This window comes from Meriones unguiculatus, chromosome 6 (genome assembly GCF_030254825.1).
Source record: "Meriones unguiculatus strain TT.TT164.6M chromosome 6, Bangor_MerUng_6.1, whole genome shotgun sequence".
NCBI lineage: Eukaryota > Metazoa > Chordata > Mammalia > Rodentia > Muridae > Meriones > Meriones unguiculatus.
This window is the reverse complement of record NC_083354.1, coordinates 136,441,098-136,585,276: the sequence shown is the minus strand read 5'-3', so window position 1 is coordinate 136,585,276 and position 144,179 is coordinate 136,441,098. Positions and strand designations below refer to the sequence as shown.

The following is a 144,179-nucleotide window of genomic DNA, read 5'->3' as shown; positions in this document are numbered from 1 at the left end:
CCCATTCTCACAGCCCAGTCTCCTAACAGTCACAGCTCTTTTCATCACTGGAGGATTAGATTGCAACATCTGTACTTGAGAGGCCACGTATATTCTGACTGTAACAATAATATAAAGAACAGTGATAAAAGAAGAGCATTTCAAAGCTTCATAATAACTATTTGTAGCTTAAGGGCCATTCACGGAAAGGGAATTTAGGATAACTTGGTAAAAATTATCATATTGGAGGATCTATCCAACATAAATGGGAAAAGGAAGTGGCAGGGTATTGTATTACTCGCTATTATGATCATGATTATGACAAAAATCAACTTGAGAGAGAAGAGGTTCATTTTGTGTAGCAGTTTAGAAAAATTCAGGTCCTCATAGTAGGAAATAGCATGAAAGAAGCTTTCTGAATACCTTGTTTATCTGAAATAAATAAACAGATGGCAGCTGGTTGAGAGCCTGTTAGAAGCAGGGAGGATGTAGGCTAAATAGACTCATATCCCTTACCTTGACTCTGAAATCTGGGCAGCACTATTACCATGTATATTCCAGTTTTTATCTTTGCTTATCCACCAAATAGTTACTAAGCCATTGGCTGTGTATCAGTCATAATTTCAGTTGGCAGAAACATAACAACAAAAGCATCTTAAAATATGGTGGATGCTAAAAAAAAAAAACAAACAAACAAACAAATAAACTGACCATTTCCACACACTGTCATAAGGGTTATGTAGAGAACTAGCTAAATTACTCTTCCAGCAGCATCTCTAATTATAAAATAACTGTTATTTAGCAAATTCTCTCTTTCTCCCCCTCTCTCTCTTCCTCTCCCTCTCTATGTATCTGTGTATGTGTGTAGCTTTCACTGTGTGGGTATTTGTACTCTTGTGCATGTATGTAGAAGAGAGAAATGCATAGTAGGTGTCTTCCTCCATCAGACCCCTCCTTGTTGCCTTGAGACAGAGTTTCTCATTGAACAAGAGAGTCAACATTTTGGCTAGGCAAGGTAGCCAATGAGTTCCCAGGGTCTACTTGTCCTCATAACCCAGTGTTGGGAATATAGCCATCTTCAGCCATGCTCAACATTTTTACATAGGTCCTGGGAGTTTGAGTGGGGTTCTCAGGCTTGCATAGAAGGTATTCTTACCCAGTGAGCCATCTTTCCAGCCCCTATTATTAGAAAATTCTTCACAATGGACTTGGATTTTTGCTTTGTGTTTTGTCGGGTTGTTGTTGTTTGCTGTCATGGACTCTACCCTCTAGAACTGTAAGCCCCAAAACCACTTTCTATTATAATAATAAATTTTTACTTATTTTGCATCCCAAGGGTACCCCTTCCTCCTCTCCTCCCAGCCCTACCTTCACTCTTCCCCTTTCCCTTTCTCCCCAGAAGAGGAGAGACCCCCCCAACCCCCTTTTCAACCTTTTCCAGCACATCAAGTCACATCAGGACTGAGCCTATCTTCATCCCCTAAGGCCAGGCCAGGCATCCCTGCCAGGGGAAAGTTATCCAAAAGCAGGCAAGAGAGTCCCTGTTGGAAACTGCCCCCTCACCACTCACCAAGCAACCCATATGAAGACCAAGTAGTCCATCGGCTACACGTATGCAAGGGGCATAGGTCCAGGTGATGCATGCCCCTTAGTTGATGTCTCAGTCTCTGAAAGCCCCAATGGGACTGGGTAGGTTGTCTCTGTGAGCTTCTGTTAGTTGGTCTTGTGAGCTTCCTGTTCCCTCCAGGTTCTTCCGTCTTTTCCCTAACACTTCCACAGGACCCCTGGAGCTCTGCCCCATGTTTGGCTTCAAGTTTCAGAATCTGCTGCTGCCTGGAGCCTCCCAGAGAACAGTGAAGTTAGGCTCCTGTCTGCAAGCAGAGCAAAGCATCATTAATAGTGTCAGGGGCTGACTCTTTTCCATGGGGTGGGTCTCAGGTTGGGCCAATTATTGTTTGGACTTTCCCTCAATCTTTGTTCCCTCATTATCCCTGCACTTCTTGTAGGCAGGGTAATATTTGGTCACACATTTTGTTGGTGGGTTGTTGTTTCCCTCCTTCCACGAGTCCTACCTGGCTAGGAAGGAGTCCCTTCAGTCTTCACATCCTCCCCCAACCCCCATTAGGACTGTCAGGTAGAGTCATACCCATGCCCTCCCAGGAGCCTACCCTGCCACTGGCCTCCAGCTTGACAAAAAGATATCCCCCCTCAGATTCACTTCTTGTTCCTAGCCCTCTCACCTCCACCACTCATCCCCCATTCTCCCCGCATCTGATTCCCATCCTTGTTTCCCTCCTCGTTCCATTTCTTGTCCAGTTCCTTCTCTTCGTCCACTTCTGCTCTCTATTCTATTTCTTCTTCTGAGGGACATTCTGGCGTTCTCCCTTGGGCCCTCCTTGTTACTTAGCTTCTTTGGGTCTGTGAATTGTTGAATGATTATCCTGTATTATAGGTCCAATATCTACTTATACGTGAGTACATACCATGTGCATCTTTCTGGGTCTGAGATACCTGTAAACATGCTGTGTGAGTACAGTCAGGAGGTCATTTTATAAATCTCTCCTCATGAACATCCTCTGAATTCAAGAGTGAACTGTTGAATCTTTGCAACATACTTTGGATATATCTCTTTATCAAGGTTGAATAAATAACTCCTCAGATTCTGCTTCTTTAACACCAACCCATTGCATTTGCCAACTGCAAACCTATGGGGAAAGCACACTGTGGATTCTAAATGGCTTGGCTAGAAAAAAGAATTATCTGAATGTGATTCCAGCCAGCATGAATGATCACAAAAGCTGAAATCCATGGCCAAATTGCTGCCACTAGGGATGAACTAATATCAATTGAGCATCTGAGAACAACTGGCACCTGACCAAGACTATCTTTCTCACTCTGCCTTCACTGAAAATGATGTGAAGATTAGAACTAGTAGCACAAACAAATGTACAGCATACCACCTAAAATGGGTGACAAAGGGTGATGCACACAGGTTAGCCCTTCTTTCCTTTCAGGTAGGCAAAACGACTTTTGTAGTCACTTATCTAAGAAGAGTTTGTCTTTTCCATTCAGAGAATAATAAAATAGCTAAAAATTTACTAGTTTCCAACTACGTGCCAAACCTTGAGCAGCCACATCCTATGTGTTTAATCAGTCTTTACAGTAGCTCAGCAAGTGTGTGATGCTTGGTATTCTGGGGACTCTTCAGAGAATATATAAGTGCTAGAGTCATGATAGGTGGTGGCTGGTATGTGTTTAGATGCTGTTGGTTGCTTTTGGGTGCAGTTTGTTAAGGAGTTGTGTGCCAAGAAGAAACAAGAAGAGGAGGAGTAGGAGGAAGATGACAACAAAGAAGACAAAGAGGGCGAAGAGGAAGAAGAAGAAATTACCTAACTTGATGGTAAAGATCAAACTTGCCCCAAGAAACTCAATACCCTAATCTAAATACTCTCTACATCTGTTAATTGAATTTGTCTTCATTTGTGTGCTTTTTATTTGAGGTTTGGCCTATTGATGCCCACCCAATTTATGCTCTAAAAATTAAAATCACATTACTACATTTTAGTATTTGAAATATAGGGAAAGTCAGGCTATTTTCTTGGGGTTCATAGTCTCATTAATAATTTAAAATGAATCTGTAGATTGATTTTGGTAGAATAGCCATTTTCACTATGTTAATCTTAATGATCCATGAGTATGAGATATCTTTCCGTCTTCTGATACCTTCTAACATTTGCAAAAGGAGCAATGACTCAGGCCAAGAGTTCACTTTGTAACCTTTCACTTGGAATTGGCTTTAATTTCTTCTGGTTTCTTAACTTCATGGCTGTGTCAGGCTGGAAGCACTCAATCTCTCTCTATAATAAAGCCATTACTTTTCATTTATGGCACAGTTGTCAATCGATTAATTGTGATCACCACATCAGCTATTCACAGCAAATTTTTTTGTCTCACATTTCTGTTCAATGACTCACCGGCTTAGAGCTTCTGAGCTTTCACGGGTGACCTTAGTTGACTATTTTGATGTATTGCATATGGTTCTCTGCACCCTTAGCATCAGCCAAATTTTATATTTTGTTCCCTTAGTCTGTCACATATCTCCCTCTCTGTAACTTTAATTTTATCTTTTCTGGAAAGTGAAATGTTCTGTTCTAGCATAATTTCTGTAAAGGTCACTGTTGGGAATTTACACATGATTCATTAAAGCAATTTCTTCAGAGAAGAGAACATTGTTGCCTGAAGGGTATTACATAATCTCAAAATGGTCAAGCAGACACATATTTCTAAGAACTATTTTTAAGATGTATTTCAGCATTTAAAATAATGTGTGTCAGTGGGACAAGGGACTATACCATTTGCTGAGATGCTGTTAAACCTGAGAACCATGAAATAAAAACCAGTTCCACATTTTTGAGGCAAAATTGAAGCAAGCTTTAATGAAATACTGGCCAGGTCCATCCCAGGGCTCCCAGGAAATGGTGACCAGTCATGCTTTGCAGAGGCTTAAAAGGGCAAAACCACAAGGCCATCATATTTCCCATCAGGTCCAGTCAGGAAAGCCTATTTCCTGGCCCCCACCTCCTACCCATATCCAATCAAGCATTTCTATTGCAAACAAACTTGTTTAGGGAAGTGAAAACATATGGATTGTTAATTACCAAGAGCCACATCCCCCAGCATTCCAGGTAGTTATCTGTCCTTGGGAATGTGAGGCTTAAACATTTATTTTGACAATGTTTTACGCATTTGTATTGTAAAAGCCAAAGTTAACCATGAGCAACTTCCCTCATATACCCCTACAATGTCCACCTTCCAATGTTGTGCTGTGTGTGTGTGTGTGTGTGTGTGTGTGTGTGTGTGTGTGTGTGTATGCTTGATAGTCCACTAAATTCTGTTAGTGCCGTTCAGATGTGCATGACACTGGGGCAGCGACTGGAGCACGGGAAATCCAGGAATGAGAACACCCTCAAGAAATGTTTCTCCTCCTTCAGCAACTACCAAATGTTCACAGCTACTCGGCATTAGGTCTCAAACCTGGGACAAACAGCAAAGGTGCCTACTTAACATGTCAACGTAGACCTGGCTACCAAGTTCTCCCAGCATCCCTAAGTCTTGACCTGTTACAGGGTCCTCCTGGCTGGCATACTCTAATCCCTACCCTAAACATCTCCAGCCCAATTATTGAGCTGCCTTTCCCTTTATAATTCAGTCATTTAGGCTATGTGGCCTTTTTTTTCTTTCTTTCTTTCTTTTTATCCTCCTGGACTCTTGGTCTGGTTCTCTCCTCTTTCCTCTCTTCTTTCTTCACAAGGACCAACTCATTCTCATCATGTTCACTCTGGACTCTCCCAGATGTCCTGCTTTTGTATATGCTCTCCCTATACATGCAATAAACTTTCCCCTCCACCATACCTAGGAGTGGTCATGTCCTTCCTTTCTATTGCCATGTTTTTTACTCAGTAATAGGTGGGGCCTGGAGAGCACCACCCCATATATGACAGAATTTTGGCTAGTTTGATCTTATGCAGTTGTTTTTCAGGTAATCACAGCTACTATAGATTTCATGATTGTGATAGCCAAGCAGTGTTTGGAAAACAGCATTTCACTGGGCTCCTCTCTATCCTGTACCTATTATATTCTTTTTGCCCCCTCTTCTACTAACATTCTCTGATGGTTGGCTGTGTGGTGGGATGTCCTTTCTTCTTTAGTCTCCTGCATAGCACCTTCCAGCACTATGAAAGCTAGGCAGCAGAGTTAGTTCCCTTGTAACTTTGGGATTGATTTCCCCATGTGCAAGAGTCATAATCCATGGAGTCTTCAAGTATAGCATCTTATCATTCAGTTACGGTGACTAGCCAAGGCTCTACTGTTTGCATGCATCTTACCATGTAGTTACAGTGGCTAGCCAAGGCTCTATTGTTTGCATACATCTTAACATGTAGTTACGGTAGCTAGCCAAGGCTCTATTGTTTGCATACATCTGGAGCCTCCCTGACCAATAACTCATGGAGAGCTGTTTCATTCTTTGCAATTTTTATTAAATAACACATGTTTTTTGTGTTATTCTATTAATTTTGTTCTTCCTTCTCATGACGTTGGTTAATTTGGATAAAAGCCTATGAATCTTGTTTATCTTTCCAAAGAACCAGCTTCTTATTATTTGTATTGCTGTTTGTTTGCTTGTTTCTGTTTTATTATTAATTTAATTTATCTTAATTTTTAATTTATCTTAATTAAAGTTAATTTATTGTTTTAATTTATTTAATCAATCTCATTACTTATAATACTCCCATACCTCTCCCACAAACACTAGCTACTTTAGGACTCCTTTTTCTTCCTATAGCTTGTAATTATAATCTTCTTTCTTCCAAATCATGTATAATTTTTAAATATATCTCTTACTTTTCAGCTTAAATATCACCTTCTGTGACAGGCTGCTTGTTCATATAATTTAGAAGAAGTCTCTTGAAACATTATTCTTTTCACCCTTTTGCATTCCATGGAGCAAAACTTTAACATTAGTCAAATACCTAGAGCTACATCAGTGTTCTGTGAACAGTGAGTTGATGCCAAAGGAGGACAAGGCCACCCACCTGATTCTCTCTCTGGAGCCCAATGGGATGAGCTTGCTCTCTACCCATCTACTCATTTCCCTGCAGAATTCTCCTAAATTTCCATATGCAAGTTCTCTAAGGTGGCATCTTCAACACTGAAGTTTTCTCATAGAAACTGTAAGTTTTTTAACTTACAGTCCACTGGTTTTGAAAACATGGTAATCATGCAGTATATCATTAAGTTTTCTTTCTTTAAATGAATGACAGTTGGAACCATTGGAAGGAATAGAAGCTGAGATTCGTGTCACACAAGAGAGCACATGGTGGTCTGTGGGTTGGCAGCTGAAGCACCATAAGCTTTATAATTTTCAGTAAAGCCAATTACTTGAAAAATATGAAATTTTATAAGAACACAGTATGAGGCTGTCACTTATAACAAAGAATTTAAACATCCAGCCTTACTTAATGAACTTGTAAATGGTTTGTTTCCTTTTCAATCAATGAGCTATTTAAAGACATTGCACTTTCCTGTCTTGCACAACATTATTTCTGTCTGAAAAATTACTGTAATCAATTTATTTTAATTAAAGAGATTACTATCCCATTTATTCTTCTTGACAAAGTATTCTCTTTTTTTCATTTTTTTAAATTTTTTTTTATTTTTTATTTTTTTTATCAGTTACATTTTATTAACTCTGTATCCCAGCCGTGTCCCAATCCCTCATTCCCTCCCAGTCCCTCCCTCCCTCCCTCATCTCCACCATGCCCCTTTACAAGTCCACTGATAGGGGGGACCTCCTCCCCATTCATCTGATCTTGTTTTATGAGGTATCTTCAGGACTGGCTGCAAAGCCCTCCTCTGTGGCCTAACAGGACTGCTCCTCCCTTCGGGGGTGGGGAGACCAAAGAGCCAGTCATTGAGTTCCTGTTAGAAATAGTCCCTGTTCCCCTCACTTTGGGAAACCAATTGGTTACTGAGCTACCACAGGCTACATCTGAGTGGAGGTTCTAGGTTATATCCATACATGGTCCTTGGTTGAATGTCAGTCTCAGAAAAGACCCTGTGCCCAGATATATTTGGTCCTTGTGGAGCTCCTATCCTTTCCCCATCAGACTAACTCCCCTTCTTTCTTATGATTCCCTGTACTCTGCCAAAGGTTTGGTCATGAGTCTTTGCTTTGAAAACACTGCTAGTTAGAGTCTTTCAGATGTGCTCAGTAGACTCCTGTCATACGTTCAATGCACATCCCATCTGTCTTTCCAAACGAGGATTGATCATCTTACCCCATGTCCGCTCTATTGATTATCTTTTTTAGGTGTATAGATTTCATTATGTTTATCATATCTTATAGGTCTATATAAGTGAGTATATCCCATGTGACAAAGTATTCTCATTCTGTACTTTTAGGAATGCAAATTCCTACCTATGATGACACAACAAAGAAAAATGTATCTTTTGTTTTTAACTGAGTGGGACTTACATATTTAGATACTTATAGCAAATGCCATGGAGAAACAAAGGATATTGAAATGAGCCATATAGTATTGTATTACTTTAATGTAGATAGTTCCTAAAAATTGTATTGATATTAATATAAACATGGCCATTCACTCAAGGCTTTGTGTGTGTGTGTGTATGTATGTGTAATTATTTCTAAGAATTGTTTACAGTCTAAGTACTATATTGAAAATAATACAACTTGACTTTTAAAATTTTTATTTTTTAATTACAGTTTATTCACTTTTTGTCCCAGCTGTAGCCCCCTCCCTCAGCCCCTCCCAATCCAACCCTCCCTCCCTCATCTCTTCCCATGCCCCTCTCCAAGTCCACTGATAGGGAAGGTCCTCCTCCCCTTCCATCTGATCCTAGTCTATCAGCTCTCATCAGGACTTTGTCTTCCTCTGTGGCCTGGTAAGGCTGCTCCCCTCTCAGGGGGAGGTAATCAAAGAGCAAGCTAATTAGTTCATGTCAGAGACAGTCCCTGTTCCCACTTGAACACTGAGCTGCCATGGGCTACATCTGTGCAGGGGTTTTAGGTTATCTCCATACATGGTCCTTGGTTGGAGTATCAGTTTAATTAGGTTATAATTATTATTCCTTAACTCACATTGAAAATAAAAGATGAAAGGCTCACATTGAATCAAAATGTTGCATTTTCTATAATCATCATTGTTTGTACTGATATGGCTAACAGGAGTAAAGCTAATCTTTTAGCTCATCCATCCTCTTTATGAGAAAATTCATTGGTATAGCAATAAGAAATAATATTATTGCTATTTTGGCATTACATTGGAAAGGAAAGAAAAGCGTGGAATTTAGATTCTAATTTCTAAGGGTTGATTTTTAACAACCCTCTGGGGACCATACAATTAATGAGGTTGTAGTGGTGTGTTGTATTGAAAGTTCATAGAAAGCAAGCACATGTTTAAATTAAAGTTCTTTCCTGGACCATGACAAAAGATAGCACAGGCACAATGGCTATCAGAATTAAAGCTATTGTTTTCAAAAGCATTTTATTGCTCTGAGTCCCAGCTCTCTCTCTCTCTCTCTTTTTCTTCTAAGCATATCTTGTTGATCAAATAGATAGGTGCTTAGTTAAATTTGTATTATTTTATAAATACAGATTTGTCTCTTGATTTTTATTTGTACTTTAATCATGAACTTTCATCCAAATTGTTAAAAATTTTGACACAGAACATTAATAGCTATGTAATATCCCCAATTCTAATTATTGTACCATGTGTCAGAGCTGAGTTTTGAGATTCTCATCCCATGCTACACAATGTCAGTTACACCACAAGAAATCTCTTTGCACTTACACGTTTGTGCATCTTATGGCACACTTGAGCTTTACTTTCAGCACTAAAGGTTTTGCACTAAAACCCACTGCAGATATTAACTGAAATACTGTCTAGAAATGTCACATTCATTTCTTATTTCTCTAGTGGAAAAACATGCCTGGCTTTGAACATTTAATTATTATTATCATTTATCACAATTTATTCACTTTGTATCCTGGCTGTGTCCCCCTCCCTCATCTCCTCCCAATCCCACCCTCCCTCCCTCTTCTCCCCCTATGCCCCTCCCCTGATAGGGGAGGTCCTCCTCCCCTTCCCTCTGACCCTAACCTATCAGGTCTCATCAGGACTGGCTGCATTGTCTTCCTCTGTGGACTGGCAAGACTGCACCCCCCAGAGGGAGGTGATGAGAGAGCCTGTCACTGAGTTCGTGCCAGAGAGAGCCCCTGCTCCCCTTACTAGGGAACCTACTTGGAGACTGAGTCTATGGGCTACATCTGAGTGACCATCTAATTATTTAATCAAACAAAGTTGAATAGTTTGTTAGATGCTTATTTGTAGAGGAATTTTAATTCAGAACATGGCTGTTCTGGTAAGAGATCATATCCAAAGAACTTCTAGGTCTGTGTGATCTGGCTGGAATACAAAAATACCCTTAATCCAGGAGACAGGCAAGCAGATTTGAGTTCAGTGTCGGCCTGGTATAGAGCAAGTTTCAGGCAAAGAAAGGCTTAGGTCCAGGCATGGTGGTACATTCCTTTAATCGCAAACAACGAAGGTAAAGTCATGTTTGAATGTGATGTCTAATTCAGTGGCAGAAAAAGTAACGAATCAGAGAAAGATTTGACAGAATAGGATATTCCCAATTCTCATGAAAAGAGAGGGAAGGGAAGCTACTCAAGGGAGGAACACAGAGAATGAGGAGAGAGGAGGCAGCTTTACCAGGAGAGCAGTAGAGAAACAGTTTGCAGAGGACCAGCTAAACTCAGGTGAAGACCAAATGAGCCAGTAAATGAGAAAAGATTGCTGGAGTTAGTTTGAAGTCAAGCAGAGTGATTCAGAGGCTGAGAGAAACTCTAGATTGAATAAGTCAGCCGGGAGAGGAGTTTGAGGCAGAACAGCTGAGTTGAACCAGCCAGCCCAGAACTCAGTAAGACCAAGAAAGGTTGAGCTTATTAAGCAGTAAATATCAGAGGCTGAAAACATTCTAGTCCTAGGGTAGATTGTTTGGAGGCTTGAAGCTTCCAGGACTAGGCCTAATTTAGCAGACTTAGTTAGTAAGCCTTTGAGACATTTACCTCAGGAGAATAAAAGTTTCTTTTACACTTATTTATACTTAGAATTCCTTCTGCTAATTGACTTTTTGACTTTCTATAAAAATGTTTCTTTTTTGCCTAACTCATAATATTTTATTGATTCTTTGGGAATTTCACTTCATATTCTTCAATCACACACCTCCTAATCCTTTCATGTCTGCCCCACAACAACAAAAAAGAAAAAAAAATAGTCCAATTTGTATTATCTATACATTCACTGGAGTGTGGCCAAATTCTCAATGGCCTGCTGCTTAAAACCAACTGAGTCCAGCTGGGCATGGTGGCACATACCTTTAGTCCCAGTATTCAAGGAGTCAGAGGCAGATGGATCTCTGTGAGTTTGAGGCCAGCCTGGGCTACAAAGCCAAGGCTATGTAGAGAAACCCTGTCTCAGAAAAAAAAGAATGAAATTAAGAAAGAAAAGAAAAAAGAGAAATATAAAAACAAACAAACAAACGACAACAAACCTAATTCCCTCCCCCTCTTTTTCCCCCAACAGAACCCACCAGTTGTGGAGAGCTATACCACACACTTTTGAGTTCTCTTCGATGGCTTCCTGTTTAAGCTGTTACTTGGTGGTTGGGTGGTATGTCGCAGAAGCCTTCCATGTCCCTCTTTCTCTCATGTGTATCTGTAGTCATCAATATCACAGCCCAAGTGGCTGTCTCGCTCTGTATATTCAGCAGGAACACAAATTATGGGCTTCCACATGGTTTCCATTTACAACACAGACCACGAACACGGATCCCAGCTGCAGTAGATTCACAGAACCAGACAAAGCCCTGAGGGGCAGGCCAGACCACAGACAACATGGCCTCAGATGGCAGCATAGGCCACTCACATCAATACGCCTCCCATAGCAGCATAGCCTGGGGACATCAATATGGCCTCAGGCTGCAGCATAGACCAGGACATCCTTTTGGCTTTTGGTGGTGACGTGGGCCACAGACATTAAAACAGACCCTGCCTGCAGTAGGACTATGGACTCAAACACAGACCTGGTCCCCAGTGGCAGCATGGACCTGGATATCACCATGGCCTTAAGTGGCAGTGCAGACTACCTATATCGCCATGGTCCATGGTGGCAGCATAGCCCAAGGACATCAACATATATTCAGGCCATGGCCTAGACCATGGACACCTGCATGGCTTCATGAACCACAGTGGTCATTCGAGGAAGTCTAATCCAGAAAGTGAAGGGTTCCTCATTTTGGGCCTCTGTCTTTGCCCAGAGCCAGGGCAATCCTGAGGCATGGCAGTGTGTTGGGGGGGGGCGCTGAATCTGTGTCTGCCTAAATGCCAGGCACAGGACTCCGATGACTCCACTGGTCAATGACATGTTTCACTGCCAGCCCCAGCCCTCTCTCAACCTGTCATTGCCTCCACATCTCCATTCTGCCTCTCTACAGAGCAGGAACTGCTGTACTCTCCCGTATTTCCCACCTCTCCTACATACACATTCATTCTTTTGTTCTCTGTGGTGGCCTGGGCACCTTCCACCATGTATCCTTGCCACCTCCACCCATCCCCACTCCCGCCCTCACCATCGCAAGGGCAGTACTCAGCACTTTCTTAATTATGCCAAGGGATATATACAAAATATTCTGTCACTGTCCTTTGCCCAGTTAGTACCATTGTTCAGTGTTTCCAAGGCTGAATGATAATGGGGTGATGCACTTTTCAACACTGGCTAGGTCTTTCTATGCAAAAGGAAATCCATTGCCTAACCTCTCCCCGATTCCTCCACCCTACCCATCCCTCACACCTACTACTCCTATCTCCTCACCCCGGTCCAGGTTCTCACACCTGCACAGTCCATCCTCCATATTGAATGAGAAATGATCTGCTGGTACTTTGGGAATAAGAAACTAGGTGAGTTCAGTTAACCTCACACCCCAAGAATCCCTGCCCCCCCTTTCTAAAAACATGGGAAGTTCTTACCATAGCTTTTCTTCATTGTTGTAATTTACTCAGGAGATAGTTAAGATCTGAGAAAAATGGCAGTCCAGTGTTAAAGTCAATGAGATTTTAAATGCCAGAATACATGAACAAGGAAGAAAATGCAATGACAGAATCTTATGGTTAAATGAGGATAAATTAAGTCAGTATACAGGCAGTACTGTAGCGATGCCTACGCACTAACATGCTCAGTCAGTGTTGCCTGGTGACACTATGGACCCTTCTTCCAAGAGCAAAAGCAGAAAAGAGAATGAGGATATGAGGAGGAAAACATTCCATCAGCTGAAAACAATAATCATAGTTCTGAGGGCTTATCTTAAACACTGTTCTATTGATGTGAAGAAACACCACGACTATAGCTTCAAAGATTTAGTCATTATCCATTATCCACCATTATCATGGTAGGAGCATGGCTGCATACAGGGCACTGGAGTAGTAGCTGAGAGCTACATCCTGATCTGCAGGTAGACAGACAGACACAAAGAAAGAAAGAAAGAAAGAAAAAAAGGAAGGAAGGAAGGAAAAGAAAAAAAAGAAAAGAAAAGAAAGAGAAAGAGAAAGAGAAAGAGAAAGAGAAAGAGAAAGAGAAAGAGAAAGAGAAAGAAAGAGAAACACAGACACACACAGAGAAAGACAGAGAGAGGGCCTTAGGCTTTTGAACCCTCAAGATCCAATCCCAGTGACACACTTCCTCCAAAAAGGCCACACCTTATAATCCTTTTAGTCCTATTAAACAGTCCCATTTCCTAGTGACTAAGCATTCAAAATGATAAGCCAATAAGCAGTATTCTTATTCAAACCACCACACTCCATTCCCTGATCCAATAGGCTTGTATCCACATCATAATGCAAAAGTCATTCAATCCAACTTCAATATTCCCCATAGTCTATCACATTCTCAAAACTGCTTAAATATTCAGTCTCTTGTGAGACTCATGGCAATCTCTTAACTGTAACCCCCAGTAAAAGCAAAAGCAAAGAGCAAAACACATAATTCCAACATACAGTGCATAGAATGTATATAATATAATATATATATATATATATATATATATATATATATATATATATATATATTACACACACACATTCCAAAGGTGAAAAAGGAAGAAGGTGAAAAAAGGTGAAAAAAGGAAGAAGCATAGTGAGGAAATAGTGGGCCAAAGCAAGACCAAAGCCAGCAGGGCAAACTCAAATTCTGATCTCCATATCTGATGTCAACATGCTCTTTAGATCTCCAATCCCTTTCAGCTTTGTTTACTATAACACACTTCTCTCTCTTTGGCTAGTTACATACCGAAAAAAGCTTTTTGGCAGGAATCCTATGATTCTGACATCTCCAGTGTCTCGGGGTCTCCAACACAATTCAACTTCACTTTCACAGCTCTATACACTGATGCACCTCTCTGAGCCTCCTTGCAGAGATGCTTCTGACACACACCTAGCCTTGGCAGCTCTCTTAGCTGCAGAGGAAAAATCCATAACCCCTTTCTTGTATCCTTGACTCTAAAGCCAGAACTACATGGCCAAAGCTTCCAACTGCTTGATGGGGCCAGAATTTGTCTCCCACCTTCTTCAATTACATTTGCACAAGCTTTCTGTTGTTGATGGTTCTGTTTGCTTCTTAAACTTTTCTTTGTTTTTCACAAGCTAAAAACTTAGCTGAATTCGGTCTTACCTGAGGTTAGCACTCCCTTTATTCCATTTAGCACAAGCTTTACTTTAAAATTTTGGCTTTTTGAGCACAGGACTACACTCCAACATCATCATTTTTCCCTGGTGCTGTTTTACTTCTCACGCTGTACATTTGATATTTTTCCTTGTTCCATTTGCTCCTTTTCTCTGTAGATCTTCATTAAGAGTGACTGCTAATAACCACATGACACAGTCAATACTAGACTGTCTTGAAATCTCTGCCAATAATATTAATCCAAAACTCTTTTAATTTAGCTTCAGGCAGATTCTTAGAGCAAGGGCAAAATATCATTGCATTCTTTGCCAAAATATCACAAGAATGGTCTCTAGGCCATATACTAATTCTTTTTTTTTTTTTCAATACAGTTTATTCAGGAACCTTGAACAATCATCTGACCCTGGGGAAAGCCAGCCCACAGCTTAAATAGCCTCTGGGTAGCCAACCCCAGCGTGCCACATGGGCAATGCAGATAGGTCCACATACCATGGAAGCAAGCCAGATCCTCAGCCTTAGCCAAATATGGAGTTGTGACAGAGAGCACTAACCATCGGGAAGGTGGAAGGCAGAAACCAGCTCCATCTTTAAGGCAGGGCATTATGCAGCTCTCTACAGTTTCCCCTTTTTGTTTTAGATGCATCAGGCAAGAGTAGAGGTCTGATCTCTGATATTAGAAATAAATTGGGACTTTGTACTGATGTTCATATAGGTGTCATCCACCCAAAGAGCATCAGACCCATCTGATACCTTTTTCTCAGAGGCAGGACCTGGGGCATCAACCTGCATGCAATCAGACTTGCTCTTCTCTGGGTCGAAAGCAGCTGACCCTGAGTGCAGTGCTTAGCCTCGCATCCTGAGCATAACATTTTAGCTCCCATGCTTGGGGAGACTGTCCTGCTTCAATGGCTGTAAAGGCCTGAATGGTCATGGCTGCATTACGCTGTTGTGAGACTCTAATCTTGCATATATGCCACAGGCAAACCAAGGAGACCAACACCAGAAGGCCTGCTAATGCTCCCATGCCCACCCATTCCTTCAGATGATTTATGGCTGCAGCAATCCATGATGATAATCCTGTGGCTAGTCCTGCGTCCACTCTGGTAGAATTTACTGTGACAATGGCCACTCTCAGCTGCTCCATCGTAGTATCGAATTCTCCAGTCCAATTACCTAAAATATAGCTAGACAATTGTTTAGACAGATTTGCAGCACAGGAAAAATTCTCATGTTGTATGCTAGTGACACAAAGTCCAGCATACTTTCATTGACAGCCAAGTTGAGCGATTTGCCATAGGGTATCAATTTGCTCCTGCACAAGGTCAATCCTCTGATTGAACACCATCAAGCCTCCTTTTAGTTGAGCATTAATTCCTTTTTGTACATCTAAGGCATGAGCTACATTGGCTAAAAGGTTATTCAGGGTCTGAGCAGTCTGCCCAGTATGACTCATGGCTAATGCCCTGGTGGTAGCTCCAACAGCCGTCAATGAGATGGTAGTAACAATGGTGGCTGTAGTTCCAAGATCCCTTTTCTGTCTGAAGAGAGTCATAGCGTGAGGGGCATCAACGGGCACAGGCACCCAGCGAGGCATGCGAGTAACCAGGGCATACCTAAATTTACTAGCATTCCAGCATTGGGCAAAAAAGCAAGTATCATTACAACAATTACTTGGCTCTATCTGGCTAATAATGAATAAAAATGGGGGATATAGACAAACAGGTGTGGGCTTATAGGAAATATTATGAGAAGCCTTAACCCCCTCGTTGGAACATCCTGCGTCAGTTCTAGAACTAGCAGTGGTGGTGTCCGAGGTCTGAGTAGGTTCAGGAGACCATTGCCCCCAGGGGCGAGACGTGCTCCATGTAAATTGACTAACTCCATGTTTTCCTCCACTTTTGAAAGTCATTTAAGGTTCTTAAATTATTTTTTCCCTTTTTTTAAATTTTTCATCAATTACTCTTTATTCATTCTGCATCCCCCCATAAGCCCCTCCCTCATCCCCTCCCAATCCCACCCTCCCTCCTCCCTCTGAATGCATGCCACTCCCCAAGTCCACTGATAGGGGAGGTTCTCCTCTCCTTTCTGATCTTAGTCCATCAGTTCACATCAAAAGTGGCTGCATTGTCCTCTACTATGGCCTGGTAAGGCTGCTCCCCCCGAGGGGGAGGTGATCAAAGAGGCCAATCAGATTATGTCAGAGGCAGTCCCTCTTCCCATTACTATGTAACCCAATTGGACTCTGAACTGCCCTGGGCTACATCTGTGCAGGGGTTCTGGGTTATCTCCATGAATAGTCCTTGGTTGGAGTATGAGTCTCTGGGAAGTTCCCTGTGTTCAAATTTTCTTGTTCTGTTGCTCTCCTTGTGGAGACCCTGTCCTCTCCAGCTCTTACTATTTCCCAGTTCTTACCTAAAATTCCATTCACTCTGCCCAACAGTTGCCCATCAGGCTCAGCATCTACTTTGATAGTCTGTAGGGCAGAGGCTTTCAGAGACCCTCTGTGGTAGGTTCCTAAGTTGTTTCCTGTTTTCTTCTTCTTCTGATGTCCATCCTCTTTGCCTTTCCAGATGGGGATTGGACATTTTAGTTAGGGTCCTCTCTCTTGCTTAGTTTCTTTAGATGCACAGGTTTTAGTGGGTTTGTCCTATGTTGTATGTCTATATGAGTGAGTATATACCATGTGTGTCTTTTTGCTTCATATACTAATTCTTTGCCTCTGAAACATCTTGAGTTGGGCTTCAAAGTTCAAATCACTCTTTGTACTGTCTTCCATGCTTTTACAAGGATAACCCTTTAAGCCCCATTTAAAGCACTCAACCACCTTAGTAATCCAAATACCCAAAGTCTTCCATCTTCAAAACAAAAACAAAAACACAGCATGGTTAGGCCTATCCACTTCTGGAAGCAAGTCTGTCTTGATTCCTATTCTATCACTATAAAGAACCACAATGACCAAGGAAACACAAAAGAGAGAATTTCCTTGGGGACTGCTCATAGTTTTAGAAGTTTATTTGTTGTTGTCATGGGAGCAGGCATGGCAGTGGGGCCATAGCTGAGAACCACATCGTGATCCACAGGAAGAAAATGAGAGAGGAACTGGGCTTGGCATCGGTTTTTGAAACCTTAAAGCCCACTCCCAGTGACACATTTCCCCCAACAGGGCCACAACTATTAATCTTTCTATCAGAGTTCCACTCCCTGGTGACTAAGCATTCAATTACATGAGCCTATAGGGTATTCTCATTCAAATCAACACAAGGCTGGGAATTCAAAAGCCTGTTCATCAGCAATATTTTGTCTCTCTGGGGCTATGAAGGGAAGATTTAGCCAAGTCTGCTCCTTGGCTATGTATTTTGCCTCTTGTGTAGGTCACTCATCCCATTACCTTGCCTCTATGTGTACCTCTCTAGACCAGTTCACCCTTTTTATAAAGACATTACTCACAGTAAATTAGAGACTCTCCTAGTTTCAGTTATGTTGTATGAAAAGATTAACCAAAAGCAACTTAGGAAAGAAAAGAGTTTATTCTGGGTCACAGTCCATCACTGAAAAAAGTCAAGCATGAACTCAAGGCAGAAACTTGAAGGCAGTCCTGCTTGCTATTCCACACAGCAGTACCTTCTTATGGATGTTCTCGATTTATGATATGTAAACATGGTTTTGTTTTAATCCCGGGTGTGCTATATGGGACTGATTCAGATTGTCCATAGCAGCAAACTATTTGCCTGGGCAGGCTCTGAAAGGTGCTCTTTGCCAGCTGCAGATAGTTTAATTCTGAGGACTCTAGAGAGGGAATAAATGGCAGGACCTAGAGAGAGAAGGGGACTCCAAGGTCGAAGGCTGCTGGTTCTCCCCCTGCTCCTGATTGCTGTCAATGCAGTTGGATAAGAAGTTGGAGAAAAACAGAAAGAGGATTGAACTTGCCTTAAGAAACCCCATGATTCCTAACCAGCAGGAAGTAGCTAAAGAGAAATCCATTCCCTCTCATCACTAACCTTCCTCTCCTACCTGATATTGGGGTGTTGGAATAGATTGGGGTGGAGAAGGGAGAAATAGGCTGAAGAAACCAAAATAAAACAGTTTTAAAAGTACACCTGACCAAGAAACTCATATCACAACCAAGGACTTATAGCAGGGACTATGTAGGGTGTTGGATGACTGACTGGCAGATATGCTTCCTTACCCTCAACTGTCTTTCTCATATAGGCTAGGACTACCTGCCCACGAAATAGAGTTACCTACATTAGGGTAGGCCTTCCTACATCAACTAACAAGACATTTACCCACACATATACCCATAGGGCAACTAATCTAGATTGTCCCTCAGTTTAGGCTCTCTTCTCCAGTGATTCTAGGTTGTTACAAGTTGACATAAACAATTAACCAGCGCAGGGCCCATCGTGATAACCTCATGTATTATTCAGGGTTCTCCAGGGTAACAGAACTTATAGAGTGATATATAAATATATACATATATATGGAATTTATGAGAATGATGTACAGGCCATGGTCCAGCTAACACAACAGTGGCTGCCTATGAAGAAAGCGTGCTTCCTTCTTCCATGTCATTTATATAGGCTGCCAGTAGGAGGTGTGGTCCAGATTAAAGGTGTATCTTTCCACCTCAAAAGATCTGGAGTTAAAAGTTTATCTTCCCACTTCAAAGATCTGAATTAGAAGTTAGTTTTCCCACTTCAAATGATTTAATTAAGAAAAAACTCCTCACAAGTGTGCACAGTGATTTGGGTTTTAGTTAATCCCAGCTGTAGTCAAATTGACAACCAAGAATAGGCATCACTTGACTAATCATATACTTGATATATCCATTTCAAGGAAAATTGTATTTTGAATTATCCAAAATTGGTTCTTTAGAATCAAGACAGATGATAATTTAACACGTAAATATGTGCTAAATCATAACTATCATTCATTTCAAATCCAGCTACAAAGAAGGCTCATTGAGAAGAACCCCCTTGAGCCTTATATTCTCATAGCTAGTATGTCATATCACCCATCAATAAATCTTCATTTTTGTAGTTATTAAGAATGAAGGGACAGTTTGCTTCCAATGCTTTTGTGAGAATTCACTAATACAGAGTCTCTTATGAATTCATTTAGCTCAGTTCTTTTGAATTTAGGTAGTGTACAGAGTTAAAGTATGTCCCCCTCAAAGGTATGCATCAGTCTTAACCCTATACCTATGAATGTGGCCATATTTTTTATTATTATTATTATATTTTAACAGTTACATTTTATTAACTCTGTATCCCAGCCGTGTCCCGATCCCTCATTCCCTCCCAGTCCCTCCCTCCCTCCCTCATCTCCACCGTGCCCCTTTCCAAGTCCACTGATAGGGGGGACCTCCTCCCCATTCATCTGATCTTGTTTTATGAGGTATCTTCAGGACTGGCTGCAAAGCCCTCCTCTGTGGCCTAACAGGACTGCTCCTCCCTTCGGGGGTGGGGAGACCAAAGAGCCAGTCATTGAGTTCCTGTTAGAAATAGTCCTTGTTCCCCTCACTTTGGGAAACCAATTGGTTACTGAGCTACCACAGGCTACATCTGAGTGGAGGTTCTAGGTTATATCCATACATGGTCCTTGGTTGAATGTCAGTCTCAGAAAAGACCCTGTGCCCAGATATATTTGGTCCTTGTGGAGCTCCTATCCTTTCCCCATCAGACTAACTCCCCTTCTTTCTTATGATTCCCTGTACTCTGCCAAAGGTTTGGTCATGAGTCTTTGCTTTGAAAACACTGCTAGTCAGAGTCTTTCAGATGCGCTCAGTAGACTCCTGTCATACGTTCAATGCACATCCCATCTGTCTTTCTAAATGAGGATTGATCATCTTACCCCATGTCCGCTCTATTGATTATCTTTTTTAGGTGTATAGATTTCATTATGTTTATCATATCTTATAGGTCTATATAAGTGAGTATATCCCATGTTTGTCTTTCTCCTTCTGGGATATTTCACTCAGAATGATCTTTTCTAGATCCCACCATTTGCCTGCAAATGTCATGATTTCCTCCTTTTTGATTGCTGAGTAGTATTCCATTGTATAAAAATACCACAATTTCTGTACCCATTCCTCCGTTGATGGACATCTGGGTTGTTTCCAGGTTCTGGCTATTACAAATAAAGCTGCTATAAACATGGTTGAGCAAGTGTCCCTTTTGTGTACTTGAGCAAACTTTGGGTATATACCTAGCAGTGGTATAGCTGGGTCTTGAGGAAGCACTATTCCTAACTGTCTGAGAAAGCACCAGATAGCTTTCCAGAGTGGTTGTACCAGTTTACATTCCCACCAGCAGTGGAGGAGGGTTCCCCTTTCTCCACAACCTCTCCAGCATGTGTTGTCGCTTGAGTTTTTCATCTTGGCCATTCTGATGGGTGTAAGGTGATATCTCAGGGTCGTTTTGATTTGCATTTCCCTGATGGCTAATGAGGATGAGCATTTCTTTAAGTGTTTTTCTGCCATTCGATATTCCTCTGTCGAGAATTCTCTGTTTAGCTCTGTTCCCCATTTTTTAATTGGATTACTTGGTTTGCTGCTTTTCAGCTTCTACCAGAGAACAGAGAGCCATATTTTTTTAAAAAAATAGGTATTAAGTCACTGAACTTTTTATAAGTCCTAAATTCAATATTTGGCACACTAATAAAAAAAGAGGACATGCAGTCAATTACTGACCTGCCACAAAATTGTCTTTAGGAACAATAAGGGGAGAAGGCACCTAAGACTTCTCTAGTCTTGTCTTCGTAAGCTTTAAGAATGAGGCCAACAAACTGCTGTTTGTTGCAGTTTGCCCAAGTTTGAACGACTCTCAACGACACAGCGGCATTTTCTTCCCTTGTTCTGTGTAGTAGAGACAAAACTGTGTCTCTGAGGACTAACCGTGTTGGCGAGGCTACGCCCACCTCTTGCTACTTTGCTGCTTGCTAGTTTGTCCTTGCGACCAATCAGTCTTTGCTCTTGATTTTAAAAAGACCCTGGCTTTGTCAATGCATTACTCCAAACTCTGTATGTCTCCACATGATCTTTAGTATGTACATATATATATCTGTGCATTATTATTGTTATTATTATTATTATCATTAGCAAAAGCTTGATAGCACATTTCTTTAATTCCAGCACTTGTGCAGCATAGGCAGGTAGAGCTCTTTGAGTTCAACATAGTGGCTTCTAAGTCAGCCCGTCCTACATAGTAAGACCATACTAAAATATATATATAATATCTACATATATACACTTGTATCTAAATGTATATACACATATATATGTATATGTGTTTGTATTTATGTATGTATGTGTGTATGTATGTAAACACACATGACCGTGGTGAGCCCATTCCTACTATATAAATCATCAATCAAAAACAATGCACCACAGGCTTGCTCACAGGCCGATCCACTCGGGATTTCTCAGCCGAGGCGCCCTTCTTCCCAAATGACCATATTTTGCGCCATGGTGACACAAAGTAGCCAGTGCCTCAGGTTTGAGGAATACTTCCCTAGAACTGGATGAAGGGTGGAGCGTGCTTAACCTTGAAGGCATAGAAATAAATGGTTTCGAATAGATGTCTTCTAATACCCTCCTAAGAGACTCTGTTACTTCCTCAGTGCTCTGATGGGCACCATCTCCCCGGGAAGGACTATTTGCTCAAGAAATGTGCTCTAGCGAGCAGATCATAGACACAACAACTTTTGTCAAGAAATTTTTATAATCTAAAACACAGAAAGTTTTACAAGATGCTGCTTAATTTCTTTAATTTAAACTTTAATCTATGCAGCATCTGAGAGAATACATTGAAATGATGAAAACTTCACAGAATAGGCTCTTCTGCACTCATAGTTTTTAAAATGGCAGCCTTTGTCTGATCGTGTTTATGTCTGCTCTGCTCTAATGTTTTCACATCAGTTAATAGCTTTGTACATACCACATAATGTGCCTATTTATTTTGTAACCTTTATACCTCAGAATCTAGATTTTTAATTCACAGTGGTATTTTTTTCATATGTCTAATTCGTAGCATTTACAATGGTGATTTAATCCTTAAGTCCCATTTCCTAACAGATGTACAGTCTCTGAAAAACAGCCCTACAAGATGGGAGGCCAAACACACGAGCCTCTGGGAGACATCAAACATTCAAACCATAACCTAGGACAAGATGAACTTTTAAGAAGTAGTGAAGCTGAGACTTTTGAAAGCTTTATAAGGATTATCCTTTGCTTCTTGAATGTCTATTTCTCTAATCCTTACTAGGAAAATCATTACTAAGACTCTCATGTATTCTTCAGGACATGGCCTGATTTGATCGAAATACCTCGAGTAACATTTAGTGTTATTTTTTGATCATTCACACTTCAATAGTGTATTGTCATTATCTGTAAGAAGCAGAAAGTTTTGACTGAATAATCATGATAATGGCATTGAGGCCTTCTCATTTGCCAACCTTTCGCCTAAGAAATTTTACCTAAATCTTTGAACCTACTATGCTATTCTTAGCTGGTTTAGTAAATTAGAGTGTTTACAGTGTCGCCATGGTTTTCCACTCATTCACAACTAAACTCACTTCCTTATGCTTATAGAATTTATAGTGTAAATGTAGAAAAGAGACTTTAATTTATTAGAGAATTAAATTTCTCTAATTTCTGCACCTTTTTTAGGTTGTTTGGATATTACAATCTAGTTGAGGTTCTAAAGTTTGCAGATCTTTCTAGTGTGTCCTATTATAGGTTCAGGATATTTCTTAACAGCTTCAGCAACAAATCTCAAGAGAGAAGCATTTTATGTATCACAAATTTGTTATAATTTCCTGGGATCAAAGACACTTGAAAAGAGATGGTATGAATTATACAAAAATACAAATTTGCTTAAATATCAAACATGATCAAATTATTTATATTTATCCATTTCCTCCTGAGACATCATATAAAGCTATTATCATAAATTACCAAGGCAGGCAAAGTTTCAGAATCATAAAAATAGAATTAATAGTTAATGGCTTTTTACATAAATGACTTTGACACTTAGAAGGAAAGATGCTTTTGTTTTTTGCACTTTAACAATCACTTAAATGCTTTTTCCAGCTTCCAATACAGCAAATGAATCATCTCTTCACATTCATTATCTTCACTATAGTTTTTTTTTAAGCTAACACAAGAAACCTCTGTACAAGACAAACAGGTTTTCAGATTATTTTTTCTGTATAAGAAAAATGAAATTAAAAATGAAAAATAAAACTATCTTTTTATACTTTTCTGGTTGTAGTCAAAGCACCAACATTTCCTAAGTGTTTAGTGTTTGCTAAGCCCTGCTCTGGTGCTAGGGATACACAAAAGGACAAATACACATACCCTATCATTACAGATTTTAACAGCACAGGTAAGAAAGGCCTAAGGCCAGTGCTTCCTTCTGACAATCCAATGGGCTTTTAAGCTGATGTGCAAGTTCTTCAGATACTATTTTAAGTTTTCTTTGAAAAAAAAACAATCTCATATCATTTCTCCAAAATGGTCAGCTGAGCACATCGTTGTGAACTAAAGATTCATGATCAGGGTCCTGCTGCTATCTCCAATGGGAAAACAGCACAGATTTCAAAATAACTACTCAAGTCACACTTTCTTTACTTAGTCTTCTCTTTCTGCAGAAGGTGTGTATTTCTGCCTCAATATATTGATGAAAGCCATATGTCTTCCTACTTCAAAGGTCTGGACTAGAAGTGGATCCACTCACTTCAAAACAACTAAAACGTCTCTCACCGGTGTGACCACCATTTTATTATAGATGTAGTCAAGCTGACAATCAGGAATAGCAATCCCACTTCCTTTCCTGGCAATGCACTTAGCAACCCCAGACTCCCAGCTGCACTGAGCTGCACACACAGCGCTCTCCAGAGTCACTGGTCACCCCAACCTGCAAACCTAGAATCCTTCAGTAACTTCCTTTTTAATTTTTAAGATTATAATATAACTGCCTTTTAAATGTTTTTAGATTAATATAATTCTTTTTCCCTCTGGGAAACTCTGTCATATCTCCTCCCCAGTCTCCTTCAAAATCATGGCCTCTTTTTTTATTAATCTATAAGTATAACCTGCTTATCCTGTATAATCTTACTTGTGTGTATTTTTCCAGGTCTCACCATCTGGCACTAGACTATTGGTGTGTTTTTCTCTGGGGAAAGCCACCTCTCCCAGATCTCCTCGGTTGCTTACAGTTCTTAGTGTAAGACTGAGGCTCCATAGGCTTTTCTGCATCCAGCCTAGATATGTTCGTTGACATCACCCTTGTCCAGCCCATGTTTAGGCAATCATGTTGATGAGGTTCTTTCAGTGTAGGCACTGATAAAACTGGAAACACAATTCACAAGAAACTCCATGCTGCTCCGGCTCCGACAGTCTTTCTGCCTGCTCTTCCACAATGCTCCCTGCGCCTTAGGTAGGGGGTGTTTGTAGATGTATCTGTTGGGACTGGGTTCTACAGCTCAGCGTGTTGATTGGTTGTATTCTTTCTGTGATGGTCTCTGTCTGAGTAACTCCCTCTTTTGTGTTCAAACACATCCTGGAATATATGTGGGAACTTGAGCAGTGAGACAATTCAGCCTGGGTTGATTTATAGTGTATGCAAAATGTGTCCTCTGCCTCTCAAGCATTATTATTGATATTATTTTAAACCAACATATCACCAGTAAATGCAGAATCCTTGCAAAAACTGGTTTGTAGCTGGACACAATGGCACATAACTGTAACTTTAGTATTTGGGAAGTGAAGGCAGGAAGAACAGAAGTTCAAAGTCATCTTTAGTGAATACATAGTGAATTTGAGGCCAGCCTGGGATCAGTCTTTAAAAGTCAAAGCAAAACAAACAAAAAATACAACAAAACAACCCCTTTAAAATTCTGACCCAGAGTTGGCTTCATGAGTTTGTACTAGGTGCAGCGTCCCCAGCACTGACCGTGGGAGAGGCCTGTCCTTGGTTTACTGCTCTGATGTTAACTACTAGAGACCTTTAATAGTTTATGAGTGTCCCCATGTGTTCCTCCTGTAACGAACCATGCATGTTATGTAGTATGAAGTATCAAAATTAAAATGGAAATGAATTGTTCTTATGCTCTTCAGGAAGCCTTTTGAAAACTCACAGTCCCTGAAACTGAAAAAACTTGAAGATGTGGCACTGCCTTCACTCTTCTGCCTCCCACTTTGTGCTACCAGGTTCCCCAGTGAGCCCATTTGGCCTTTACTTTCCTCAACTGAAAGTCGGGGATGGCTGTCCACAGTGCTTGAGAACTGACATGAGATCTAAGGACTTTAGAGGAAATTCCGGCTCTTAGGATAGGCCGCAGTGGCTCCATTTTAAAGTGGTCTCATGGCTAAGATGTCTGAGTTGGCAACATAATAGAGGACGCTGTCCAATTAACAGTGTAAATGGACTCCATTTACATTTATCTTCTAAAGACCTAAACAGGAAAGGACAAGTCGGCTTTCACTTTCAGTGCTGTGACATCCATCTTCTGTGCTCTCAGACAGCAGACTCCATATCCACAGACCATCGGGGTCCCGCCTTTCAGGCCACTGGCCTGAGCTAAAACTATGTTAGGCGCTTTCCTGGGACCCACGCTGAAAACAGATCAGGGACTTAGCTTACTTAAACTTGTTATCTAATCCTTCCTAAAAACCTATAGATCCCCTTGCCTGTTCCCTGCAAAGGCCAGGAGCACTGTGTCAGTACTATAGACCCCACCTGAGCAATGGGAGCTCTGATTTCTGGCTGCAATTGAGTTGGCTAAATGTGGCCTTACACCTCCTGAAAATTTTCACATTGCACATGAAAGAGTCAAAGAGAGAAGCATGGGGGTGATGTTGGGTTATGTCAGGACCACGTCTGCTTACATCTGGTCCCAGGTGCAAAAGCCCACCACAACTATCCACCTCACTGAGACTCAACACACACAGATCTGTACTTCCCAGAACACCAACTGACATTTTTCTGGGTGCATTGCCAAAGACAGAGTGTGCTTTGGAATATGGTTGATATTATTAGCATTAGATACTCCTTTTCAAAGAAATACCACGGTTGGAAGGCTGGGCTAGGTATCTGAAGAACCATAGGAGAGTTGAGAACACACAGAATGAAAGCCTGCATCCATCAAAGGGCAGCGATCATTTTGAATGTCCTCCCACAGACAGTCACGCCTACTCTGCCAGCTCACTTTAAACGCTTTAATATAGATCCACAAAGTTAGAAGAAATATCATTTTATGCAAAATTAGACATGTTTTAAATCAATGCTACATAGGACAGGAAATATAACACTCTGTCTTCAAACTAGCAATAATCAAAAGTTTTAAGTAAACTTGGCTAACTAAAATTATACAGAGAGATTCTTTCCTTGTTTAAAAGACAAGGAAATCTAAACACATGGAATCCTGGCCCCTGACAGCTGGCAGTAATTTCCCCCAGACATATTGTAAATAAATGTTTTCCTATTTGTCTAGTTACGATAGCAGGGTCCATAGACCAATCCCAGCACCAAGAAAGAACTGGTGTGGATCTCCCATAGAAACAACACAATTAACATAGAAAACAGTGAAACAAAACAGTCTTTGCATGGTTAAGTTAAACTCTCTTCTCTCACTTAGGAAACTTATATTAGCTATTTCTAGCAATAACTTGCTATAAAAATCCCTTCCAAGTGTCTTTTCAGCACCACTTGTTTCAGACCCTCTTTCATTCAGTCCACATTTATCCAGTACTGATGCTGTCCAGAGCACTGACCCAGAGAACGTCAGCAGGATGTTCATGTATCTAGCAAATCACCAGAAACCCCATATCTCAGGAAGGCTGGGCTTAGCAAGCAGGCATATTTTTCAGTTTTGAAGAAAGAGCTTTTTTTCATAAGATTTTCAAAACCCACATTTCTCCCATGGTTGAATCCTTTGAAAGAACATTTATATCAAGATGTTTGGAGTGTAATTGACTTGCTTATCACTCTGTGTAATTAGAAGATATCACTTTCCATCTCTTTTAACACGTGACACCCACAGTGGCTGTATTTTTCCATAAGTTTCTCTGTATTGCAACAATATAGTTTTGAGTAGGGGAATCTCACACTGGCTCAACAGCATGCAGCTATAAAGCAAGATTCCTTTTAAGCCACTGTACAAGTGGAAACATCACCACAAAAAATATTATTTGCGTACAGCTGTTCAATTTAAATTTTTTCTTAGACACAGACACTGGCTTGGATGTGGCATGTCCCCGAAAGGCTCATGAGTTAAAGTCTGGATCCTCATGTAACAATACTCAAAGGTAAGAAATCAGTACATGATGAGGGCTCTGACCTCTTCCATGTGTTCATTTATCGGTGGGTTTATAATCTGATGTGTTAAAGGGAATGACAGAAATTTAGGAGATGAGGCCTAACTGGAGTAGATGTTTGGGATCATGACTTAGGAGCTGCATCTTGCCTCCTGCCCTTTTCTCCTATCCTTGTCTGCTTCAGCCAGAGATAAACAATTCTGCTCCTCCATGCACTCCTCACCATGACTTTCAGACTTGCCTCAGGCCTGCTGCACTGAAGGTAGGTGAAAACGTGTAAGTGATGAGCTGAAATAAATTTTCCTTACTTTCAGTTGATTTTTCTCAGCTGGGTGTGGTACTGTACACCTGTAATTCTGGCATTTGGGAGGCTGAGGCCAAAAAATTAGAAATTCTGGGACAGGTTCAGTTCATGGTGAGTTTGGGATCCATGTGAACTCTATGAGAGTTTATTTCAAAAACAGACAAAAAAGAAAGTTGGTTTTCTCAGGTACTCTGTCTCAGAAATAGAAAGATGGCAAATGCAGATTTCAATGAAAGCTGCCTTGTACAGAGAAGAGCATTCTTTTTCTTAGACCTGCATAAGCAGAAGCTCACTTTGTTGTGTAAAGGCTAGAGGTTGCCCAAAATGTCTCCCTTGGAGGGAATTCTGCATTTTAGTGTTTCCGTGCTTCATTTTAATTCTGTATAACTCATTTTTTATTGCCACATCCCCACTGATTAAATAGGACATAACAGTATGGTATGGTGCCATCACCCCTGAGTCTAGGTTACCTTAATTCAGCAAATCATTACAGTCTGTGGAAGTCTGTTACCTGATCTGCAAGAGGGCAGCGTGGTACCAGGGAGCCTCCACGGTCTTTAAGTGCTTAAATGCTGTCTCTGCAGCTTTTAAGTAGATCTTCTTTTAAGTAAGAAGAAGTGGCCTGAAAACTTGCCCACATTTTCCCAAGTTGGAATGACAAATTGAGAGGCAACCTTATCTCACTCCTCTAAACTCCATTAAAGCTACAGTTGCTGTGGTACTTTCTCTGTCACGTGAGTCAGCTCAAACCATTCACCTCACAGAGGTAGAAAGCAGGACGGTATATCAACGGCTTGGAAAGGAGGATTCGGAAGATGAATAAGGATAACAAAGTAGTATAAAACAATACTTAGGAAGAATAACTTCTAGTGTTCTATAGTTCAGTATGATATCTGACACTAAGTATTTCTAAAATTTATTTATTTTTCATTAATTACAATTTATTCACTTTGTATCCTGACACTAAGTATTATGTGGCCTATATAATCATATATTGTATCTGAAATTAAGAACATTTTGAATATTTTCCACACAACGTAACAATGAATGAGATTATATTTATTACTTTAACATGTTCATTGCACATTGTATGCTGTGAATAACTAACTACATTGTACTATCCATACATACACACACATACATAAATGAATTAAATTAACTGCTTATGGAAAACTGAAGACACGAGGCAGAATAAGAAGGTCTAATCACATGAAGATGAAGCAATCAGATTGATTTCCAAAGTGGTTGTACAAGTTTACATTCCCACCAGGAAAGGAGGAGGGTTCCCCTTTCTCCTTTCCAGCTTGTATTGTCACTTGAGTTTTTGATCTTAGCCATACTGATGGGTGTAAAGTAAATCTCAGGGTCATTTTGATTTGCATCTCCCTGATGGTTAAGGACGTTGGGCATTTCTTTAAGTGTTTCTCTGCCATTCTATCTTCTACAGACAACTCTCTGTTTAATTGTGTACCCCATTTTTTTAACTGGATTACTTGATTTGTTGCTTTCTAAATTCTTTAGTTCTTTATATAGTCTGGATATTAGCCCTCTGTCAGATATAGAGTTGATGAAGATCCTTTCCCAATCTGTAGGCATTCATTTTGTTCTGATGACAGTGTCCTTTGCTTTACAGAAGCTTTTTAGTTTCATGAGGTTCCATTTATTGATTGTTGCTCTTAGAGCCTGTGCTATTGGTGTTCTGTCCAGGAGTTGTCTCCTGTGCTAATTAGTTCAAGGCTCTTCCCCACTTTTTCTTCTAACAGGTTTATTGTGTCTGTTTTTATATTGAGGTCTTTGGTCCACTTGGATTTTAGTTTTGTGCAGGGTAATAACTATGGGTTTATTGAATGGATACAGAAATTGTGGTACATTTACACAATGGAATACTATTTAGCAATCAAAACAAGGAAATCATGACATTTCAGGCAAATGGTAGGACCTAGAAAAGATCATCCTGAGTGAGGTATCCCAGAAGCAGAAAGACACACATGGTATATACTCACTTATAAGTGGATATTAGACATAGAATATAGGATAAACATACTAAAATCTGTACACCTAAAGAAGCTAAATAAGAAGGAGGATGCTGGGTAAGATGATCAATCCTCACTTAGAAAGACAAATGGGATGGACATTGGAAGAAGGAGAAAACAAGAAATAGGACAGGAGCCTACCACAGAAGGCCTCTGAAATACTCTAGCTAGCAGTGTATCAAAGCAGATGCTGAGACTCATAACCAAACCTTGGGCAGATTGCAGGGAATCATATGAAAGAAGGGAGAGTTAGAAAGAGCTGGAGAGGACAGGAGCTCCACAAGGACCAAATCTGTCTGGGCACAGGGATCTTTTCCAAGACTGATTCGCCAACTAAGGGCCATGCATGGATATAATCTAGAACCTCTGCTCGGACATAGCCCATGGCAGCTCAGTATCCAAGCAGGGGCCTAGTAAGGGTAATAGGGACTGTCTCTGACATGAACTCAGTAACTGACACTTTTTAACCTCCACCTCCTGAGGGAGGAGCAGTCTTGCCAGGACACAGAGGAAGACAATGCAGCCAGTCCTGAGGAGACCTGATAAGCTAGGGTCAGATGGAAAGGGAGGAGGACCTCCCCTAGCAGTGGACTTAGAGAGGGTCAGGGAGAAGATGAGGGAGGGAGAGTGGGAGTGGGAAGGAATGAGGAAGGGGGCTACAGCTGGGATACAAAGTAAATAAACTGTAATTAATATAAAAAAATTAAAATTTAATTAAAAAAATATTCTCAAAGAATAAAAAAAAAAAGTAGACTGATGTAAGATCTCACAAGAGCCATGCTTATACTTGGCAAAGAAGCAGAGACTCTTATGCTTCCTTCAAAGGATGTTACATGCTTGGAAAAATGTGTGTGGCAATGGTGACCAGTGAAAACTTAAAAGCATTATGTTCTTTCTCACATGTTTTGTATAATTAAGATTCTTAGTAAGTATACACACGTGCACATATAGATTACATATGCATTTATATTACATATGTTAAAATAAGAAAACTCTTTATCTATGAATCAGATTTAATTTCATGTGCCAAGTTGAAAGCAACACAATAACAGTCAAGTCACTATGTTTATTTGCTCTTTATTACATAACACTGAGAGAACCAGGCCTGATCCCCTACTCCAAAAGTCACCAGTCCCAGGAATTAGGCCATAGGTCACCAATTCCAGGAGGAAGACAGTAAAATCTCCTGCACTGAGGAGCTCACCACAAGAATGGGAAGGTATCTTCTCTCAGGGTGAGTCATCCGTACTGGCCAGCCCACTTTCCTGGTACTAGAGCTTTCATGGCATGGAAACAGCTAACATTCCTGGAGTCTACAGAGAGCTTGCTCAATGTTAGTTAACCACAATCACTTTGTAGCAAGCTTGCCCTTACTGAATGTCCCCCAATTATGTAACTGCTAAGCGGTAATTTCCCAGACCTCACTGTGACCCAATAAACACCCTTCTCCCCCTGAGCTCAGGGCTCTACACTCTAAACCGCTGTGCTGCTTTAGTAGTGGCATGGGCCTGAGCCTCAGCTTGTAACCCTACTGCTTTTGCATGGGAATTGGTTCCTTGGTGGTCTTGGGGGTGCAGGAGGCTTGGGTCAGAAGGAAGGGGAGGAGGACCTCCCCTACCAGTGGTCTGGGGGAAGGGCATAGAAGGAGAAGAGGGAGGGAGGGTGGAATTGGGAGGGGACAAAGGAGGGGACTCCAGCTAAGACACAAAGCTGAAATCGTGAGCTTCAGACTCAAGGAGGGACCCTGTCTCCTGGAGTAGGGTGGAGAGCAACAGAAGAAGATGCCCACATTTCACTCTGACCTATACATGTGCACATATATACACCACACACAGAGACACACTCCTAATGTGATGCTTTACCTCCATTCTTAAGACAAACAGAAACATGAACATAGCACACAGCACTTCCTTCTCAAATCTATGAGCTCCTTAGCAGCAATCTTCTTAACAGCTTACTTTGGCTGTATAAACTGCTTAATGAAATATTTTGTTGAATAAAAGAGATATTTTCAAGAAAGAAAACTCACGAAAAGAAAGAATTTTTCTCACTAGAATAGCAATAAATTCAATTAAATATATCAAATTTGATGTAAATTAGGTAAAACTGGCATCTTTAGACTTCAACACTAAATATATGGTAAGTGGCAGATAATGGTAATTAGGAGGGTCCCTAGCTGGGCTTTGTCATGTTAAATATTAGTATGGGCAAGGGTATGCATCACATGAAAATTAGTTCTTGAATTGGAAAGTTAGATTTAATCATTTTAATCAGATGGTTGTTTTATCTGAATGGGTGCTTGTTAGAGCCATATTATGGTAGCTTTGTAACTGGACCTATATGCTTTGAAGAGCAAAATAATCCCTGAACTCTGCATTATTCACTCAGAGAACTCTACAAAATTATACTCAAAGAACAGTTCAGAGACTATAATGGCTCTGAAAAAAAAAAAAACAAAAAACCCTGAGCTGGCCAGGTGGCTGTTCAAGGGAACTAAAGATGGCCCCAGGATAATTTTGCCTTTTATGTGTAACACTCAATCTCTTCATAATCACGATATTAAGTCAGTCAATTGGTCTTAAATATCTTCAACATAGATGTGGCTTCTTCAGACAGGTTCTGCTCAAAGCTAAATGCAACTGAACTCACATGTAGATGTAGAAGAAGAAATAAACCAGTGGTCAACAAACACTACTTTTCTTAAAGTCTCTTACAAATGCTTATGGGGATAGTTGTTCAGTGGAAAGCTTCTCAAGGAAGTTGAAACCCAGTTTAGGGAAGATCTTAGAAACAGCTGTTCCAAAGGAACTAATTGAAAATGAGGGTCCACAAAATGAGGTCATTGTACCCTAAAGAGCCATCTCCATCTTGTCCCTATTAACACCTTCTATCGAAGAACACAAGGTAGTAGCCATGACTCTCAGGCATGGGTAGCTAGTGCAGAAGTCTCTTATTATTCCCTTCTGGAGTCTGGCATCCAAAGTACATTATTTTCACTTTGCATATGCTTAAGTAAAAGAGGCTGTGCCTGAATTGAGATCGCTCAGAGGACAATCTACATTTCACAAACCTGCATATATCCGGACTACCATTAATTCACAAGTATCTTGGGAAATTAACAAAAGACTGTGGTCCTAACGAGTATAACTCAGAATATGTTACCTAATATAAGTACTTACTAATTATGTTAAGAAAGTATCTGTTGTAGGTAACACATGAAACGGAAATAGCTTGGCAAAGGGTTGACTTGCATGTTGACATATGTGGCTAGTACTTGACATCACTCAAGCTACAGAGAAAAGAAAAGAAAAAAATACTGTAAGAAAATGTTGATCTACTCAACATCTAACCTCTCAATTACAGGAATAGCTAAAACGACAAAGAACAAAATGGTTGAGTAGGCAGACCTGCTTTTACACAGGTTTTTAAGATCATATCTTAATTGGGTAAGTGCAACTTCTTTTCTCATGTTAATATTAACCACCACACCACATTCTGTGGCAACCATTTCTCAAAGGATAAATACACATACAAGAATAAAATTACAATGATTACATGCATAATAAAACTGCAATAGTAATTATGTTCAATTTATTTGGGAATATGAAAAGCAATTGTGAAAGAAAATGTTTTTAAGCAACTCCAATTCAGTTCTGGTGAATAAATAAAATTTATAAAGACACTTAATTGAGCAAAATGGATGAAGGGACTCCAACATAGTAGCATTCACTAAGAACCATTCTTAACAACTAAGGATTTAGGTTTCATGGTTTCATTTAATCCCATCCATTATTTAAATACTTACCTGTGCTCAGTGTCAGCTTCATGAAATAGTCTTCTCAGTTTTAAAATCCTTTTTAATTTTGCGTGTCTAAAGGTAGCCACAGAGGCTGGGGGGACTACAATGAATACATCATTATGAGTACAATGGCCATGTTACCAGAAGACAGAGTTTCATAACATTCCTCCACATTATCTGGCTCTTGCCTTCATCCCATCGCTCTTCTACACTGTTCCCTGGGCTGTGGAGGAGAGTGACATGGATGTTCTAGTTAGATCTAGGCACCCAGCAGTCACTTATTGTTTGGACTTCGACTGCACAAGGACCAGTGGTCTCTGTATCAGCTGCTACCCTCTACAAACAAAGTTTCTCTGACCAAGGCTAAGAATATCTCTAATCTGATTGCTCTATTCCTTACCCACTGGAAGATGCTCTGTGATAAGAGGTCCCTTTTTTCATTCTGGGTCATCTTTTCTAATCAAATTACTAGTGCTGTTGTGATACATAAGCAGTGTTTTAGAGGTAGGGTCTTAAATCCCCTCACACCTTTGAACATTCCTCTGTGCTTTCCTCTTATTTTGTACAACATGAAGTTATTCTTTAACCAGGACATGTACTTGTCAAGAAGATAATTATGATAAAAATATGCTTTCAAAGACAGTCCAGTAAAAAGTAAAACAAAGACACCTTAATTTACAATTGCAAGTTAACATTACACACATTTTTAAACGAAGTTTAAAAAGGTAATAAAGTATTATGTGTTTGGATAAGTTATATGTCCATAATTCTTGCCCCAAGTCCTAGAAATCCCCCTTGAAGGTGAACATACATTACATGCTGAAGCAGCTATCCTGTAATTATTAAATGTCCTTTCAAGATTTTAGTTTTTAATTATATATATGGGTTTTGTGCATGTGAGTGCAGGTATCCATGAAGGCCAGAGGAGTTTGATTCCCCTTAGATCTGGAATTACATGTGGTTTTGAGCTGCCCTGTATGGGTGCTTAGACTGGGATATGGGTCCTTTGCAAGAGTAGTGTGAGCTATTAACTGGTGAATTATCTCTCCAGCCCACTGTTCTGTAACTGTAAGAGAGCATATATAGTAAATTAATTCCAACTTTCTTAAGGAAATTCTCCCATAGTACATCTCCCTCGACTGGAGACCAAGTTCAGTTATAATACTCATTAAAGAATTACTGTTAGTAGATCACAAAACAAAAACAAAAAAGCACTGCTTTATTACAAATATTTACATTTTTTAACTTGAAGAGTTAAATAAATGACACCTAAGAAATTCAAAAGTCATAACCATACACCTTTAATTGTATGGTTCAGAATTTTCCTCAAGTACATTTGAGAGAAATGCAGGTAAATTAGGGTTTCAGTCAGTAGTTTGAGGTTCATGAAGGTTTTAGCTCTAGACCAATTGTCATGCTTATCATTTCTAAAAATTACCTTTGATGACCCAAGCTTTCCTAAATTTTTATTGTTGAGAATGCAGATCTGAGATATTTGAGAAAGAAGCTGAAGATGTTTTCCTACCCCCTCTTCAAAAATATACATATATGTAAAAATTAATAGAATCACCAAATAAGAGGAGAGCTAAAATCCCAACTAAGATATCTATTTCCACGAAATGAACTATCCAGCTCTAAGAATTGGCTATGTCTTACTGAGTTGTTGGCCAAAAAGGTCCCCCGAAAACCCCCAAACAAGTCAGGTGATTGCCAAGGCTATAGGTTGCTCTCCACAAACGGATGGTAAGCCCTAGTGGTCCTATTGTTGAAGACAATATCTACATAACTCATTGAATGTGAGCACTCTTGCTGGTTTCTGCCTCCGGCCCTCGCCCCTACTAACATGTGTTCATGCTACTGGAAGGCCTCTGCTCCCTACAAGAGAGGAGGGTAAACACTAACTCAGCTACAAAACTTGTGACCTACGGTGCTGACCTGCTGCAAGACGCGCTAGTGCAACAGTGGCACAAAGTTGTAGGAGTGACCAGCCAGTGTCCGATTGGACTTAATGCCCACTCCGTGATATGGACACTGCCAAGGTGGCAAGGACCGGAGACTAAATAGGCCAAGGAGCAAGGGGAAAACCAAATACTGTTGTTCTGCTTAAACACAACAATATGAATGTAGCAATAAAATGGCCCAGCAAATTCTGCTATAGTCATAGATCAGTGTTTTGCTCTGCCATCATCAGAGAAGCTTGCTCCTTAAGCAGATAGAACAAGTACAGAGACCCATAACTGGACAACGCGCAGAGAGTGAGAGACTTTGGGATGCTCAGTCCTAAAGTGGAATAGCTCCATCAAATCTCCCTAAATATGAGTGTCTGCATCTGGGTGTGTTACTTGTACTTTTTTTTTTTTTTTTTTTTGGCTCTTCTTTTTTTTCCTGCTTGTTTGTTTTGTCCTATTCTGTTTTGAGTGTTTGTTTGTTTGTTTGTTGAGTTTTTAACTTAGTTTGTTGTTGTTTCGTTGTGTGTGTGTGTGTGTGTGTGTGTGTGTGTGTGTGTGTGTGTGTGATTTGCCTGTTTGCCTTCTAATGATAGAGAAAGAAAGGGTATGTGTGTGTTTGTTTGGGTGAGAGGGTCTGAGAAAAGTTGATGAAAGGAAAATCTTGATTCAAATATAGGAAAAAGGTCTATTTTCATTTACACTTTTAAAAAGCAGATATTAGGGTATATATGGGAACATTTTAACTTCTAAATTCCTCAAATTCTAAAGTTCATACTATTTAATTCTTAAATTTCCAGATTGCTTTTTTTGTCTTGCTGGCTTTAGGAAAGTAACAGACCACAGTCACTCTTCAGCTAGGACTCACAGATTTTACCATTAACTTGTCCCAGGAGTTACCAACACACAATTTCAATTTCATGGAAAACAGATTAAAAGGTACATTTGGCATATGAACCACAGTAAGAAATGTTAGATGAAGGTTCAGTCTTTATTTTTTAAGGTTAGCTGCTAATTCTAAGAGGACAATGAGGTGAGTTCTCTAGACAAGAAAGTAAACAACTAGTTAATCCCTAGAAATGCCCATAAAAAATGTGAGTCCACCCTCTGCGAGGCTGCCTAACTTAGGGGGTCCAAAATATATGTCACCAAACAGCCAAGAGAACCCACGCCTAAGTGCTTGCCTGATTTCTTTGTTACCAAAAATATCCATCAATATTTTATATCAAAAGCATCCTTGGCCTTTTCCTTTCCCTACTTGTTAATGATGAGATGGATCCTAAGCACAAATCCAAAAACAGGTCTTGAGGATCAGAACCTTCTTCTCAGAGTCGTATGCCTCTTAGGATGACCATATCCCACCTTATCCAAATCCACCTGATGCCAAATTTACCCCCAAATTTTCTACCAGGATGTAGTATTTGACAGTGGAGGATCCTGGGATGTTTAAAGCAAACACTGTCTGTTAAGTGATGCTATATAACTGTTTCATCTCAATTGAAACATTCTCTCCTGGAGGAGAGAGTGAAGCTTATAAAATTCAAGAATTGAAAAAAATAAGGAAGACCCAGGAAGTTCCTGAAAGTTGAAAGATTCTCAATACCCCTTTTCAAAGTTATATAAGTAGTAGCAATGATCTATGTCTGAGCAGGGGTTGTAGGTTATATCCATGCATGGTCCTCGGTTGGATAAACAGTCTCAGAAAAGCCTTGCTAGGCCACAGATAAGGACATTGCAATCATCCTGAAGATACCTGATAAGCTAGGGCCAGATGGAAGGAGAGGAGGACACCCCCAAGTAGTAGCAATGATCTATGTCTGAGCAGGGGTTGTAGGTTATATCCATGCATGGTCCTTGGTTGGATAAACAGTCTCAGAAAAGCCTTGCTAGGCCACAGATAAGGACATTGCAACCATCCTGAAGATACCTGATAAGCTAGGGCTAGATGGAAGGAGAGGAGGACACCCCCTCTCAATGGACTTGGAAGGGAGCAGGGAGGAGATAAGGGAGGAAGGGGAGGATTAGGAGGGAAAGGGCTACAGCTGGGATACAAGTGAATGTACAAAATTATTTAAAAATAAAAAACATATTTTAAAAAAGTAGTAGCAATGAGAGTGGAGTCTAGTGAGAGAAAGAGAGAGTGAGAGAGTACACTTCTACAAACTGCAGAGCTGCCTGAAAGCTGTGAATTCTGGGGATGGCTTGTTTGTTTGTTTGTTTGTTTGTTTGTTTTATTCAGCTGTCCTTGAGTCAACAATAATCCTATAAGTAAACCCTCACCTATATTCCTTTAAGCAACTCTGGTATACTTACTGGTCCACTAAGCTAGAACTGAATTGAATTATTTCTTTAGCTTGCCTATGGCGTCTTATCTAGGATAGATATTTTTTTCATGTTTCCCTAGAAAAAGTCTGGGAAACACAGCTGTTCCCCAGAAGGGGACTTTCATAAACTCAGAATCAAAGATGAGTTTGGAAGAAGTGGCAGCATGGTCCTTGCAATGGATACTGAGACATGCAAGTGAGGCTGAAACATACGGGAAATGGCCACAAGAACAATCTCAACAGGGCTACTTTTTCTTATGTGGTGTGGGATATTGTAACTCCTTGCTGTAGTGGTGGGTTATATGTTACCCATGATAGGTAATGGGATACACAACTAAGACCATGCCATCTGAAGTAGAGAGTCCTGGGGAGGAAGCCCATGGTGGCTTAGTCTTATAATTGGTATTAATGGCATGCCTCCTTGATAACCATGTCTAAGAGAAGGAAAAGGAAGGCATGAAGCAAATCATGGACTACAAAAGGCTTACTTGAAGACTGGAAGTTTCTTTGGTGTGACTGTTCATCACCAGCTATTATTTACATTATATTGTGTCTCAGAAGATAGTTCCAAGAGTCCTCTTTCACTAGGCTTTCTCAACAGTATCCTTAGCTGCTTCCACCCATCCAATGCTACACTATGTGGAGTTTTGCTGTGAAAATTTGGCTTAGCTGATGACGGAATGTGTGCAGAGAGGTAGCCTAGGGATGGCAAAGTGGAAACAGAAAGGACATCTACCAGGAGAGGTTAAGTAGATGGCTCACACTAAGCAGAAACAGGAGGAGGTCTCAACAGCATCTTATCAAGACTTTTCCACTGCAACTACAGCTTGGTATACCCCTGTTCACCTGCCTCGGAGTAATTTAACATTGAGCAAGAGCAAATCACTCAGTGAAAATGTGCTTTCAGGGGCTACTGTATTTCTGGGAACATTTTGGTTGGAACTGATGTAGAATTACAGTTATTTCAAATCCACGTGAGGCAGAAACTCACTCATTACCAAAAATTAACCTAGATGATAGCTCATGAGTTCATTGTCTCAGACTGGTGATGATTAAAGGTGTGGGCACACAGGAATAGGCAAGGCAAAAGAGGGCGTCATTGAGAATTAAAGAAAATAGAAAATTAAGGAAACGTTAAAGAAACTCCTGAAAATTGGGAGCAGCCCCAAGAGAGGAAAACCACTGAGCTCTTGGTCTGATTACTTTTATAGGACTTGTGGCATGGGCAAAATGAAGGGGTTTCTACTGAAATTGATTAATTCTCTGAGCATATCACAAGCTAAGCCAAAATAGAGCCTGCATAATGATGAATTGCCAGGCCCATGTCCAATTGGCTGGGCAGCTTCAACAGAGGATGTCACTATCCTCAGCAACAATGAGAGCCCAAAGCTACCCAAATGAAATGTAAATTGCCACAATCCAGCTCTCTGTCAGTAATATGGCTTCAAAATGGAACTTCTCAGAAGATCTATATTTATGTTGATAACCGTACATCAGTGTTACTCTCAACTTTGCCTAGAGGCTTCTTTTTGTATGGGCAGTGGTTAATACAGAAATCCATAACTGTTCAAAGTGCTAGGACTAAGCAATTGTGAATGCTTGATCCTAGATGGGGCATCTGTATCAATCCCGCCTGCACAGAGAGGCACCACCAAGACTCAGGAAACATCTCAAAACAGGTGATGGAAAAATGTAAGAGTTGGAGGATTGGGAGGAATAGTGAAGTGCTGCCTTCTGGACACGGCATGCACATGTGAACTCACAGCATGTGATTACTTCCACACAACCCACACAGGAGCAGCAGGTTAAAACTTCCAGCATTGGGGCGAGTATAGAGGTGTCCTGGAGACCCTGCCCTTCATTGAGGAGCTATTATTAGCAACTGATGGGTGCTGGGGAGGAAGAGTCACTTTTCTCTAGGAATACAGCCACTTGTAAATTCCCAACACCCCAGTGGATAACTCTACATCCATATGTATATGGGCAGTACCAACTGGACCCAGTAGGTTAAAAAAATAACTAAATAAATAATGAGTAAGTATAAAAGGAAGACATGAAATTAGGAAGCCAGGACACAGTCCCTGGGGCAATTGGACTGGCTATATCGTGAAGGGTAGATATGATTAAGATACATTGTGTATATATTTGGAATTTTCAAAGAATATATACCAACAAAGAGATAAATAAGTATGTAAAATCGCTGCTTTCACTTCTTATATACTTTTAAAAAGAGGTCAGGAGAATTGTCCAGTCTATTAAGTCATTTGCAACTATATCTGCTAAGCCAGATGGCTCACTTAGTAAATACAATTCTTCGGGGTCAGGGAAGAATACAGAGGAAGAACTGCCCTCAAAAAACTCGGCAGATGTGGCCACTGTGTGACATGTGCGCCAGTAGGTGGCAGAGAGGAGAGCAGCCGTGTCTACAGTGCTCTGACCTATGACCTTCTGAAGGATTAGCAGCCTAACAACCCCTGAAGAAAACGAGCTGAGATGACCAGTCCAGCACCAGTGGGCTCAGACAGGGGGTGAGCCTGAGACAACCACCAGTCTGGGACCAGGAAGGCCCTGACAGGCTCCCAGGGCAGGGAGCAAGCTGGAGACTAGAAGAACCCTGCCTGTGACCACTGGCCCTGGGCAGGAGTGGACCCAAAACAGAGGACCTTCACATGGGGCCAACTGGCAGGACTGGGCAAGGAGCAAGCCCAGGATGACCACCAGAGCAATGGTATTGTGCCTGAACAGGGAGCTAGCCTGTGATGACCCCTGCCCGATGCCATGACGTACAAGTGGGGCATAGTGCTCCTGAGACCACTCTGTGATGGCTCTAGACACTCAGAGAACGTGAGAGTCATTAAGAGGAACAAGTAGTAGAGAAAGAGAATGTGGGCACAATGAAGACAGGCAAAACTGGAGACTCGAGGGTAATGAGGAACAGACTAATGTGATCAGTCAGTGATGCCACCTGGGACCATGGTGGGGTCCTGGCCTGTGCTGCCATCAGGGTCCATGTCTGGGATTGTGGTCCTGCCTCAGCAGAAATGTTACCACCAAAGGCAGACATCTCTGTATGGGCTGCCACCCAGGGACATGCTGGTGTCTGAGGGCTGTGCAGAACTGGCCCTACCCCTCACCTGGGCATTGTGGAGAGCTGGCCCTGGGGGCACGACAGCAGAAGAGCTAACCCCACCACCAGCCAGCTGCAGTATCCTGGAGAGTGAGTCTGTTCTGAGGATATGAGCATGAGAGAGCTGACCCTGGAGCTCATCTCCTGTGAGTGGTATGAATGAGGGAGAGAGACCCTCTTCCCCACTTTGCCCCTCACCACCTGCAGCAGGTAGGAGATCTGGTCCTGTCTCTTGCCTGCTGTGTATGGCTTCAGCAAGGAGAGCTCCTCACCCCTCCCTTTTGTCCTTGCCACTTGGGGCAGGCAGAAAAGTTGGCCCTGGGTCATGAGAGCAAGAGAGCTGTCCCTGCCCCTCCCCTGCTGCAGCGCTTAGGAGGGCAGGCCCTGCACCTCCCCTGGGCAATGCTGTAGAGCAGGCCCTGGATATAGTGGTTGCAGGTGAGCCAGCCCCAGGGGAGTGAGCATGGGAGAGCCAGCTTTGCCTCTTGTCTGCTGGGCAATAGTACAGATGCCCTCCATCTCTCCCTTGTCCCTCACCATGGCAGGTGGGAGAGCTGGCTCCGGGTCAAGAGACTGGGAGAACTGGCCATGTCCTTCACTGGCTGAAACACTCGGAAGAGCTGGCCCTGTGTCTTTCCTGGGTAGCAGGGTAAAGCTGGTTCTGGTTGTGTGTGTTGCCAGTGAGACCAGCTCAAATACCTCTCAGGCCCAGATCCAGGACTTTGAATTGGCCTACCCCAACATCTACTCTAGAACTGCTAGAGTGCATGAAGGGGTCAGTCCTACAGACCCAAAACTATAGGATCTCCATGACACAGGGCAGCAAAAGGATATCCAGGAGGAGTCCCAGCGGGGTTGCAGTATTGAGAGAGTAACAGAATCCAGAGGCCTCATACCAAACCACTGAGTCATTGCAATGAACCTTTGCAAGCAAAGTGTGGAAGAGGGGAATACGTGGAACACACTGTCACACAACTACAGCTTCCCAGACAAGCTTTGTTTGTTTCCTCTGTTGCGGATGAGGCTGCAATGGTGCAGAGAGAGAATGAGGGGAGAGGGAGATGAGTGAGATTGGGGGTCCATAATGTGAAATTCACAAAGAACCAATAAAAAGTTTTTAAAAGGAGAAGAAAAGCTGTGTCTTGTAATTTTTTGTTAAATGAATTGCTTATTATATGATTAAAGTGGTGGTGTATAAAACGGGTAGTTATTGGTACTATTGCAGCAACTACTGACAGGACAAGCAACAATCTGTCAGGTGGATGTAGGCACACCCTTTTGATTTGCATATTATTAGCAGAATGGGCCTTTTGTGACAAGGCTACACAAACATTATCTCACTGCTAAACGTCATAAGAAAAACCTAAGATAGAAAACAAAGGTGTTTGTTTCTTAGATGGAGAAATGAAGCTTTAGGGTTAACAACTGGATGAATCAAGACTGGAACCCAGATCTGCTGCAATTCAAAGCCTCTGATCTCTCTTTTCTACTAACCTGCTTCCCCAAAGCATAGTTATTTGCAGTAGTAGTTTATATTATTTAAATATTGTCTAATATCTGCATTTGGAAATTTAGTAATTGACATGTTTATTGTGGGACCATGTGCTTTATACTATGCTGACTATATAAGGTTGGATATCAAAACTGTCTGTTCCCCCAAAAATGAGGACTACAGGCAAGAGAAAAGATATAACACAACAAAATAAAGGAGGGAAATAAGAGACATGGGTGGACTGCTTTAAGAACCTTAATGAGGGGCATCTAAGAATAAGAAAGTATTACCCTCTTTAATAGTTTTTGAGGTGGTGACCTACATGCCATTACTTGAGAGTTTGCATACCATTCACACATGCTAGACGACACCAATGGCAAGAAGGGGAGGATCCTGAGAGACACAGCTTCAGTTCAGAGTAGCTGAATTCATTGGTTAGGTTTCTGTCTTAGTGCTGGGTGGGGGGTGCACACCTTTAACCCTAGCTGGCACTCAGGAGGCAGAGGCAGGTGGATCTCCGTGAGTTTGAGGCCAGTTCTTGGTCATTGATCCTGGAGCAGAGCAAGTTTCAGAACAGGACTACTCAAAGAAATGCTGTCTTGGAAAACTAAATTCAGTGTGTGTGTGTGTGTGTGTGTGTGTGTGTGTGTGCATCCATTAAGGACTAACAAAAATGCCATGAACTTGTAGTTTGTAAATAACAAAAACTTACTTCGAGTAGTAGGGAAAGCTGGGAAGTCCAAGATCACAGCACTGGATCATTTGGTGTCTGAGGAGGATCCTGTTTGCTCTTTCATGTTTGTTTTGATAGTTATTAGTTTTTAGTTATTATTAGTTATTATTATTATTAGTTATTAGATTATTAGTTCTGTTTCCTTGCATGATGGAAAAGGTAAGGGAGCTCTAGTTGTCTCTTTATTAAGGTCATGGATCCCATTCCTGAGGCTTTTGTAACTCAGTCATCACTTCAAGCATTAGTATTCCAACATATGAATTTGGAGAATACAAACATATAGACACCAATAATACGTGTGACAAATGCATGCACAACAGAAGGGCCTTGCATATGATCACTGAACATCGTGGCTCATGATGCCACTGCAAGGTGAATGAATGAAGGGTGAGGAGAGTCAAATAGGAACTAGATATACTTTGTGCTCAGGAGTTGGCCTTCTTCCCAATGACTATACTTCCTTTAAATAAAGACAGGAAAAAGTATAAGAGGATAAAAAGATCTTGTCATACTGTTAGCTTTCTGTGACCGTAATGAAATAGCTGACACCATCAACTTAAAAAGAGGAAGGCTTTATCTTGTTCAGGGCTTGTGAAGTACGGTTTAAGGCTGGTTGTCCCAGTTACTTTTGGGCTTGGGGAGCGGCAGCAAATCATGTGGAGAGCACAAAGAAGAATAAAGCTGTTTATCGTAGTGCCCGGAATGAGTGGAAGAGGAAGACACGAAGAACCCAGGCTCCACTTAAAGGGTATTCTCCTACATCTAAGACATCTATAGTCCCCGTCTCTTAAACGTCACCTCCTTTCAACAGTTCTCAGGGACAGGAACCAATCCTTCAGTAAGTGCTTCTTTAAAGGATATTTAATCAAACTGTAGGCATCCTACCAAGTATAGACTATTTTATGCTAACTTCATGTCAGTTTGGCTCACCAATATATTACTATGAAACCACAACCATTTATTTCTTGCTTATCTTCAAGATCTCATATTAATACTAATATCTCAATATAAAAAATATTCCAAACTTTAAAAATTTCAGTTTTTAGAAATTAAAATGCTTTTAGAAGTTTAGTTTCTTTAAAACATCCAAAGTCTCTTTCAAATTTCAAAGGATGTCTAAAATATCCAAAGTTTCTCTAAAACATCTAAAGTCTATCTAAAGCATCTTAAGTCTCTTTACATTTTCCTAAGTCTCCAAAATTCCGAAGTCTCTTAACTGTAAAAATCAAAAATAGGTTAAATAGTTTCTTATTTCAAAAAAGAAGAGCCAGGGCAGTTACAATTAAATCAAAGCAAAATCAAAGCCCAAGAGTGTAAAAGGTTCAATGTCTCAGATCTGGGACTTAAAACATGTGCTCCAAACTGCTCCATTTCTCCAGCTCTGCTGTTCACAGCACAGCTTGTTTCATCAGCTCAGACTGGCTCAAACACATGGCTGCTTCTGTCCTTGGTGGTTGTCCGATGGTACTGGTACTCCAACATGCTGGGGTGACCACTGAAACTGAGGCTGAACCTTTACCAACGTCTCTGCAAGCCTTTATGAAGGGACCGCAGGCTTGAACACAGTGCCAAGTCTCACCTGCTCTCCATGACACCTCATCCCCACCCCGTACCTCCTGCTGTGCCCTCAAAACCCAGATCACCTGGGCGACTCTGACACATCAAGTTCAACTGATGTTGAACATAGGATGCAGCCTTAACCCCTTCCAGACCACAGCGTCTTTGCGCTGACCCTAAGGAAATACTCCCAGAAGATTTCACCTCAGAGATGCTGGTCTCCCTAGTCACCATTAGTGTCTCAGATTCAGCTAACCTGTATTCATCACCCCAGTAAAGCAAAGATTTCACTTCAAATGGTTCTAGTGTCCTTTTATCACAGCTGATTCTTTGCCTCTGCTCACTGGAATCACAAAGTGTTAATATAAAACAGCATATGAAAGGGCCCTGGTAAGATATTTATTATTTCTCTCATACATTACAAGCGAGACTTCCACAATCTCCATTGCTTTCCACATTTTTTATCTTCCAAGCACCCACCGAACTCTGAGCATTCAACAGTTTTCCTAGCCCTAAGTTCAAAACCTGCCTACAGTCCTCCCCAAACAGCCAGGTCCTTGTTGTCACTGCAATACCCGTCAACTAAGTACAAAGTTCTGTCTGTGATAAAACACCATGACCAAAGGCAATGTGGGCAGGAAAGAGTTTATTTTATCTTACACTTCTACATTTATCACTGAGGAAATTCAGGGCAGGAACTTTGAAACGGCAAGAACCTGAAGGCAGGAACTGAAAGAGGACATGGAGGAATCCTGCTCATTGGCTTGCTCTTCGTGGCTTCCACAGCCTGTTTTCTTATACATCTCACAGGTAGCACCACCCACAATGGGCTGGGGCCTCCTACACCAATCATTAATTAAGAAAATTTCCCACTGGCTTTCAGAGAGGCCCAACTGATCAGGACACTTTCTCAGTTGCAGTTGCCTCTTCCCAGATGAATCTAGCTGTGCGGAGTTGACAAAAACTAAACAAACAAACAAAAAACCCTAAAGAAACAAAAACAAAACAAACAAAAAAACCTAACAAGGACAATACTTCAATTGAAATGGGGAATAAATATAAAGAGCAAGATTGTGTTAGTGTGGGAGTTAGGTATGCATGAAAGATAAGAATGATTTTTTTCTTTAATGTAGATTTGTCTTCTAGGAACATCTAGATTAAGAAAGAGTGAGCCCTAGTGTTCTTTGTATACATGTGTATAAATACAAATGTGGACATTAATTACCAGCATTTTAGTACAAGGTAAGACTAAAGACTGGAATGAGACGCTAAAATATGAATGCAGAACAAAGAGCAAATAAGCAACACTATCCATGGTGGGAAGAATAATATCCCAGTAAACATGTCAGTGGGCTCATTCTGAGATCTGAGAAAACGTTAACCTTATATTGTAAAGAGAGACTATGGATGTTAGTAACTTGAGGCTCTTGAGTTGGAAAGGTTTGCTGCAGCACTCAAGTAACTTCAATTAAAGATGGGGCTCTTCGTGTGTGAAAAGGACAGCAGAGGTGTTAGGGTCAGAGGGAGAGTGGGACGCTACACTGCTGATGGAGAAGGGCTGGCTGCCTTGGCCTCTAGAAACTGGAAAACAGAAGTCTCCACAAAAACATGAAGCCTTGCCAACACCTTTATTTTCACCCAGTAAGACCCATTTCAGACTTCTACTATTCAGAGCTGAGAAATAAAATTTCTTTTGGAAGCTGCAGAGATAGCCTAGCAGTTAAGAGCACTTGCTGCTCTCCCAGAGAACTGCACTTCAGTTCTAAGCACACGCATTAGATGGTTTAAAACCACTTGTAACTCCAGCCTCAGAGAATCCAGTGCCCTCTTCTGGCCTCCCCAAGCACAGGTAGCATAATAACTTACTTATGCGTGCGCATGCGCGCGCACACACACACACACGCACGCACACACGAACCTAAAAATATTTATAATTGTCTTCTTTTAAGCCACCAAGTTACTGGTTAATTGTTATAGCCATAACAAGATTTAAAATTTTTACCAAAGATGAGTCACCCAGGGACAAATAAAATGTAGCCAACGGTAAATATGGAAGAGGTAGCAGAGACAGCAGAACTTGAACCTAAAAAGAGGAAGAACAGAGTAGCACATGCTGAAGATTATTGTTGCTGAGTATGTTCCAGAGCAAGAAAATCTGAGCGCACTGGATTTCAATGAGAACTGAAATTCTCTACTTAGAATTTTCACATTAAAATTGAGGCAAATTCTTACCTATTGGTTTGCAGCTCCAAACTCCTTAACACTGCATTTCTATTTCTGCCCTCACAATACCTTCCTGTCACAGGCAGGGTGAGTTGACCCAGTGAGCAATGGGAGAATGGAGCCATTCCTACACTGGACTTGTTAGCAATAACCTAACTACATATGGATGCCATTAAACTAAGTTAATAATGTTCCCAATTCAATCAGGATGCTCCAACATCTACAGACTCTTAGGCACAAAGGAAGCAGGTTCCAAGCACAGAGAAAAGATACTGTGCTTCCAGAAATTGTGAGAAAATCCTGAGACTTAAGCTTCATTAGCTTCACATCCATCAAGCCCTGGGTGTGAAAGAAATTCTGATAAAGAGAAAAGCATGCAAAACACAGGAAAGAGATGGCTCAGCAAAAACTGGGGGCTCCCCTAGTAGAAGAAAAGCTGGGGTTCAGGACTCAGAAGACAGAAAGGAAATGAGCAGTTTCAACCAGAGAGTCACTGAGCCCAAAACTAGCCCTTCTCAAAAGAGAAAGGAAGAACAAGTATGGCTGCTGCTCTGGAGATCATGTCTGACTGTAGCCTTCAACCTGAGGTAAAATTCAATCAATGAGGCCAGGGTGGAGAAAGCGGAAGATGTGCTGCCGATGAAGGCGTATGCCAGAACAGGCAGAAGGAATCTTACCAGAAACAAAAATTCCATGTGTTTTCATTTCCAGTCTGTTGTTACGCCCTCCCAAACCCACAAAGAGAACAACCACCTGAAGAGAGGCCTAACTGTAGACTCCTGGGTTTGAGTCAGCCCCTCAGAAGCAATTTTGTTGATAGTTGAGGGCTCTATCAGTGAGTACTTTGATCACAGTGACTCAACATAGTTATTTTGTGTTATAATTGCAGAGGGTTGAGTCCTGATTGCTTGGTCCCAGGTGCATAGACAGAGTATCAATGTGGCTGAGCATGTGGAGGAGAAAATCTCATGACAGATAGACAGACACACAGAGAGGAGGGGGGAGGAGGGGCCAGAAGAGCCTAAACAAAATGCCTGCACCCTAAGAAGCCTCCTTCCTCCTACGAGATCCCACTTCCTAAGTCTCAGAACCTCCCCACACAGTGCACCACATGGCAGCCAAATGTTTATCATCTGAGCCAGCGGGTACATTCCTCATTCAGGCCATAACAAGGGCAGAACACGTGAGCCAGTGTCTACGGCAGGGCCAGCTGACAGGAGACTGAAATCCCAAGGCCCAGTTTGACAGTTCAAAGCTTTTTCTTAACATAATGCCTGACTTTTTCATTCTAGCCCTTGAGCCTCAAAGAACAGTGGGCCTACCCACTTAGAATTCGCTAAGGAATTTGCTCTGGGCTCCAAACCATGTCCCAGGATCCTGAAACCTTATTAGCTTAAGGTAAATCTGCTAAGAAATGAAACCGTTGACAGGCTCATTCTTCCTAAGACCCATCTAAAATGAGCCTTGAAAGCAACAGGCAAGAGCACCTGGGAAGCACAGTGGGGTCAGTCAAGGAATTTATCGATGTTATGGTTCCAAAGGCTTGGTTAAAACTCTGACTTTTAGTATGTTAAATGATCTGATTATGAATATATAATACGTACAGACAGAGCAGGATGATAGACAACTTGGGGACATTCACTGAGCCCAATCTGCTTAAATGGTTTCCTCTGGTTAGCCACATTTCCTGTGGCCCGAGGATCCTTCGCAGGAGAGCTTCTGGTTAAAGCACGAGCGTTCTACAGCAATTCGAGGAAACAGTGGATCATGCATAAGACTTCAAGGATAGCAGGGGCACAGTTCGGATAGATCAGGAAAATACAATAGAAATTTAGATGTAGGCATTTTAGTTTCTGGAGTAAAGTGAGACTATAAATGTAATAATAAAAAATGAGAGTTGAGAGAATATCATCCATGATTCCCCACCAATGCAAGTGCCAAGAGGCAGGAGCAACACTCTTTTACATGGGTTGCCTGTTTTCAGCTGACCTACATCATCAGTTCCCAACCCTCTACTCAGACATCATGAAACACAAGCTCTACCTAGCGCCCATCATCAGAGGTCATGAGTAGTATTCACTCAGATTTGAACAAAGTTGTCGGTGCTAGTACCTGGCTTCCACACACCAGGGAGAGGAGGGCAGTTGTCTACAATTACTGTTCTTCAGGGTTGCACCTAGCTCATCTCAGTCCTGGGAGTACCCAGAGAGAATACACAGAAGAGGAAGTGGGATAGGATAAAATAAAGAGCTAGAAGAGGGGAGGAAAAAAACTAGCAGCTACTCTGTGAAATCATTGGATAAAAGGATTGTCTACAGGTGGAGAGCAACATTTACAAGGTTGTAACTTCCTTGGCATTGTAAGTATAATGCACCCATCACTTGCACCTTCATATGGCAACAGCCTACTTCCTCCGCTTATATTGCTTATCTCCAGCCCTCACCAGTGAGAATGCATTGCTGCCGGGCCAGCTGGCACTCTGTACACATACAACTGTCTTTGTGAACTGGAGTAAATTCATCATGTAGATCATAAAAGTATCCAGAAAGCCTTCATGTGTTAGACAGCCTGCTTCTCTCTACTCTGGAATACAAACTCCTCTAGCAACCAGACTTGAAGAAACAGCCACACATGAGCCAATGCCCAGAAGAGAGGGAAGTGGTGACAACATTCCCTGCCAGGAGAGGATGGTCCAACAGGGCCTGAAATGCTCCCAGAATTCATGCTGCACTCACCGTAAGAGCACAGCTAGTCACTTTTCTCTTAAGGGACAAGCCACCTTACAGATTGGCGGGTGTGTGCAAGTTTTCTGCACTTTGTAAGATTCCAGTCTGATTTGGCTGTCTCTTTCTTTTCTTAATTTTCTTTTTTCCTTTTTTTTTTTTCAACTAAGGCAGCTTATTGTCCTGATGGAATGCTAATGTCTATTTTCTACCTTTGTGTCTATTCATACATGTGTCACATCTGGGATTGACTCCTTATTCCCAGTTTCTTCCTGGCAAAGACAATGAGCACAGTGAGCATATTAATAAATGTTACATAATAACAACTATTAAATGTTCCTTTGAAATCCTAAGCAGCTTTTTATCTTTAGCTCCTACTTTGAGATAATTATACACTTCCCTAAAGCTATTTATAGCTCCAATCGGGAAGAACAGCTGAAAAGAAATGTGAACAGTCCTGCCAAGTCTGTGGTGAAAGAGCTATTAAACATGTTTAAAGTGGTATTTGACATATGGATGTCAAACACCGTGAACAGAAAACTTTCCCAGCCACATCTTCATGATAGAGGAAGCTATCATGTACACATCTTGTCTGTATCATCATCATCATTAATTTACAAAGACACTGAGACCACACAGAACAGAGAGAGCATCATTTTCATGCTGACATACAGGGTCCTCCAGAATGAGAGTACTTATATGACATCACAACTCATGCCCTCCCTCGGTCCTTTGAAAAGCAGACTGCCTACTCACTTAATCAAGACGACAAGACAAAGTCACAGACTAGCCTTAATAGAAGAGGGGCAGAGGGATTCTTCCATGCTGTGAGCTAGAAACCACAGGGTCAAACACATGGAAACCATTCCACAGGGTTTCAGGTCTAGCAAATAGAAAGTTAGCAGCCATTTCCTCTGGGTACACCCATTTCCTACCTTACTTGATACACCAGAGGAAAAAAAAACTGGAATAAAACTAACAGCCAAGATTACTTCCTCCTCACCTTAATGAAACAAGTTAGTAGAGTGGGTATGCCATTGGCCTGCAGGACTTAAGACCTGGACCCTGACTCTGTTCTCACAGCTTAGAGCCCATAATTTTTGCCAAGGCTGTAGTATCAGAAGGTTTATTTCTGGACTGTTGGGGATACTACTCAGTGTGAGCAGCCATGATACAAGACAGAGAAGCAGTGACCAAGCACAATGCTACTACCCCCCCCCCACACACACACCCAGGAATGGCAGCATCTAGAAAATTGTGAACCAAAGGGAAGGGAAAGAGATAGCTGAGAGGTCATTTATCTATTACTATCACTATACTTCTGAGACATTACACTTCTGTACTTTATCTTTCTGCCTGCATTTGGTTTTACTATGCTTTCATGAGAAGCCAGTTGCCTCAAGAAAGATCACACAGAACCTATTTATTGCTCAGCAATGGTAGTCTTCACACAGAGTAACCTAAAATATTGTGGTTTCTTACAATCTAAGATAATCATAGCGATTAACACTATAATTTAGGTGAAGTAGCACAAGAAAAATCCACCTTTCTCTCTGTCACAGAAAAATGTTTTTTTTTTGTGTCACTCACAAATACTTTGCTAATAAGAACAGCCCAGAAAGATGTCAAAGCATAAAAAAAAAAAATGTTTGTCAACAGGCAACCTCCAAAGAAATCTCCAGTCTAGGGAGCAAAGGTGATAGCAATAGATTAAAAGCCAGAACTAAACCTTCTCCAAGGTTTAGGAAGAAGAAGTCAACCATGGACACCTCCCATCTGAACCAGTCTGTCTGTCCAGTCTGCCCTGTGGCTCTGCATAGCCAGACCTATATATATGTGTCAACTAACTCTTTTCAATAAATGTCATATCTCCTACTGGAGTTCTCTTTCTGGTTAGATATAATCCCACAACCCATGGAACTTATTTTCATTCTACAGTAAAGCCAACTGCTTGCATTTTGATGTTTTAAGGTTGAGATTGCTACGTGCTGGCCTGAATATAGACAGATCCATTATATTCACAGATGTGAGTGGCTTCAAGTACAGCATATTATTGGATTTTTCTAACTCTCTCTTACCTTTTTGTTTCAGAAGAAAACAGTAACGATATGTTCAACGTATCCTTTCTTTGTAAATTTAAAGAAGAAACACATTCAGCTGCACATTAAAGAGAGAAAATCAGGTTCTCATGTCTAATGAACACAACTCTGAAACTCTTGTATTCAGACAAATACATCCTGTATTTCTCTAAAGGGACTTCTGGAACTGGAGTTGCAGCATGAGTCATCCACATAGCAGCATTCCTGCTTCACAAATGCTAATAGCTTTAAATGACTCAGCTGTGCATTTTCAAAACTCACATGGACAGAATCTCTTCACTGTTTCTTGGTATTCATCATTTTCTGGCAAGTTTCATTTCAGCCAGAATGACTCAGAGATTGTCTAAAACTAGAACACAGTTAATGCAAACAGATTGGACAGGTAATTTAAAACCAAGAACCCAAAGGGAGCAGATCTTGAAAGGAAACTCAAACTTCCACTATTAGTAACAAAATTTTCTAGGACGAAATGAAGTCTTTAAAGTTTAAAAAAAAAAAAAAAAAAAAACATCCACTTTAGAAATAGTAAACATTTATTCATTTTCTTATGGGTAGCTCTTTTCTTGGTTGTAATAAGAATATTAACAAATGAACACACTTATATTTAAGTGTTACAACCCCAAATTAAAAGTTTTTCATTCATTAAAGGCAAGGTACCATTTTAAAAAATAAATTAATTTTAATTACAAATGACAAGTACCTGTGGCTACCTAAGAAATGTATTAACATTTGCTTGCAATAACAAACATGTGCTTTGATATTTTCATCCCTTATTATAAAAGTAGAGTCTTCGATGAAGGCAGTTTGTCAAAATTATGGTTATGCAAACATATCTGAAACTGGTAGTACCTTAAATTCAAATAAAATTCCTAACAGGATAAAATAGCAAGCATGTGGAAATTTTTGTGATCTATACATACATATTTTCATGTAAAGTAAAGATAAATGAAATTAAATATTTTTGTCACCAACAAAAGTTTGAAGATTAAAAGGTTATTTTACTCCATGCTTCAATTGAACAACTGGTCTAAGCAGAAAACTAGGAATTAGATAAGTCTTTATATTTCCCTCACTCTCCTCAGGAAATTACATGTGATAAAGAGATGTCCTAGAGAGACATCTGCAGGAAAGAAATACTCTACTAATCAGCCTTCTGGAAGTCATGACTTACAATTACTGAGTCATTCTCTGAGCCCCTACTGTGAAACCACAGGGTTCATCAGACATTGCTCACTCATAAGTGGATATTAGACATATAATATAGGATACACCTACTAAAATCTGTACCCCTAAAGAAACTAATCAAGAAGGAGGACTCTGGCTAAAATGCTCAGTCCCCATTCAGAAAGGCAAAGAGGATGGACATCAGAAGAAGGAGAAAACAGGGAACAGGACAGAAGCTTGTCACAGAGGGTGTCTGAAAGATCTTCCCTGCAAGGTATTAGAGCAGATGCTGAGACTTATGGCCAACCACTGGGCAGATTTCAGGGAATCTTATGAAAGAAGTGGGAAATAGTAAGATCTGGAAAGGACAGGAGCTCCACAAGGAGAGCAACAGACCAAAATATCTGGGCACAGGGGTCTTTTGAGATTGATACTCCAACCAAGGACCACACATGGAGATAACCTAGAATCCTGCACAGATGTAGCCCATGGCAGCTCAGTGTCCAAGTGGGTTCCATAGTAATGGGAACAGTAAAAAGAAAGTAAAGCTGGTGCTGGCCAAATCCTCACCAGCACACATGGCAACTGGATGGGCACAGACCTCCCAGACACCCTTTCATTGTAGATCACCACTGGTTTCCAACCACAACTACTTTAAGATAAAACAGATGGCATTTAAATGATATTCTGATTTTCTACAGGACTGTTTCTTGGAACTGTGCTCCAGGGACCATCTGAACCAGAATCAGGCAACACACTCAATAGAATGAAAATGAACATTACTGTGTCTAACCATCGACCCAGAGGCCCACAAGTTTGTATTACTAGGCTTCCCTGGGGAGAATCAAACACACATTAAAGTTTAAATACCACTACTGCCAACTATTTGAAATGTCTCTTTACTCTTTCTTTTTACAAGAAATATTTTCTCATATCTTCCATGAATCATATTAGCTAGTAGGAAAAATAAATAACTTCTGATTCTGTCAGTCAGCAGTGGCTAGTAGTGGTTATTTTCCCATCAAGAAAACATGGAATAATAGGCGGCATTAAATTTTGTGCCTAAATTCCTTGACGGTGCACCATAATATTTTTTCCTAAAGCTTTCAAAATGTATATACAGTAAAAATATTTAGAGTGATCTGTAAACTGTTATCTGAGCAGGTTATCCAGTGTAAGGCAAGCTGCAGTTCAATGTGGCCTTCTGCATGGATGCGCAGGCTGGCTCAGCAGTCTTTACCGAGTCCTCACCAAGTGTAGCTGCCTGTGAACAGGAGAAAGTACCTCCAACTACACAGTATACAGAGCATGAAACTCAGTTCAACTACAGTCACATGGGGAGTCTCAAAAGCTACCAGTATGAATCAATATTCACAGCGCTGTCCTTCTTGAAAGTTAAATTTTTAACATCCGTATTAATATCTGCTTGAAATCCAATTCATATTGACAATGGAAAGTAAAATGCATTTCAATGTGCTGCTAAGATCTAATACAGTGTTTAAGTCCTATATGATGCCAACGGACAAAGATGTACTTACCTTTAATAAATATAAACTAAAAATTAAAGAGGTAGGTGGCTATCATATGCAATGAACTCAACATAATATGGCGAGTAGTGTAAAGCTCTTTAGGCAGAAGGTGAGGTCCAACAGCACTGAAATTGCCTCAAATTGCTTCAAGAGCAGGATTTCCCAGGTCTTTGGTGCTGTCAACAAATTTCCAGCATTACAATTCCTGGCTCTTTGATCACCTCCCCCTGAAGGGGGGTGCAGCCTTATCAGTCCACAAAGGAAGACAATGAAGCCAGTCCTGATGAGACCTGATAGGTTAGGGTCAGATGGAAGGGGAGGAGGATCTCCCCTATCATTGGACTGGAGGAGGGGCATAGGAGAAGAAGAGGGAGGGAGGGTGGGATTGGGAGGGGATAGGGAAGGGAGCTGCAGCTGGGATACAAAGTGAATAAACTGTAATTAATAAAATTAAATAAAATTTAAAAAAAAGAAAGGAAGAGCTAATGAATGTAAAGTAATACTGGAGACCAGACAATAGTCATGACATTGGCTGGGCTCTTCCAATTATACTTGCATACAAGGAAACAAACAAACAAACAACTCAGGGTTGGGTTAGACCTCAGCAATTCTTGCACTCTAACTTGGGTTTTTAAAACTGAAGAAACACAGACTTGTTCTTCCTGATGGCTCACAAAAAAGTAAAATTCTAAAAAGGTACTATACATCTGCATTAAGACACTGCCTTAGCTCAGAATGCAGTCAGAAAGCCACCCTTTCAGCCCTTTTGTCTTTCATCTGCTGGCTCTTTACTACATGAGCCACAGGCAACAGAGAGAATCTGACCAAAGTTCTCGATGCACCAGGACACCAGACAACTAAAGAAAAATAAGGAGAAATCCAAAGCATGGGCTCTTACAGCCAGTCTAAGCTCAGATCAGGGTCTATCTTCCCTTCTCTGTGGAAGACAAATGCCTGAGCTCACACCTTCAGTTCTGCTAAGGAAAGCGCTAAAAGGCCAGTCTGATAGTCTGATTGTCAGAGCACAGCCTAGAGTGTTGGAAACTCCCACAGCTGCCAGGCTAAGAGCCACACACAGCAGCTGTACTGAGCATCAGTACCTGTCGGCTGCTTGTTTTATAGATCAAAAGAAATCATCTTATTTTCAAATTTATATTTATCTTCAGATTTTTGAGTTCCATTTGAAAGGGTGGATGTGTCATTTGTTTCCTTTAGAAACTCCAAGTCTTTCTCAGACACAGAAACTTCAAGGCTTGCTTGAGCTTCATGCAACCCCTTCCCAAAAAGGAGAAGAAGGGGTGGGAGGACAGAGAAGAAATAAAAAGATTATGTGACATTCTCCTTGACTATGACAGGTTTGAAGTGTGAGGAATCTATGCGGCACAATGGAACAGCTGAGTCTGCATTTCAGATGTTTGGAGCGCAGCTCTACCCAAATCTAGGCAGAATTTCTGTCCATCTAAAACTTATTTTTCTTCACTCTTAGAAAAGAAACAAGTGATGCCTACCACACAAAAAAGCAGTGCACAGGGCCCTGCTTACAGCGCTACCGCAGGTGGTCCTTCTCTCCAAACTTGGGGAGGGTGTTTGAATGCGCAGGATGGCCACAAGCTGGACCAGCCACCCTCATTCTGCTCCTCCCTGAAATTTGCCACGCCTCCTCAAAGTTTCCCTGCTCTGAAAGTTCATTGCTGTGCTTAGAAAATTCCCTATGTGTTTATGTTCCCTTTAAAACTGAGCATGCAGCTAAAGCACTTTTAATAAAAACTAAGTAGAAATCATAAGCACATGTCCCCCAAAGCACATGTCATGTATAAAAAGATTCTAATAAACACAACTGAATTAATCTGCAACATTGTCTTTTTAAAGTGCACCGCAGTAAATTGTAACAACATTTTCATTGTCACTAGCCCCCTTGCGTTTTGCTTTTAAATAAAGCTAAGTGTCTATCAACAGAGATGCATAGGGATTTGACTCCAATATGATGGCAATGAGCAGCAGTGTCTTATAGGAAAGGAGAGGAATGGATTAACTCAACCAAGCTTACATCAGCAGCATAAAAACCACCGACAATTCAAGTTATTGGCAGGTTCAATGAAGCACAATTCTGATTCATGCTACAAAAATAAAACCAGTCAATTAAACTAACAAAAATCGCTCCCCCTCCACACACATACACACACATCTTAAAGTTTTCTTAACCTAGAGGTAAACATATATACCACTCACTTAGAGTATATTCTTGACTTCAGGATCAAAGTACTTAGCATTCCTTTTATACACTCACACTTACAAACACACACACATTATAAAAAAAAAAGTTTAGAAGCCATATGAAAAAATTTCAGTCAATAAAGAACCATAGTCACTACAAATGTCTCAGAGTCACAGTATTCACAACACCGTCCGATGTTCCCCACACACATAGACAGCACTGGGGCGTATCCGTCGCCTCGTGTGCCCGGGAAGCCGTGGCAAGAACTTGAAGGACTTGGGCATCATGTCCAAGCAGGCATCATGAAACTTCTTAATCCTCCAGTAGTATATCAGCGGGTTCAGTGCAGACTTGAGGTAGCAGAGCCACAGCAGCCAGGTGCTGATCTCAAAGAAGTTGTGCTGGGAGTAGAAGCGCTCGCTGAAGGCAGCCACGAGGCTGTACGTGGTGAACGGGGCCCAGCAGACAACGAAAACCGCGAAGAGGATCAAAATGGTGGTGAAGGCACGTGTTTTAAAGCCCATGTCGATGCTCATCTGGAAGGGTCTCTGTAGACTCATGAGACCAAGTTTGCTGGCCTGGCTGAGACATATCCCTTCCGGGTAGCTATGAATCCTCAAGGCGTTGTGCCGAAGGGTATTGAGGATGCCCATGAATGAATACAGTATCACCAGGAAAGGTATAAAGAAAGAAATGAGAGAAATCAAAATCACATAAGCCTGGTATCCGGAATTGGTTGTATACCCAAACACACACTGTGGGGCCCGAGAAGGCATCTGCAGATCAGGATTTCCCACAGCCAAAGGAAAAGCTATGGAAAAAGCCATTGCCCAAGAGACTGCGATGAGGACCTTAGCCCTGTAAGGATTTAGCTTATCTTGCCTCTGAACTATGATCAGGAACCTGTCGATGCTGATGATGAGCAGGATGGCCACTCCCTCTATCACAAACAACCAGAAGAACATGGCAGACAACCTGCAGAAGAATTTCCCAAATATCCATCTGGTGGTAAGAATAGTTACCAAGGCAAAGGGCATGTTCAGCACTGCAAGCAGCATGTCTGCAAAAGCCAGGCTGGCAAGAAGAATGTTAATCGCAGAACGCATAGCAGCTTTTTGGTAAACCATGAGGCAAACAACCAAATTTCCAAGAAAAGACACAAACAGAATAAATATCATTATAGCCGAGAGGATGATCTGGACAGCTAAGTTTAGGCTCCTGACAACTGTGGGTGTTGGGGTTACAGCTGTGCTGTTTGCTGCCAAGGAACTAAATCCAGTGCTAGTCATGGTTTCAAGACTGTATCTAAGCAACGGGCCAGTGCCAGGAGGCTGAAATGGTAGAGGGACTGTAGTATTCACATGGGAGTTTTCATAGATTACAAATGTCGTATTGAATGTCCCAGAATGGGATGCAGTCAACACTGCTGAGACAACCATGGTTCTAGGAGGATGGTAGGTTCAGGCAGAAATGTGGGTCCTCATCGGGCATTTTGATACAGCACTGTAGGGTCAGGTTCCACTGATGGGCTTCAATACACATTCTGGAAAACGGACAGAGTTCCATCTTCCACAAGAATCCTTTTGCCTGGAAATAAGCACAAAACAAAGACCATGAGATCAGATTAGTAAATACATGTGACTATGTTGTGTCGCCCATCCAAGGACTGGCTAGGACTGTATTCCCTGCTTAGCTTCTGAGGTCATACAAGGCTGAGTGTGGTCAGGATAGCATAGCTGTAGACACATTTGACTTTTTTATCTTTCATCATGTAGGGTCACTTTTTTCCTTCTAACTCTCTAAAACTCTGTCCTGCTATACAATCTTAACTAAAAATTACAGAAATTTTATAGTATTTGTATATAAAGCAAGATGGATCTTGAAATTCATTAAGAAATCAAGAACAGAAGTCAAAACCTTATGATGGATGCTTTTTAGCTTCAGTGGTCCTCTCTAGGAATCAGATCATTGAGAAAGACTGTAAGTGTCGGAGGCTGGAGAAGATCTGAGAAAAACTGTCCTTTTGGATTTGGGAGGCCTGTAGGAGTCACGAATTTTCACAGCAGCTGTGGTTGTATGCACAAGATAAAGCCACTGTGGCAGGAGTGGGAGGGGCTTTGAGACCTAACTGAGCTGTTATGGATAACGATAGCCTTGGCTGGAGGGAGTGAGTGTCCTTTGATGGTGCGGTCCTGGTAGGCTGATCAAGCTTCAGTGTATGGCCGTACATCTAGAAGTAAATGGGCAGCTCAAACTGGACTCACTGGGTTATTGAATCAAATGAAGAGGACACATGGGATATGGCGAAGGGTGGTGGATCTTAGAGGCCCGAGAAGGGTCAAAACACACTGTATGAAAATTTCCCCACATTAATAAAACACTAAAAAATAAACTTCAAAAAACTATACTATCAAAGCTTTCCACAGTCACTATTAATGCAGATTTCACTAATTTTCTTAGGAGAACAAACTTTAAGTTCTTTCCTACGGGTTCTTATTCCATCTTTACATTAGCATAAAGCTCATGGCAAAAATAACCTAACCTCGATCCCCAGCTTAACAGGCTGGTAATGACGCACTTTAGGGTTGACAGCTCTTAAAGGTAAGAACAGGGTTATTTTCAATTAAGATCTGAAATTTTTCTTGGCTTTTCTTCCCCCTTTCTCCCTTCCATCTGCCTCTTTCTAATTCCTCCTCTTCCTCCTACCCCCACTTTCCCTCTCTATCCCCTCCTTTTGTTTCCTTATGATCTTTTCTCATATCCATCCCCTTCCAGAAATTCCCCACCAACCATACTAGAAAAAGCCATTCAAATAAAGAAGTCACTTTTCCTAAGCTTCTCTCTTTTCTTCTAAGCCTGTCCATTTTCATCATTTTTTTTTCTTCTGATGTGAAGACTTCTGTTTTTCCCAAAGACTGAATTGATACTGTTAGCAAATTCACAGGGGATGCTAACCAAGTAAGAAAGATGGAGGTGTTAAGGAACAGAGAAAAAAGGTCCCTGGATATTCAGAAACTATTCAGAAACTCACAAAGATATCTATCTTTTCTCAAAGACTTGCTTACCTTTTACTTAGTATGACTCCCAATCTCTCACCAACTTATGAAGCCCTCAGTTTTATGTAAGGGGATTCCTCAATCTATGATCCTATCAACCCACATTCTGACATGGCTTCTTCCTTCTGTTGGCCTTAACTAGGGAGAATCTCTGTAGTTGCAAAGGACTAGATTTCTGCATAGCTACCTTCAACAAACCCTTAAAAGAGTAAAAACATTAATACATAGAAGACAAAGGCAAAAATATTATTAATGCATTGTATAGCCTTAGAATTAGTCATTGATTTTTAAGGGTAATTGTCAACATTTCACTCATTTCTTGGGTGTCAAAGGAAGAGATGGGATCTCATTTGTGAGATCCAAGACTCAACATCTGTAGCGAGATCATGCTCTTTCTACCCACTTTTCATCATAATTGACTATCCTATTAGGGCTGATTTTATGAATAATAGAAACAGTAGTCTGTTTGCATACAATATTGACTTTACTGTTTCCTCTCGTGTTACAGCTCACTGTTGTTAGCCCTACTAGATTTTCTCTATACTCACATATTCACTCTAAAAAGTGAGTACACACCTTGACAAAATGTCACATTAGACATAGTCACATTAGTGATTACTGAAGTCTACAATCACCAAGGGGCAGTGGGAAAGGAACCAAGATTCTTATAGTTTTTCATCATAATCATGCCAGTCTGTTCAGAAAGACCCCAAGTACAAACTACCACCAGAGAAAATTTTGTGTAGACAGATATTTTAATTCTAAGACAATAGCTTAAATCATGTTTGGTCAACTGTGTTAAATGTTTAAAATTGTGTTTCAGGGATGTTAAGGTGGCTTAGTGAGTAAAAGCACTTGCCAGCAAGCCTGACAGTGTGAATGTGTCATTGGTGAAGAAGAGAACTGAATCTCAAGTTGTCCACTGATTTCTATAGGTGTTTTGTGACATACACATAAATATATATATACATGATTAATAAGAAAATGTAATATAAAAATTAAATTGTATTTCAACAAGCATATATTGAAACTGCAGTAGTAAATTCAAAATACTTAATGTCCTTGGGGCTAGAAGGACAGAGGTAGAGGCCTTGCCTAGTATGCAAGAGGGACTAGATTCAACTCCCTGAACGGCAAAATTAAGTGACCAAAAATAATTAAATTAGAAGCTGGGCATGATGGTACACACCTGTAATCCCAGCACTCTGGGAGGGCTGAGGTAGGTGGATCTTTGTGAGGTCAAAGCCAGCCTGGTCAACAAAGTGAGTACAAGACAACCAGAGAAGGCAACACAGAGAAACCCTGTCTCAAATAAAACAAACAAAAAAAATTTAGACTGAATTAGATTTAGTTTTTTGATCATGATGAGGAACAACAATTACAAATGGAAAGAAACAAAAGCAAAATATTAAGTTAAATGTGCTTTTTAACTTTTTATAGTTCAATATAAAACCAAAGTATCTTCTTTGTTGCCAAGCTTCCCATTACTACACAAACTTTAACTCAATTCATTCCATTACTGCTCAGCCTTCAAATATTTGCTGAAGGCATGCTGTGTTCCAGTTACTAAAAGTAAAGTGATTAACAAAAGCTTAAAGAGAGCAGGGTGACCAAGGACACTGTAACTTGAAATTCACTCTGAATAGATTTTGTATCAATATATGTATAAACTAAAAAGATTAAATGTATAACTTTAAAATCCATTAGTAAAGTTTTTTGTTTTCAGTTTTTAAGCAAACAAGCAAATGAAACAGATGATGTTGCTATAACTGACCTAACAAAGTTGTTCATCACCAAAACTTCTAGAAAATTTGGTTTTGAAGAAACAAATTTGGAGGTCTGCAGACCTCCAAAGAGACTCTGATGAGTAGTGACCACAGAAAGGCTCAGGTGGGGCTGAGAACAAGGACACTGGAAGCCCGCATGAGGCCTGCGTTTCCTCCACTGTGGACTCAGAAGCAGCAAGAGTACATCTCCAGTCACGTAGCTCAAGGCTGAACTCACTAGCTCCGTGCTGGAAAAGGTCAGTGTTGGGCTGCAAATGGGATCAAACAAATGCCAACAGCCCACAGGCGTGCCAGTTCTTCTCCAGCTGCTGGCATCTGCACCAGGCCACCCGCACAGGCAGGCAGCCCCATCTGGGAGCTCACAGAGTGAAAACTCACCTCCACGAGGGAACCCTGACCCCCCACGTGCTAAAGGCCTCGGACAAGTTCCACCACTTCTCAACAGTGCTACGCTGGACACCAACCCTCAACATGAACTTGGTGAGAATAATCAGTGAGATCATAACATCACCAAAACAAAACTAATGCTATAGAACCAAGGTGAAAGGTTCTGTTTTAGTACACCTGATGAAGAATAAGCCTTCAACATGAAATCCCTATCTTTTAAAAGCAATTCAATTTAGTCTAATTTTAGCAATAAACCAAAAAAAAAATCTGTTAACTTGGTCCTTTACTTATCTCTTTTTCATTTTCTCTAATTGTTATATAAATACAGATAAGTAACACATGTGTTTCTGAGTTCTAGCCTTACGTGTGCACAGGTGTGTTACTATGCAGGGCATGAAGGCATGAGTGCAGGGACCAAAGAGGCCAGAAGATGGTGTGAGATTTTTCCAGAGCTGGAATTACAAGCAGTTATGAGCCATCCAACCTACAGGGATCCTAGGAACTGAGTTGGGGTCCTCTGTAAGAGTGTGGTCTTCACTTTGAAAATCAATACGGTGCTTTCTCAGAAAATTATTCAGGATGATCTTTTCTAGTTCCTACCATTTGCTGGCAAATTTCATGATTTCCTTATTTTTAATAGCTGAGTATTCCATTGTGTAAATGTACCACAATTTCTGTATCCATTCCTCCACTGAGGGACATCTAGGCTGTTTCCAGATTCTATTATGAATAGAGCTGCTAAGAACATGGTTGAGCAAATGTCCTTATTGAATGGTGGGGTATCTTTTGGGTATATGCCTAGGAGTGGTATAGCTGGATCTTGATTCTGCTTCACTTCCTTCCTCCAGGTTCCTGCCTTGGGCTCCTGCCCTGGCTCCTTCCATGACAGATGACAACAATAAGCTAAAATAAACTCTTTCCTCCTCAGGTAGCTTTTGGTCTGTGTTTTATCACAGCAGGAGAGATCAAATGAGGATGTCACGTTAAACTTCCTGGTGCCATCCCTTCCTTCATGCTCATGCATGCTACCTGGAGAATAAACTCCTCAGGATTCTCCAAGCATTCAAAGTGAAATGACTTGGGGTGGGGCGTAGGGAGGAAGATTGGGTAGACAAATTTTTCTTTACCCAGATAACAGTTCAGTATTTAATATATACTTGGCAAAAATCCACTGAGATATTAATTTTTGTCACTGCACTCAGATTTCTTTATTTCCTGTCAGGAAATCCTTAAAAGAAGTTGTTTTATAGTATTGCTTTTGAAGAATCTACTTTTCTGACTCTGTGTTGCTTTTCAATGGTTCTTAAGTGAAATGCTTGGTGTGTGTTATCTATTTGGAAAGCAAGTCGCAGACACTAGTATAGTAATATTGACAGAAGAGATGAAACAAAGTGGAATTTGTCTTCTTAAAAGTGACCCAAAAAAGTAAATAAAAGAATGCAGTGATAACAAATGAATAATCTAGAAATTATGTTAAATGGAAGTATAAGTATAATGGAAATTAAAATATGGAGCTGAGACTAAAATAACAAAAATTAAACAGTGTAAGAAAAATCATGGCTTTATAAACTTACAGAAAAGGGAAAGTAGGGGGTGACTAAGACTGAAGAAGGTAGGCTAGTGCCCTGACCCAAGTACCTCCTCCTTCTCTTCACAGTTACTTATGGTCCCCTGGGCTCCAAAACTCCCCTGGCCTGAGACTCTTGCCTAAATCATTCCTCCAGAACCCACAAAGGTCTTACTTCACTCAGATCTCAACTGTCACTGTCCATGCCCAGTGTGGGGTGGGGATTTCCACTGGCTGCCCAAGAGTTAAAGGTTAAACAGCCTTCCCTTGAATGAGACTTTGGAGTGCAAAATCTCTTGATTTCCTCCCTTGACTGGCCACCAAGCCCAAGGAAAGTTCTTCCAAGTCCATTGGGAGGGAAAATACTGTGGTGAACTCTGGCCAAGCATTACCTCGAACAAGTACCTTTTCCCTTGTTTCACTTCCCTTTCTCCTCACTCCTGTCATTCTGGAACTGCAAGCCCCAACACAGACCCCTGTCTAACTGACTTTGCCTCAAGAAATTAGCTTCTGGGAGACTGGAAAAAGGATACACTCATCAATTGCACTGACTTGCATTCATTCACCTGACCTGTGACTTCAGAGTCAAAGACCATTCTTCTGAACATTTCTTCACATCCTTCCCACCAGCACTGAAAACCTGGAACTCTGTCCTGTCACCTCCCTCTTGGTGATTTAGTTACAGCCTTCCTCCTCCTTACTGCTGCAGTCATATCACCTCCACAGCCTTGCCCTCCATCCACCAAACCAGGAACTACAGGAACTATTTTACTTTATTGAGACAGGGTCTCACTATAAAGCTCTGTCTGTCCCAGAACTCACTATGTAGACCAAGCTGGCCTTGAATCACAGAGATCCCCCTGCCTCTGCCTCATGAGATCTGTACCACCATGGCCAGATGCTTCAAGAACTTTTAAAAATAATTTCTTTTTTTTTTTTTTTTTGCATAGTTGGAATGGTTTTACTTAATATGGGAGACTGAAAATGACTTTCCAATGTTACAACAAGAGAAGAAAGGAATCGTGTATACAGGGTACAGAAGAATGGTTTTTGTTTGTTTGTTTGTTTTTCTTATTGTTTTTTTTATTTTTAACTTCATAGTTTACATATTTTCCCTAAATTTCCTAAAATTGAATGTTAGTCAGTTTTTAGGTATCTTTTAAAAGTCATTTGTCAGTGATTTAACTCAATGTCTTTCCTAGCTTGCTAACATTTTAAAAAGTCAATTTGAGGACATTTCTTTCATTTTTTTTTGAGGATAATTACATCATTTTCCCCTTTCTTTTCCTCCCTCCAAACTCTCTCATATGCCCTCCCTGCTCTCTCTTAAATTCATGACTAATCTTTTTTCTTAACTGTTATTACATACATACATAGAGAGACATATATATTCCTAATACATAAGTACACCGTTCTCAGCCTATATAATGTTACTTTACGGGTGGGAGAGATGGCTCAGCCATTAAAGGCTGGGCTCACAACCATAAATAGTGTTACTTTATATGTGTTTTCAGAAATGTATGTTTCAATTACAATCTTAATCTTTTAAACTTTCTCTAAATCTCAAGCAACTATAGCAATGGTGGCAAATCTCTTTTCAAATCATAAACAGTCTTAGGAAATCTAATAAACTCACAGTTGATAAAGTGTTCAAGGATGGAGAATGATGGAAGGAGGGTCAGCTACAAGCCACATGTCACAGTACAAGAAGGACAAGCATTCACTTGGGAACTTTTTTCTCTTTTCCTTCTCTCCCAGTTATAGTAAGTTCTGTTTCTTCTTAGTAGCACCCTTCTTCCAAGGGCTTATCCTTAGTCATGTGATCTTAGTCACATGATCTTAGTCACATGACTTATAACACTCCATCTTTATGAAGCAGCTGATCTGATGACAGGCCAGTAGACCTGCTGGTCCCTCTCTCCGAAGAACCACATTTTCCTTACGTCAGTCTTACTGTTCTTCCTTTAGAGTGACACTCTCTGCAGACACCTTTCTTAGGGCTGCAGCTTGGAGAAGGCACACCAAGATCACTGTAGCTACAACTGCAGGTGGACACTGTGCTTCAGTGACAGTGACTCACAAGGGACAAGGCACCAGTTAGGAATTCTCCTTGGGTTTTTAGCTAAGACCATGAAATGACTGGGCTTTTTTGTTTGCTGTTTTTGCTGTTGATTTTTTTCAATGCAGCAACTTGGATTCCTTAAATTAAATATATTCTGTAAATATGACTACACACCAGTAAAATACTATTTCAGTATGAAGCTCTTTAACTATGTATCAGATCTATTTCAGGGGCTGGAAAGATGGCTCACCAGTTAAGAGCTCTGGCTGCTCTTCCAGAGGGCCCAGGCTCAATTCCCAGCACCCACATGGCAGCTGGCAACTGTCTGTAACCCCAGTTCCAGGGGATATGACTCCCTTACACATGCATACAAGCGGACAGAACACCAAATATACATAAAATAAAAATAAATAAATTATTTTAAAAATATTTCAAACATGTTTAAGATTTAGAGATAACTATAAACTTAGCAAGAAATACTTCCAAATTGAAAGAATATTTTCTTTTCCTGATCAACTTCCCACTTTTCTGTATGGTACAAACTTGGCCACACACCAGGGATAGTTCAACCTAAAGAAAAAATATTAAGGTGCCTTTTTAACTCAATAAGACATAGTTAAGTAGCTTGAAGCTACAAACCTGAGAAATACAGAGGGATGCTTATAATATAATGTTATTGGAGTAGGTGCTAACATTGCTTGTATACCACAGCTATTTATACATATACAGAGAGAGAGAGAGAGAGAGAGAGAGAGATAATTACCCAAAGGCCAAACTTAAATGTTAATAGTGGTTAGAATATGGGCTTTTCCATTTTTTAATGAATTATATTGTGCTTTGCTACTCTTATATGAAAACAGAAATAATTGCCTTCAATCTCCAAAAATATGTTCAGTGCATTTAAAAGAAAGCACAAAAACAAGGTCTCAAAATCATAATTTAGTAAAGCCTAATTCTCAGGGTTAGGAGATGGTTCAGGTGAAGAGTGAGTGCTGAGCATGATGAAGAAAGACATCTGATGTCAACTTCTGGTTTTGCATGCATTCACTTGTATGTACACACACATACATAATACACATGTGTACATAACACACACATAGAGAGACAGAAAGAGATACAGAGAGAGAAGCTCTGAATCTAAAACTGAGAGTGGAGACCCAGTCTTGACATCCTAGCTCTCTGAAGCCTGACACAGGAGTATTCCCTTGAGTATGAGGCCAACCCGGAATGCCTGCTAAGTTCCATGACAGCCTCGGCTACCCAGCAAGGCTATCTCAACACAAACATACAAAAAACTCCACGTTTATGAGAATCACTCAGATAACTGAGTGATCCAGCTGACGCTGAGGTTACTACAGGAACCTAATCACCTCCCTAAGGACAAATTCTGGCAAGTACGACCCATTTCCCATTGTGATGAAATGTCACTGAAGACAGACCAGATGTGAGATGAGGAAGAATGACCCCACTGCCTGATACTCCTGCTGAACATCTTCATCGGGGACAGGTTCTAAGTATCTAGCTTCCTGCCATGGTACAGGTGTCTCTGGGAATGGTGAGCTCCACGGGAAGCCACAGCAGAGCAAAAGCCCCCAGGAGGTTCCCAACCCTGGTGCTCTCAGTTGGGAGTTTGAGGGGTTGGGTGAGGGGAGTGTGCCAGCCATGGGCTTCCTGTTGCTCCTCCAGCTTTCAGTGACTTCAGCACACTCCACAGATCCTATATCCTGCTGATGCTCCTAGAGGGACTTTATGGTCCCAGTTTGATCAATAGCTGCCTCCTGTCCCTGTGTCTTTTTCTGTCTCTTATAATTGCACCTACCTCTTTTTTTATGTTCAAATCTTTGTTTATTACAATAAATATGCTACTTATTGATTGAGGGTATAAATTAACTTTAAGAGATAATTACTCTTTCTCCAGGACATGTATCATTTCTATTGGACAATTGTTTTTCCTTGAAATACTAAAGTCTTTATTCCAAAGCATAACTTGTAGGGGTGTTTTTTGATATATTTTATATATGTGTATGTGTATATGTATACATATGTGTATATACATATATGTGTGTGAATATATATAATTATATAGATATACAATCATTTTAAGAATTTTAAGTATATTTTGACTATTGCTGCCTCTTTAAAAACCAAACAAATGGGTTTTTCAACATCCTTATCTTAGCCAGGGCTATATAAGAGAAAATTCTAATTTTTTAATTGTCATTTTTAAAACCTATTTTAGTGTTTACACAGAATCTTAGAGTTTTCCAGATCTTAAGATACTAAACTATAATGATATGTTTTTATTTTATTTTTGAGATTATAATATACTTACATTGCTTCCCTCTATACCCCCCCATCCACTCCCTGCTCTCCTTCAAATGTGTGGCCTACTTTCCACTAACTATTATTGTATATATATGTATATGTGCTGAGGAGAGCTCTTTAGTGTGAAGCCAGAAGCTATCTTTGTTTCCTCTCACCATTACTTCTTCCTTGTGAAAATATACACAAAAATGAGCAGGCCTGCAGAGACTTGCTATTAAGAGGCGTTCAGTGGACAGCCGCCATCTGCATGGCAGCTTGCCAGAAACAAATACCAGAAAGCGTATCTACTGAACAGAATTTCCTTTTGCAGGACACTGAGGTGATTTCCGTGCACACTAAACAGGAGAGATCCAAGGGGTTCTTGGCTAAAGTGATTCAGTCACCAAGCCTGGGTAGCCCCATTTACCAAATTAAAACTGTTCTAATTCAGGAATGGTTACAGACTCCTTCACCCTGCCAGACAGTCAGACAGTGAGTGTGTTAATTTTAAGGGAACACAAGCACTAAAAAATGTGTACAAAATGCAAATAACTCTAGCTCATGCTTTCATATGAATGGATTCTTAATAAATTCATAGGTGGATATAATAATAAATTAATTTAAGCCACTTGCTGAATCTTTTAGCTCTAACTTAAACATATCTTTTCCAGATTTTAAAATAGTGTCTAGGATGTTGGAATCTGAACTACACATCATACTAAGAAATGAACATTTTTTTCCAGGGGAAATTTTTGTTTTCAGGCAACAGCAAGCTCGCGTGTGGTTATAAGAAACAATGCAGAGATCCTATTTGCCCTGCTTCCCCAGGGTCCTGTAACACCAGACACAGTTTCACAACGAGGTAGAGTCCAGACACACAACTGTTCTCTGACCAACAGTCAACCAGCTGTTTTTGGCCTGTCGTGGACACATCAGTCCTACTCTTCTACCACAGGTGGACTGAGACAAACAAGCTACCCTCTTAGACTATAAGGTCATTCTCAGAGTGCGATCCTACTGACAGACTAAGAGTTAGGCATTTCCCTGACAGAGAGATAGGAAGGCCACAGATAGATGATAAAGATGGCAAAATTCTGGCATCTTGCTCACCTTTCTGACTTGAAACAAAACCAGCTTAAAATTGGCCTGCTCTTTGATCACCTCCCCCTGAGGGGGGAGCAGCCTTACCAGGTCACAGAAGATGACAATGCAGCCATTCCTGAGGTGATCTGATAGGCTAAGATCAGAAGGAAGGAGAAGAGGACCTCCCCTATCAGTGGACTTGGGGAGGGGCATGCGTGAGGAAGAGGGTGGGAGGGTGGGATTAGGAGGGGAGGAGAGAGGGGTTTATGGAGTAATACAAAATAAATAAAGTATAATTAATAGTAAAAAAATTTAAAAAAGTAAAAAAAAAAGTCCTCATAGGCTTTTTCTCCTGCCAATAGGAGAGAAAACAAAGTACTGAAAGACAAAGGGAAGCTAGACAGTGTCACTTCACTCTAGAAACATGGAAGATCTGTTCTTCATATAATGTTCTTAAGGTTAATCTGAGTTCAAAGCTGTCTCGATCCATTTTGCTACTTTCTCATAATTCTTCAACCTTAAGATCCAGATAATTTCTCCAGCATAATAATAAAAGCTTCTAATATATATATCTTCCAGCATTCTGTCTGTTATTGTGATAAAAACAGATACCACAACCAGGTTTGGAAAAGACTAGGCTCTCCCACACCCACCGATAGCCAAGGAAATGCTGCCCAGACCTGCTTACCAGACAGTCTGATAGAGGAACCTCAGCGGAGGTTCCCTCCTCCAAGGTGACTCGAGTTTGTGTCACTGCCAAAAGTTAACCAGCATGGTGACTTTCTGATTCTTTATCTTTTTGTTGTTTATATAGTCTTTTAGAGTTTCAAGTATTTCAATAGCAGGCCAACTTGACTGAGCTTATTGCTCGGCACTTTTTTCTGATTTTCTTTTCCATTCTACATTCAGGAGACTTGTCCTTCCTTCTTTCTTTCTTCCTTTTTGCCTTCCCTCTTTCCTTCCTTCCTTTTTCTTTTTTCTTTTCCACCACAAATTAGACTTCTTATTCATCACTATTAAAAATCTGGATTTTAAAAAGATTCTTGGAACAGTGGTTCATAATCTATCTTAGTTACTATTGTATTGTTGTGAAGGTATACATGAATAAGGCATCTATAAAAGAAAGCATTTAGTTGGGGCTGCTAATAGTTTCAGAGACTGAGTTCATGATCATCATGGCTGGGAGCATGGCCGCAGGCAGGCAGGCATAGCACAGCAGCAATAGTTAAGAGTTTACATCTGATCCACAAGCAGGAGCACAGAGAATGAAACTGGGCCTCTCGTGGACTTTCGAGACCTCAAGGTCTACCCGCAATGCCACACCCCCTTCAACAATGCCACACCCCTTAATCCTTCCTAGACAGTTCCACCAGCTGGTAACAACCAAATATTCAAGTACACAAGTCAGTCCATCAAACCATCACACTATCCACCAGCTTGTTCGGCTTGAGCACCTGTCTCATCATCAGTAGCTTTTCCAGGACTATCTCCTTCACCACAGAGCTCCATCGGCTTTTTTTTTTTATTCGTTTCAAATATGAGTTTCTTTAGCATTTTATTTTTCTAACAAAGACATTTTGAAGAAGATAAAAGGAATGGCAAACCATTTTTATGTGTTTCCCGGTATTGTCTGGCTCCTGTCACACAATTTGCCTGAACTTCTTGGGTCGTGATTTTCAGCATCTTCTCCCAGCCCTTGCAGACCTGCTGGGGCTGTACACGAAATGCACTGCATGCAGGGTTGTGCTTCTTAGTAAAACCAACACAGAGCAGGTCCAGCAAATAACCACCAGTTGCGTTGATGTAAACACACCAGCCTGACAAAGTTTTCAACAGAATCGATTTCTAAAGCTGTTTATCTGAATCTCTTCTTGGACCCTGTGTTGGTAGAAAGCCATTGTTGGACCAGCTGGACTACACGCGGTAAGTCCCACATATATGTGATTCTACAAATATATTCTATAAGTATGTTCTATATATTCTATAATACATATTCTATTATATATACATATATATTCTATAAGTTCTGTTCCCCTAGAGAACCATAATGAATACAAAAACTGTAAGTCCCAAATAAACTCTTTCTTCTGCAGTGTCAAAAAAAATGCTGTCTCTACCCAGAGGGCTTGTGGAGACTGAAGCAAGGACCATGCATGGACTGGACCTAGGCCCCTACACAGGTGTAGCCAATGGGCAGCTTGGACTTCACTAGTAAGGGGAGTGGGTACTGTCTCTGATATGGACTCTGTTGCCTATTTGATCACTTCCCCCTGGTGGGGGTGCCCTGACAGACCACAGGGGGAGAGGATGTGCTCAGTCACGTTTCAACTCGATGTGCTGGAGTAGGCTGGTGAGGGGGCTCCCTGTTCTGAGGAGTAGGGGAGGGGGATATGGGAAAGGGAAGAGAGGGTGGGATCGGGAGGAGATGAGAGAAGTGCTACAATCAGGACGTAGAGTGAAAAAATAAATAATTATTAATTTTAAAACATAGTCCCCACATCTGCCCTACATCCCTGGCCCTATACCCTGAGCTTTTATTTTTACATGGGACTTCCCTTGAGGCTCCATTTTTCTTCAGAATACTATCCTCTGAGGGCTTAGGGAAGTGTGAGAGCAGACAGTATTTTGTGCTGTTAATGAAATGACAAAGAAAAAAAGTAGGACAATAACTAAGCAAGGACATTTCTGTGAGTAAAGCTGCGATTAAACTAGCCCCATCATTCTCATGTCAGTACTGCATCCTAGAAATATCTCACCAGGCAGGTCTTATTTTAGCTCACAGCGTTCACAGTTAGGTAAGACTGTTGATAACTTTCTTTCCTCCAGAAGCCTTCATACCACCTTCCAATACCATGAAAGATTTCCAGCAGCTTCCTGGTCAGCACCACCTTGATTCCCCTGTGTTCTATGACCAAACTGTCCAGTGTCTTCAGCAATCGGGTCATATCATCAAGTTATGCTGAGCAACCAAGAACAACAGTAGGAACCTGTATTTGGTGGCAGGGGGAGGGGTTGTCTCTGGGAAACCCCTGACCAACAACTTAGCAGGAAGTAACCCACACATAGCATTTCTTTTTATCTGGCAACCTACAGCTTCTGGGAGGAAGGAACCCTAGCCCCGTGTATAGATTAAGTCCAATTAAACTTGTGTGCATGCGTGTGTGCTTGTATGTGTGTGGTGTAAAATGTAGGCTATAAAATAGTAGTTGTAGGGGGCTGGAAAGATGGCTTAGCGGTTAAGAGAACTAGGTGATCTTCCAGAGGACCCAGATTCAAGTCCCAGCACCCCACCCACATGGTAGCTTACAACTGTCTGTAATTCTAGACCCAGGGCATCTGACACACCCTTCTAACCCGAACAGAATACATACCACTGCACAGACACATCCAGACAAAATACCCCCATTCATAAAAATTAATTCATTAACTTTCAAAGTGTCTTTCCACGAGGTGGAGTCTTCTGTCTCCTTGACCCCTGCAGCTGTAATCTCAGCTCAGGTCACCCCCATAGAGTCCCAGGAGCCTCCCCTGGCCCAGAGATGGCCCCCATCAATTCCCCTTCTCTCTCCCAGCTCCCCCCAACTCTCTCCATACCTGATCCCCACCTCCTCTCCCACCTATTTCCCTCCCTCCCTCTACTTCAGATGTCTATTTTATTTCCTCTTCTGAGTGAGACTCAAACATCCTCCCTTGTGTCCTCCTTGTTTTCTTTGGATCTGTGGATTATAGCATGGTTATCCTGTCCTTTACAGCTAATATGCACTTATAAGTGAATACCTAAGTGAGGTCTTGGTTACCTCACTCAGGATGATATTTTTAGTTCCATCCATTTGCCTGAAAATTGCATGATGTTTTTGTTTTTAACTCCCATCTCCTATGGCCAAGTGGGAGGTGGGCTTTCCACTGGAGTGGGGGTGGGGCACCAACCCACCCATAAAACCTAACCCAAAGTTTGTCTTACCTATAAGACGTGCAGGGATAAGAATGGGGCAGAAATTGAGGGAACGGCAAATCGATGACTAGCCCAACTTGAAACCAACCCCATGAAAGAGAACCAACCCCTGAAACTAGTAATGATACCATGCTGTGCTTGTAGATAGGAGCCAAGCATAATTGTCTTCTGAGCGGATTCATCCAGCAGCTGATGGAAACAGATGTAGAGACCAGCAGCCAAACAAAAGCCAGAGCTCCGGGAGTTCTGTGGAAGAGTTGGAGGAAGGATAGAGGGAGCCAGAGGTGTCAAGGTCATCACAAGAAGACCTACAGAGTGAATTAACCTGGGCCCACGGGAGCACAACGGAGACTGAACCACCAACCCAGGAGCAAGCATGGGCTGGACCTAGATCTCCTAGACATATGTAGCAGATGTGCAGCTTGGTCACCATGTGGGTCCCCTAACAATGGGAGTAGGGGCTGTCTTTAACTCTGTTTCCTGCCTCTGTATCCCTTTACGCTAACTGGGACGCCTGTCAGGCTTTAAGGGAAGAGGATGCACTTAGTCCTACTGCAACTTGAGGTACCAGGGTGGATTGGTACCCCTTGGTGGGCTCCCCTTCTCTGAGAAGTAGAGGGGGGAATGGGGGAAGGGGTGTGTGTGGGTGGAACTGGGAGGAGAGGATGGACAGGGTTGGCATCAGACTATAAAGTAATTAAATTTAAAAAAAAGGTTTCCATATGGCCTTTCCAAATATTCTTAGTATTAGTTACCTCTCCCCAAGCCCTTCCTCCACCCTACCCTTTCTGCTTTCTGATTGAATTTAAGGCCATTTTCACAGAAAGACATACACAGCTGGGTAATGTAACCTGACCAAGAACCCACGGCCAGAGAGCTCACAAGCTCCAGGTGTGAACTTGCTGCTCGTCTCTTGTTATGGACATGGTATCAAGCTGCACTCTAAATTCATATCTCTATAACACATATGAGTGTGGCTCTCAGAGCTCATCAGTGAAGTGGGGGGGGCAGTGGAAGGTGGTTAGCATAGAAGCCTACAACTGGCCAAAGCACAAAGAATGCCAGTGAAGAGCTCAAACACAAATGGAGCATCTATATCATACACCATGCCAAGGCTCAAGAGCCATCTCTCATGAGGAGTGGAAAGACCATGAGAGCCAGAAGTCAGGGAGGTCCAGAAGGTGCCAGGACTGCTACACTCACAGATGCTGTGTCTGCCTGCACATGACCTGGGAGGATCCATCCAGCTAGTGCTCCAGCTTGGACAATGGAGGGACGCCGGAGCCCCCACCCCTAATGGAGAAGCAACTGGCAGTGGATGGCCTCTGGGGAAGGAGTCTGTTTCTCTTATGAATGCAGCCCTTATAGCTGACCCTTCTCCAGTGGTGTGGTCCCAGACCCATGAGTACATGGGAAGCACAAACTAGACCTGGTGGGTTATTTTAACAGAAAAAAATGAAGTTGGGGCACGGTGGGATAGGGGTGGGGTGAATCTTGGAATTTTTAGGGGGAGGGGGAGGGGCGAATATAATCAAAACACATTACACACATATGAAAATCTCCAAAAAAATAATAAGATACTATATTTAAAAATAAAACCAAAGTATGCCTAACCTGAAGAAATACTACGCCATCCTTCATCAAATACAGTCTTTTCACAAAGTTAACTAACACTGCCTTGAATTCTTGAAATCCAAAGACAAGGTTAGAGTTAGATAAACTGTCAATGAAGAATGTTTTCAATCCTTCTAAACTTAGTCTAAAACTGAGAGTTCTAAACTCAGTCTAAAACTCAGAATTCGGGGCTGGAGAGATGGCACAGAGGTTAAGAGCACTGGCTGCTCATCCAGAGGTCCTGAGTTCAATTCCCAGCAACCACATGGTGGCTCACAGTCATCTATAATGAGATCTGGTGCCCTCTTCTGGCCTGTAGGCATACATGCAGGCAAAATACTGTATAATAAATAAATAAATGGATGGATGAATGAATGGATGAAAGAGTAAATGAATAAATAAATAAATCTTAAGAAAAAAAAGACACAGAATGTTAAAACTCAGAATTCTAAACTCAGTCTAAATCTGTCTTATTCATGACCACCTGCAAACTTGAACTGCTCAGGCTGCCACTCAGTGCTTGTATGGTACTTCTGGTAACTCGGTGAACTTCACTTCAGGAATGGAAATAAGGCACAATTCCCTTTCCATGGTGTTCTCTGCAGTCACTGTGGCATGTCACAAAGATCTGACCCTAAATTAATAACTTCCTGAGAAGGCAGGTGATGATTGAAAATGGAATGCCTCTGATCCCCTGCTTCTGCCTCCCACGTGCTGGGATTGTGTATGCCACCATGCCTGTCTATTTTAAAATTATTAGTGTAGTAGCTAATCATTCTTAATTATTAGATGTTATGCATTACTTGAAAATAATGTTATGAATAAGAAAGACATAAACAGAAAATGAAAAAGTTGAAACAGCATTCAACCCCATTAGAATAAAATCTTTAATAAAAAAGTAAAGGTTAATTTCTGTTCAGCAAATATTCCAAGTTTTGTTTAAAATTAAAATACTAACGGAAATGCAATTTAACAGTAATTCAGAATGATGCATCAACTGCCTTAAAAATATCCTCTAGGACTTTCTTTTCTGACAAAGACAAACTGTGGCAATGCAACCCTCCTGCAAGTACACGACCATGGAAAACGGGTAACTGCAGAGAACTTCCTTGAAGATATCGAAGAGCTAACTGAGCAAAGGAACTCGAGAACCATGATTTCAGAGATTAAAAAGCAGGAAAAGGTAAGCTGGCGACTCTGTGGGCATTCACACTTCTCCCCTGTGCTTAAGCCAGTTCCAAAATGTCAGCTCAGACATCTCGAGACAGCCGAGAAACTGAAAGCTTGAGAAGTGGCAGCTGACAGGCTCACGCGCAGCTGAGCAGCGGTGAAGGTGAGTAAAAAAAGGCAGCTGGGCAGCTGGGAGGCAGCAGAACAGCCCAGGCTGAGAGAGGCATCCTGGCTCCTGAGAGCATGTGGGTGAGAGCCTGGGGAAGACTAATCAAAGCTAATTTTAAGACACAAACCAAATGTCAAAACAGTAGCCATGCTATAAAGACGTTCATTGTGGTCAGAAGGCACGGCGAGTGGAAAGGCAACGGAAGCAGAGGCTCCTGCCGTGGAGAGACCAAGGATTTGCCGGGGGGTTGGCTCTGCTCCACTCCCAGGAGCCCAAGTGTTGAAGGCTGCATCTCCACAGCCCATGGCCCAGCTGGAAAGTGGCTGAACTGTTGGGAGGCAGAACTAATGAAAAGAAGTTAGGGTACCCTATGTGCCCTTGAAGAGGATTCTGGGGTCCAGCACCTTCTTGCTCTTTCGTTTCCTGTGAAGTGAATGGTGCTGCTCTACCACACCCTCTCACCTACATGTCATACCACAGCCTCCAAAACAGTAAGGCTAAACCATGACCAAAAGAAAACTTCCCTACCATATAGGCTGACTGGCTCATGGATTTTGCCATAGTGACAGAAAGCTAACATATGACTCATAAAAATGTGTGTGAGAGAGAGCGACAGGAGTGGGGATTAATTTACAAGAAAAACACAAGTAACCAAGTTTAAAGATAAGCAAAAGAATTAACACTAAAACATCCAATACACAAAAACAAGAATCGATTACATACCGAAATGTGTTGTCTCTCACCAACCAGCAGTGAAATACAAATAACAATAGCAGAAACCCAAAACAGCTAAAGCTTAAAAAGTGACCGCAAAACAAAATACTGTTCAATCTTTCTACCTGGTCTTGACTTTATTTATTTATTTATTTATTTATTTATTATTAATTACACTTTATTCATTTTGTATCCCCCCATAAGCCCCTCCCTCCTCCCCTTCCAATCCCCCCTCCCCCCTTTCTGTATGGATGCCACTCCCCAAGTCCACTGATAGGGAAGGTTCTCCTCTCCTTTCTGATCTTAAGTCTATCAGTTCACATCAAAAGTGGCTGCATTGTCCTCTACTGTGGCCTGGTAAGGCTGCTGCCCCATGAGGGGGAGGTGATCAAAGAAAGAGCAGGCCAAACATTATGTCAGAGGCAGTCCCTCTTCCCATTACTATGTAACCCAATTGGACACTGAACTGCCATGGGCTACATCTGTGCAGGGGTTCTAGGTTATCTCCATGAATAGTCCTTGGTTGGAGTATGAGTCTCTGGGAAGTTCCCTGTGTTCAAATTTTCTTGTTCTGTTGCTCTCCTTGTGGAGACCCTGTCCTCTCCAGCTCTTACTATTTTTCACTTCTTACATAAAATTCCATTCACTCTGCCCGCCAGTTGGCCATAAGGCTCAGCATCTGCTTTGATAGTCTGCAGGGCAGAGGCTTTCAGAGGCCCTCTGTGGCAGGTTCCGAGGTTGTTTCCTGTTTTCTTCTTCTGGCTTTCAAAAGCCCTCTGTAGAAGGTTCCTAGGTTGTTTCCTGTTTTCTTCTTCTGACGTCCATCCTCTTTGCCTTTCAGGATGGGGATTGGACATTTTAGTTAGGGTCCTCTCTCTTGCTTAGTTTCTTTAGATGCACAGATTTTAGTGGGTTTGTCCTATGTTGTATGTCTATATGAGTGAGTATATACCGTGTGTGTCTTTTTGCTTCTGGGACAACTCACTCAGGATGATCCTTTCCAGGTCCCACCATTTACCTGCAAATTTCATGATTTCCTTATTTTTCATTGCAGAGTAATATTCCATTGTATACATGTACCACAATTTCTGAATCCATTCTTCAGTTGAGAGGCATCTGGGTTGTTTCCAGCTTCTGGCTATTACAAATAAAGCTACTACAAACATGGTTAAGCAAATGTCCTTTTTGTGTACTTGAGCCTCTTTTGGATATATGCCTAGGAGTGCTATGGCTGGATCTTGAGGAAGCGCTATTCCTAGTTGTCTGAGAAAGCGCCAGATTGATTTCCAGAGTGCTTGTACAAGTTTACATTCCCACCAGCAGTGGAGGAGGGTTCCCCTTTCTCCACAACCTCTCCAGCATGTGTTGTCACTTGAGTTTTTGATCTTGGCCATTCTGATGGGTGTAAGGTGAAATCTAAGGGTTGTTTTGATTTGCATTTCCCTAATGGCTAATAAGGTAGAGCATTTCTTTAAGTGCTTTTCTGCCATTCGATATTCCTCTACAGAGAATTCTCTGTTTAGCTCTGTTCCCCATTTTTTAAATGGATTACTTGGTTTGTTGCTTTTCAGCTTCTTCAGTTCTTTATATATACTGGATATGAGTCCTCTATCAGATAAAGGGTTGGTGAAGATTCTTTCCCAATCTGTAGGCAGTCGCTTTGTTTTGATGACGGTGTCCTTTGCTTTGCAGAAGCTTTTCAGTTTCATGAGGTCCCATTTATTGAGTGTTGCTCTTAGAGCCTGTGCTGTTGGTGTTCTGTTCAGGAAGTTGTCTCCTGTACCAATGAGTTCTAGGGTATTCCTCACTTTTTCTTCTAACCAAGTCAATGTATTTGGTTTTATGTTGAGGTCTTTGATCCACTTGGACTTCAGTTTTGTGCAGGGTGATAAGTATGGATCTATTTTCATTTTTCTACATGTAGACATCCAGTTGGTCCAGCACCATTTGTTGAAGATGCTATCTTTTTTCCATTGTATGGTTTTGGCATCTTTGTCAAAAATCAGGTGTCCATAAGTGTGTGGGTTTATTTCTGGGTCCTCTGTTCAGTTCCATTGATCCACCATTCTGTTTCTATGCCAGTACCATGCAGTTTTTAAAACTGTTGCTCTATAGTACAACTTAAGAACAGGGATGGAGATACCTCCCGAAGATCTTTTATTGTAGAGGATTGTTTTAGCAATTCTGGGTTTCTTATTATTCCATATGAAGTTGAGAATTTTTCTTTCCAGGTCTGTAAAGAATTGTGTTTGTAATTTGATGGGAATTGCATTGAATCTGTAGATTGCTTTTGGTAAGATGGCCATTTTTATTATGTTAATCCTGACAAGCCATGAGCATGGGAGATCTTTCCATCTTCTGATATCTTCTTCTAATTCTTTCTTCAGAGACTTGAAATTTTTTTCATACAAGTCTTTGACTTGCTTGGTTAGGGTTACTCCGAGGTACCTTATGTCATTTGTGGCTATTGTGAAGGGTGTTGTTTCCCTAATTTCTTTCTCAGCCCTTTTGTCTTTTGTATACAGGAGTGCTACTGATATTTTTTTGAGTTAATTTTGTATCTGACCACTTTGCTGAAGGTGTTTATCAGCTGTAGGAGTTCCCTGGTAGAGTTTTTGGGGTCACTCACGTATACTATCGTATCATCTGTAAATAGTAATAATTTGACTTCTTCCTTTCCAATTTGTATCCCCTTGATCTCCTTCAACTGTCTTATTGCTCTAGCAAGGACTTCCAGAACTATGTTGAAGAGATATGGAGAGAGTGGGCAGCCTTGCCTTGTCCCTGATTTCAGTGGGATTGCTTTAAGTTTCTCTCCGTTCATTTTGATGTTGGCTACAGGTTTGCTGTATATCGCCTTTACTATGTTTAGATATGTGCCTTGTATCCCTGATCTCTCCAATATTTTAAACATGAATGGATGTCAGATTTTGTCAAATGCTTTTTCAGCATCTAGGGAGATTATCATGTGGTTTTTTTCTTTCAGTTTGTTAATATGGTGGATCACATTGATGGATTTCTGTATATTGAACCACCCCTGCATACCTGGGATGAAGCCTACTTGGTCATGGTGGATGATATCTTTGATGTGTTCTTGTATTCGGTTTGCGAGTATTTTATTAAGTATTTTTGCATCAATGTTCATAAGGGAGATTAGCCTGAAGTTCTCTTTTTTTGTTAGGTCTTTGTGAGGTTTAGGTACCAAGGTGACTGTGGCTTCATAGAATGAGTTTGGTAATGTTCCTTCTGTTTCGATTTTGTAGAATAGTTTGAAGAGAACTGGAGTTAACTCTTTTTTGAATGTCTGGTAGAATTCTGCGCTGAAACCATCAGGTCCTGGGCTTTTTTTGGATGGGAGACTTTCGATGACTGCTTCTATTTCCTTGGGGGATATAGGACTATTTAATTGATTTACCTGGTCCTGATTTAGCTTTGGTAAGTGGAATCGATCAAGAAAATTGTCCATTTCATTTAAATTTTCAAATTTTGTTGCATATAGACTTTTGAAGTAAGTCCTAATATTGTTTGAATTTCCTCAGTGTCTGTAGTTATGTCCCCCTTTTCATTTCTGATTTTGTTTATTCAGATGGTGTCTCTCTGCCCTTTAGTTAGCTTGGCTAAGGGTTTGTCTATCTTGTTGATTTTCTCAAGGAACCAGCTCTTGGTTTCATTGATTCTTTGAATTGTTTTATTTGTTTCTAATTGATTGATTTCAGCCCTGAGGTTGATTATTTCCAGCCGTCTACTCCTTTTTTAAACAAAGAAACAATATCTCTAACAGAGGTCATGAATCAAATGGACCTAACAGACATTTACAGAACCTTACATCCAAACACAAAAGAATTTACCTTCTTCTCAGCACCTCATGGAACCTTCTCCAAAATAGACCACATAGTTGGTCACAAAGCAAGCCTCAACAGATACAAGAAGATTGAAATAATCCCTTCTATTCTGTCTGATCACCATGGAATAAAGCTGGACCTCAATAACAACAGAAATAGCAAAAAGCCTACACATACATGGAAACTGAACAACTTACTACTAAAAGACAGCTGGGTCAGGGAAGAAATAAAGAAAGAAATTAAAATCTTCCTAGAACTCAATGAAAATGAAGACACAACATACCCAAACTTGTGGGACACAATGAAAGCAGTGCTAAGAGGAAAGTTCATAGCACTAAGTGCCTTCAAGAAGAAATTTGAGACAGCGCATTCAAGTAACTTAATGGCTCACTTAAAAACCCTAGAAAAAGAAGAAGCAGACACACCAAAAAGCAGTTCACTTAATTTTGATAGATGGAATCTATCAAGAAAATTGTCCATTTCTTTTAGATTTTCGAATTTTGTGGCATATAGGCTTTTGTAGTATGACCTAATGATTGTTTGGATTTCCTCATTGTCTGTAGTTATGTCCCCTTTTCATTTCTGACTTTGCTGATTTGGATAGTTTCTCTCTGCCTTTTAGTTAGTTTGGCTAAGGGTTTGTCTATCTTGTTAATTTTCTCAAAGAACCAGCTCTTGGTTTTATTGATTCTTTGAATTGTTTTATTTGTTTCTAATTGGTTGATATCAGCCCTGAGTTTGATTATTTCCAGCCGTCTGCTCCTCTTGGGTGTATCTTCTTCTTCTTTTTTTCCTAGGGCTTTTAGTTGTGCCATTGAGTTGTTTGTATGAGATGTTACAAAATTCTTCTTAAAGGCACTTAGTGCTATGAGTTTTCCTCTAAGTACTGCTTTCATTGTGTCCTATAAATTTGGATATGTTGTGCCTTCATTTTCATTGAATTCTAGGAAGTCTTTATTTCTTTATTTCATCCTTAACCCAGCTGTCATTGAGAAGTAAGTTGTTAAGTTTCCATATGCATGGAGGCTTTTTGTAAAGGATCTTCACCAAACCAACATCTGACAGAGGGCTTATATCTGGAATATATAAAGAACTAAAGAAATTAAAAGGCAATAATCCAAGTAACCCAATTAAAAAATGGGGTATGGAGCTAAACAGAGAATTCTCTGTAGAAGAATATAGAATGGAAGAAAAACACGTAAGATGTTCAACTTCCCTAGCCATCAGAGAAATGCAAATCAAAACGACCCTGAGATTTCACCTTACACCCATCAGAAGGGCTAAGATCAAAAACTCAAGAGATAATGCATGCTGGAGAGGCTGTGGAGAAAGGGGAACCCTCCTCCACTGCTGGTGGGAATGTCAACTGGTACAACCACTATGGAAATCTATCTGGCGATTTCTCAGACAATTAGGAATAGTGCTACCTCAAGATCCAGCTATACCACTCCTAAGCATATACCCAAAAGATGTTCAAGTACATAACAAGGACATTTGTTCAACCATGTTTGTAGCAGCCTTATTCGTAATAGCCAGAAGCTGGAAACAACCCAGATGTCCATCATCTGGGTTGGAATAGATACAGAAATTGTGGTACTTTTACACAATGGAATACTACTCAGCAATTAAAAACAAGGAAATCATGAATTTTGCAGGCAAATGGTGGGACCTAGAAAAAAATCATCCTGAGTGAGGTATCCCAAAAGCAGAAAGACACACATGGTATATACTCACTTATATAGACATATAAGATAGGATAAACATACTAAAATATGTACACCTAAAGAAGATAAACAAGAAAGGGGACCAGGAGTAAGATGACCAATCCTCATCTAGAAAGACAAAGGGGATGGACAGTGGAAATAGGAAAAAACAAGTAACAGGACAGTACCCTACCACAGAAGGCACCTGAAAGACTCTACCTAGCAGTGTATCAAAGCAGATGGTGAGACCCATAACTAAGCCTTCGGCAGAGTGTAGGGAATTATATGAAGGAAGGAGGAATGAGTATATTCTAGAGGGGACAGGGAGCCCCACAAGATGAGACTGTTTATCCAACCAAGGACCATGCATGGATATAACCTACAACCCCTGCTCAGACATAGCCCATGATAGCTCAGTATCCAAGTGGGTTCACTAATAAGGGGGACAGGAATTGTTTCTGACATGGACTCATGAGCTTCCCCTCCCTCCTGAGGGAGGAGTAGCCTTGCTAGGCCACAGATAAGGACATTGCAACCATCTTGAAGATACCTGATAAGCTAGGGCCACATGAAAGGAGAGGAGGACACTCCCTCTTAGTGGACTCGGAAAGGGGCTGGGAGGAGATGAGGGAGGGAGGGAGGAGAGGATTGGGAGGGAAAGAGGGAGAGGGCTACAGCTGGGATACAAGTGAATGTATAAAATTATTTAAAAATAAAAAATATTAATATAAAAAATAAGTATGTATTATTAAAAAAATACTGTTTTCAGGATATAATACAGATGGGCCCTCCATGCATTGTTGTTGGGAGTGGAAATTGCTGTGCTTTGCCATCTTGTCATCTCTGCCATGTAGGGGCCCCATGAAGTACTGGCTGAATAGAAATGCTCTCATCCTTCTGTTAAGTGGCACAAGGGTTGTCCTAGGAGCACCGTTTCAAACAGCCAGGTATCGGCAAGTATCCAGAAGCAGCAGAATTAATAATAAACAATCTATTCATATAACGAAGCACTAAACCTCCACAAAAATGACCAAACTACTCACTCCAACACCTCGATGAATCTAACAAAAGCAACTGTACAGAAGGCACAGACACAGAAATCTCTGTGTTGCATAGCAAAGGCGGTGTCAGCGGTCGCACTGGTAGCTGCTAGGTGCTCCTCCAGGACAGGGAAGGGGCTTCGGGATGTTGGGAATCCTGAGATGCCATAACATTGCTCAGTCTTTATGGAGGTTGTACATATGGACTCCTTTCTCAGCTTTTACTGTCCTTTTCCATGTTGTCCTTTATGGCTTTTGTATCTTTCTGGGTATATATAAAGATATGGATATATATAAAGATATATATTTGTATATTTATAAAACATACTGGTAATCTAGGTCGGCAGAGGGTAAAGGCAGCATGGTGAGTTTGAGTCAAGATGAGTGACAGAGTGAGACTCTCAGAGACATCAGGGCTTGGACATGCAACTCACTGGGAAAGTGTCTACCTTCCACATGCAAGAGCCTGGATTCCAGATTCAGTAATGCCAATAAATGAATATATTAAAAGTTTCAGAATTTTAACTTCTAAGAAGTAACCTTTAAAAATTAATATAATTAAAATATCTGTAGAAAAAGTTTGAGACCTTGGATCAAGGAATTCATACCTTTGTACAAACAATTGTTCATTAAAGAAAAAATTTGATAAATTTGACCTCATCAAAATTCTAAATTTTTGCATTTTAGGAGACAGTAAGACAATGAAAGTTCCACTAACAGACTGAACATGTTTTCAAACCACACATCCAACAGATTTGTACTCAGATCTTACAAAGAACACTTGCATCTTAGTTAAAATTTCTATTGCTGTAACGAAATACCATGACCTAAAAGTAAGTTGACAGGGAACGAACAGGTTTGTTGGCTTGCACTTCCATACAACTGAAGGAAGCCAGAACAGGAACTCAAGCAGGGTAGAAAAAAGGGTAGAAATCTGGAGCTACAAAGCAGGAGCTGATACAGAGGCCATGGAGGACTGCTTCTTACTGGCTTTCTCCCCATGGCTTGTTCAGCCTGCTTCCTTATAAGAACCCAGGACCCCCAGCCCCGAGGACAGCACCACCCATAATGAGCTGTCCCCAGTCAATCACTAATTAAGAAGATGCCTTACAATTTACAAAAAGTCCCACTGCCTTAGAGGAGATGAAGCTTGGCATCGTAAAGAGAGTCTATGAGTGGCTATTAGTGAAAGTCCACTTACAACAAGCGACCCAGCAGTTTTGGAGAAGCCAGTTTCACAGGATGACTACCAAGAACATCAACAACAGTGCAGTGGAGCCAGTTGGAGCCTAGAAGACAGTCTGTGTGTGCTGCAGAGAGTGGAGCTAAGAAAATGACCCACGCTCTTCGGAGGAGCCCACAAGGTTGTGAATCCCAGATGCTGCATAGTGAGTTATTTAAACGGCTGAAGTTTGGTTTTCTTTTATTCAAACTGTAACTGTGCCAGGGTTCTTTCCTCTTGAGGTAAGAAAGTATTTAATCTATTTTTGAATACTTAGGATCCCACAGAGACTTTAAACTTGAGAGAGATATTGACTTTGGAATTTTACAGAGACTGGATATTTTAAAGAGACAGCTTCTCTGCATGACCCTTTTAGTCCTGGGCCTTCAACTGCCACTGAGCTTGCACCTTCATTAATGGCCTCTCACAGTGCCAATCCTCACTGCTCTCCATGACCCCTTCATGCCATCAAACCAGTACCACCTGGGTAACTCTCACCGAGTTCTGCTGCCAGTGTGAGGTATCACCTTGACCTTGTCTGGTCAGGTCTGTCACAGCAATACTCCACAATCCTGGTGCCAACTTGTCTTAGTTAGGGTTTCTATCGCTATGACAAAACAGCAAGACCAAAAGCAAGTTGGGAAGGAAGGGTTTATTTGGCTTATACTTCCACAGAGTAGTCTATCACTGAAGGAAGCCAGAACAGGACCTCAAACAGAGTTGGAACCCCAGGCAAGAACTGATGCAAAGCCATGAAGGAGTTGCTCAACCTGCTTCTTTATAAGAACCCAAGACCATACACCCAGCCTGCAATCCATAATCACTAATTAAAAAATACCTTACAGCCAGATCTTCCTGAGCCATTTCTCAATTGAGGTTCCCTCCTTTCAGAAAACTATAGTTTGTGTCAAGTTGGCACAGACTAGTCAACGCAACTTGTAACCAAGCAGTATCAAACAGCAGAACCAAAAATAAATGAAAAACGTTACTAGACAGTATAAGAATAATAGACAAATGGCTCTCCAGTACAGGGAAATGTTACCCATTACTGCACTTAGGAGCATTCATGTTAATACTACACCCACCAGAATGACTACAGTTAATCAATGAGCCCAGTAAATGTAGAAGGCGATCTGGAGAAAGAGTAACCCAGGCACAGCTGTTAACTATGGAAGATGAGGGAACTGCTTTGGAAAACAACGATCAGTTTCCCAAAAGTAAAGTGAAACATAAAACTATCCTACAGCCCAGAAATTTCACTCCTAGGCATTCAGACAAGAGGAAAATCCATACAAAGATGTACCCAGGTGTGGTCAGTTGCATATTCCTAAGACTAGACTGGAAATAACCTAAAGGTCCATCAGTTGATGAATGAATAAACAACAGGCATGACAGTACATCTACACAATAGAAATTGTTAACAACAAAAAGAAATAAAGTACACATGTATGCTGTGCTATACACAAAATCAAAAATACTCTAAGCAAAGAAAGTCAGCCACAAGAAACCTCATCACACAATTCTGTTTGTTTGAATGTTCACGTAGGCTTCCAAACTGCACTGTGATTTTGATACCACACCTGTTTTTTATTCTCTAACCTCTTTTATGGAAAAAATAGCAACTCTCAGTAATTTCTTTTCCAGATAAAAAGCCAGGTAGACCAACTATCCCTCCATCCCACCTCACTACCTTGGACAAGGCGTAATAGAAACTACCCAGCATGTACTCTAAAGATCTTCACATCACCATAATACATGAAGCTCTTTTTTCCTTTTAATTGCTTCAAAAAGCCTCAACAGTCCCTACTAGATTTTCTAGAAACATCCTACCACAAAGATGCCTAGTTGTTCCCTAGATCCCCACATGAGACTGTGAGATAACTTACTTGTTTTTCATAATATCACGTTTTGTTTTTGACTGATTATTCCTGAAAGCTCAAATCAAGTCAACAAATGTGTCTCAGGCATCAGTTGTGTTTGGGCACTGCACTGGGAGGTTTACACCGATACATGACATGCTATATTCTGAACCCAAACAGGGCTGTGGAGGTGGTGCAGCTTGTGAAGTACCCATGGCACAAGCATGAGAACCTCACTTCATCCCCCACCACCTACATACAAAGCCAATAAAGGGGGTGCGTGTCTGCAACCCCAGCGCTGTGAATGCAGGGCAAATGCATACAACTGGAGTTTGCAGCTCAGCCAGCCTGGCCACATCGATGAGCTCTGGGTGCCCTCAAAGACCCTGTCTCAAATATTAAGTTGGAGAAGAATCGAGGAAGGCACTGGGCGTCAACCTCTGCCTCTGTGCACACACGTCATCCACATGCATTCACATGTACACAAACCTACATGAACATATACACACAGAGAAAGAGAAAGCAAACAGATAGGGACATATTACACACACCTTGCTGTCTTTTTCCTACCTTAAGCCCAGAAAATGCCTCTGAGGTAGTTCAAGCATAACCTCTCGACAATGCAGACGCTTGGATATGCTCCCAACTTCACCATCCCACCTCACCCTAGTCACCCAAGTCATCTTCTGACTTGGTATAATGGAAACCTCATAGCAGGTAGTCTGAAGACTTCCACATCATTATAGCAGGAAGCCATAAAAGTAAAGCAAAAAGAGAAGCTCAGAACTAAAGATCACACTGCTCTTTATATGTCACTGCAGAGCAGGGCTGGAGACCAGTACAGACTCATCAAGGAAAGTGGAAGGTCTGTTTTGACCTCAAGTCACTGCCATTTCTCAAAATAACTCTAGCAAGCACAAGAGGAGTCTAAAACATCTAAGGTCATACTTAAAATACTTGAAGCTCAAAACTTTACGAAGGACAACTTCAGCTTTAGTACTCAAAGCAGTTATGAGACAAAGACACAAATGTCCAAAATGCCATTACATGCTAATTAAAATGACCTTTACTCACTTACTGTGCCCTGATACCCAATCTGTGCCATAGCCCTTTAACACTCAATTTTCAATTTATTTAATTCATTAAGACACCTTCCTCCCCTTGCCTGCTCCCTCCTTCCCTTCCTTCTCTCTATATGGAATGTATAGATTATCATCTATCCAAATGTTTACAATCATTTGGGAACATTTTAGAATTCAGAATATTTTGAAATCTGCAATATGAAATGTTCTGCAACTCAAAACTTTTGAGCATGACTGAGTTTGAAAATATTTGGATTTCAGAGCATTTGGGACATTAGAGTTTTAGACTGTGGCTTCCAATTTGTTCATCTCTGAGTCTGAGAAGGAACAAAACGGATATAATGGAACAGTTCTGAGCTTACAGAACTTGAAAGTCTAGTGAGGAAACTCACAAGAAACACCCAACAATCTCTGGGCTACACCATGCTTCATTGCTGCAAAGGGCAGGATGCCTCATGGGTGCAAAATGAGGAAACATAACCTATCATGTACAGGTGTCCTAACGTTATTATGACGTTAGCTAAAGTTCATCATTGCAGGAAAAATTCACATACTGAACAGAGAGCTGTGTTTTAGTTTCAAAGGTATATGGATTAGAATTAATTTTTTTTGGTGGGGGGAAGGAATAGAAAAGAGAGGGGTCACAGAGAATAAGAAAAAAAAAGAAAGAAAATAATGACCACACACAAGAGCATTTCACTATACTTAAACAAAATTTTATAAAACAAATATTGATCCTGATCAGAATTTCTTTTTAAGTTTGCTAAAACTGAATTGTTAACAAATAATTTTGTAGGATGTTTCAAAATACCCTTTATCAATCTTCATTCAGAAAGACAAATGGGATGGACATTGGAAGAGAAAGAAAACAGGGAACAGGACAGGAGCCTACTATAGAGGGACTCTGAAAGACTCTGCCCTGCAGACTATCAAAGCAGATGCTGAGACTCATAGCCAAACTTTGGGCAGAGTGCAGGGAATCTTATGAAAGAAGGGGGAAATAGAAAGACCTGGAGGGGACAGGAGCTCCACAGGGAGAGCAACAGAACCAAAAAATAAATAAATAAAAATAAAAAAAAATCTGGGCACAGGGGTCTTTTCTGAGACTGATACTCCAACCAAGAACCATGCATGGAGATAACCTAGAACGCCTGCTCAGATGTAGCCCATGGCAGCTCAGTCTTCAAGTGTGTTACCTAGTAATGGGAACAAGGACTGTCTCTGACATAAACTGGCTCTTTGATCACCTCCCCATGAGGGGGGGAGCAACCTTACCTGGCTAGAGAAGAAAACAATGCAGGCAGTCCTGATGAGTCCTGATAAGCTAGGGTCAGATGGAAGGGGAGGAGGATCTCCTGTTTCAGTGGACTTAGAGAGGAGCATGGGAGGAGATGAGGAAGGGTGGGTGGGATTGGGAGGAGACAAGGGAGGGGGCTACAGTTGGGATACAAAGTGAATAAACTGCAATTAATAAAAGATAAATAACTTTTAAATGCCCTTTATCAAGAGCAGTAGCACCACTTACAGAGTGCCTGGCAGAAGGCAACATCTTCATAGCAGAGGTCACTATCTCCCATGCACTTCTAATGGGAAGACTAGATTTTCTTTTCTTTATTATTTTGTTTATTTACTTTATAGTCCAATCCCAGCTTCTCCTCCCTCCTCTTCTCCCAGGCCTCCCTCTTCCATCCCCTTTTCCCCTCCCTTTCTCCTCTGACAGGGGAGGCCTCCCACTGATATCAACCCACTCAGAGCATCTTCTTCCTCCGAGGCTGGACAAGGGAGCCGGTTAGGAAGAAGAGATCCAGAGGCAGGTACCAAAGTCAGGGATGGCCCCTGCTCCAGTTTGTTAGGGGTCCCATGAAGATAACTTTTGTTAACAAATAATCTTAAATACAAGAATATTTCATGTCTCTTAGATTTTCACTAGCTGAAAGGTTCTCTATACTAAATCCTGTCGTAAGGCCAAACTCATTTATAAAATTATCTCCTCCATGAATACATTTCTACTACTTCTAAACTTTGCAATTCAATAAAGATTACTGTGCACAAAGTAACCCAGAAAGACTGGTCTTATATAGAGGCCACAATGACTTAGAGAGTCACTGTAAATGCAAAGGATTCCATATGCCCAACATAAACCCTGCCCGGTGCCAAGAAAAATATCTTAGCAAAGAAAAAACTGTCAAAAGAAAATCTGAGATATTCATTTTCAACTTAAAAAAATAAATCAGGCAGGACAGCGAGATGAACCAGCAGGTGGCCAGAGGCACTAAATACCTAAAGCTGTCATGACCTCCACAGGTGCGTGCACATAAAATAAAATACGGTTAAAGCTTTAAATAAAGTTAAAATACTTAATAAATAGATAAAGCTGAAGTCTAAACACCAGAGAAATATATCCCACCACGCATCACAAAACTCTCAGGAGAAAAAGGTCTGAGGGAGGCCGGATTTGCGCCTCCCTGAGGTTCCCAGCAGGAGTGACATAAAAGGTGTTGCCCTTCAGTGAGGTTCCTGCTGCCCTCAGACAAAAGAGCCAGCAACTGCTGGGCAACTTCACAAAGTGCTGATGCAACTATGCGAGACTAAAGACCCAGAACCCACAGGGAATTCACTGGCCCTGTGACAAGTGCACACACAAACGACCAGAACTGAGCTTCCTGAATTTCTTCTTAACAAAAGAGGAAAGCAAAGGCAATAAATATCACTATAAATACCACTGTACCAGTGTGGACCTTGGCCAGCTTCATTACATCTTACTTATGCCTTTCCATGGGATTCTTCCAGCAGAGTGACTATAAGAACATTGATGCTGCAGACCCTGAACCCGGCATCTTCTGTAAGCAGGGAAGGCCTCATGTGGAGGGCCTGGGACACCAACCAGCCACAAAACCTTCATCCTACTCTGCAGTTTGTCCTCCTTCAGAGAATGCTGGGACCAGAGCCTAGCTGACCAGACTGACCAGAGACTTCATCCAGCAACTGATGGGAGCAGATGCAGAGTCCCTCGGGCAAACATTAGGTAGAGCTCGGAAGTCTTGTGGGAGAGGAAGTAAGGATAGGAGGAACAAGAGTGGTCAGGGACAAACCAAGAGAACAAGGCCCATAGAATCAACTGCCTAGGATTCATGGGGACCCCCAGAGATCAAGGAGGCTGAGTAGCTGGTGTTCTTCCAGGAATCCTAACAGCAAGAGTGGGAGACTGTCTCTGACTGTTTTACTTGCTTGTAAGACCCTGTTCCTCCTACTGGGTTGCCTTGTCAAGCCTTGATATATGCATGTGCCTGATCTTATTGTAGCTTGCTGTACCATAATTTGGGTGATACACCTGGGAGGTTTGCTCTTTTCTGAGGGGAAGCAGGGAAGAGCAAATCTGGGGGAGTGGAGCGGGGAGTTGGAGAAAAGACTGCAGGGGGCAAGGAATGAAATGTAATATATTAGGGAAGATTTTTTTTTTTAAAAAAAAGAAAAGATTCCAGTATTCTGCCCAAAGTTTGTTTGAGTCTCAGGATCTTCTTCGATACCCTGGTGGGTAGGGTCTTTCAGAGGCTCCCTGTGGAAGGCTCCTGTCCTGTTCCTTGTCTCCTCCTACTTCTGATGTCTGTCCTGTTTGCCCTTCTGAATGATGATTAAACTGGGCAGAGTGCTAGAATCCTTATGGAAGAAGAAGGAGATAGAAAGACCTGGAGGGGACAGGAACTCCACAAGGAGAACAACAGAGCCAAAAATACCTGGGCCCAGGGGTCCTGCAGAGACCAATACTCTAACTAAGGACCATGCATAGAGAGGACCTAGACCTCCTGTTCAAAGGAAGCCCATTGGCTCCTCATTTTCCAAGTGGGTACCCTAGTAAGGGGTACAGGGGCTGTCTCTGACATGAACTCAGTAGCCAGCTCTTTGATCACCTCCCATTGGGGGGTGCAGCTTTGCCAGGCCACAGAGGAAGATGATGCAGCCAGGCTTGATGAGACCTGATAAGCTAGGGTCAGATAGAAGGGAAGGAGGTTCTCTCCTATGAGGGGACTAGGAAAAGGGCATAGGGGGAAATGAGGCAGGGTGGGTGGGACTGGGAAAAGATGAGGGAGGGGGCTACAGTGGGGATACAAAGTGAATAAATTGTAATAAATAAATATGTAAATAAATTAAATTTTAAAAAAAAGAGCACCACAGAGTAAAAGCTCAGCTCTCACTACTCAGTGATGGCTACTCATTCTAATCACTGATGAATGGAATAATGACTGAAAGGGGAATCAGGCCAAATGCCCATCTCATATTATCTTCAAAGACTCAGTTTTGTTATTTTTAAGTTATGTATATCTTTATTGAGATATGTGTACAAGAGTGCAGGTGTCCACATAGGCCGCAGACATTGGCTCCCCCTGGAGTCGGACTAACAAATGGCTGTGAGCCTTCTGACAGGAGCCAAACTTGAGCCCTCTGCTAAAGCTGTATGTGATCTCAAGCTGAGCCGCCTCTCCAGCTCTTGTTTCACAGTATTAACCATCTCCATTTCACCACTGTGCTTGCTATTATTGCTATTTCATTGTAAATACATACTGGGTAACACAAAGGCTGAGGTCTTTGCCCTCTTTCTAATGTCTATTCACATCCAAAGTGGTACCCACATTGTATTGTAGGTAGTGCTGTATTGTGTAGGGTGAAAGGAAAACCTAAGTGTGCTCACTTAGTCCGTTTTGGCCTGACAGGACAGAACTGAAAACCTGAGATCGGTCACTTATGAAGAGACTTTATTTAGGTCACAGTAATGGAAGTGACTAAAAGACTGCCATGTCAAGTGGCCCTCATGTGTGGCATCTCATTGTACAAGAGAAAAAAGAGAGAGAGGAACACATAAACCATCTGCAAAAGGCCAAAGGAGCTAGAGACCCAGCAGCGAGAGCACTGGCTCCCAGAGGACTCCAAACACACGGTGGCTCACGACTGTCTACAACCCCAGTCGCACAGATTCAGTACTATCTTCTGGCCTCCAAAGACACTGGACACACATGGTGATCAGGTACAGGTGCAGGTAAAACACCTAAGCATGTAAAATAAAACAAATAATTAAAAAAAAAATAAACTCTGAGAGGGGCAAAATCACATTTATGGAAAAAAACACTGCTTATTTCCTTTGCATGTGTATGTGCATATACGGGTATTCACATGCGTGGAGGTGCATATGTATGTAGGAGACACATGTGTGCGTTCATGTGGAGACAAACTCACCTCAGGTAAGGCAGGTCTATGGTGCAGCCCGGCACTGTCCGCTGCAGCTACACAGGCTAGCCAGCTTCCCCCAGGGCCCCCATGGTGAGCCAAACTCCATCCTTCCACTTGGACAGCATGCTTTGTCCACTGAGCCCCCTCCAAAGCCCCATAATAAACAAATTGTTGCAGTAAACACTACTTCTGTAACAACAACGTCAGTCCACCCATGAGAACATCACACCCTCATCTCAAAAGTTCCACTTCTCAACACCATGGCATTTGGCATTAAAGCTCCAACATAAGATTCACCTTTCTGAGACATGACATGCTCAAACATGGCAATAAGGATAAGATGAGAATAAAATGACAAAGAACTATTTCTGGAAATGTTTACCAGGGTACAATAATTTGAAATAAGCACTGAGTAATCCCTTCTCAAAACTGAACTACCCTGAGTCCTCCCAGTGTTCTGTGATTAACTTCTAAGGACCAAAATGAGGCAATACAGACCAGTTTCAACTTTCCTCACAACCACTGCTAAAGCAAAACACAAAAATCATAAGCAATAGTTAGCTAATCCTGAGTGCCTGTGCCTTTCAAACTGGTAGATGAAGCTAAATAGTTTTTTTAAAGGTTCAGCATTTGAACCTAAAAACAATGAAATATAAAACTAAATGTTAAAGGGCTGTAAATAAAATTAAGTTTCAGTGAAGGGCCAGGTCCAGGTTCCTACACAGAAATTTCGACAGTTATCAATAAAAAAAAAAAAAATGACAAAGAACAGAATTGAAGCTAAAAGGAAAGGGAAAGGAACGGCTGTGTCTTCCTACTTTAGTACATTAATGTAAGTACAGCTTCATTTTCCTGGTTTTTAAAACAGGTTCTTATTATGTAACTTAGGCTCTCCTCAAAAGTAGGTAGCCTACCTAGGATAGCTTTGAACTCACAATCCTTCTGCCTGAGTCTCCTAGTGCTGGGTTTACAGACATGTACCATCTTTTCTACCTAAGCTTTTTTACTTTCAAAAGCAAAACCCCATGCTGGTGGTTGTGGCTTGCTTATTAACCCGAACAACAAAGACATTTAATCTTACATGTGTCGCTTTACCGCAGAAGCAAAATAGTGCCTTCAGTATGATCAAATTTAAATGATTTGAGTTGCAATCACAAGATTCTGTTTTCCATATGACTTTAACAACAACCAGAGACATTAAAGAACCATATTTCCTCAAAGCTTATAAAGAAATAAAAGCCTCACCATGTTACAAGAGATAGAAAAGAATACTGCAGGTCTTCATCCTGGTACAAAACAGGAGAAGCAAAACAATCTTTCTAAATGATCTGTACCCATAAACAGTCCTGAAAAGGGAAAGAAAAATCCTCCAGGAACAATCTGGTTCAACAATCTGGTCCATCCCAGACAAGGATGGCACCCAAGCTGGTGGGGGAGCCAGCGTGTCTCCATTGCAGGAGCTCATCTGCTACTGGGGAGAGAACTACTTCCAGGTAACAGTCGGGCAGCGTGACCCCACAGAACATCAAATAAGTGAGAGCAGTAAGTGCAGAAGGAAGTCGTATGCTTGTCTTGGTTAACTTTACCTGTCAACTAAACAAAGCCTGGGGTCATCTGAGAGGAAAGCTATATCCTTGTGGGAAGGTCTGCAGGGGGTTGTCTTGATAACTAATTAGTGTGGGATGTCACAGCCTACTGTGGGCAGCTCCGTCCCTAGGCAGGTGGCCCTGGATATATAAAAAGCCAGCTGAGCATCAGCAGAGACAACAAGGTAACAAGCTGGGCTCCTGAGTTCTGCTTTGAGCTCCTGCCCGAGTCCCTTCCTTGACTCTTTCAGTGATGGGCTGTGACCCGGAAGATAAGCAAATGGATCCTTTCCTTCCTTACCCTGATTGCTCTTAGTCAGAGTGTTTGAACACAGCAACAGAAAGGAGAAAAAAAAGAAACCTACGAAGACTCCAGGTACAGAATTATTAGACAAGGAACACACTAAACAGTAAGGGATTAATATTAAGCAGATTTGGGAAAGTATCAAACAATAATGTTGAAATTAAATATGCATGATATTAAAGTGAAGGAATAAAATGGCTTATTACTGAAATGAATTAACTATACCTTAGAATGGACACTTTCCTGAAAGAGAAAGAGACATGTGTGAGTGAAAAGTAAATGAGAAGTATAAGAGATGAGACAATGAGAACTATAAAAGGTCTAATAAACATGCAACTGGAGTGTAAGATTATCATAAATAATATTTATAGGATAAATGGAAGTTTTCAGAATTACCAAAAATGCTAATATTTAAATAAAGTCAGTCTGATGCCTAACAGGATAATGGTTGTTCATTTTTAACTCCCACGCAGAAACAACAGATGGAAATCCATAACATACATGTGCACACGTACACACACATGCACCCACACAGGCGATTAGCATTGTGGAGAGAATGTCTTTAAAAGGTCTTAGGAAACCCAGTTTCCCTGACAAAAGAGGCAGCACGGGCTTGGGGGCTTAATTCTCCACGGCAATAATAAAATGTAGGGGACGATGGAATTATATTTTGTGATGTGCTGCAAGTAATTATCTGTCAAAAAGAAATTTAATACCCAGAGGATCTCTCTTCAAGAAAGAAGGTAATTAAAATTATTATTATAAACAAATTCTCCCCAAATACTCACTCAGCAAAGGAAAAGTAAGGATATTTTTCAGACCAAAAAAAAAAAAAAAAAAATCTCCAAACAGAAGGCCTGATACACAAGGAAAGTGAGAAAGGACATTCATAATATTAACAAGAAATAAATTGGAGGTGGGGTTGCATACATTGCTCTTAGGAATAAGTCATCTTCCTTCCTTATTAGGAAGATTAGGTCTCCTAGAAAATACAGCATAAGCAGCTTAAACAGTGAAAGCATTCCTCACAGCTCTGGAAGCTAAAGTCCAAGATGAAAGTGGCATCAGGACAGTTCCTTCCTAAGGGGTACAGTCCTCATGAGTCCCTCAGCAATGCACTTTCATGTGGCCTCGCCTCTCAACATGCAGGGGGTTGTGGGAGATGGGGCGAACATCTCTGTCTGATTTTCCCAGATGGCCTCACCCTTACAAGTCCATGAACAAGAATTACCTCATTTAGACCTTCCATATGCACATTCGGGAGTATACAATTCAATTCTACAATAGAGGAAAAAGACACTATGATACACATGAATACAGATGACTCTTCATAATAAAAGTATCTGGCTCCTCACTGAAAGAACACAGAGCATCCAACCAGTACCTTAAGCTCATTTAGTAAACAAAATACTAAAAATGAAAGGGGGGTCAGTCTAGCCAAAAGACAGTAAGAGAGGAAAGAAGATGCAGAGACAACAAGGAAATAATTTATGACTATAGATCATAACTGAATCTAATATAACAATATTCACTCAAAGCACAAAGAAATAAGTTCTCCAGTGAAAAGCAGATTCAGCTATATCATATTAACAAGAGACACATCCAAAAACATAACGACACACGTCCATCTTCAACTGCAGAAAGAATGGCATAGAAAATCAAATACAATCTATATGGAACAATGTATTGTCATTAATATCAGAGGAAAAAGATTTTATGTCAAATAGCAGTATCAGAGATAAAGTCATTATAAAGGACAAAAAGGTTTAATGTATCACAAATGCTTTTTTAAATTTTAACTTGCACCTAATAAAAGTCCTCAAAGAAAGCAAAGCATTAATTATCCATATGAAATTGATAAATCCATTATTAAAATCTCAGTAGTTGAATGATTAAGCAGAAAATAAAAACATTACTAAATGTAAAGAGTTAAACAAAGCAATTAGAAACAAAAGGATTATTTCTAAGCGAAGACCTGCTGTAGTCCACAGTGCTAAAAAGCATCAAAGAACTGGCACTACAGAAGAATTTGTCTGAGCAGGTCTCAAACAGAAACCAAGCAAAACAGAAATATATATTCAGAACTTCCAGTCTTAAGAACTTCAATCAAAATAATAATGATAGATAGATAGATAGATAGATAGATAGATAGATAGATAGGGCTGGAAAGATGCCTCAGTAGTTCAGAGCACTGGTTGATCAGCCAGAGGACTCAGGTTCAATTCCTAGCACCCAAATGGCATATCATAACCATCTATAACTCTAGTCCCAAGGAATCTGATGTCCTCTTCTTGCCTCCACAGGTACTGCACACGTGGTACACAGATACAGCAGGCAAAACACCCATACACATAACTAATTAATGGGTTAATTAAAAGAAACCATAGAAAATACTTAGAGTTACAAGATTTTTTTTAATATTCTGATAAAGAGCTAAAATAGTGATTCGAGGGGAATCTGTATATAGTCTTTGAATAAAGCAAGGGCAAGGCACACGACCTAAAAGATCAGAATAGAGTGAAATAAACCCAAAAGCCACTGAAGAAATAAGCACATCACAGAGATAGCAAAGCTGTAAGTTCAGAGAAATTATATACTATAATATTTTAAAAGGAAGAAAGAGAAGCATAGATTAGCAGCAATCTAATGGAAAATGATGAGAGGTACCACAGAAAGCCAGAAACTTATTTTACAATATATGGAACATTTGTGTCTCTCTTCTAAAACACAATAACAATGACAAATACTTTTTATTAAAGTATAATTAAATTGTAAAATTCATACAAAAACACACAAGAATAAACTTTAGTGCAGATGGTTTTGATGAATCCCAAAATCATAGAAGTGAGAAAAAGTACAGGAGACACTCATAAATGTAGTTAAAATAGCATAAAATCCCCAAGCAAACAAAAGTAAGAACTGATCTATTTTTGGATGAAGCAGCAGCAACATTGGTTTTAAGACGATATTCTGCACTTTCCCATAAATGCGGAGTCACCTCATGGGAAAAAAAATGTGTCTGTTCAGTCTGTGCATGCCTAGTTCATCCATGCCAACATACAAAGACACTGCTGTGGCTTAGATGTGAAGTGCTCCCCCCAACATTCAAGTGTTACAGGTTGGTCATCAGCTAGCCAGTGTGGATCTGATCATTCAGAGGCAAGTGGCTCTTAAGAGCTGTTCCCTAATGCAGAAATAGTGGTACATCTACACAATGGAATATTACTCAGCAATGAAAAATAAGGAAATGATGAACTTTGCAAGTAAATGGTGGGAACTGGGAAGGATCATCCTGAGTGAGCTATCCCATAAGCAGAAAGACACACACGGTACATACTCACTCATATAGACATATAATATAGGATAAACCTACTAAAATCTGTACACCTAAAGAAACTAATCAAGAGGGAGGACCCTGACTAAAACACTCAATCCCTATCCCGAAAGGCAAAGAGGATGGACATCAGAAGAAGAAAACAGGAAACAAGTTAGGAACCTGCCACAGAGGGCCTCTGAAAGGTTCTGCCCTGCAGACTATCAAAGCAGATGCTGAGACTTATGGCCAACTGTTGGGCAGAATGCATGGAACCTTATGAAAGAAGTGGGAAATAGTAAGATCTGGAGAGGACAGGAACTCCACAAGGAGAGCAACAGAACCAGAAACTTTAAACACAGGGGTCTTCCCAGAGACTCATACTCCAACCAAGTACCAGGCATGGAGATAACCTAGAACCCCTGCACAGATGTAGTCCATGGCAGTTCAGTGTCCAAGTGGGTTCCACAGTAATGGGAAGAGAGACTGCCTCTGACATAATCTGATTGGCCTGCTCTTTGATCACCTCCCCCTGGGGGGGAGCAGCCTTACCAGGCCACAGAAGATGACAATGCAGCCACTCCCGATGTGATCTGATAGACTAAGGTCAGAAGGAAGGAGAGGGGGACCTCCTCTATCAGTGGACTTGGGGAGGGGCATGCGTGAAGAAGGGGGAGGAAAGGTAGAATTAGGAGGGGAGGAGGGAGGGTTTTTAGGGGGGGATACAAAGTGAATAAAGTGTAATTAATAAAAGTTAAAAAAAGAGAGAGAGCTGTTCCCTAATCAATGGAAAAAAACCACTGATGCAGCTGGAAAGGGGGAGCTGCTGAAAGCTCTGAGGATGAGACCTAGTTGGAAGAAGTAGGTTACTGGAATGATGTCAGTGGGGACTATATCTTTTTGCTGATCTCTCCCTGCCTCTCTCTTAGTTTCCTGACTTCCCTGAGGTGAACAGCCATTTCCATATGCTCATTACACCATGATATTCCCCTCACTTTAGGCCTAAAGCAACAGACACAGGTCAACTTGGACTAGAACTCCTGAAGCCATGAGCAAAATAAACTCTTCCCACATTAGGCCATTTTTATTAGGTCTATGTCCCAGCAACAAAATAGAAACTAACCCAAACACAGTTCTTTGTGATAGTAAAGAGAGAAATGATATTCAAATAAGGAAAGAAAGAAGAAAGAAAGAAAGAAAGAAAGAAAGAAAGAAAGAAAGAAAGAAAGAAAGAAAGAAAGAAAGAAAATTTGCAAGTGCAAAGTCAGTAAAACACCAGCTTGGAAGAAAATAGTGAACTAAGCTTGACTTTAGACAAAGATCTATACACCTGTTCCATGGTGGGGAAAAAAATGGTCCAGAAATGAGAGAGAGAGAGAGAGAGAGAGAGAGAGAGAGAGAGAGAGAGAGAGAAGAGAGAGAGGAGCAGGAGAGGGAGGAAGAGAAAAAAAGAAAGACAGAGAGAGAGAGAGAGAGAGACACGGAGGGAAGAGCATGCTTAACTTCCACAACTGATGCTAAATGCTAAAAACAAAGACTGGACATGGGAATCACAGCCATGTACTTTTAGAGTCATGTCATGTGTTCTTTTCCTGTCGATGCCCATTTTGTGTCTCTTGTTCTGATGCTGAAATAACCACATCTTAAAAACAATCAGCATGACACTTATCTTGTTTCTAAGATGATTTCTGGCTAAGAAATAGTACATTATATCACTGACAGAGGGAAGAAAGATCAGTGTAAGGATATGGATTAAATACAGACCCACATGTGCAGACAAAGCTCAGAGCTAAGTTCTGTGCATTTAAACCTTAGACATTTATTATCAAAGTTAAGAGTACAACAGCTGGTGTCTTAGGTAAGAAAAAAAAATCTTTAAGTTTTAAACACAACTAGAAAATAAGCAATATTCACTTAATCTCAAGCACTTATGTATGTCTCAATGTGTGTGGACCAGAGGACTAGGATGAGTAGAGTAAAGGAGACTAAAATTGAAAGAGAAAAACTATTCTCACCACAACACTGCACACTGCTGTATTTCCTTAAATGGAAATAGCATTTATAGCTGTGACTGAGCACTAATGGACGGTCTGGGATCGAGGCTAAACCTCTGGGAACATCTGAGGCTATTGTGTTTAGATAAAATGTCAATAAGAACAGTCTTGAAATTCTAACTTGGGTCCACTATCTGAAGGAAAGGAAAACCTAGAGAATAAAAGGAAAGGCACGTGGGCGGCTCACCAGATTTTACACTGGGAATAATAAAGAACCTTCAGGCCAGTGTCCTTATTTGTACCCCCAAAAAAAACCCTCTGCAGTTGGATATTACTCAACATAAATAGCCTCAGAAGAGTTTAAAAATTGAGCTATAAAAAGATATTCCCTGCCCTACAGTAGCAGAGAGGAGGAAGGGAGGGGAGGTGATGGGTGGAGCTGGGGTGGTGACAGAGAGACAGCAGCACCTGTCTGTTATCATGACACGTGTGTACTAAATCATTGTGCATCCACAGAAACCAGCCTTCAACACACACAGCATTGTACATCACTTCATGACGTGGAAAGTGGCTACAAAGCAATGCATAAAGTTAGAAACTAAAATATTTTCTACATATATATGAAACATACAATAAAATGCTAACATAATTATCTCTGGATATCATTCTCTTTTTTTGCTAATGTGGATAGATTTTCTATAAACACGTGTCATTTCTATGATGAGAAAAACAATTATAGTGTGAGAATGTAAATACACATAAAATAAAGAAATAGAAGGAAGACACTATCAACAGTATTTCAGCTTTAAGTGGGGGTAACATTACCCAAATTACAGAAAACGGGAAAATCTGAGATTGAAAGCTCGTAATACACCATGAACTGGACAACAATGATGGTGAGCAAGTATTAAGAGGTAATGAGCTGAAAAAGACTCAGGAATGGACTCTTGCAAGTGTTAGACACTGAACTTTTAGATTGTTTAGGTTCATGTGGCTTAATCAAAATGGAGCAAGCAGAATGCTTTCCTTGATACCTGGATGAAAAGGAAACAAGATAAAACAATGGAAAGAATGAATTCTATTGTAGACATCCAGGCAAACATTTCCCTCTGGAAGGGAATGCATGACTTTTCCCACCAGTCACCTTTATACCTACATCCTTCCAGGACCACCAGAGAGCAAAGAACATGCAGGAGACACCTTAGCCTAGACACAGAACAAAGTACTCAACAAACAACTTAATTGCTTCTTAGGTAATTTCCAGTCAAAACCATAATTCTCATCCAAATTTCAGGCAATTTAAAATGCCTATTAATGTTCTTTTTCTAAAATCTCCTAGGCTTTCTTTTTCTTTAAGAATGTAGGGCAAGATGAGGGTGTCTTCCTTTGAGAGTAGCCACTACAACTCAGATTGGTATCTGTCTGTCTGTCTGTCTGTTCTGCACCAACCCCTTCAAGGTGGATTCCTCCCAGGGCTTTCAAGATACAGACTGAGTTCACCTGGTCAAATGAAAAAAGCTAACCAAGAAGCTTTGGTCAAAAATCCCCAAACAGCAAATCAGACACATGACTAAAATGATAAGGAGGGTTACAACTGGAAATTAACCTAAGAATCAATCAGCATAGAGGTCACGTGATTGATACAGGATCTGGCGAGGTACCTTCTAAATCTCAATTGGGCCTAGAAGGGTATAATCTCTTTTGCATTAGCTGTCAAAGGAAATGCTGAAAACAACAATTTTCAACAGATGACCCTAACTGCAAATACACCCATTTCTGCCCAAACCTACAAACTACATTAAAATCCCACCTAAATGCTCTTGACATTGCAGTGACCATGAATGAGCTCTCCAGCGTACTGGAGTATCATTCTGTAGATTTCTAAACCTCCTGCCATACGAGCAAAGATGCACACTTGCCAGTTTTGTCCTTATCTATAGGTGTAGAGGCAAAAGGCACTTTGCCCTGTGTACCATGCTCAAAGACAGAAGCAGCTTCTTTCCAACTTGAGAAACCATTTTTTTACAAGTGTGGCATGCTGCCCCAAGCCAGCTAAAACATGCTGGGCTGCCCACACTGCAAATTATGTGGAATGTTCTTCATGTTTTGTGGTTGTAAGAGCACTGATTTTGTGCATTATCCAGTTCAAATTGAAGACACATCTGACCTTAGGCTGAAAGTTCCCAAGGAATTCAAACTAACTGACCAAGATGCTCTCTGCTTCAAAAGGCTGCAAACTAGTTCCCAAGCTTCAAAAGGCTGTTTCCTACTTGAGAATTTCAAATGTGATTTTTAAAAAAAAGCTAAGAGACATGATGTGCAAACTGAGGAACTTCTAATGTATTTCAAGAGAACTCTAAGAACTTACGCTAATCTTGGTTGTCAAAAGCAGGGAGAGGGGAGGTTATGATGAACACCACTTGGAACATTTCTAGCAAAAGCAAATGCAAACATATTTCCCAAACACCCAGCAAATTAAAGCAAAAATAAAACCACTTGAATGGGTTATTGGTTCCATCACTAATATTCATGCAGATGCTGGAAGTCTGGAAAGCGCTGAATGTTCCCAAGAAGGAAGATCTTGTTACCCTTAACAGTGCCTGCAGCATTGTTTTATGATTGCTACTTAACCTCAGTGGACCACTCTCAAACACCAAACCCCATCAACATTAAGGTGTTTAAAGGGGAACAAAGAACTTCCCCCAGGTTTTCTACAGGGTCAACTTTCTATATTGTAAACTTAGTAAAGAATCACCAGAGATCATTTCTTATGTGCTGAAAAACTAAAACAAAGTTTTACCTGGAGATTCACGTACTAATGGTAATTTTTTGAAGCTGAGAAGTGCCTGATTCAATCATCCAGTGGTGAGATTGCTTTGATAGATACATGTGTGTTTAAGATTACTGGTAGATGGCATGCTAGCCCAAGCTTTATAAGAATTCACAGGTTTGTCAGAAAGCAGTGTTCTTAAACTAAAATGCGCAGATAAAAACCCCAACAAGAACGATTTTTAGTTCCTAGGTCTGCTGTTCTTTGTGAACATGTATCCTTGTGTCCCTGAATGGTTTCCTGTGACAGCAGTCAGAGAGATAGATGACAGATACATGATATGTGTGGCATCATTGCAATACCCACATAAATCCATATGCATACAGATGTGTACCGAGAAAGGGCCTCAAAGAATCTTCATAAAATACATGTCTCACGTCAAATATACCTACACAATCTCGAGGTGGCCACGCTCAGCAGCACAATTCTAGGCACTCTAGGAACCACCTATAGAACATCAGATTCTTACCAACTTGCCTGGAGTCCAACCAGCTGAGGGGACAGCTGCGCCCAGAATCAGAGCTTTAAGTATATGACTTCTGAGGAAATTGTTCTCCAAGAATATCGACTAAGAATTACAAGAAAATGCTTAAACTAGTGTTTTAATCTTAAATTCTGGTATATACAACAGCAAGGCGACAAAATTATATTTCAAGACAAAAATCAATGTTCCAATTTTTTACAGTATTAGTGGCTCTTTCTGTTATTTCATAACTTCGATGCTAAAGACAAGACACTTCCTCAACTATCTTGACTATTTGAGCAGCATGCATCTTTCCTCCACAAAGCTACATATGAAGTTTACGCCTAAGAACTTCTTTAAACACTTCAGGATCTGAGGCCTCGAGTTTGATTCTTATTGTTCAAAGTGAACTAGATGACACCATCAATGCTGTCAATAAAACGTGGGCTGTGGGATTTGGTGCAACACAGCACAGAACACTTTACCAGTACTTTTGAGTTCCAGCTGACATCAGATGAGCACTCTAACTGGAGAACACAGAACACGGGAACCGAGGGTAGAGAGGCCAGCAGGGTGAGCATGTGGGGCGTCCTTCACATGGGGGACACGTGGAGAAAGACCCGTCGCTGCTGTATGAACTTTCTATTACATTTTCCCAAATGATTACTTACCTCCTGCATGGATGGGTAAAACTGCCTGAAATAAAGTCCTATTATGCAATAAAATAGATTTTATCATTTTTAGAAACATTATTTCTAAAATCCTTAAGAAGTTGGAGCATGCTTAGTCCAAGACATGAAGAAGCAAACTCATCAATAAACAAAGACAATCTTGTTTTAGAAGGATACCGCTAAACCTCACCCTACCTCTCCGGGGAAAAGTGCATCCAGACGCGAAAGCCCTTATTTCCTAAGTATTTCAGACTGTCCAAACAGTCCATCAAAGACTAAACGATCACTTTGAAAACTGGACCAGCCGTGGGGGGGATGTCTCACCACCACCCGGGCGAACACGCTGAGTCTCAGCCGGGAGTGGAGAGCCGGTGGCGGGAAAGTTCCCGGGGACCCCAGCGCTCGGCGGGGCTCTGCTCGCCCCGGCCCCCGCTGGAGCGCCGGGGATCCGGAGGCCCGTGCGCCGCGGGGCTCGGGAGGCCGGGGAAGCCGCGGCCCCGCCGGGAGCCCCGCCGGGAGCCCCGCCCGGGCGCCGGCCGCCGAGCCAGCCCTGCGCACCGCGGGGACCGGAGAGAGCCGCTCCGCGCCGCCGGCCCTCCCTGCCGCCCGCCCGCCAGGACGCGCCCGCACCTCGCAGAAAGGGCGCCGCGGCGGTGCAGCGGGGAGACGCCGGCCGCTGCCTCCGGGAACCTCGCGGGCATCGCCCCGCAGCGCGGCAGCTCCGAGCCCCGGGCAGGAGGAGGCCGAGGCGGCGGCGGAGAGTCGGGGCATTGCCCGGCGGTGCCTCCGCCTTGCCGGCTGCCGACGGCTCCCGCCCCCGAGTAACCAGCGCTTGCTCTTAAAGGCGCCCGCTGCCGGTTAGGCCGCGAGGTTGGGAAGACCGGAGGAGTGGGGTGGAGGCAAGAAAGGGGGAGGGGGCAGCACAGACAGCATCCCAGGAGGCTACAGCAGTCTGAACTTGGGACTCCTCCCATTCCGGAGCTCCCCACCCCACGCTCCTGGGCGAAGGCCCTCTAAGGGTTAGGTAAGTGACCCCCACACGTAGGCGCTGCTGGCCAGCCCAGGGAACCTTGCTTTTGCTTGGACTGCACACACCCCTGTTAAGGTCTTGACCAAACACCCATGAGTGGGCATTGCGCTAAGAGCTGGTGCCCAGTGGGACTGCGTGCTGCTCCCGCTGATTGTGCAGTCTCTTCATGCCAACACTGTGATGGCGATCTCACGCTGGAACATTTCAAACTGAAGACCAGCTTGGAGCCCTAACTGGACCCCTGAAGGAGTCTTGCGGTGCAGTGGCAGGCACACCTTGCTTTGACCCATGCTCTGCTCTTTCCAATTCACACTTGCCAGGTAGCCTCCGACTGGGTTGCAAGAACCATCAGCATTCATGATCACCAAACTAGACTCAGGAAGACCCTACAAAAATAAAATAAAAAAATCTCATCATCAAATCTCAGCAATGCTGCTTTTGAAATGCTGCTTCCAAGTGATAAATGATAGTTTTCCAAACCGTCATCAACATTTGTGGGTACAGGCAGAGTGGAGGTCCCAGGAGGCTCATGAGCAGGTGCCCTGACTCCACAGCAGACCATTCATCCGAAGCTGCTCTCCTGTCAGTCCCACGGAGCAGCTCTGGCTGAGACAGAAAGGAACGATTAGGCAACTAGGGGGTTATGGTCCAGCCTGGGCTACAAACCGTCAGTCTCAGTGAAGGACTTCGATGATGGGAGAGACATTTTCTAATTCAAAGGAACTTGTGCCTTATACCGTGACCTCAATCAACTCTCAACTCCGTTCTTGCCCTCAGGCCACTGAAGTGTGCAGGGACGGTATGCAAGAGGTGGAAGCAGTTTTTGTTACCAGATGGAGAGGACTGAGCTCCAAGCTTTGTTAAAAAAGAAAAAGAAAGAATGAAAGAAAGAAAGAAAGAAAGAAAGAAAGAAAGAAAGAAAGAAAGAAAGAAAGAAAGAAGGAAGGAAGGAAGGAAGGAAGGAAGGAAGGAAGGAAGGAAGGAAGGAAGGAAGGAAGGAAGGGAAAGAAAGAAAGAAAGAAAGAAAGAAAGAAAGAAAGAAAGAAAGAAAGAAAGAAAGAAAGGAGGAAAGAAAGAAAGCAGTGAGAGAGGCTAGCAACTGGCAGGAGTGAAGAGAACCCCATCATAAAATAGTCAAGTTAATTGGATCAAATAACCAGGACCTAACTCAGAGTGACTTAAGAAAACCTATGGTGTGGAATTTATTGGCTCAAATATTTATAAACACTAATAAGTGATCTAGCCAAAAGAACCTGTTCAAATTTCCTTTCTAAATTTTTTCCACCAGATACTTTAAAAGGTACCAAGCTTAGTTTCTCTCCACATCTTGCCTGTGTTTTCCTTGTACTGATTCTGTTTTCTCTAAGCAGGAGCAAGAACGGTAACTCCAAATGCACCTCCATCTTCCTTAGCAGCTGATGCCTTCACAGGTGAGCGCTGGACCAATGGGATCCTGTGCTTACCTAGGAGTCGGACATTGTGGCCGCAAGATCGAATGTTCTCCGACAGGCTGGGGTCATTTGCCTGTGTCTGCAAAATAGGCAAAAAACGTGCGAAGGGAAATAGCTGTAGTGTCCAGTTTCTGTACACACCTAGACCACAGGGACCGAGGTGAGGATGTTCCCTGAAGGAAAATTAAAGTGTTGCTAGCCAAAGGTAGGTGCATCGACTAGATAGAACAGCACAGATACCCACTACATCCCTCTTTCTCTAGCTCCTACAAATGCCACCAGCACTACCACCGTGGGGGCTGATTGCCTCCGTGTCCTTTGCCAGCAGTGGTAAAAACAAGAATAGCATGGTCACGGAGTCACAAGTTGCTGCAGCAGGTAGCAATGTCCTCTGGCCCAGTAGCCACTGGACACGTCCTCAATGATGTTTTTAAAACTGTGATCAAACATTAACTGAAGCATTTTATATTTTATACTATTTTCCTTTAACTTGTGGTACCTTTGCCAACATGTATCTCAACCTATACATTGTTGGGCCTTATGTCTTTATGTCATCAATTCTACTGCATTACAGTCTATAGAAAGGTTTTTTTTTTTTTTTTTTTTTTTTTTTTTTTTTTTTGCAAGTGTGTAATCATTAACTGGGAAAAATATGAACTGCAAATCTCATTTTGCAGTGCCCAAAGGACATAGGGCCCAACTTCATTTTTTTTTCATTCTTTATGCTTTAATAACTATTCTCTGTTCTGTGGAGAATGGAGAAGTTGATGTTTTCCTATCCAAAATGCCAGCTTGGGAATGGCTCAGTGGGTAAAAGTGATCGCTACCCAAACCTGATAATCTGAGTTTTGGTCCCAGGATGGATGGTAGAACAAACTCCCCCAAATTGTTCTTTGACAACCACAAAGATGCCCCAGCAGAAATGAACCCACACTCATATACACATAGAATTAAATAAAGTTAAAATATCAGTTTCCACTTGTTTCTTCCCACACACTAAACTTTCTAATTGCCACAGATCTAAACCGCTTTGTATTTTTCTTTTCATTTGTAAATGCTATAGAATTCCTTACATGTCACAGCTATAAATCTAAAAGAGACTTTAGTATAACCTAAAACTTCCCTTTCGTTTTCGAACAAAAGAAATGAAATTTCAACAGCTGTCTTATTTGGGGCTGCATGGCTGTTTTCAGCATCAGTTGTGTGCCTACCTCTAAGTGTACAGAAGCAATAATGTATAATGTGATCATAATCCTCATGAAATTAAATTTAGCTGAGGGCACATGACCCTCCAAAGCATAAGCCAATTGCAGGACATCATGGTGCATCATATAATTTGACGTATAAACAAAGTATGAGAGGAGATGGCTCCATCAGGAAGCGCTTGCCATGCATGCATGAATTCAGATCATTGACACCAACCTATAAAACAGGCATGGCAGGACAAGCCCAGAATTCCAGCAGTGGAGAGCTGAACCGGGAGGACCCCAGGAGCTTGCCAGGCAGCCAGTGTAAAAGAATCATGTGACCCAGGTTCAGTCACATGCCTTATCTCAGAATATGATTAAAAGTCCTGACAGGACCTCTGGCTTCCACATGAACACATGTGCACATGCTCAGACACATTCATGCACTCCTTATGTTAAAAATAGGTGTCAAAATAAGCACAGTAGATAGGAGTCATCTTAGAAGTGCCTTTTTTTCTTTAATCAAGGAAGCTATTTGATGGCCTTTAAAGAAATACAAAGACAAAAGGACGGACCTAAGTGAGTGAATAAAATGAGAAAGCGCTGGTGAGGAAAAGATACAGGCACTTGTTGGAATAGAAAGGAGTCCAGGATTGCCGTGGCCTAGAAAACAGTCTTTAAGAGTCCTGAAATCATTTCACTAGATATAAACTACTATCATCATTTCTTGTTTGTGTTGGGGGCAGGGCACAGAGTGGGAATAACACCTAGCTAAGCAAGTTCTCTACCAAAAAGTTATATCCTCCATTATTGTCTCCAATGGACAAAGTAAAAACCTGCATACTGTTTAAAATGCTTATTAGTTTTTAAATATTATGTGTTAGTACTTTCTATCATGTGTGTTTGGAGCGATGTAAAGTCTTTCTTATTTTCGGTCATTTTCAAAATAAACTCAAAAGCCTTGTTTCTGAACCAGATAGACTAGAGATGAAACTACTTCTGTGGCAAGTTACTGAGCAAATAGTGTCTTTCCAAGAATCAGTTTCTCACTCCGTAAGATAGCACATAGCTGCTGTCCTTGCAATCAGACGATGGATACAGGAGGATCAGTAGTTCTAGGACAGCTGGGACAATATGCCACACACCTGCCTCAAAGGAAAAAAGATAAAACCATCTCCACATGTACCTGAGGTTTACAGCATAGCTAGGTACACATGCTAAGGCTTAAAAATGGCTGTTCTAGTTTACGAACTAAGTTGAAAACTCAACACTGACTACACATAAGAAAGCTTATTAAAAATAGCAGGTGGGGTCCACCCTCAGGGAAGCTGGACAGAGATGAAACAGAAGCTCCCCGGTGCTTCTGCTGTGCAGTCATGGCTGAGACCCCAGCGTGCCCACACAGAAGAATTTATCTAGGAGCATGATTTCTTCCATGTGTACAGTGCTCTTGGCTGCTCTTCCTGTTTGCACCAGGGCCACAGTGCACGGCAGGGAGACGGCTCACTTCTAACCACTTTCTGCTCTGCATCGACCCTGAAGTATGCTCAGCTGTGCAGCAACCTGCATGTGGTCCATCTCAGCCTGCAGCACAGCATGAATCTAAGCCATAACTGCTTCTGTGCCTTTCCACATGTACGACTGATGGGCAGTTACCAGCACACAGGAGTCTCGGGAGGAGTTAAAAGGAAAGGAGAGAGCTTGTCAGGAAGAGGACTAGATGCTAGAAAAATCATGCCCTGAACAATTAAAAAATCACCCATTAAATATTAGTTACTTGGATTCTGACTTTAAATAAACAAACATGCATGCATACATGCATACATACATACATACATACTGCCTATTCTAAATATAGTAGTGATGTGCTTGCTTTCAATTTTATATCTATTAATTCCTCTTTAGTGTACATAACAGTATTACTCTTTGGTTACTGTGATAAAAACACCATTACCAGAAACAACCTAGGAAGCAACTGGAGAGTCCACGGTGCAGCAAAAAGCTGAGAGTTCACAGCTCAGTTGCAGAGCAGAAGCAAAGAAACAGAGAGGAAAAACTGGAAGTGATCTGAAGCTGCAAACTCTGAAATTTCACCCTGGAGATGAACTTCCTCCAGGAAGGCTGTACCTCCTAATGTTCCACGACCTTCCCAAGCAGTACTACAAACTGGACACATAAGCCTATGAGGGACTGTGGACCCACCCCAACCAGCTAGGCTAAGTCTCCACAGATCAAAGGAAACTGCAAAGATCAGACTGAGGTAACCAGAGGACTCAAGGCTTTTATGCTCAATAGTAGTACAAAAAAACAACTTCTCATTTTTATTATTAAAGCAAGCAAATATGAGGTGACATTTACAGTTAGCTTAAGCAAATACACGTACAGTGAGGAAACACACCTGGTGTTATGTCTTATCATCTTGATGGTATGAAAAAGAAACAAGAACTTTCCTCCCAGGCCTTTTTGCCTTTCCACAGAGATAATGGGTACATGCCAGAAAATTCCCCTCTTGCCCTTGCTTTCAAGTGCATTCATGTATCATAGTTTATGCAATTCTTTCTAGAAGGCTGCTTTGTGGGAAGGACATTCTGCACTTGGCTCATCCAGTCACAGTTTCTGACACATGAGGGATGAGTTCTCTCAGTCCACCACAATACTAACTCTCTTTCCCAAATACAAACAATCCATTTGTATTCCATCAAATACAACCTATCTAAAAGGCCATAATCTAGAACCACTGGTATTTTGCCCAGAAACTGTGTCAGTATAAATCCAGACTGAGTTCACCTTTGGTTCAGGAAAAAAAATAATTACATAACTTTGAATATTTCTAAAGAGATATGTAGCAACTAAAAACAGAGGGAGAAAATTTTAAAAATGTAAGTCCAATTGACGAACCAGCCTGCCTCCACCTTGGCCTTTATGTTAGTTAGGGTTTTATTGCTGGGAAGAGGCACCATAACCAAGGCAACTCTTATAAAAGAAAACATTTAATCGGGGCTGGCTTACAGTTTCAGAGGTTCAGTCTATTATCGTCATGGTGGAAAGCATGGCAGAGCACAGGCAGACATGGTGCTGGAGGAGCCAAGAGTTCTACAACTTGATCCTCAGGCAGAAGAAGGAGAGTGCGTGCCTCACTCTACATAGCTTGAGCATATATGACCTCAAAGCCTGCCTCCACAGTGACACAACAAGGCCACACCCACTCCAACAAGGCCATACCTCTTAATAGTGCCACTCCTTATGAGCGCTCATTCGAACATGCGAGCCTATGGGGCCATTCCTATTCAAACCACCACACGCTTGAAAGCCATCTTATAGTAAAGAAAAACTAGGTTCTTTCCTGTTTATGATTAAATCTGTTTCCCAAGGGTTGGGCTATGCCCACCTTAACTACAAATCTTTCTGTACTGCCTGTTCCAAGGAGCAACAATGTCTTTGTTTCAGAAAGTTGTTATAACCATCTTACAACTCTAACTTTGATTCATGAGGTTGTCATGACTACCATGTCATGACTTTCTTGTTACATTCTGCTTTTGTAGCCCAGAACATTTGCCCGCCAAATCCCCATTTGGAAACTCCCTACACCTGAGATATAAAATCTCTCATCTTCCAAATGCCCAATTATGACCTTTTGAACCATACCTTAGAGGGAGGCAGCCACATAAATGAATTAAAAAGCTTGCTTTGCTTAATTGCTTGCATTAATTAATTTGGCCATGTTGATTTGGATCGGTGGTCTTTCTCCTCAAAATTTTGGAATTAACACAATAACATGTCTTTATGTTTTATAACTGGAAATCAAAAGAGCTCCATAAGACTGATTACTAATAACTGTACAAGAGAGCTGATATTAGGCTTTCTTAAAACCTTTTCTGCCAATGAAATTAGTCCAAAATCTCTTCAAATGGGCTTCAGGCAGACTTATAGGGCAAGGCAAAAAAAGCCAAAGTTTTTGCTAAAATATCACAAGACACTTGGTCTCTAGACCAGAGTTCTTCCTCTCTCAAATCTCTTGAGCTGGACTCCCACAGTCCACACTGCTTCAGCACTGTTGTCCATAGTCCCCTAGTATGGCCTATTAAGCCTTGTTTAAAGTGTTCAAATAATTTTTTAATGCAAAGTCCCAAAGTTTTCCATATTCTTCCAACAAGCATCATGGTCAGGCCTATTATAGTAATAACCTACTTCCTGGTACCAACTCCTGTCTTACTTGGTGTTCTATTGCTGTGAAGAGACACCATAACCAAAGCAATTCTTATAAAACAAAAGAAGCATTTTAGTTGGGGGCTTGCTTACGGTTTCAGAGGGTGGTTTGTTATCATCATGGCTGGGAGCATGGTGGCACTCATGCAGGTATGGTGCTGGAGAAGTAGCTGAGGGCTACAAGCAGAAAGAGAGACTGAGCCTGCTTGGGCTTTGTTTTATTATTTTGTTGTTGTTATTGCTTTATTTTTTACAATTTATCCACTTTGTATCCTGATTGTAACCAGCTCTCTTATCTCTTCTCAATCCCACCCACCATATCTCTCCCCCCACCGTGTTTCTCTCCTCTTAGCATGGGCTTTTGAAACCTCAAACCTCACCTTTAGTGACATATCTCTTTCAACAAGACCACACCCATTCCAATAAGGCCTCATCTCCTAATACTTCTCTCAAATGGTTCTACTCCTTGGTGACTAAGCCTTAAAACACCTGGAGAGGACAGGAGTCCTCTGGGCACAGGGGTCTTTTCTGAGACTGATTCTCCAACCAAGGACCAAGCATGGATATAACCTACAACCCCTGCTCACACGTAGCCCATGGCAGCTTGGCATACAAGTGGGTTTCCTAGTAAGGAGTACAGGGACTGTCTCAGACACGAACTCAGTGTCCGACTCTTTGACACACACACACACACACACACACCAAGGGAGGGGAAGCCTTGCTAGGCCACAGAGGAGGACATTGCATCCAGTCCTAATGAGACCTAGGATCAAATGGAAGGGGAGAAGGACCTCCCCTATCCGTGGACTTAGAGAGGGGCAGGGAGGAGATGAGGGAGGGAGGATGGGATTGGGAGGAAATGAGGGAGGGGGCTACAGCTTGGATACAAAGTAAATAAACTGTAATTAATATAAACAAAAAACAGATGAGCCTACGGGAGCCATTTTTATCCAAACCACCACAGAGGTTCAGAAATCTTTTATAGTCACATTCAAAGCCGAGAAGCTCAGTCGTCAGTTTCTGTGAGTAGTGGTTTAGGATTGGCTAAAAGCAGCGTCGGTCATTGTCTTGTGGCCCCCTCAGTGTTTCGGGCTTAAGTTGAGCCATCTGATCTGCTTCCTTGGTTTTTGAGCAGGGAAGGAGAGCAGGATCTGGTTTCATCCTCCTTCATGGACATGTTCAGTTTTCCAAACCTATGTGCTAAGGTTCTTCTCTCTGCGCCTACTCCTCTAACCTGATCAAAACCAGTCAAGGGAGGTCATGGCCCCCAATGAGGAACTGAGTACTGTGGCTTAGATAAATTGGCACCATGTCAAAAATGACCTTTAAATATCTGTGTTTGTTCCTGTAGGTAAGTGCTACACACAACTTTAGTCAGCGAAGCTCTTTGCAGAGACTCACAGCTGTACAAGGTTCTCAAGGTAAGTACTCAGCTCTAAACAGGACGTTTATACCACCCCCTCGAAGGCTCAGAAAACACTGTGAAATATGGGGCAAAAGAAACATAAGGACAGGAAGATAGATGAAGGGAAGGGAAATTCATTTTCTGAGCGTTATGAAGCCAATGCAACCAAGATCTCAGCTTCTGACTACCTTCAATGAGCCTGCACAAGACTGGGCCCATCTAGCTACTGATGGATACTACAGAGGGGAGGATGTGGGAAGACATCGTTTTTCAGCTATGCTCCAAACCTGTGTTCACACAGAGAGCTCTGTTTATATTTAGCAAGTCACAATACAAAAGAAAAAGACAATAATGATGTTGAATATTATTGCTCAGTAAAATGTCCCCAGGCTTTCCCACAGGCTAAGCTGATCAGGGTACATATTCTGAGTTGAAAATCCCTCTTCCAAAAATGAAGCTAATTTGCGCCAAGTTGTCATAAAGCTAGCCAGTACATTTGACCTCTCTTATCTTCTTAACACATAAATACATCACTATTAAACCATAACAGCTTCTTTCTTTTATTTTAGCTGTCATATCAAAAGCACAAAATAAATCATATTGAAAACCTTAAACTTCCCAGTGTTTACATTTTTAGTCTCTTTAAAACAGCTGAAGTCTCTCAACCATGGACTCTTCTAAAGTCAAAAAATCTGAATATTTTTTTAATCCAAGAAGAACCAGGACACGGCCACAATCTGAAGAAGTAATACCAAACTCCAACACTGCTACTAACTCAGTGTCCAATGTCTGGGATCCACTCACAGTCTTGTGGGTGCCACAGGGCCTAGGGACAGCTCCATTTCTCCAGTTTTACCATCTGAAGTACACAGAGTTTGTCTCTCAGGCTCAGGCCAGTTCTACAGTTGCTTCTGTCCTTGGTGGTCATCTCATGATACTGGCATCTCTGAAATGCTCTGCTCTCCATAGCAACTGAGTTGTGCCTTCACTAACAGCCTCTCCTGGTCTCTCTTCAGGGACGCTAGTCCTGCCACACAGTGCCATGCTTCAGATATTCTTCCAAACCGGAACCGCCGGCGTGGCTCTTCCCAAGTTTAGCTGCCAGCATGATCTGTACCTTCGGCCCACTCTGGACACAGCTTCTCTGTGCTGACCCTGAGGAAATACTCCTGGAAGAGTTCATGTCAGTGATGCTGGTCTTTTCTTAACCACTGCTGATTTCTCAGCCCTGGTTGGCCAGCACTAATTGTCACCCACTGTTCTGCATGGAAATGAAAGAAAAAGTTAAGATAATAAACTTTGTGGGAGGTATAAAAAAGAGCATTAGTGGATGTGATGAACTAAATTCTCTATCAAGTCCATAAGCAAAATTTTAAATCAATAAATTAAGAAATAAATACATCAACATTTTATTTTGTAATAAAGATCAAAAGAAATAAAGAGAAAGCACTCAATAAACTGGTGGCATGAGGGAGTGTGGAGGTGGGGCAGGGGCAAGGCAAACCTGTACTGACACTTGATATTCTGCTTCCTAGACCCATGGCTTTTTGTTTGTTTCTTTCAATAATTTCGTTTATAATATACCTTAATAAAATATTTTAATTACACAAAATTTAAAAATATATAGCTAAAAGAAATGCTTGTAATCAAAGCTTAGAAACAAGATCTTGGGCAGCTAGGAATGACTAGAGAACAAGATGATTCCAGGAGAGAAGAGTGATGGTAATCTCATCTTGGCTCTGCCTTCAATGAGCTGGGCTGGTCTGACTAATTAAGCTACTGGGTCAGACTGCCTCCTTTGGAGTTTCAGCTCATCATAAAGGGCATTCCAGTTTTGATGTTTTTCTTTCATTATCCTAGTGTAATATTTATGCTTTGATCATAAGTATCTTCTTTTCATGAGCACACCCTCAGGCCCAATAGCCCGTTTCCACTCCTGCAACACCTACTTGCCCGGGAGGGCTTGCACATTGCTGGGAGGGGTGCCCTTTCCCTGAGACCTCCCCCAAATCAGGAGGAGGTGCTCCACTTGTTTGCTGTTTTATCTTCAACAAAGAGTTTGCTCCTGAGCGGGGAGCCAGGTGGTGACACAGAACTTAGCTGCACCCTTGTTGCTCCCGGTCCCAAGGTGAGAAGTCTTTCATCTTGTTGGCAGACCCCTCTGCTTCCTTCTGAGGTTGTGCACTTTGAACTTTAAAGATTAAAAATAACACATCCCACATAAAGGTGTTCTTTTTTTTTTTTTTTTGGCTTCTGGGGGATCTTCTTGCTCTGATCATCAATGAGCAAGGGTACTAGCCTCAGGGTGTGGACTCTGAGAGCACTGGTGAGTGACTGCAATCGTACACTAGGTGACTCCTTGTTAAACAAGCAGGGTCAGAGAACAACATTTTCCAGAATGTGTTAATCAACACCTACTCATACCATCGGGCTCTACTTGTGGCTTACCATTCAGGGTCACTAATAGATATTTGTATAAAGTCTCCTAAAAACAGGCATTTGGGGCTGTAGATATAGTTCAGTGGGTAGAGCCCTAGGCTGGGATGTGCAAGGCACTGGGTAAGGCAGGGTGTCAACTCACTCCTCAAAGAAAATCAAGAAGCTCGGGTTTTTCAGTTGGAGATTTTCTATCTGTCTTCCCGGTCAGTAGTTGGCAATTACACATGTCCTAGACCACTTGTGGGCTATGTTTATCTCTTTATTATGTGTCCCTAAGGGACTCAGGAACCAATAAAACAACACCATTTCACTGAGAATCACTCCTGGTAAATTTAACTCATTTCTGGATGTTTTGTTGTTCGGTTATTGTTTTCATATTTCTAATCCTATTAGAAATTATGATTAAGTGGACCTGTCTGGCTTATATGTCTCTCTCTTTTATTTTTTATAACTGTGTCACTTAAAGTGCTTTTTTGATATATTTTTCCCAGTGAAATTTAATTATATGGACTCAAGATTATGGCTTAGAAAAAGCTCGTGAGTGACTAGCTTCAACCAAACTACTACAGGACTCATAAATCTCTACTGTCTGTGAAAAAACAACAACAACTTAGGTTATGAGGGGAAATTCATTGTGAGTTTTTTTAATTATTATTCATGCAGTTTGCAACTGATTTTGTCAATTGTTCCACGTGTTCCTTTGTGAGGTTATAGGAATCTATCATCTTTGAAAATTAAATTACAGTGAATTTCATTTAACACAATAAACATTTATTGATCTCTTGTTTTGTATAAAACACTGTCCTTAGTATTGCAAGAGAAAATCAAGGGAGGAAAAAAAGGAGACTGCTTTCCGAAGAGGAAAGCTTTCTTTTTCTGTGTGGAAGCAATGTTTCAGAGGAAACCTGACGCCAAGGTGGTGTGGAAGGGAGTTGCCTTGTTCCACTTCAAAGACCTATAGTGTTCATTAAAGTAATGAATACTTGACTTGGCCTTAAGGAATTAACAAGAATGTCACATGAGCACATGAAAACAGACCAACATATACTTCAACAGCATAGTACTACCTTGTATGCCTAAATTCGAAGCTGCTTGAGAAGCTGATGCGAATCTAGGAAAAGTACAACTCCATTTCCACACTTATTACACACGCAAAGAGCTAAATCCTTAATACAGAAATGCATGTATGTATCATTAATAAAATTAGTTATTAGTGTACTTTTTAGAAAGTCTTACAGTATGCTTAAAAAAAGACTAAACTCCTACAAGAAAAGCAATAAAAGATATTTGTAGAAGAGGAAATGTGCAGCTGGGCACAGTGGTGCATGCCTGTAATCCCAGCACTCAGGGATGCAAAGGCAGGCAGATCTCTGTGAATTTGAGGCCAGCCTGGTCTACAAATTGAGTCCAGGACAGCCAAGGCTACACAGAGGAAACCTTTCTCCAAGATAAGAAAAAAGGGAAAAAAAAAGGGGGGGGGATTATGTGCCCTAGGATTCAAAGAAATGTAAATAAAAACAATGACAATTTTAAAATTTTTATTTTATAATTTCAATTATGTGTATGTGTGTGTGTCAGTGTGTGGGTATGTGCATGTGCGTTCAGGTGTCCTTGGAGGCCAGAAGATGGAGCTTGAGTTACAGGGAGTTGTGAACCGTGTGACACGGTTCTCAGAATCCAGCTGAGGTTCTCCACTGCAGCAGCACAACTCTCAACTGCTGGCCCATCTCCCCCAGACCCAGACAGTGGCCACAGTCAGTCTTTGCAAAGTACAAAGCATCTTAGAAGATACCATTCAGGAACTCCTCAGAATAAGAAAATGGACTTTCACCCATGAGCTAGAACAAATTCTCTATGTATCACAAAACAGGGTTCATCTTTTGTCCTAAGCAATGCCATATTTAGAGCCATGTTATAAGAAAGGAAACAGTGTAGCTAAGGCTGAGTGCAGTGCCTGTCACCATAAAAACAATGCTCACATATTAAAGGTTGGGGATGAAGCTCGGGAATCTGTCTAACACGGTCAACACCCTGCATTTGATACGCAATACTGCAAAATAAAATCAGAGTTCATTAAGTAATGAGATATCCATCTGATTGCTATGCAGCTATCTTAAATTTTATTTCTAGAGAATTTTTAAAGACATTGGGAAGGCTAATGTTTTATTGTTAAATATGTAGGATAAGGAACTGTATGTACAGTATACTCCAGCATCCTACTTTGATTTCTGTTGCTCTGATTAAAAAGTGGACCAAAAGCAACCTGGAGAGGAAAGAAGTTATTTGGCTTATGTGTCCTGACCAGGATTCCTTACTGAGAGAAGCCAAGTCAGAAAGTCATGCAGGGCAAGAACCTACAGCAGGAACCAAAGCAGAGACCACAGAGAGTGCTGCTTACAGGACTGCTCCCCATGGGCTGCTGAGCCAACTTGTGCAACTCAGGACCTCTTCCTAGGGCTGGACCTCTCCCACCACTTAGTAATCAAGAAAACGCCCTGCAGACTTGCCAACAGACCAATCTAATGGAGGCATTTTCTCAAATGAGTTTCCTTCTTCCCAGATGATCCTAGCTGTGTCAACATGAAAACAGTGTAACCAACACCTCTAGTATATATCTGCACAAACAGAGAGAGAGAGAGAGAGAGAGAGAGAGAGAGAGAGAATTTCTTATGCATCTGTTCAATTTAGTTGAGTATCTACTACTCTTACCACTAGATTTCTTTCAAACCAACTTGGTAACTTTCTGTCCTTCTTCCTATTATATTTTATCCAATAAATTACAGGAAAAGAACTGTCTATCACAGTGCTTCTGTATCCTGGGATTTGCTTTTGCTTTGCAAAGCTTTTAGCATTTCCTATTACATGCCCACATTAAGCCCAGATCTGCCCTCTGCTGCTTCAACGTCTACAGAAAAAAATTCTTTCTCAAGCCAACACCCCTGGACTATTAGCACAGATTTAAGGCTGTATCTGTCCATAAGTAGGGAAATTTATCTGATAATTAACCCAGGGAATTATTCCACATCTAGGAATCTGTTATGAAAAAAAAAAAATGATCACCATATATCTAAAGTTTAAGTGCACCATGACTATCACATAACTTTACACAAAAACCTCCTTTAGGGTTTGGAGAGATGGCTGGGATGCTTCTCTTGCAAAGAATCTAGTTTTGGTTCACTGCGCTTGCATGGCAGCTCAAAATTTTTTGTAACTCCAGGCCTAAGGGACCCAGTATCCTCTTTTGGCTTCTGTGTGCACATATGTAAAGTACATGTAAGTATGTGGTACACAGATATACATGTAGGCAAAACACGATACATGTAAAATAAAAGTAAATATTATTTTAAAAGCTTCATCTAAAGATAGTTCTCTGTAAACTGCAGACTTCTGGCTACAGAAAATAAGTTAGTTGTTTATATAAATCTCATTTTTTCTATATTCAAGCTATATAGAAGGAAAGACACCTAAAACGTATGGCTAAACAGGCTGATAATCAACTTCTTTAAATAAATTCTCACTATCTGCACTAACATCTAACCTCTTCCAAACAGAATTTAAAAGTGACAAGCTGGAAGCATTTTCATCTATTTCAACAACACATTGGCCTGTAAGTCCAGAATGATATCTGTCAATCTTGGTTTGCTGCTAAGTTCCACTAGGAAAAGGAAGAATTACTCAAAAGAAAGCAAGCAGAGCCTTCCTTTTAAAAGAATGCACCTGAGCGATAGTGCCTGTTGTGGGGGTGGGGAAGGAAAGATATTGTTAGTGTTTGGCCCAAGTCAATAGTGGATAAAACTGCAACAGATAAGAAATTCAGCCCTGAACATCATGCAGGAAAGAAACCTCACTTCATTTTCACTAATTCAGCCAGGTTCTTTCTTAAGCCTTGTGCCCCTGGAAGGAAATTCTTTTTAGTCATGCTTAAAGCTCATTTTCCATTAAGATCTGCATCAAAACAAAAAAGAACACTGGTGTGGAGGTGCAGAAAGAGGACCCCAGATGCACTTTTGGCATGGATGCTATCTGCTACAGCTCCTTCTACTCTTCAAACCCTCTACCTTATAAATTCTCTTCCTGCATGTGTTGGTATAATGTTCTTTTAAAATGTATATGCCTTACCCTTGTTAATTCAAATGCTGATTTCCCCACCCCCAACTCTCTGGTTTCAATCTGGATATTGCATTGTGATACTCACTATAAGCATCCTGTCTCAACTCTTGTGTAAACAGGACACAAATAAAGCAACTAGATACAATGATGTGCAATGGGAGGAGCCAGAGGACAGGAAAGAGGGGAGGAGCTAGAGAACAGGAACGGGGGAGAAGGAGGAGGAGCTCGAGGAGGGGAGAGCACGTGGAGAGCAGAGCTGGAGGAGAGATCTTGGAGGACGGGGAGCATGAACCAGACCTAAGATTTCACAAAAAGCAAGTATAATGTGGGAAATCTAAATGTTAGGAAACTGAGGGCTTGAAGGTTTAGGAGGGAGTAAATATTGCCCCGCATTGTGTTCTAGGTTAACTAAAAACCCAGTCTCTGTGTGGTGATTTGGTTATACAGCTGCTGAGGATTAACAGAAGCGTTACAAGAAGATAAAACAATAGCAAATATTAATAGTCGCCTACAACATGCATGTTTCAGTAGGACATAGTCTTCTGGAAGACTTTTATTGATTTCATACTGGTCTTAAAGGCCTTCCCAGAAACAAAGTTGGGTGTTCCAGGCTTCTTTTCTTTCCTCCCCCAAAGACCTCACTCAGGCTGGGTTAAGTCCCAAGCGGCCTGAGTATTTCCACACCAGGAGGCTCCTCTCTACAAACTCTAGACTGCCTGTCATTGTGTCACACCAGCCCTGAGGGCCCATTGAACGAAGACAAAGTCTTAAAACTAGGATTCCTTCCCCTTCAGATCAAGAGGTTGGCCTTTGAAATAAGGTTCCTTTAGGGATTGTTTCCAAGTTTAGTCCTAGTGCAGCAAAGAGGACATAAAATATAACTTGAAGTGTCTGATTGAACAAGTCTGAATGCTTACAATCTGCCCCACCACCTAAAGGATCTTAAGTCTCGTACCTGTACATCCTCACATGAACATTAGTTCATAGGACCTTCATCCTCAGTCTTTTCTCTCCCTTAAATCATCCAGGTATCTGAAATATTCACCTTTTCTCATGTCTATTCTCTAACAGTTGATAAAACTTTAAAAAGAGATTTTTATGTTTTACCCGTGAAAATCTATCATTAGTTCTTTTCTCTTTAATTCTTATCTTATGTGTATGCTATGTGAATGTGTGTGTTCTTGTAGGTGCATGCAGATATATAGGTACCACAGTGCCCCTGTGGAGGTCAGAGAACACCCACCTTCTGCTTCGTCCCTCTGACAAATGCAGGTTAGCTGGCCAACAAGATCCCAGGAATTCATTTCCATTTTCTGGTAGGAATGCTGAAATTACAGGCATGCGCATCTGTGCCCAGGTTTTGCATGAGTTCTGAAGATTCCAATTCCAGTTCCATACTTTCTTGGCAAGTTCCTGTATTCACTGATCCCTTTTCCCAGACCCCTTGATATTTCTTTTAAAGTTACCCCCAAATCTTGAGTCTCCTCTTCTTCCCATTCTACCTTTTCTTTTTTTCATGTCTGTATATGACCTACGCATATGTGTACATTTGTGTGTGTGTGTGTATGTGTGCGTGCGAGTGCGCGTGTGTACATACATGAAGCCACAGATCAGTGTTAGGTGTACTATCACTCTCTGCCTAATTTTTGAGAGTCGCTCACTGCACTAGCAGCTCACAGGCTCAGCTAGGCTGGCTGGCCAACAAGCTCCAGGAATCCACCTCCCCCTTTTTCAGCATTGCAGCTACACCTGTGTATCTCAGAGTGGATTCTCATGTGGGTATTCGGTGTCTGAAATGGAATCTTCACTTTTGCATGTCAAGCACCTCACAAGTGGAGCCATCCCCAGGTCCTCCTTGTTTTTAAATGGTGAATTTTTAGGTAACAAGAACTGGGTATGTTTATGGTGCACAGCAAGATGTTTTCATATATGTTTTATTTCTGGTTCGTCAAATAGAATTAGGAGTAAGAAATTTAATAAACACAATATCCCCTGGTGCACGTTTAGAACCCCCTCCTGGGCCCAGCGCCTAAGGTAAGAGTGGGCACAGAGGTTCACATCTACTTCACTAGGAAAGAATGATGTCTTCCTGAGCACTCCCTTCCCATTTGAACAAGTGGCAAAATGCTACAGCTAAGCCCCAGCTGTTCAGTCCCTTGAGGGCATTCTACAGTCATCCCTGAACACAAACTAATCTCAGTATTTGAGAGTTTCCACTATATTCCTCTCAGCAAAAGACATGGCACAAACTGCATGCATAAGGCTTTGCAGCTTTTCGTCTTACTTATAACACTAGTTAAGACCATTTTAGCAGCAGGAAACAAAATACACCTCAAGGGCAGAACCAAAGCCGAGAAGAGGCAAACACTCAGAAGCCTCTCCCTCCTCAGTCTGTCTGCTGGCTTCTTGCCCATTGGAACTGTGACTTTTCACTTTTCCATTCCTGGAACAGCTTTCATAGGAGAAAGCTATGTGTGGCTGTTTTTACTCACAGGAAGTGGATTTCTTTTTTAAGATTCTAGCTTAAAGTCTACTTTTTAAAGAAGTGCCTGTGTTATTAAACCAAGAAGAATCTAAATTTATAATCTCAAATAATTTGTTAAATCTTTCCAAATATAGTTTTCAAAAGAAAACACTGCACAAATAAAACAAGCAAGTTCCTGAATGTGGCAGCAAGAGGTCTGGATTCACTCTGTAACCAGTGTCGGAGTCAAAGCAAATGATCCAGGATCGCCCTGGTCAGACGCCACAGTGGTTAGACACCACTCCCCATTGTAAAGGGAGTAAAGAGGTGAAGGGACCCTGACTAGACAGGAGTGTAGCTTTCATAGGAACCTCCACTAACTTCACGGAATCCACGTGCTGCATCAGAAGGAGGCCAGCTCTCCTTCAGGAGCAAACTCCTTCCTCCCAACTGCTGCCCAGGAGGATGAGCTGCCCAGAGCCCAAGACAGCATCTATTTGGGCACTTGGCAGAATCTTAGGGAAGATTTTTTTTCTCCTCATATTCAGCTACTAGGCCCTTGTTTCTTTACACAATCACCACAGAATCTGAAGTTTGCTTAGGATTCTGAAATTTAAATTTACCTCTGAACGTCTTACTAAGCTCTCCTTGGGCTGAACTCTCATCAGCCTGCCAAAGCAAAGGTGTTGATGTAGCATGATAATGAAGCTGCATATTCTCTCCCCATCATTAATTAGAGAAAATTGCAGCATAAGACAGTCCAAGTTGAACAAAGAAGACGCAGAGAGAAAATGTAGTCTGAGCCTAGGGTATGATGAGATCTGAGACATGACCAGAGCCTGATATTCAAATACAGCCTGAAAGGACCTCCACTCAAACTCCTGACATTTTGGCTTTAATGGCATGTTTTCACCACTGTGTCTTATACAAGATTAGAAAAACAGGAACTGTTTTGCTACTTTTCACAAGGACATAACTGGGAATTCAAATGCCTTTCAAGCTTGCTAATTTAATGTAGATGGCACAATTGTCCAATTCCCACGTCTTACTCATGTGGCTGAGGGTGCCTTAACCAGGCATGAAGGACTTCTCAGCATACAAACAGCTCTCTCATTGCCCTCTGCAGATGAGGGGCTACTTGCTCAGGACCTTGTAGGTCCTGGAATAGGACTAAGTGGTTCATCCTCCCAAATCCCTTGGTCACAAAACTCATTTGAATTTTCATTGTGGTAGTCTGTTCATCTCAAAAGTGGGAATAAATACAGTGCCTAAACTCACCCAAGGGCCAAAAGCGTTAGGGATTCCTTAAGCAGATGCTTGCCATCACATAAGCACAAGATCTAGATGTACTTTTGTGAAAGCCGTAGAACTTTGGCATGCATGGGGAAACAATTTTAATTCTTTTTTCTATTGAAAATAACGTTTTCATACAATATATCCTGTCACGGTTTTCTCTCCCCCAACTTCTCCTAGATATTCTTTACCTCCCCCACCCCTACCCACACAACTCCAGGCCTTTTCTCTCTCTCTCTCTCTCTCTCTCTCTCTCTCTCTCTCTCTCTCTCTTTTCAGAAAAAAAGACAAACAGGCAAACAAACAAACAAAAACCAAAATAAATTAGAATAGAAAAATGAAAAGAATAACAAACACATACACAAACACACATACACAAGGCCAGTAAGACCAAAAAAAAAAGCAGCAGGAGACCAAAGCCTACAAAAATACACTGCGTTCATTTTGTATCGGCCCATCTACTGCTGGGCATGAGGCACACCCTCAAGGGTGGGTAATGCCCATAATGAGACTGTGGAAATCTACAGAAGCTTCTTGAAATACGCATATATGAAAGAAATCTAAATGGAGTCACCAAATAACAGGCGAGAAAATGCCCCCGGCTAGATGTCTTTTGCCACCAAATAAAACAAGAATGTAACAAGAGTGGGTTACATCTTGTTGAGTCATTGGCTAAAGATGCCTCATGGGAATCCCCAAACAATTAAGGCTATTGCCAAGGCAATTGGTTTCCACAAACTTATGTTAAGCCCTATTACTAAAAATAACACTTAAATATCTCATTGAACATGGTGAAGTCAAGCTGGTGCCTAGCTAGAGTCTTTCAACCAGTATTCATGGTACTGAAAGATACTCTGTAAGCTCCCAGAGAAGAAAGGTAACTCCCAACCCAGTTACAAATCCTCCAGTCTATAATGGTAACCTACCTACCTGCATGATAAACTCGTGCAATAGTGGCACAAAAGTTGTGGGAGTATAAAATCACTATCTAATAGATTTAAGGTCCACTCCATTAGAGGGAACCCATACTTGACCCTGCTTGGATGGCCAAGAACGTGAGACTAGATAAGCAATAGCCCTGGCAGGAAAACACATGCTATTGTTCTGCCAAAGGAATGTAGCAACAAAATGACTTCTAATGATTTTCTGTTGATCCTATAGAGCAGTGTCTTTCCCAGCCAACATCAGCGGTGCAGAAGATAGGAGCTAATGCAGAGACCCACAACTAGATTCTGTGAAGAGAGTGAGAGGTTTTGGAACACTCAGTCTTAAATGGATGTCTTCATCAAACCCCTTCTGTCAGGGGTCAGAGAACTTTGTGAAAGTGGAGGCAAAAAGACTGTAAGAGCCAGAGGAGTTGGATGACACAAAGGAATCAGAGACTTCTAGACGCAACAGGAGTGATGAAATATGAACTCACAAGACTATGGCACCATGCCCAGGGCCTGCATAGGCTTAAGCCAGATAGGTCTCTGACGCTAAGAGGGGGAAGTAGAGATGAGCTCCCATCCCTAACCAAGTAGCTTATCTCTGTTGATATCTGCTAACAGAGGATAAATTAGATTTTCCCAATTTTATTTATTTATTTAATGATTGGCCTATTTTTATTTTATATACATTGATATTCTGTCTGCTCGTAGGTGTGTGTTAAGGGACCAGATCGCCTAGAACTAGAGTTACAAACAGTTGCGAGCTGCCATGTGGGTGCTGGGAATTGAACCTGGGTCCTTTGGAAGAGCAACCAGTGCTTTTAACTGCTGAGCCCAGGTTTTCCAAAATTTAAATCTTGCTGTCCAAACTAAAACTAGTCTTTCACCAGTTACTCCATGGCACCAGCTAGCTCCAGTTAATATTTAAAACACACTAAGAGCATCTCAAAAGGAGCATCCTTTTTTTCTTCTATTTCTAAGGTTAGCATATTTTAGAGAAACAAGCATCCCCGTTTCATGCCTTTCCATGCTCACAACTTCTTGTGATTGTGACAGACAGCCGAGCATGTTCACCACCAAGCCATCTTAAGTAGCTAATTTCTACCATCATGCTTCGCTTAACTAAAACAGATCCACTGACCTGACAGACAAAAAGTAATAATAATAATTTATCAAATACCTTCAAGTTGCAAAAATGCAAATATCTTACTTTAGAAATTAAAAAAAAACCTTTCCCATTTCTAAAATGAGATTTCCAGCCACTCATGGCTATTCAAAAGAACTAACAGATTGGAGGCTTTCTTTCCCTTTAATTCATGAGATTAATGAAATAGTAATTTAATGAGGTAGGTGCCTCATAAAAACATTAGTAAGAAAAAAGTTTCAGGAAACAAATTTGAAGAGAATACAAGAAATGTTACTTTGAAACATGAATCCATGGCAGACTATGAAATTTATTACAAACACTTTTGCCTTGATCATGAAATGCAAAATGTAATCCTTAATGTACTAATAAAAACAAAATTTCATTTTCCATGTTATGGTATAGTTTTCAAATTTTTCTGTTATGCAGAGATAATTAAAATATAATAAACAGAAATAGATTAATACATTGGGATATACAGCAAAAAGACACTTTTCTGCCTTTATTTTTCTTTTACCCAGCTTGGATAAAAAATTTTAGGAAAATATTATTTTCTCTTTATTAATGCTCAAGGTATTTTATTATAGAGCATTGAATTTAAATGTAACCACTAATATTTTAACAACAGTCCTGAAACTCTTGCTGACTGAAACCAGAACTGAGAACTTGAATGTTGCTGATGGTTCAGAAGGTACCATCTTCAGGTCAGCTCAGAACTTCAATTGCTCTTTGGGCTGTCAAATGAAGTGGAAAGAAATTTTCAGAGCAGAGAAAAAAAAAAAGGCTTAGCCTAAGCTTATTTTTCAGATTTATTCATTCACTTAAAGAATAAAAAGGGGAGGGATGTCAAAAGTAGAAGTGAATGGCCAAAAAGTCGGCTCAGCGACAAAGTGTCTGCTAATAGATCAAACGCATTGGTGATTTCTGAGGTCAACAATAAGGTATGGGCACAGCATTAAGGAAAAAAGAAAAACACTCCCCCTTCCAAGCCGTTTAACCAAGAGCAAGTCTAGATTTGAATTCTTTAGGCTCCGTGTGCCTTTTGCCTCCCCTGTCTGTCTGTTTTGAGTGTGAATCTCTGCCCGCCTGAAGGCTTTTCTGTGAACGTGTCCCTGCATCTGTGTCTCTGTCTGTGTGTGCCTGTTGTGTGACTGTTTGTGTCTAGCAATGTCAGAATGACTGTGTATGACTGTTATGTGACTATTCCTGGAAAAGGGCTTTGCTCTCTGTTGAACGACACAGAAAGCATCACATGGGGAAGGAATGGGAAGCTTCACAGAAACCTTTAGTAGAGTTTCTCAAGGAATTAAGTCACAGACTCCAGCTTATCCCAACTGACCAGACAACAACCACCATTATCAGCTGATATGCACAAACGTTCTATTCAACCTCTATGGATGGTTACAGGAAGCTGCTGCTTTCAGCAACTGATGACCCACATACGTTCTTTTCTAGGTTAGGGGCGTGGAAGAGCACAGAACTTAAGATTGCAGCTAAGCATTAGCTACGGTTGTTAAAGTTCATTACATGGGAAATGCAAGGCAAGTAAGGTTGACTGTTGCACTGTTCTCTTAAAGGCAGGTCAACAAACTGAACACAGGTAGGATGGAAGTAGTAAGTGACATAAAGGTGCATTACTTACTTTGGCTGTGAGGTTCAGCAAGCATGTAAGAGATCGTTTCATTGTTGGGTCTTTGTGAGGTTTAGGTACCAAGATGACTATGGCTTTATTGAATGAGTATGGTAGTGTTCTTTCTGTTTCTATTTTGCTAACCTCCTCTTTGAAGGTCTGGTAGAATTCTGCGCTGAAACCATCTGGTCCTGCGCTCCCCCCCCCCCCTTTGGGGAATATATGACTATTTAATTGATTAACCTGGTCTTGATTCAGCTTTGGTAAGTGGAATCGATCAAGAAAATTGTCCATTTCATTCAGATTTTCAAATTTTGTGGCATATAGACTTTTGAAGTAAGTCCTAATGATTGTTTGGATTTCCTCAGTGTCTGTAGTTATGTCCCCCTTTTCATTTCTGATTTTGTTTATTTGGATGGTGTCTCTCTGCCATTTAGTTAGCTTGGCTAGGGTTTGTCTATCTTGTTGATTTTCTCAAGGAACCAGCTCTTGGTTTCATTGATTCTTTGACTTGTTTTACTTGTTTCTAATTGATTGATTTCAGCCCTGAGTTTGATTATTTCCAGCCGTCTTCTCCTTTTTGGTGTGTCTGCTTCTTCTTTTTCTAGGGTTTTTAAGTGAGCCATTAAGTTGCTTGAATGCGCTGTCTCGAATTTCTTCTTGAAGGCACTTAGTGCTATGAACTTTCCTCTTAGCACTGCTTTCATTGTGTCCCACAAGTTTGGGTATGTTGTGCCTTCATTTTCGTTGAATTCTAGGAAGACTTTAATTTCTTTCTTTATTTCTTCCCTGACCCAGCTGTCACTTAGTAGCAAGTTGTTCAGTTTCCATGTGTGTGTAGGCTTTTTGCTATTTCTGTTGTTGTTGAGGTCCAGCTTTATTCCATGGTGATCAGATAGGATACAAGGGATTGTTTCAATCTTCTCATATCTGTTGAGGCTCGCTTTGTGACCATCAATATGGTCTATTTTGAAGAAGGTTCCATGAAGTGCTGAGAAGAAGGTAAATTCTTTTGTGTTTGGGTGTAAGGTTCTGTAAATGTCTGTTAGGTCCATTTGATTCATGACCTCTGTTAGAGACATTGTTTCTTTGTTTAATTGCTGTTTTGTTGACCTCTCCTTTGTTGAGAGTGGGGTGTTGAAGTCTCCCACTATTAATGTGTGGGGATCTATGTGTGGTTTAAGTTTTATCAATGTTTCTTTTACAAATGTGGGTGCCCTTGTGTTTGGGGCATAGATGTTCAGGATTGTAATTTCATCCTGGTGGAATTTTCCTTTGATGAATATGAAGTGTCCTTCCCCATCTCTTTTGATTAATTTTGGTTGAAAGTCTATTTTATCAGATATTAGAATGGCTATTCCTGCTTGCTTCTTGGGTCCATTTGCTTGGAAAGCCGTCTTCCAACCCCTTATCCTCAGGTAATGTCTATCTTTTTTACTTAGGTATGTTTCTTGTATGCAGCAGATTGCTAGGTCTTGTTTACACATCTATTCTGTTAGTCTGTGTCTTTTTCAGGCCATTCTCCCTTATAAACATTGATGCAAAAATACTCAACAAAATACTTGCAAACCGAATACAAGATTACATCAAAGATATCATCCACTATGACCAAGTAGGCTTCATCCCAGGTATGCAGGAGTGGTTCAATATACAGAAATCCATCAATGTGATTCACCATATTAACAAACTGAAAGAAAAGCCACATGATAATCTCCTTAGATACTGAAAAAGCATTTGACAAAATCCAACATCCATTCATGTTTAAAGTATTGGAGAGATCAGGGATACAGGCACATATCTAAACATAGCAAGCCTATAGCCAACATCAAACTAAATGGAGAGAGACTTACAGCAATCCCACTGAAATCAGGGACAAGACAAGGCTGCCCACTCTCTCCATATCTCTTCAACATAGTTCTGGAAGTCCTTGCTAGAGCAATAAGACAGTTGAAGGCGATCAAGGGGATACAAATTGGAAAGGAAGAAGTCAAATTATTACTATTTGCAGATGATATGATAGTATACCTGAGTGACCCCAAAAACTCTACCAGGGAACTCCTACAGCTGATAAACACCTTCAGCAAAGTGGCAGGATACAAAATTAACTCAAAAAAATCAGTAGCCCTCCTGTATACAAAAGACAAAAGGGCTGAGAAAGAAATTAGGGAAACAACACCATTCACAATAGCCACAAATGACATAAAGTACCTTGGTGTAACCCTAACCAAGCAAGTCAAAGACTTGTATGAAAAAAATTTCAAGTCTCTGAAGAAAGAATTAGAAGAAGATATCAGAAGATGGAAAGAACTCCCATGCTCATGGCTTGTCAGGATTAACATAATAAAAATGGCCATCTTACCAAAAGCAATCTACAGATTCAATGCAATTCCCATCAAATTACCAATACAATTCTTTACAGACCTGGAAAGAAAAATTCTCAACTTCATGTGTAATAACAAGAAACCCAGAATTGCTAAAACAATCCTCTACAATAAAAGATCTTCTGGAGGTATCTCCATCCCTGATCTTAAGCTGTACTATAGAGTAACAGTTATAAAAACTGCATGGTACTGGCATAGAAACAGAATGGTGGATCAATGGAACCGAACAGAAGACCCAGAAATAAACCCACACACTTATGGACACCTGATTTTTGACAAAGATGCCAAAACCATACAATGGAAAAAAGATAGCATCTTCAACAGATGGTGCTGGTCTAACTGGATGTCTACATGTAGAAAAATGAAAATAGATCCATACTTATCACCCTGCACAAAACTGAAGTCCAAATGGATCAAAGACCTCAACATAAAACCAAATACATTGACTTGGTTAGAAGAAAAAGTGAGGAAGACCCTAGAACTCATTGGTACAGGAGACAACTTCCTGAACAGAACACCAACAGCACAGGCTCTAAGAGCAACAATCAATAAATGGGACCTCATGAAACTGAAAAGCTTCTGTAAAACAAAGGACACTATCATCAAAAGAAAATGACTGCTTACAGATTGGGAAAGAATTTTCACCAACCCTTTATCTGACAGAGGGTTAATATCCAGTATATATAAAGAACTAAAGGAGCTGAAAAGCAGCAAAACAAGTAATCCAATTAAAAAGAACAGAGCTAAACAGAGAATTCTCTGTAGAGGAATATTGAATGGCAGAGAAACAAAGAAATGCTCAACCTCATTAGCCATTAGGGAAATACAAATCAAAATGACTGTGAGATTTCACCTTACACCCATCAGAATGGCCAAGATCAAAAACTCAAGTGACAGCACATGCTGGAGAGGATGTGGAGAAAGAAGAACCCTCCTCCACTGCTGGTAGGAATGTGAACTTGTACAACCACTTTGGAAATCAATCTGGCACTTTCTCGGACAACTAGGAATAGCACTTCCTCAAGATCCAGCCATACCACTTCTAGGCATATATCCAAAAGAGGCTCAAGTACACAACAAGGATATTTGCTCAACCATGTTTGTAGCAGCTTTATTTGTAATAGCCAGAAGCTGGAAACAGCCCAGATGCCCCTCAACTGAAGAATGGATGCAGAAATTATGGTACAGCTACACAATGGAATATTACTCAGCAATGAAAATTAAGAAAATCATGAAATTTGTAGGTAAATGGTGGGACCTGGAAAGGATCATCCTGAGTGAGTTGTCCCAGAAGCAGAAAGACACACACGGTATATACTCACTCATATAGACATGTAATATAGGATAAACCTACTATAATCTGTACATCTAAAGAAACTAATCAAGAGAGAGGACCCTGACCAAAATGCTCAGTCCCCATCCCAAAAGACAAAAAGGAAGGACATCAGAAGAAGAAAACAGGAAACAAGTCAGGAACCTGCCACAGAGGGCCTCTGAAAGGTTCTGCCCTGCAGACTATCAAAGCAGACCCTGAGACTTATGGCCAACTGTTGGGCAGTGTGCATGGAATCTTATGTAAGAAGTGGGAAATAGTAAGATCTGGAGAGGACAGGAACTCCACAAGGAGAGCAACAGAACCAGAAAATTTGAGCACAGGGGTCTTCCCAGAGACTCATACTCCAACCAAGTACCATGCATGGAGATAACCTAGAACCCTGGCACAGATGTAGCCCATGGCAGTTCAGTGTCCAAGTGGGTTCCATAGTAATGGGAAGAGGGACTGCCTCTGACATCAACTGATTGGCCTGCTCTTTGTTCACCTCCCCCTGAGGGAGGAGCAGCCTTACCAGGCCACAGAAGATGGCAATGCAGCCACTCCTGATGTGATCTGATAGACTAAAATCAGAAGAAAGGAGAGGAGGACCTCCCCTATCAGTGGACTTGGGGAGGGGCATGCCTGAAGAAGGGGGAGGGAGGGTGAGATCAGGAGGGGAAGAGGGAAGGGCTTATGGGGAGATGCAAAATGAATAAAGTGTAATTAATAATAAAAAAGTTAATAAAAAAAGAAAAAAAGGAGATAGTTTCATAGTAATGAATCACCATGGATTACCTATTTTGGTCACCAGAAACTTCATTAAAAAAAACTGGCTCTTTGGTCTCCCCACCCCCGAAGGGAGGAGCAGTCCTGTTAGGCCACAGAGGAGGGCTTTGCAGCCAGTCCTGAAGATACCTGATAAAACAGGATCAGATGAATGGGGAGGAGGTCCCCCCTATCAGTGGACTTGGAAAGGGGCACGGTGGAGATGAGGGAGGGAGGGAGGGACTGGGAGGGAATGAGGGATCGGGACACAGCTGGGATACAGAGTTAATAAAATGTAACTGATAAAAAAAAATAAAAATAAAAAAAAATGTAAGTGATAAAAAAATAAAAAATAAAAATAAAAATAAAAAAAAATAATAATCCAGCTGCACCAAGGCACACATCTATGATCTCAGTGCTCCTACAGAGAGATAAGAAGCAGAAGTGAAAGAATCATGAGGAAGCCTGGCAACCAGCTCGCCTGGAGTACACGCACTGCAGAACTAAGACTGGCCCTGCATCAATGAGGTGGAAGGTGAGAACCAACTCCCGAAAGCTGTCCTCTGACCTCCACCTGTACACCACAGCATGCAGGTGTCCCCACACATACACTCATTAAACTAAAAATTAAAACACTGGAAGCACACAGTCTCATAAAATGAAATCACTTTATAAAATAAACAGCTTTTGTTCCCACCTTATTTAACAGCAAAACATCTATTTTAAATGCTTCCACGTCATCTGTGGGTCAAAGAAGTCTTCTCCCTAAATGTGCACTGAGAATTAATACAATCCACCATCACCTAAGAATCAGGAAACATTGGAAGGGTGTGACGCTGAAGGGTAGATGCTGTCAGCTCTGCATCTACCTCCTGAGTTAGAAGGAACCGACAGGTGTGGACTTCCTTCCCAAACACACAGAGGCCGCTTTGCCAGAGTATCAAGCTACCCTCCTCCTTATAGATGTTCACCTGCCGAGACTAAACGGGAAGATTACCAAAGTTATCCAAGCCTACACTAGCAGGTCTGCAATCTCAGCTGCTCGGAAGGCTGAGGCAGGAGGATTACAACTTCAAGGGTTGTTTCAGCCATGAAATGAGTACGAGGAAAAAGAGAACAAATCAGTAGGAACAAAACAGTAGGGAAGGAGAGAAAAGAAGGTAGGTGGAGAGGGAGGGAGACAGGGAGGGCACAGGGCATGACTCGGTTGTAGAGTCTTTGCCTAGTATGTCAAGGCCCTGGGTTCAATCCTCTATAACAGAGAAAGATAGAATTTTAGTGAAATTATTAATCAAATACATTTAAATGAATGTTGTCAGCTTGCTATTATCCTGGCCATCATAATCTGTGTCACATTATAAAGACAATGGCCAACAATTCCTGAACCTTTGGCTTGGCCTTCCAGCTGCAGAGGAAATCCAGTTCTTGGTCAGTAACCACGGGTGGAGCTATTGGAAAACTGTATTCACCTGCATGGTGGCTGACATGGACATGGGGGCTGCATGTGGACTGTGGGCAGGCATGTGCCCTGTTCTGATCTCCGTGCCCAGGCTGTGGCTTCCCTGAGTGTTCTCGGAGAGTAAGAGGACCCGGGGCCAGGGAGTTCCACTGAGCAAATTCAGAACTAGGTGCAATGAACAGCCTGAACACAGATGAGCTCTGGGTCAGCCATGATAGGGACCCAGGAGCCAAACTGGCATTTGTATATTTTCTACACTTTGGGGGAGGGAGGAGTTAATATTTACTTTATTTTTGGCTTATGTGTATTAGTGTTTTGGCTTTATGTATATATGTCCGCTGCATACGCACAGTGCTCCAGGCAGCCAGAAGAGAGCAATTGGATCTGAAACTGAAGTTACAGACATTTGTGACCCACTATCATTGTGCTGAGAATCAAGCCCAGGTTCTCTGGGAGAGCAGCCAGTGCTCTTAACCACTGAACTATCTCTTCCCTCCATATTTTTTTCTAATAAGAATAATGGTAAAGGTAAAGAAAAGCAAAAGGACACAAAACAGAAAGACTCTCCGGCCTATCTAGCATATACGTGTATTATCTACCCCCTAAAAATTCCAGTTTTTTATCATGTTTGTATTACTCTAGATGTTCTGCAGTCAGGTGTAAAGTATCTAGCCATTTTTTATCTGCATATTCGTACTGCCCTTTTAGCTAATGCTTTTCAGGCAAAATGTATTTTGGATAATTTTCTGTGATAGCACATATGGACCCTTTCCAAATGTATTCTACTTTATGACTTGACTATTTTCTAATGTATGAGTGTTTGTTTCCAGTTTCTTCACATTTGAACAGACTTTCTATTGTTTATGTGTGTGATTGCTCAAATAGTATGGACATTTTGAACCCACACATCTTGTCAAGCTGATTGCCTCACCCACGTACATCTTGTCAAGTTGATAGGCCCACTCACACCATACACCATCTACCCTCAGCATTAGCAACACAGCAGTATCGCATCATCAGCCTGGCTAGTCGCTAAAAGCATATGTGTCACGCATGTACTAGAAAATTTGTATGGTTGCTTAAAATTTCAGTGTAAAGGAATAACCGAATGAGCAAAGTACTGATATATTAAGAAAAAAGTAAGATACAACGTGTAATATGTAGCACAATGTTCTTTTTAAATGTGGATGTTTTCAGATTTATTCATTTTATTACTTGTGTGTGGGTATATTTTGCCTATGTATATGTCTGTGCAACCATGTTCAGACAGTGCCTGTAGAAGCCAGAGAAGGGCATTGGGTCCCCTGGGACTGGAGTTACAGACAGTTGTGAGCTGCCACATGGGTACTGAAAATCAAATCCAGTTCTCTGGAAGAGTAGCCAGTGCTCTTAACCTCTGAGCCACCTCTCCAGCCCTACTGTGCTCTTTTAATAAAACCATTCTGAACTTTAGCTTCCTCACTAATAAAACGAAGATGGTAACACCCTAATGCATCTGCAACAAAGTTAGTTAATAGTTGTGAAAACTAAATAAACTATTACGTTCCCAACAAATTATAAGATCTCCTAGTTGATGCGCTCTTCTCCGTTTTCCAGAAACAACCATATCTTCTCATGCCGTGTCAGCCTCACCCCTTAGACACAATGGTAAAGGTAGGAGTGAATGGATTTGGCTGTATTGGGCACCCGGTTACCAGGGCAGCCTGAGAGGATATTGTTACCATCAATGGCCCCTTCGTTGACCTCAACTATGTGGTCTCCATGTTGCAGTACGACTGTACCCATGGCAAGTTCAACAGCACATCAAGGCTGAGAATGGGAATCTCATCCTCACCATCTTCCAGGAGCGAGACCCTGCTGAGATCAAACAGGGTGATACTGACTGTGTTGCGGAGTCTACTGGTGTCTTCACCACCGTGGAGAAGACCAGGGCCCACTTGAAGGGTGGGGCCAAAAGAATTATCATCTCTGCCCCTTCTGCTTCTGTCTCCATGTTTGTGATTGGTGTGAACCATGAGAAGTATGACAACTCACTCGAGGTTCTCAGTACAACTGCTTAGCCCTCTTGGCTAAGGTCACTCACGACAACTTGGGCATCGTGGAAAAACTCATGACCACAGTCCACATCATCACCACTACCCAGAAGACTATGGATGGCCCCTCTGGAAAAGCTGTGGCTTGATGGCTCTGTGGCTGCCCAGAATTATCCCTGTATCCACTGTGGATACAGGCTGTGGGCAAGGCCATCCATAGCTGAATGGGAAGCTCACTGGCCTTCTGTGTTCCTACCCCGTAAATCTGACATGCCACTTAGAGAAAGCTGCCAACTATGATGACACCATCATAGGTGGTGATACAGGCATCTGAGGGCCCACTAAAGAACATCCTGGGCTACACTGAGGATCAGGTTGTGTCCTGCAACTTTAACAATGACTCCCACTCTTCCAACTTTGGGACTGGGGCTGGCATTGCTCTCAATGACAACTTTGTAAAGTCATTTTCTTGTATGACAATAAATATAATTACAGCAACAGGGTAGCAGACCTCATGGTCTGCATGGCCTCCAAGTAGTAAGAAGCCCTAGACCACGCACCCCAGCAAGGACATGAAAGCAAGAGGGAGGCTCTCACCTGCTGAGGAGTCCCTATCCTAACTCAGCCCCTGACACTGAGCATCTCCCTCACAGTTTCCACTCAAGACACCCAAAATAATGGGAAGGGCCTAGCGAGCCCTACTACCTTGAATACCATCAATAAAGTTCACTGCACCTCCTCCCTAAAAAGATTCGCCAGTTGAAGCTGATGCTCAAATTGTCTCCAAAACTTATCATGGTATAACACAGGCTAGCCCACAGGACTTCTGCACATAAGGCCACAGAGACAAGGTTAGCGGAGCACAACTTCTGCTCTGTGCACAGTGGCAAGCATGGAGATGCCAGGCACAAGCAGCCTGGGACAGCCCGCGCAGGCTTCTGAGCAGGGTGAGGTAACCCTCCTATTGACAGCCTTTCCGTGCACAGGTGCTTGCCCTTTCCACAGAACTTTCCCCGAGTTCCCAGCCTCCATGGCTTTGCCTTTTCTTACCCTCCACCCACCTAAAGAGCCAATCATGCCATGCCTTACAATGCTTTGAGTAAGATTCAGTCCAATCTCTGTCCTACCTGGACCCCATAAAACTTCCTGGGCCCTTGGTTTCTTCATCTCAAACGAGAGAGGCAATTCAGTTTATCTTAGATTATGTACTTAAGGTTCCCTTCATCATGTTTGGCACAAGCTAAGGTTGCAATAAATGTTGATAACACTGGGAATAGAGCATTCTTGTTTCCCTTTAAAGGCAGTGATGAGAATTTGTTCCAAAAGAAGCTCAAGCCCAATTCTTTATTCCTAAACAAATTTAGCTTCATTTACATAATTTGTATAAAGCTGGCCCATTAGTACTTTTTAGGACATACTTTTATGCTTTCATATTTAAATTCACAGTATTAAATTAATAAAGCACCAAAGGTTACAAATGCTTTTTGTATATTGAAAAGACAAACATTAGGGGACTGGGTAGAAAGTGAAAGGGTTAAAAAAAGTGATCACATGTAATTCTCAGTCATCTTCTAGACTGGAGACTTCATTAACAGGTTCACAGAACATAAGAAAAGGTAATAAGATCTGTACATGAAGACATCAAGAGATGGTGTGTGTATGTGTGGGTATGTGTGTGGCGTATCTCAAAGATCTGATTTAGATCAACAATAAACATGTGCATCATATAAAAGCAAATGTGTATCTAGTTTTCTTCACCGAGACAAAGTCTCTGTGTAATGCATCCATACTCATGTCACATGATGAACAGGTGTTGGCACTTCGATCTTTATTAACAAAGCAAGCCTCATTCAGTTTAGGTCTGAACAAGATGTCTGCACTAAAATTTGACCTAATGATGGCAGATATCTCAAAGCAGTTTGCATTAAGTGAAGCAAAACATCACCACTGGTCTCAGGGGTGTGCTCACTCAAAGGACAGGACTGCGGTGTAGGGATTCATCTGTGTACACTGAGGATTCTCACCTTTAGAGTGAGTTCAGCTGCCAGAAGACCTCTTTTGCTCCCTACAGCCTCACTTGCACGTTTTTAGCACAGCCTTAGAAGAAAGGCAATGCTTGTTTTTTTTTTTAAATCATGCTCCTCGTTTGTGGCTGGTAACAAGCTGAATGGGGGCAGGGCTACTAATTGGCAATTTTAAACACACGTGGGACCAACCAGGTCTCCTAAGTGGTGATCAACAGGCCTGATAGGTAATGAGAGAGGGAACCTTGGAGATTAACAGTAAAATGTGTCCATTACTGTATTTTAAAGATATTTATTTTAAAGAATAAACCATGTGAAGACTCCGTCTCCATACTAGAAAAAAAAGCCACTCAATGTATTGCAGTGCTCTTTACCTGATATTAAATAATAAATTCAAGTATCTGTATAATGTTATCCTAACACCGCCAAGCACTTTGACGTGGAACTGCTCAAGGAATTTAAACTCATCGTTGATCTAATTGGGACACTTACTTTGACTGCTTTAAATGGAAAGTCCAGATGTAGGGGTAAATGCATTGACAAGAAGCATCATTTGTAACAGGGTCTCAGCACCGGACAGGGCATTGACTAAGTTTTAACCTCATTACTAGCTGATAAGCAATGGTGAGTAATCAGCTGATGCCTTCTGGATGTGCTCAGAATGTCAGCCTTTCCACTGAGGGCAGACAAGCTTGCAGGACTGAAAGCACTGATGACCATCTCAGGCTTGGCCTCCCTACGCCACTGTGTATCTGGATGTGTTGCTCAGCAGCCCCACCGAAAAAAAGCCACCATGCTCCGAACATCATAAGGCCCAGAAAAGGAACAGATCTTTAAGATCATAAAGCCTCTCTTCTAGATGACAAACTCTTGGGAAACAATTATAAGGGAAGACACATTTGGCACCTGCTACCATCCTTTACCTAAGGGGTGGAGCTCCAGAGTCAGGGTACATTTTTTATTGGCAGTAAATTAGAACATTTAAAAATAATGTATGAAAAATTTTATGAATCAACCACATGGACTTTATTTTGTCATGAAAATTTTGAAGGTCATTTTTAAAGATGTATTCAACCCAAAGCATTTATTCAGAGTAACATGTCTGAGGGGCTACTATATATGTAACAGAGAGGTCATGGTTTTTACATGTCTTTCTTAAAGCTTCTTTTATAAGTGAGATTTTATAAAATGAATTTAATTTTAATATTGAAAACTGTATGAGAGTAATTTTCAGGGCTACCACTGTACATATTTAAGAAAAGAATCTTTGAAAATTCATAATTCAATCTGCTGTTGTTTTTCTTTTACTAGTTAAGTGTGAGATGCAATTTGTTTTAAAGTTAGTTAGCAAAGCTGCAGTTGGAAATTAAGGTATTTCAAACATAGTTAAAGTGCTGATTAAATCTATCCATGATGTCTGGCTTGGAGGACTAGATTTATACTCCACAATATATTTTGATAGTCTCTATCTTTAAAAAAATACATTGCAAATCTATGGATACCCTAATCCATTTAGCTATTCATCTGCTAGGATACATAAAACTGAAAAGGAAAATCTATAAGGGTGCTTTTGAGTCTAGAAAACTTCAAGAATAGAAGAAAATCATGAATTTCTCACAATGACCTCAGACTGCTCCACGGAACCAGCAACTCTCTAAAAGCTAGTAAATGTTAATTAATTAACAACTAATAAATGTCACTGAATTAGCCTTTGATGAGTTACCTGCACAGAGGTGATTATAGATGAGCATAGTGTGATGTTAGGCTCTAGGGCAGGAAGATGGTGACAGTTGCCATGCAGACAGAGCTTGGGAATGGAAGGACTATTAAGTGTCTGTTTTCAGGTTTGTTACAAAAAGCAAAGAGCTGTACAAAAAAAAGCCACACAAAGCAATAACCTTTGTGTTTATGCAAGTACGCATAAAAAGAGTGCTGCAGTCTCTCAGGAGAGCATCGTCAAAAGTATAAATACAAATACACACACCACACATATACATGTATTCATACACATACGTATACACACAAGGAAATAGTCACATATCCCAACAGTGATACAGATTGATGCAATTAAAGGTGGAATTTTTCTGTATGTTGATATATTTAAAAAAATATTCAACATTCAGTGGCTATTATTCTTATAATAAGAAAAATTGTTATTCGGATACAAAATAATCTTCAACTGGAATTTTCAAAATGTTTTTGAAAACTGGGTTATAATTACAGGATTAGAGGATGTATTTTACAGTCTAGCAGTCAAATAAGAACATGACACATACTGAATTTTAGACATCATACCAAACCTATCTTTTTACTACTTCTGAAAGAATAGATTGTGTTGTTCCAATTGTGTTCTGGGCTTCCAGACACTATTATGGTAAATATTTCAATGCATGAGTGAATTAAAACAGTGTAAATGAAAAATACTTCTCATAAATATACAGCTATGTATAAAATTTATGCTTTGGATATTTCAATGTATCACAGAAACTGGTTTCTTCCATAATCCATTTCACATGACCAGTGACAAGAAACATTTGCAAATAACGCTGGTTTTGTTTACTACATTCGTTTTATTCAACACTTGCTAATTACCAGCTACTGTACTGATCATTAGTCATCCAAAAAGTAAAATAATGAGAAAAAGATAATCACATGGAACGAGATGCTTTGTAAAAGATGCTCAGTGAGTGAATAAATAGATGCTTGGCATCATTGCCCTTTAGAAAAATATAAATTTAAACCTGGTAGGCTAGGGTCAGATGGAAGGGGAGGAGGACCTCCCCTATTAGTGGACTAGGGGAGGGGCCACAGTCGGGATACAAAGTGAATAAATTGTAATAAATGATAAATAAGCCACACCACCACCTGCCTGGATCTGGAAGACTGCCCATGCACCTGTTGGTACAGCACCAGGTCAACTTCAGGGCTCATCAGTCATGGCAGAACACGATGCCACAGCCACCTGGGAGGAATATTAACAGGTCCTAATAAATCCAAACACATACACACCCTCAGACTTAGCAATTTCATCCCTAGATGCACACCTAAAGGGAATGAATACATGCATGCCCAGAAAGACCCATACAAGAACGCTAAAATCAGCTTTAATCACAATGCCTGAAAGCTGGAAACACCATGAATAATACTCACAGAAAAATTAATAATGCAATATTAAGCACAGTGAAAAAAAAAAAAAGCAACCAGCCACTGCAATGACAGATGAATCTCAAACACAGTACGTACAGCAGAATACATTCTGAATGATCCACTTATCCAGAGTTCAAGAAAAGACAGAAACTGTGGTGGAAGCTAGGACAGTGGGCACTTGGAGTGAGGCCTGGGCACTTCTGCCTGCACACTGAGGAGGAACAAAAGGGCACTTAGGTGTTCCATGTTCTGACCCAGCTAGCACACAGACGCCTAAGGTCTCACAATGCATGAGTAGAAATGAACTGATCATACTTTCAGTTTGCACATTCTACTGCAGGTTACTCATGGCCTAGCTTTAAAAGTGGGATAATTGAGTCCCTGCTTCCAAGAAGCCATAGTAGGTGCTTTCAGTCATAGAAAATGGTGAGTGCAGTGATTAACATGGGGAACAGTGTCCATGGTGCTTGGAAGGGCATCACCCAATCCCGTCTGGCACCCAGTTCTGCCTGGGGAAGTCTCAGGGCCCCATAAGCTTGTGTGAAACTGGTGTCTAATTATGCTCTTTTCCCTAATGAAGTCCTTCAAAGTTATTAACATTTTCCTATCCACCAATAATGTCCATCCTACTCTATCCACAATATGCATTACAAACACAAATGTTTAATATTTAGTTTCTACTTCTTATAGACTGATACAAACACACACACACACACAGAGAGAGAGAGAGAGAGAGAGCTGATATTGAAAGGCTAGAGCACAGAGAGAATTAGAACATTATATTCATCATGGTATTTGACAGATGACAGTATTTGAGATTATTTGTCTCCCAAGATTTAGGACTTAGAAGTTTGGTCCACAAGGTGTAGGTATTGGGGTTTGTATGGAGCTTTGAAGAGATAAGATCTATAGGAAGTCCTTAAGTCAAGTAAGGTGTTTTGCTGGAAGGGACTGCTTGGCTCCTGTCTGATGAATTCCTGTTTTGAGATGCTCCTTCTCCTCTCCTCCCCCCCATATGTCCTCCTCAGGCCATCCTCCATGAGGTGATTTGGTCAAGAAGGACCCTCTCCAGAGCCTGCATTATGCTATTTGAACTTTCTTTTTCAATGTTTTATTAACATATATTAATTGTAATAATGTGTCTCATGACATTTCATGTATGCACACAATATATATTTCAACCATTAATTCATCCCTTTGTAACTCTCTCTTGTGTCCTTCCCAGTAATTCCTTCCCTCTTCCTCACCTCCTTCTACTTTCTTGTCTTTTATTTATTTTGTCTTTTATTTGTGTGTATAAGAGATATTTGTATTTCAAACGTCAAATATTGATCTCTTTATAACATTAGCCAGCCTAGAGTATTTTGCTATAGTAAGGAAAACAGACTAGTACAACCCATTATTGCTAAGACCACTAATCAGTTATAGTTCTTATTTCTATCTGCCCTGAGAAGTCACAACATATTTCTACCTAGTCTCCCCAGTCCCAACTGTCCCATATGCAAATGTTCTTATCAAGTATCTTTGGTATTTAAGATCTAGGTCCTATGATCCTGTCATATCAAGTATAAAACCATTGGTGTGATTTACCTAACTCTAGACAAATCAATTTTCCAATAAAACTCCAGAAAAGGTAATATCTGTGTGCTACCATATCTTCACATGGGAAAAACTTCCATTTAAAACTCTTTTGCTGCTAGGGTTGTTCTTCGTAGATGGATGCCTTTCTCTGTGCCCAGACTGGTCTTGAACTTGTGGGATCAAGTGCCTTCTACCTCAACCTCTCCAAGAGCCAGGAGAAATTGGTACTTGACTGACTGTGAAGAGTTTATGTTAGCCTGGGTGACTCCATTTTGAAATGAGAAGCCATCTTGACTGAGAGCTGAACTCAGGTACCAGGAAATATCACAGGATGTGTATTTGGCAGAAAACAAAGTTAACTCTCCTAGCAACAGCCTCCAGGAAATATCACAGAATAAATACTTGGTAGAAAATAGAGACAATCTCCCTGGCAATAATCAATGAGAATCAGTTGGGAAAATTCTCCCCATAGTTCCAGATGTAGTTTAGAAGAATGGCAATTGTGATTATGTAAAAGGTCACATTGCCCCTATGGCTTTTACCCAATCTGTAACGTCAAGGCATGAACCCCCCTGCTTGCTGTCATGGAAACCTGCACTTGTGTACATGTATGTGTGTGTGTGTGTGTTTTGATTTATACTGTGCAGTTTTAGGAAGATTCAGTTTCTTATCACTTTAATAAATTTTCTACAGTAGTATTTTCTCAAGTTCTTGTGGTAATAAAATCCCTTACAGGATTCCCAATCTCTGAATGTAAAAATGCTTTTTAAACCACAACTTTACGACAGTATCCCTGCTTAGGCTAAGAATGCTGCACTGGTGTTCTGAACGGTCTGTACCCAACTGGGATACACAAATGAAGAGCAAATGTGCCTTCTATAGGACGGTGCGGACACCCACAGAAATTTCCCTCGGAAGCCTGCTGGGGCCATATTCTGAGAAGAAGAGCTGAACAGTGGGGAGGCTTGGACCTCTGGGGCTACATGAACAGGCCCCTCTTCCTTGTGGTGGGAGCCAGCTGCTCATGCTGTCATGGATCCTGGTGAGGTTCATCAACCTGTGGAGCCAAATTCCACTAGAAGCTAAATAATAGCTTTTCAAACAGAGAGGTATTTTCCAAGGCCAGGGCCAAACACACACGTAGAAAGGGCAAAAGTTGCAGAGCAAATAATTTTGGTTCGAATATCAAATATTAAATATCCACTTGATTATTTTTTAAAAGTGCATCTTACATTTAAAGATGATAAAAGGAATGGATCATCATCAGGCTACCCTAGAACGTTTCCAGGCAGAAAGACTAGACACAAGAGGACTTTGCAAAATACCTAGAGGAAGTAGTTCTTACTGGCGTTTCACAAAGGGCGTTCTGAATTCACGTACTCTGGAAAGAAGGGGACCTCTACCGCAAGTACTCATCTTATGAGGGCATCACACTCTTACCTCTGTATTTGTTTTTTAAGATTCATTTACTGTATATGAGTATTCTGCATGAAGAGGGCATCAGATCCCAGTATAGATGGTTCTGAGACACCATGTGGAAAATGGGAATTGAACTCAGGACCTCTGGAAGAACAGCTAGTGCTCTTAACCCCTGAGACATCTATCCAGCCCACAGGTACCACACTCTTAAATTTGAAAAGGAGGCTGGAGAGGTGGCTTAGAGGTTAAGAACAATGGGTGTTCTTCCAGAAGAGGCCATGCTTTCAGCTCCCAGCAACCATGTGGTGGCTCATAATCATCTGTAATGAGATCTGGTGCCCTCCTCTGGCCTGCTGGAACACATGCAGGCAGAACACTGCAAATAATAAATAAGTCTCTCCTTCTTGTTCTTTTTTAAATATAATTTTATTTATTGCGATTTAGTCACTTTGTATTCCAGCAATAGCCCCCATCCTCATCCCCTCCCAATCCTGCCCTCCCTCCCTCTTCTCCTCCCATGACCACTGATTGGGGAAGTCCTCCTCCCCTTCCATCTGACCCTAGCCTATCAGGTCTCATCAGGACTGTCTTTCATAGTCTTCCTCTGTGGCCTGGTAAGGCTGCTCCCTCCCCCAGGAGGAGGTGATCAAAGAGCCAGCCACTGATTTCATGGGATCTCCTTACTAGGGAACCCATTTGGAGGCTGAACTGTCAAAGGCTACATCTGTGCAGGGCTTCTAGGTCTCCATGCATGGTCGGAGCATCAGTCTCAGAAAAGACCTCTGTGCCAAGCTTCTTCAGTTCTGTTGTTCTCTTTGCGGAACTCTTGTCCTCTCCAGGTTTTTCTATCTCCCCCTTCTTTCATAAGATTCCCTGCACTATGCCCA

At 41.2% G+C, this 144,179-nt stretch overlaps 1 protein-coding gene, 1 long non-coding RNA gene, 1 other non-coding gene and 1 pseudogene across 6 annotated transcripts; 3 read left to right on the top strand and 1 right to left on the bottom strand.

The window, feature by feature from the left end:
* Positions 1–40,364: 40,364 nt before the first annotated feature.
* On the top strand, positions 40,365–40,493 carry LOC132655001 (small nucleolar RNA SNORA17). The gene has a single exon (XR_009592592.1). It is a non-coding gene; the product is annotated as a small nucleolar RNA SNORA17 (small nucleolar RNA).
* Positions 40,494–52,497: 12,004 nt separating this feature from the next.
* On the bottom strand, positions 52,498–104,781 carry Gpr63 (G protein-coupled receptor 63). Of its 4 annotated transcripts, XR_009592492.1 has the most exons (4): positions 104,511–104,781; positions 95,841–95,887; positions 94,835–94,852; positions 91,670–92,537 (listed from the first exon to the last, which is right to left on the bottom strand). XR_009592492.1 is itself a non-coding variant. In XM_021657510.2 (2 exons), the coding sequence occupies exon 2, from the start codon at positions 58,320–58,322 to the stop codon at positions 57,063–57,065; it is 1,260 nt and encodes a 419-aa protein (XP_021513185.1). In that variant the 5' UTR covers positions 58,323–58,470; positions 104,511–104,759; the 3' UTR covers positions 52,498–57,062. The 4 variants fall into 4 exon arrangements, 3 of the variants coding, with proteins under 3 accessions (XP_021513185.1, XP_060242056.1, XP_060242057.1); XM_021657510.2 differs by lacking the exons at positions 91,670–92,537; positions 94,835–94,852; positions 95,841–95,887 and adding an exon at positions 52,498–58,470 and having other exon boundaries at positions 104,511–104,759; XM_060386073.1 differs by lacking the exons at positions 91,670–92,537; positions 94,835–94,852; positions 95,841–95,887; positions 104,511–104,781 and adding exons at positions 52,498–58,470; positions 104,076–104,343.
* A 1,497-nt stretch (positions 104,782–106,278) lies between these two features.
* Positions 106,279–114,409, top strand: LOC132654775 (uncharacterized). Its single transcript, XR_009592491.1, has 3 exons — positions 106,279–106,340; positions 113,106–113,175; positions 114,176–114,409. It is a non-coding gene; the product is annotated as an uncharacterized LOC132654775 (long non-coding RNA).
* Positions 114,410–134,732: 20,323 nt separating this feature from the next.
* Positions 134,733–135,659, top strand: LOC110561202 (glyceraldehyde-3-phosphate dehydrogenase-like; annotated as a pseudogene).
* Positions 135,660–144,179: the final 8,520 nt, after the last annotated feature.

Coding starts and splice junctions, on each gene's coding strand:
- Gpr63 (XM_021657510.2), bottom strand. CDS start 58,322: ATGGTTGTCTCAGCAGTGTTGACTGCATCCCATTCTGGGACATTCAAT.